This window comes from Zootoca vivipara, chromosome 16 (genome assembly GCF_963506605.1).
Source record: "Zootoca vivipara chromosome 16, rZooViv1.1, whole genome shotgun sequence".
NCBI classification, from domain to species: domain Eukaryota; kingdom Metazoa; phylum Chordata; class Lepidosauria; order Squamata; family Lacertidae; genus Zootoca; species Zootoca vivipara.
The window spans coordinates 34906026-35048877 of NC_083291.1; the positions used below are offsets into that span (position 1 = coordinate 34906026).

General features: G+C 46.6%; 4 protein-coding genes across 9 annotated transcripts; 2 read left to right on the plus strand and 2 right to left on the minus strand.

Annotated features, from left to right (window-relative positions):
- The first annotated feature begins 460 nt into the window (after positions 1–460).
- PODNL1 (podocan like 1) lies at positions 461–19827 on the plus strand. 5 transcript variants are annotated; one of them, XM_035140569.2, is made up of 11 exons: positions 461–1236; positions 4299–4550; positions 5137–5230; positions 6079–6143; positions 7989–8098; positions 9148–9304; positions 10485–10600; positions 10933–11590; positions 13268–13416; positions 15767–15935; positions 17397–19827. In XM_035140569.2, exons 1-10 carry the CDS (start codon positions 1234–1236, stop codon positions 15915–15917), a joined length of 1755 nt encoding a protein of 584 aa, XP_034996460.2. In that variant the 5' UTR covers positions 461–1233; the 3' UTR covers positions 15918–15935; positions 17397–19827. The 5 variants fall into 5 exon arrangements, 4 of the variants coding, with proteins under 4 accessions (XP_034996460.2, XP_034996461.2, XP_034996457.2 ...); XM_035140570.2 differs by having other exon boundaries at positions 4302–4550; XM_035140566.2 differs by lacking the exon at positions 461–1236 and adding an exon at positions 1358–1552.
- Positions 18507–66629, minus strand: CC2D1A (coiled-coil and C2 domain containing 1A). 2 transcript variants are annotated; one of them, XM_035140564.2, is made up of 30 exons: positions 66424–66629; positions 64724–64832; positions 60194–60326; positions 59284–59393; positions 58203–58277; positions 57468–57605; positions 56534–56906; positions 55136–55260; positions 54767–54839; positions 52723–52839; positions 50805–50935; positions 49124–49196; positions 47232–47350; positions 45011–45155; positions 43484–43656; positions 42087–42209; positions 40903–40961; positions 39701–39817; positions 39071–39144; positions 36856–36914; positions 36478–36529; positions 33694–33793; positions 32554–32644; positions 30378–30509; positions 27982–28037; positions 24744–24810; positions 23531–23657; positions 22418–22494; positions 22178–22225; positions 18507–20708 (listed from the first exon to the last, which is right to left on the minus strand). In XM_035140564.2, exons 2-30 carry the CDS (start codon positions 64778–64780, stop codon positions 20688–20690), a joined length of 3045 nt encoding a protein of 1014 aa, XP_034996455.2. In that variant the 5' UTR covers positions 64781–64832; positions 66424–66629; the 3' UTR covers positions 18507–20687. The 2 variants fall into 2 exon arrangements, with proteins under 2 accessions (XP_034996455.2, XP_034996456.2); XM_035140565.2 differs by lacking the exon at positions 57468–57605.
- Positions 66630–70861: 4232 nt separating this feature from the next.
- Positions 70862–87824, plus strand: BRME1 (break repair meiotic recombinase recruitment factor 1). The gene is made up of 7 exons (XM_060268808.1): positions 70862–71054; positions 76112–76172; positions 80182–80280; positions 81665–83365; positions 85028–85152; positions 85403–85495; positions 86868–87824. Exons 1-7 carry the CDS (start codon positions 70924–70926, stop codon positions 87013–87015), a joined length of 2358 nt encoding a protein of 785 aa, XP_060124791.1. The 5' UTR covers positions 70862–70923; the 3' UTR covers positions 87016–87824.
- A 2935-nt stretch (positions 87825–90759) lies between these two features.
- Positions 90760–91194, minus strand: NANOS3 (nanos C2HC-type zinc finger 3). Its single transcript, XM_035097252.1, has one exon. The coding sequence runs from the start codon at positions 91192–91194 to the stop codon at positions 90760–90762; it is 435 nt and encodes a 144-aa protein (XP_034953143.1).
- Positions 91195–142852: the final 51658 nt, after the last annotated feature.

A 142852-nucleotide genomic window follows, 5' to 3' on the forward strand; every position in this document is an offset into this window, starting at 1 on the left:
TTGTGGTAGTTTAAAAATGTAGTTTAATATAAAGCTGCCTTTGAAGGAATTGTATCCTGAAAGGCAGGATGTAAACAATGGGCAAGGATCATAACAGAAACGAATTTGTTTATATCATTGTCCACATACCCTGTTAAAGCATGTGGGCATCATCCTGTCCTATGACCTCCAGTTTGTTCAGGGGAAATAAAAGCAGGGCATTTTGCAGCTGGACAGAGAATGGAACCCAGCTTGCCCTAACTTTGTGACCCTGGAAGCAGGTAGTAAAGTGTTTGGCAGTTTCTCTCCCAAAGGTGAAGAGGAAGGCTGGTGGCAGCCACTGGATAACAGATTGCAGTCCCAAAAACTGGTGTGTGGGTCTGAAGTACAAACAGGCAGATATTCCAGAGAAGTGGAATATTCCAGATATTCCAGAGAAGTGTCCTGGGAGGTGGCATGCATGTGTGTGAGGGGGGGGGGAGTCATTTTGAAGGTCAAATGCCTGTCATTCAAATTGCAGCTGATGACTTTGATGTAATATCCTTAACCTTATCCTGATATAACTTTTACAGTGCAAGTTTGATATTTGACTTCGTGCACTTTGCTCAGCCACTTTCTAAAAGCAGATACCTGTCGCCCAGCGGCCTTTGCTTGAAACCATAGCAGGGTCCCTCTGAGCAGGGTCACGGGGCACACTGTTCCTTGTGCCGAGTCTCATATTTTTCTTAGGTATGAACAACCTTAAAGTCATGGGAGAGCGCGGGATGCCGCTGCTGACAGGTTAACTGGAGGACTAAGGTGGGCGCGCGCGCTGGAGAAAGATACGGAGAAAGCAGCCAGTCGTTCCGCGGGCGCAGCGCAGCTGATCCGTCTCTGGAGCGTTGCGCCTCGCTGGCATTTCACCCACCTCTCTCCGCGGAGCCGAGGCTTCGTTATGCAATAGCACGACTTAAATTTGATCGGATGGAAAACAAGGAGGAGACGTAACAATTCTCTCTCCCCCCTTCTGCCCCACGCAGAAATAACGGCGACAGGTCCGTCCCGGTTGCCTTTGGGGAAGAAAGGGGAGGGCTTTCCCCCGGTTCCTTCCCCTTGCGCTCCCTGGGCTCCTCCGCAACAAGAGGTTGGTTTCAGAAGGAAAAGGAAGGCGAGCGAGCGGGGAGGGCAAGGGGTGCCGCCCCGCGCGCGGCTCTGGATCCCATTCGCGACCCGCGGCATCCTTCCGCGGAGAGGAGGCTCCAGCCAAGCAGGGCGATGGTGAGCGAGCGGGGACCCGGGCTCCGCTTTCCCCCCGCGCGGCGCCACGAAGCGCGGTGGCCGGACGCGCCGGCAGGGGGCGACGCGGAGGGGCCGAGGGGCGGGTAGGTCCGCCGGCGGGTGGCGCCAGGCGAGAGCTGGGGGAGTTGCCCTTTTTGCGTGGGAGGCGCCTGGAATGCCGGGGAGTTAGGACCCGTGTCGCGCGGGGTCGGAAAGGTCGTGTGCATGCTGCGCCTGGGTGCAAAGGGGCCACCGCGCGCGTTTACGGTTGTCCAGCCTGAAACCTAGGGTTATTCAGCATTAATGGATGCTACAGGTATGCTTTCTGTTTGGGTCTGACAAGGAGGTGAAATCATTGTCTCTTGCGTCTTTAACAACCGCACAACAGACAGGTTGTGGTGGTGGTGGCTGATTATGATAATGATGATTTACATGTGCAGCCCTTTCTGTCGTGGAGAATAGGGTTTCTATTATTACTACAGTATCTGGTATCTGAAGAAGTGTGCATGCACACGAAAGCTCATACCAAAATAAAAACTTAGTTGGTCTTTAAGGTGCTACTGAAGGAATTTTTTAATTTTGTTTCGTCTCAGATCAACACGGCTACCTACCTGTAACATTATTATTATTATTATTATTATTATTATTATTATTATTATTATTATTATTATTACTATTATTCCTGCATGATGTTAAGACACAGAAAGTGTGTGGCGCGGTAAGAAGGGCAAGGAGGAGAATGGTACTTCTAAATATTGTTTCTTTCTTTTTTCTGAATATAAAAGCGAAAGCTAACAAGCAGACAAGACTCCTTGGCTCAGCACCAAGGGCTTCTAGCTTCTGTCTCTTGTTTGACAGACTGGTGTCCGGTGGTAAGGAGACAAGGACTGGTTGTTTCCTGCTTTGAGCAGACTTCTATGGTTCCCAAGATCAATTTACAGACATGCTGGAAAGAATTCCCAAAGGAGACGATCTAACACAAACCCAGACGCATCTTGCCAATGGCATAACCCCTCGTCCTTGGGGCAAACTGGGCTCCTGCCCTTCCAGCTGGCCAGAGATACCAGATTGCCACTGGAATGGCATTGGGTCCCTCCAGTATTGGCCACAGGGATACACACAATCAGTGTCGTTTCAAGGTCCATTTGGGAAAGCATTTCCCCTCCCCTCCTTCTGGGCTGTTTGGGGATGATCCCTAAAATCCCTTCTCCTTGGTTTAGTGTATTCTTATAGCACCTTGGAAAGTCACTGTATTCCTGTGGCAATACATTTCAATTTTTTTTTAGTTGGCATTATCTATGTGGAGGGAAGAATATCAAGCAGCAGAGATGGTTAAAAACATGCTGGATCAGGCGGAAAGGCTAGTCTAGGCCAGCATATATGCCTATGGGAAGCTCACAAGCAGGACCTGAATGCAACAGTGTTCTCTCTGCTTGGGATGCCCAGCAACTGGAATTCAGGGGCACACTGCTTCTGAAAGCAGCTGCTCTGTACAACCTCAGAAGTGCAAGCCCAGGGGAACTGAAATACTTTATACTTTATTGTCACTTGTACAATTTGTATACAGTGAGATTACACAAGAAGAGAGGCTTCTGGGCCACAACTCTCAGATTAAGGGGCTGCTGAAAATATTACCAGCCCATGTGACTGGCTCATTAATGCCGCCACAGATTAGGGGTGGAGGTGGATTGCCGGGCAGCTACACTTTCTGATGAGCAGTCCTGAACCCATTTCAAGACCACAAAGTTCAGCTCCCATTCATTTTATTTTATTTTATTAATAATGATTTTTATTGATTTTATAAACACAAAAGAGATAAACAAAAGATCAACAACAACTTAAAAAGCAGTAGAACGCATTAAAGAACTATAACATAACAATAAAAAAAGAAAGAAAACAAACATCTAAATCTAAATCCAAATTTCTTTAACATTGTATATAGGGACCTCCTCGAGTTCCCTCCATCTGCTCTTCATTTCAGTTTTATCTTTTAGCAATTTCTAATGCATTTCTATATACATACCGTATCTTAAAATTTCAAATCTATCCTTTCTGTATACTTCACTTGGATTTTAAATCCTCAGCTTCTATACAATTCTAAATCTATTCTTGGTATACAATTTTTGCATGTTTTTTTTCAAATAGATTTTAAAGTCTTTCCACTCTTCTTCTGTCGCTTCTTCTCCCCGGTTGTGGATTCTTCCGGTCATCTCAGCCATTTCCATGTACTCCATCATCTTCATTTGCCAATCGTCCACAGCTCCCATTCATTTTAATGGGGCTATGCATTGACTTAACTAACAGGAAACGATGACATATGGATTCTTCCACTCCTTGGGCCTGTCCTGAATGGGGCATGATGCTGAGACAAGAGTGGGGAAGTGATTTAAAGGATCCAGGCAACCTCAGGCCAGAGGAACCCTTTGAATGCTCCCAGTCATCCATCCATCCTCCCTTCCACCCCCCACCCCCCACCGCTTCCCCCTCCATGCACAAATTCCACATCCTGTTCCACAACTGCAGATCTTTGGCTTTTTAAGACTCAGGCTTGTTAGGCTCAAACTGATCACATTTTTTTCTTCCCCCAATAAATGCTGGCCCAATAAAGCCACTGGTTTGCACAGCAGTTTGTGAGTAGGCACGCCCACCTTCACTAGTTAGCAACCCTTTACGAGCCCACACACGTCTTTGACACCCTTTCCCCATGCACAGGAACTCTACCCAAACCTTTACAACACAGGCTGCCCTCTGTTTTATTTCATTCTGCAACCATGCGGTGCTTCTCCAGTCTCCCATGCAGCACGCCCATTCGCCTAGCTCCCCGCTGGAAGAGACAAGCACCCCCTTGTGCCTTCCAGCTCCCCCCCCTCCAAATCAATGAGGCATTTCCATACTTTTAAGGGGCTCTGTCTGCATTTCCAGTGGGGATCATGGGGGTGGGGAGAGAAGGGGGGGGCTTCCTGGCTTACCTGGTGAAGCAGACAGGGGAAGCATTGAGAGAAAAGCATGCGCAGGATGGTTGTATAGAGCCCCTATTGACTAGCCCTGACCTCTGCCCCCAGCAGCTGGGTAGTGGCCACCGTCTACTATTCCTGCTGGCGAGCATCCCTTACAGCTTCCTGCTCGGCAGCCTTGATGACGACGAACTGCTGCTGGCGACATCCCAGCCCATGGGAGGCATCCCAGCCCAGAACGTGCCTGGCTGCCCAGTCAACTGCACCTGCCCAGCAGAAGAGACAGTGGACTGTGGTGGCCTTGACCTGCACATCTTCCCCAGCAATATCTCTGCAGGCATCCAGCATCTTTCGCTGCAGGTGGTGGTGGAGGGGATCCTGGGCAGATGCGGAGGGGAGCCCTGTTGGGGGGAGGAAGGGGGGCTGGAGTCTGACTCGAGAGAGGGGGCGGTGGGTTGTGGGGGCTTGTACGAACCAGGAGGCAAGAATCAGGGGTTGGGGGAGCTTCAGAGCTGGAGGAAAGAGGAGGAAGAGGCAGGCAAGGGAAGGGCTGGGTGCTTCCTTACCCTCTCCTGCACCACTGTCTCCCAGAACCAGGAGAGGATTGAAGCAGGAAGAGCACAGGCAGCTTCCGCACAGGCATAGTATCCAGCTGCATGTGCGCAGCCTGTCAGTGGGAGGGAAATTAATTGGTGGAGGGGGAGCAGTCCCTAGTTGCTGCAACTGCTCCGTAGAGTGTGGGCCCGGGAATAGCTTCCTAGACACTAGATTGGTGTATCCGGAGCTGTAGAAGCGACAGCAAGTGTTATCTTTTGACAACTTTCTGCAATGGGCGTTCTTTTGGCTAGGAAGTATGGAACTGCAGGAGATCAGGACCCACCCAGATCAGAGTCCGTGTGAATGCCTTGCCACTCATTCTGAACACCTGCTGGTTTTCTTCCTGCAGAACAACCAGTTGCAGGAGCTGCCCTACAATGAGGTGTCCCGACTGGCTGGCCTGAGAACCCTTAACCTACACAACAACCACATCACCTCTGAAGGTGAGCAGACCCAAGAGAGCAGGGCGTTCCCTGGCATTCTGAAGGGTTCCTAGCTTTTCAGGGGAACCTCAGCCCCTCCCTCCACTACATGAATAATTGTCTCCTAATTGACCAAAGATGCTTGTTTCCTTGAGAAGTGGATGGGTTGATTGTTTTAAGGAAATGGTTCATGCTCAGTCTTTGGCTCCTCTGTTCCTTGGAGTTGTGGTGCTCTACATCAGGGGTCCCCAAACTACGGCCCCCGGGCCGGATGCGGCCCAATCGGCCTTCCAATCCGGCCCGCGACGACCCCCGCCGCCCGCTGCCGCCGCCCGCTCTCACGGCGCGCGGCGCAGCGACGATCTAAAAAACCGGCAAAAAATCGCCGAAAATCCTTTGTGCGCATGCGTATGGGCCTCTCCCGACCCGGAAGAGGTCATTTCTGGTGCACTTCCGGGTCGGGGGAGGCCCATACGCATGCGCACAAGCGATTTTCGGCGATTTTTCCCCCGCGCGTGTGCGTGTGCGCATGCGCACGGGCGCACACTCCCCCGCCCTCCGGCCCGCTGCGCGCGCACTCCCCTGCCCTCCGGCCCACTGCGCGGTCGGCGCGGCGGGCACCGGCCCGCCGCGCGGTAAGTCTGGGGACCCCTGCTCTACATGAAGGAGCTGTTAATTAGCAACCCCCTTCAGATCCAGAGCTGGCTGCACATGACACAGCAAGAGATCGCAAGGCCACCACTGCTGCTGCTTGGGCATAAACCTAGTGGGTAGAGTCGGTAGAGGGGATGCTGACAAGGAGCAAGGCTAACCCAGCAGCTTGGCATGGATCCCAAATCTGCCTTTTTCTAATGTGTCCCATTTTAAAGGTCTCCCAGATGAAGCCTTTGAGTCCCTGCAATCACTTCAGTACATCTACCTGGCCAACAATAAGGTGAGTTGTGTTTTAGGAAGGGTTTGATCTTCATAGCCACTGAATTCTGTTGACGGTAGGATCCACTAAGGTAGCCAACGTGTTGCACCCCATACGTTGCTGAACTACAGTTCCCATCATTCCTGGCTGGGGCCGATGGGAGCTGGAGTCCCATAACATCTACGTGGAGAGATCGGGAGGTTTCCCATCCATGATACAAGTCCAGCATTATTTGCAAGAATCTCAGCCACCAGCAGGCCCATCTTTTTCAGAATGCTTCCAACTTTGTTGGATATGTATCTGAGAAGCTTCAAGATATTGTGAGAGGGAGCAAAAACATATTAGTAAATTCCAGAGAAAAAGGGTCACAGAATGCAAGACGTCATCTCTGACATTTCTGTGCAAAGCTTCAATATATTCAAAGTTAGAACAGTGATCATTCAAAGCAGGTGTTGTTGTTCTTTAGTCGTTTAGTCGTGTCTGACTCTTCGTGACCCCATGGACCATAGCACGCCAGGCACTCCTGTCTTGCACTGCCTCCTGCAGTTTGGTCAAACTCATGTTCGTAGCTTCAAGAACACTGTCCAACCATCTCATCCTCTGTCGTCCCCTTCTCCTAGTGCCCTCAATCTTTCCCAACATCAGGGTCTTTTCCAGGAGTCTTCTCTTCTCATGAGGTGGCCAAAGTATTGGAGCCTCAGCTTCACGATCTGTCCTTCCAGTGAGCGCTCAGGGCTGTAATTGGGGATAATTTATTACATTTTTATCTTGCCCTCTGTGAACTCAGAGCAGCATCCAAGATTCACCCTCCAGGAGTGCACGAGTCCTCATGGAAGGATGTTTTGAGATGCTTGCGATCAGCTCTGTAAGAGAAGTGCTGTGCATGAACAATTCGATATATTGTCTTGTAGGTTCACTGAAACAGTTAGTAGAGCATGTGAAGATAATCATGTTAAGACTCTTCATTATTCGGTGTGTGTATTACATTGTATTATTATTATTAATCAATCAATCAATCAATTAAATTTCTAGACTGCCCTTCATCTGAGGATCACAGGACAGTTTACAATATAAAAAAACAATGTGCATATATGTTTGTCTGCACATTCCATTCTACCACCTTACAAGATGAGTTAGGCTGAATGCCCCTCACATGCCTGGGGAGGGGACTGAATCTGTCCACTCAAAATTGAGTTCCATTGAGAGGGAATGATGGGAACCATTCACTTCCATGGAAAGGAAGCAAAGGGGTACGCTCAAGGATAGCACTGAGGTGCTTGTCATGCTTGGTATCTCAGCACCTTTGAGAATCAAGCCTGCTCCTGTTTGCGTAGCCCCATCCTGTTTCTTGTTCACTCTAGAGAGCAAGGTTTCCCAAACTTGAATCTCCGGCTGTTTGGGGACTACAATTCCCATCATCCCTGGCCACTGGCCCTGCTAGCAAGGGATGATGGGAGCTGTAGTCCAAAAACAGCTGGAGACCCACGTTTGGGAAACCCTGCTCTAGAGGGTATTGGAATGTTGAGAAACAGCTTCTGTATGTGGGAAGCTTTTTCTTGCTATGGGACACAGTTCTAAAACGTGGTTTTGCATTTTCTCCTTGAGTCTACCACGGAGCGGGCAGGCAGGCTGCATTTGAAATCTGAAAGGACCTTCCTGCTGATGTGTGGCTGGGCCTGGCCGGCCAGTTCTTAGGCTGCTATGTTTCTGGCTCCTTCCCCTCTGAACAGGCCGTAGGTGGGTGTGGATGTAGGAAGCTGGGGTCAGTTCAACATCTTTCTGGCATCTCAGGGGGTTGGCCTGGATGACCCTTGGGGTCCCTTCCACCTTTACCATTTTGTGAGTCTATGTGTTTTTCATTTCCAGCTTTCGGTGGCGCCGCAGCTCCTACCCAGCACTCTGCGGATCGTGGACCTTGCTGCAAACCACCTGACTCGTGTCTACCCATTTACCTTTGGGCATAAACCTGGCCTCAGGTAAAAGTGGGATGGAGGACTGGTCCACATCCCGACATAAGCAAGACCAGCACCACAGAGTATTGGCAGACACCCTTTGGCAGGGATCCCAATAAGAGAGAAAGTTATACTTTTACTTTCTGAAAATCAGAGGCAGCTAGAAGCCACACCCTCTGCTCAAGAGGCTTGCTGAGGTTATGAAACTAGGAAGGCACTCTGCAGTTGCTCAGAGGCACCCTCTACTGCTCCCCTTACACCAGGCTACTTATTTCTCACTTGAGGGTGGGGGTGGCAGCAGAGCAACCTATGGGGTTCTCCCAGGGAGGAAAAGAGTTTGGAGAGAGCTCTCAAATGGTTGGCAGGGAAAGGGTGAAGCAGCTATCATTCCCCCCCTCCCCCCGGTCTCTTATTCCAGCCTTAAAGCCACAAACAGCTACCTTATATCAAAATAAAATTGGAGGTGGAGGGTTCTTAGGGAGTCCTTAAAGGGTAAAGGGACCCCTGACCATTAGGTCCAGTCGTGACCGACTCTGGGGTTGCGCGCTCATCTCGCATTATTGGCCGAGGGAGCCGGCGTATAGCTTCCAGGTCATGTGGCCAGCATGACAAAGCCACTTCTGGCAAACCAGAGCAGCACATGGAAACGCCGTTTACCTTCCCGCTGTAGCGGTTCCTATTTATCTACTTGCATTTTGACGTGCTTTCGAACTGCTAGGTTGGCAGGAGCTGGGACCAAGCAACGGGAGCTCACCCCGTCACAGGGATTTGAACCGCTGACCTTCTGATCAGCAAGCCCTAGGATCAGTGGTTTAACCACAGCGCCACCTGGGTCCCACAAGGGAGTCCTTAGATGCAGGTATACATATGTGAATCAGGCTTGCCCCATTATAGAGGCCAAGGATTGCAGCATGACTTTGCTTTAGGAAAAGAAGATGCTCTTCCTTCAGGGTCACCAACCCAGTGTCAAGTTCAGGGGATAGCATTTCGATCCAGGGTGGGGTGCTACCCCTAGGACTCAATGATGCCAGCCCACTAGATGGCACTCCTAACCTGTCCTCCCCCCCCAACAGGTCTGTTTATATGCACAACAACCAGCTGAACAACACAGGTCTGCCCTTTGATGCCTTCAATGGCTCCGATGCCGTGAGCACCCTCATCCTCTCCAGCAACCTGCTCACTTACGTGCCCCAGAACTTGCCCCGTGCCATCGTCCGCCTCCACTTACAGGTTGGCAGCCGAGATTTCCCACCTGGATGGTATAGAAGCAGAGGCTTGCTTCAGTCAAGAGAACAGAGCCCGTCCATGAACCGGGGAGCTGAGGGAGAGGAGAGGAGTCGGGAGCCCCAGATTTTAGCTCAAGGGGAATGAGGCCCAGCAGTTAGGACAGGAAAGTCGGGGTACTAAACCAGAGCCTTTGTCCTCCTGACTCTTCAGCACCAGGACCCACCAGTTGTGGAATTGGATTGTTTTTATGCTCATTTCAAAGACACTTGCGCTTAATTTCACAGGTGTTTATTTAAAAACAAATCCCACTTAGTTCAATGGCATTTACTCACATTTACTCTACCACTGGCCGGCCCCCAAATAGTTGGACTTTAGTTTTACTCAATAGGGTGGGTGTGTTTTACTTCCCTACAAAACAAAAACAAAACCCCAAATAGAAAAGGGCAAATCTTTGCTCCATGACATAATGGTTTTCTAGGTCCAGGAAATCTTAATTGTGGGGAAATATGTATGTATGTATGTATGTATGTATGTATGTATGTATGTATGTATGTATGTATGGACTGATTGATTGATTGATTGATTGTATTCCTATCTCACCTTTTTCTTCAAAGGTGAGATAGGAATACAGTGTGGTGTAGTGGTTAAGAGCAATGAACTCATAATCTGGTGAACCAGGTTCGAGTCTCTCAGCCTCACTCACCTCACAGAGTGTTTGTTGTGGGAGAGGAAGGTAAAGGAGAATGTTAGCCGCTTTGAGACTCCTTTGGGTAGTGATAAAGCGGGATATCAAATCCAAACTACTACTCCTCCTCCTCCTCCTCCTCCTCCTCCTCCTCCTCCTCCTCTAGTATTCTAAGTGAGCAAATGTTATTTTTACCTTCTGCAACTGTTGGTGTGATTGTTATTTTAAGGGGGAGGAAAGGGGGAAATACCAGGAGAATCCAGTCTGTTTTATAGCATCCTGGATTGCTTAAAATAAAAGGCTAAAACTAGCTTATCTAAGCTTCCCTTTTAAGCTGCAAAGGGGTGCCACTCTGCTGAACTCACAAATGTGAGGAAGGAAAAATAATATCTAAAAATATATATCCTCTCTTAGCATCTATTCACATCCCAACGCCTAGGCTGGTGGGGTGGGAGCAGTGGAGGGGATCCTCCTTAACCACTAGGCTCCACTTTGCAGAATAACCGCATCTCCCGCATCCCAAAAGGGGCCTTGAGCAGCCAGTGGCGCCTCCGGGAGCTCTACCTGCAGAACAATAACCTGTCCAATGATGGCCTTGACCCCTCCACCTTCAGGTGACTGTGTTTTGTTTTGTTTTGTTTTGTTTTGTTTTGAATGGGGCTCCCCTGGTGGGTATGAGTGGCAAAGCCAAGAGCAGGCATCCCCAAACTTTGGCCCTCCAGACGTTTTGGACTACAATTCCCATCTTCCCCGACCACTGCTCCTGTTAGCTAAGGATCATGGGAGTTGTAGGCCAAAACATCTGGAGGGCTGCAGTTTGGGGGTGCCTGGCCCAGAGCCAGAGCTGCTGGGTTTCCCGCGGCCAGCTCTGGAGAACTGGAAGACCACAGGAGAGCGGATGCTGCTTTGGCGGGTCTCCTAATGTTCAGCTCTTGCTTCTCCACAGCCGGCTGAAGAGCCTGGAGTACTTGGATCTCTCCAACAACAACCTGACACAGGTGCCTGCCGGCCTCCCCCCAAACATTGCAATCCTGCACCTGGGCCGGAACCACCTGAGCCACCTGCCCCCCGAGCGCCTGAGCCGCGTGCGGGGGCTCCAGTACCTCCTGCTGCAAAGCAACGCCCTGACAGCGTCGGGGGTCCACCCCGAGGCCTTTGCCCGCCTTCGCTCCCTGCACACACTACACATGTACAACAACCGGCTCGAGCACGTCCCGCCCGGGCTTCCGCGGAGGGTCCGTTCCCTCATGCTGCTGCACAACCAGATTGCGCACATTGGGCTGCAGGACTTTGCGGCCACCTACGCCTTGGTCGAGCTCAATCTCAGCTACAACCATCTCTACAGCGCCCGCATCCATCGCCTGGCCTTCCGCAAACTGAGGCGCCTGGAGACCCTGGACATTTCGGGCAACCAGCTCACGTTGCTGCCGGCGGGGCTCCCCTCCAGCCTTCAGGTCCTCAACCTTCAGAAAAACCAGCTCAACTCCCTTTCTCCAGAGCGGCTGGTCAACCTCACGATGCTCAAGGAGCTACACCTGGCCCACAACCGCCTGCGGATCGGCAGCATATACCCAGGCACTTGGCAGGAGCTGCCTGGGCTCAAGGTGAGGCTGTCGGCAGGCAGGTGCCCTTCTGTGTGGCTCCAGTGGCTCAGAAGCTGGTTTTAGGACAGCAATAGCACAACTAAGGCTCCACAGTAAAACAGTCTCTGGGCTGGAACTTTTCCTAATCTGGGCTTGGGGAGATCTGCATGGAAACCAGGAGTCATCCTGGGAAAAGCGGGAGAAAGAGTAAGGCAGGTCCTTTGTCCTTAGCTACTAAGGCAGGCATAGGCAACCTTTGGCTCCCAGATGTTTTGGAACTACAACTCCCATGATCCCTGACCACTGGCCCTGTTAGCTAGGGATCATGGGAGTCGTAAAGCATATTTTTCTCCTCCTAGAATTTGGGGTCACCTAAAGAAGTTGATTTGCTGTCAGTTCAGGGCAGGCGAGAGAAAGTGCTTCTTCACACAATGCAAGACAAATTTGCAGGATGCACTCGCATAAGCCATGGCAACGAATTCATTAGAGACAAATTCGTGTAGGATGACAACTATTAACCATGACCATGAAGAAGACTCTCTTACACAGATGAAGCAAGTTCTCCCTCTGAATATTGTATGCTGGCGATGGATAGTGGGTGGGGGGCTTGTGAGCTGGATGCCTCCAGTGGATCCAACAAAGGTTCCATTTCATTCCTCTGCAAAACCAGTTTTGTGCTGTGCAATGTGAGTTTTGCCAGCACACACACAACAGCAGATGTTGGTCTCCTCTGATGGCTTTTCCCTGGAGAAACACGGGTTTTATCTCCCTCAGAATATGCCTAAAACCCAGATTCGCTGCAATATAATAATTGCATGTGCTCTGTTACTCCTCATGCCCCTGCTTAAAAGTACTCAAAATTCAGCATGTTTTATAGTGACTTTGTTTTCCTGCTAATGTGGGCTTCTGCTCCCAGCTATTGGACTCTGGGATTATCCACACTTACCTTTTGCCCTGCTCTTTCCAGGCACAGGTCCACGCTTAAAAGCTCCGAGTCTGAGCTCCCTCCCCCCGTGCTTTCTCTGTGAAAACATGCTCTTTAGCGCTCAATCAGAGCAAATGTCACTTTAGGGTCTGCACGGATTGCCATTTGCCCTGACTGAGCTTTAAAGAGCAGGTTTTTGCAGTGAAAGCTCTGGAGCAAAAAGGAAGGGTGCTCAGACAGGGATATTTAAAGCAAATGTCAGTTTAGGGTCTGCACGGATTGTCATTTGCCCTGACTGAGCTTTAAAGAGCAGGTTTTTGCAGTGAAAGCTCTGGAGCAAAAAGGAAGGGTGCTCAGACATGGAGATTTAAAGGGTGGACAATGCCTGGAAAGAGCCAAGGAAAGCTAAGTGTGGATAAGCCCATTCTCTTTTTCAGTTGTTTTAGTAACTCTTGGAACACAGGCAAGAGTATGGCTCCTACAAAGCCTGCTTAAAGCATTTGGACGCCAGAAGCATGGACCTATGTTTGAGTCCTAAGGGGAACTATCCACCAGTTGTTCTCCTGCACTGGCCCACTTAGGGTTACAGAGTGCTCTTATGCCACTCCATCTGATTTCAGTTGTGCGTATAGAAGAAGACCAAATGATTGTGTTGTTGTCACCCACAACTCAAGACAGATCTGCCTATGTCCAGCACCTGCTGTCCTTAATGATGCTCCAGATCTGGCAGGAATCCCTGGGACTCCAACGTTTTATTGGTTTTGCTTTCCCAGCTCCTGGATCTGAGCTATAATGAGCTGTCCTATGTTCCACCAGACCTACCAGAATCACTAGAATATCTATACCTGCAGCATAACAGGATTGCTGTCATTATGGCTGAAGCCTTCCTCACAGCACCCAACATCCGTGTCATCACTCTCAGGTAAGGGAAATGACAATTGACTACAAGTTTGGATAGACACTCAGGTATGGAGATTTTATTACATGCCCACTGCTCAAAAAGGAGGAAGGGTGTGTGTGTGTGTGTGTGTGTGTGTGTTGCGCTTTAAAATACAATGTAATCTAGGGATCTGAATTGCTGTTGTCTATATTTTAAAGGTGGAATGCATCAAACAAAACGCCATGCTTGTGTTCTTTGCACATTTAGTCTACACTTAAAATCTGCAGAAATGCAAGCCAAATTCTACACCAAGAAAAGTTAGAGTACCTGCTTGAATTGAACAAATTACTTCGCACAATTTATTCTGCAATTTTGCACACTAATTCTGATTTGTTATTCATGGAGAGGGCCACTGATACTCCATCCTCCAACCCCTGAAAATTTTACTTCCTTTCCAAGACTTGCATCTTGAGTTTTTGCAGGAGGCTGAGAATCATATACAGTGGTGCCTCGCTTAACGAATGCTCTGCTTAACGAAATTTCCGCTTAACAAAAGGATTTTTCGAGCGGAGCTTGCCTCGCTAGACGAATGCGTTTTACGAAAAATTCATCTAGCGAATCGCGGTTTCCCATAGGAATGCATTGAAATTCAATTAATGCGTTCCTATGGGCAAAAAAAAGGTCGAAAAAATTCAGTGCATTCCTATGGGATTCGCTAGACGAATTTTTCGCTATGAGAAAAGACCCGTGGAACGAATTAATTTCGTCTAGCGAGGCACCACTGTACAGTCATACCTCGGTTTAAGTATGCTTCGGTATGAGTACTTTCAGTTTAAGTACTCCGCGGACCTGTCTGGAATGGATTAATCCACTTTCCAGTACTTTCAATGGGAAAGTTCGCTTCAGGTTAAGTACGCTTCAGGTTAAGTACAGATCTCCGGAACCAATTGTGTTTGTAAACTGAGGTACCACTGTATTCACCTTCGCTATAACATCTTCAAAAGAGGATGATAAAACATTTGGGACAAACTTCTATGTGACTGAGAGCATCATACATAGGTTAGCCCAAAATATCCCCATAGCAAGTGGGTAGAAGGACATTTCATCTCTCTCTCCCACCCGCCTCACAAACTGATACCTGTCAGTATATCTGTGCATTTGTAGATTTCACCAGATGTTGGACATTCACTGTAACATTCAATCATTTACTAACAAACAAAAACAGAAATAGTGAACATAAAAATTGTGACTGGAACTAGATGGAAAAGTAGTTGTAAAAACCCCCAATAAAATTAATTACGATACTCATACTGTACTGTGATTTATATGAGCTATTTAATACCAGGTATTTCATAGGACATTGATAAGAGATTTTATATTCTTATTCTTATTTATTAGATTTGCATATCATCCTTCATCCAAAGATTGTAGGGCAGTTCACAAAATAAAAATACAAAATGGGAATACAAAATGCATAAAACAAAAACAATCCATTCTGCATTAGAAAATAAATGTTTGTTCATCATGAAGCAGTAAACCTTTCATTGTGTCTAAAATAATAGGTGTTGCTTTCTCTGTTGAGTGATGGCCCTTTCCTCTCCCTTCCCTGCTCCCACAAATACTATGCTGCTTGCTGACATGAATCAAAACTCTCAACAGAATATAATGAGTTTATCTGCATCTTGGTCACAGATTTCATTAAGTAAATTTAGATACTGAGGTACCTAATTTGAGTGGTGATGCTGCTGGGTAGTCTCCTGGACTCTGCTCAGGGAAAACCAGTTCCTTGTTTGGAGAAGAAGCTGGCCAGTCACAGCTGCAGTTGGTTGATTGGTGACATGGCAAGGAAGACCTATCTATAAAGCACCCGGAGAATTTTACAATCTGGGGCAGCATGGAAATGTCTTAAGGAAAGAAAAACGTGCTTTAAAACAGCATGAATACGTATTTAATTTACTGGATATGCACGCAGCACTTTCAAAATAAATTTGGACCAGAATTCCTCAAACTCCAAGCCCTGTTTGGATTTCAGAACCTTTGCAAACCAGCAAATTCATTAAAAAGAATAAAAGTTACAAGCTATATTTGAATTTAAGAAGTCCACCAGCTGGAAAGGCCATTTAACAGAAAATGGATGACAATTGAGAAAAGCAGATACTGCTGCTACAGACAATGTTAAGGCTGTACACATTTGCAGTCAAGTTGGTGCCTTGCTTCCTAATAAACATGCATAGGGTCGTGCTGTGACAGAATCACATTTCTGACTCCTTTGAATTAAATCCATCCTCTGGAGCTGTTTCAAAGTTCCAAGAACTGGTGTGTTTTTTAACCCAACCGCTTCACATATCAGAGCTTTCCTCATTTCACACACAAATCTTCCTTTGTTTTCTAGATCCAACCGTTTGTTGGCAGCCAACGTGTCGGAAGCTGCATTTGCAGACCTGAAACTGCTGGAGGTAGTAGACACTACTGGGAATCCAGAACCTATCACCATCTCTCTGCTGCAAGCTGGGCACTGGGTCCGCACCCAGATGGGTACCTAAGGAGGTTGCCTAGAACAGGTTAGCCTTTGAGCTGTGGAGAAGTGTTCATTCATAAACTAAGTCACTCTAGTTTCCAGCTTTTGCTGGGATTGTTGACCACTAGGAACGTAGTGATCCAAAGCTCTCCAAACAAAAACTTGTATTACACGTCTGCTATATTTGTGTGACTAACACAAGCGCTGTGCCGAACTGCACAAGGGCTGGAGCATTAGTTTGGCTTCTGCAGGAGCAAGTGGTTAGAAACAGGTATAGCCCACTATTTCCCATCAAGACCAATGGGTGCAGTATAGCTGCCGCTCAGCACACATTCATTATAGTGTTTGGGTTGGGCACCATTTTGTGATTCCATTTTTGTATTTAAAAATTGAACTTTTGCTAAAACACTTTTCTGCGACTTTTTTAAAAGTGCTAGAACGTCACACACTAAAATGCTAATTCACTGTGGTGTTATAGCAATATTACACAATATTGCACAACTCAGAACAAAAGGGAGAAGTGAGCTAAGAGGAAGGCACGTCTGGCAAACCCTCATCGTGATCAACTTCCACCTGGAGACCTCCAGTCACTTATGGACTCACTGTTAAGACCGTGTTTATGGAAGACAATCTTACTCGGCTACGAAGAAGATGACACAATATGACAATGACTCTATGTTATAGTACTATACTGTACTTCTTTCATAAAAAGCTCTTATAATTAAAATACAGTGGTACCTTGTTGAGTGTCCGGAATCCGTTCTGGAGCCCTGGACGCTCGATGAAAGAGACGCTTGATAGAGCGCCGCTCTGCGCGTGCAGCGGTTTAGCGCTTCTGCGCATGCGCAAAGTGGCAAACCCGGAAGTAGCCCGTTCTGGTACTTCTGGGTTTGGCACGGATGTCCGTCAAAATGGATGATCAAAGGGGCGGACGTTCACGGAGGTATGACTGTATCAGTTTTTAAAAAATCCTTCTGTAGCACCTTAAAGACCAACTAAGTTTTTATTTTGGTACGAGCTTTCGTGTGCATGCACACTTCTTCAGATACAGTGTGCATGCACACGAAAGCTCATACCAAAATAAAAACTTAGTTGGTCTTTAAGGTGCTACTGAAGGAATTTTTTAACTTTGCTTCGACTCAGACCAACATGGCTACCTACCTGTAACTGTATCAGTTTTGTTGATCGTAAAAGGTGACCACCACAAAAGCAGTAAGAAAAATGTGTCCACAGCTGTGATCATTGCCCAGAAGAGTACTGTAACTCTAAAGGCATCATTGACACCTGTGGAGAATGTGCTACTCTTCTGGTCTGAAAAAGTCATTTTTTCTGTGTTCTGGGAAAAGACAGAACCAAAGGAAAATATGAAATAGGAATGACTGGATGACAATGTTGTGTGCACTTACTTTAAAAAGAGGACTTGTTTTTAGTGTCTTAGCTACATGAACATGGTCATCCTCTGGGGGGTGTCAGATCCAGCTAACAGAACCTCTTTCTTTTGCAGATCACCATCCTACGCTTCCTTTCTACCGCTGTGTGTCCTCAGGCATCTCTACCAGGATGGCTTAGCCAACCAGCAGCCTTCTGGAGAGGTTTGCACTGCCCAGTGTTTGTCCTTCCACCCTCAGCCAGTTGCATGGAGCAGAGCCTCTGCAGTATGCCCTGCCTGCTTCTCTAAGGTGCAGGGCTCAGCTGCAGCTTCTCCGCTTGAGAGAGACAAGATGAAGATACAAGATTTCTCCAATTCTACCTACTTCTGGAGCCCAATCTTCAATAGATCTGTGTTTAGGGCTAAGCAACGGCACTGGCGAAGCTGAAGTCTCTGTGGACTAGGACCAAAGAGGCAGTCAAGGCTAGCTAAAGGCATTTGCATGCCCCTGCTTGGCTCCCGTTTTTTGGAAACAGTTGCTTAGGACAACACAAGCATCTGCCAGGGGACCTATGTTCTATTCCGTCTTCTGTGTTGCTCCTCAAACAGGTGCACCCAAACCATCCCTGTTGGGTGACAGAGGTGTTACCTAATCTAGACAACGAAATTTATCCCTTAGAGTAAATGCAAAGTTGTTTCCTGTGTGTCACAAGCCCCAGTGCCGGTCCAGCTCTTCTTCGCAAAGGAGGAGATGAATAGAATCCATCACATAGAACCAGTGGGCAGTTTCTGGATGCCCCACATGGGCAAATGTTTGAGTAAATCTCAAGATAACATGGGGAGGGGAGGCTCCATAGTTAAGAAACTGGATTTTGAGCCCAGATTCATCACAAGCCTTTGGTTTCCACTGTAGAAAGGCCAGGAAACATCACCCTAGCTAGGATCACATGAGTCACTGTTGGAACAAGAGGGAATCCATGTAGGTAACCAGGAAATACTTTATTAATCCCGAAGGCCAACGTCTACCTGCTTTTCAAGGCCAACCTCCTCTCTCTCTCTTCCACACCATTTCATTTCACTTGAAACTAATGTTAGCTTAGTGGATTGTGCTAGGGCTTTTTTTGGGGGGGGGGCAGTTTGCACCTTACTTGGAGATTGCTGGGAAGCAAGAGATGTTTCAGTTTGAAGTGAGAAGAAGGATGACTTGCAAGATTCCACATGAATGACCGTCTCATTGCCCAGATGACCCAATCAACACAACCCAGAAGAAAATGAGGTTTCAACAAGGTTTATTATTGGTGCAAGATTCCAGTACGTCTTTTTTACAGAGGTTTTTAGAACTTCCCCCACCCTAAAAACTTTATATATATTTATGTCACTCCAAGCATAAAATAAAAGCCGTAACACAGTCAAGATTCACGGCCTCTGGTTTTTAGCATTGGCTTTCAACGCCTCTGGCTGAGCAACAACCATGGAGGTAGGCACTTGTATAAAAATCCGATTTCCCTAATACCAAAGCGGGGGGTGGTAAGAATGGGGTCAGGAAAGAAACGCTGCCTAGAGCATTTGTTTCCCTTTATCGTTTCTCTGTCCAGGGACAGGAGAAGTTAAATTTTGGTTTAAAAGGGAATTGGGCAGGGGAGACAGTGCAAGATCTAACCCGCAGCTCGTCACCTCATCCGTCCTGAGCAGCAGCAACCCTGAGTTAATTTCTTACCCTTTAAAACGTCTTTAACCTAATATAAAATATAATATAAAAGGTCACATTTCCAGCTGCCCAAGGGGAGCCCAGACCCCCCCACAAGGCCACAACAATGTGCCTCAGTGCAGAAAGAGGACACCCCACAGGCTATAGCAGCATGCCTCCCCCAACTGCAGGGATTACACAGAGAGGATGTGGGATACTCCATCCAGCATGCCCCAAAACTGGCAATTATTTAACACCACCCCCCACCAGAAATGACACATAGTCTGGGCCAGGGGGCAGCACAAACCCTGCTCCAAGCTGCTGGAGGCTGCAGCCAATGGACTGTGCCCCACAGGTCTCTGCGCACCAGAATAGAGCTGGCGCTTGAGCAACCTAGTTGTCAAGTCCCCCTAGCTGGGGGGACAGAAGCCTCTTCTATGTTCTTTGGAGGTCAAAGGGAAGGGGAAGTCTCCCTCAGCAGTCTCTTATGCTGCTCTCTAGCAGGGGCAGGTAGTCTCAGCCCCGTGTTTCTTCCTTTGGCAGCCCAAAGGCAGTAACATTAATTGCCACGATAATTTTAAAAAAGCAGGCGGCCCTCTCAAAGATCAAGACCCAGCAACAGTTGTTGAGCTCAGCCATTTTTCTTACTTGGAAATGGGCTGCACAGATAGCGGGGGCAGATGCTGGTCAAGAAGGATGCCCCCTTTGCAGGGTCTTCCGCCATAGGCATCTGAAGGAACCCGAGGTAGGTTCAGAGGTTGGGTCCTCACGGGAGCCGGCAAGCAAGGCGTCACACGAGCATCCTGCTAGGTCCTCTTGGCCACTCAGGAGGGATCAGGTCAGTTAAAAGCAGCGAGTTATTATCTCTCTACAGCCCCCCCCCCAAATTAACCCATAGAAGGGCAAACAACAGAGCCCAGAGAGGTGTAGGTGCAAAGTGCCTGGTGCAAAGGAGGAATGGTGGTGAAGGAGTGGAGGGGGCAGCAAAGGGGGCAGTGAGCTGAGTGCAGACCACATAGGCTGGGGGGATATACTAGATGGTGCCAAATTCCTAAATGAGTCAACTCGGTGTGAGTTGAACACTGCAGGGCCTTCTCATCTTTGGGGCTGAGGAGGCAAGACACTCTGAGCGTATCTGCATTGCAAGTTTACGAGAGCTGCAAGTTGACACAATAACTCTGGACCAAAGAACTCTGGCCACCAAAGTTCCATCAAGGGGCTTGTCTACTCAGCACTCTCTCAAAACTATCACTCCCAGGTTACTATGCGGTGGGGAGCCATGGGAACGAAACCTGTTTCAAGCTGTAAATGAGGATGCACCCAGCAGCTGCCGCTCGAGCAACTGGGAGAACGAAGAGAGAGGGAAGGGGGATTCTTTCCCTTCTCTCTGCTGAGAAAGTGGCTCATTAAGGACCTTGGGGAGTCTGGGCTGAGCCAGAGGGCAGAGTGCCAAGGCAACCGTCACACAGATTGTCTCCAGCTAGCAGTGTCACATGACCTGCCCCACTGATGGGGAAACTAAGAGAGGTCTCCATTCATTCTTATTTACCCAGCGAAGGCTAGAAAGAGCCCACTGCCAGAGGTGATTTTGCAGCATTGCCGGTCCATCAGCATACATGGAGCCTTCCCCACCCTGCTCTCCAAACCCCCATTCTCCTGCAGCAGGGAAAAGGCCACGAAGGAAGAGAGCAGTTGCTTGACCAGGCGAATCCAGGACTTTCACATTTCCGCCGTTTTCTTCATTTGCGAAACTTCTGCAGCTGGAAGGCAAATGGGTTTGCCAATCAGTGCTTCTGCCACCATGGCCTCTTTCAGGAAAAGGAAGAGCACAAGCCAGGGAAGGGGAACCTGCGGCAGCCCTCCAGGTGCTGTTGGGCTCCCAGCACCTGGCCAGCAGGGCCAACGGTCAGGGATGGCAGGAGCTGTAGGCCAGCAACACCTGGAAGACCACAGGACCCCCAGCCTTGGCACCAAGAGACCATTTATTGATTCTGGACATTTATAGATTGTCCTCTAATCAAATTTCCAGGGTGGGCCACAGAAAAAGAAAACAAAGCTGCATACTGTTGAGTAACAAGCAGCTAATAAGACTAATTAATCATCGTAAGCTGCCACCCAGAGCTTTTTGGAGGAAAGGGGGGTGGATATATGAAGTAAAACAATAAAAACAGTTAACATTGCAATGCAGATCTCAAAGCAGCATAACAAAAAACAACAATGACAGAATCCAATTAAACTAAGAAGCTTGGAAAAATAAGATGCCAAAGAGACAACAGCATCCTAGGTGCCAGAGGAGCTCCCTCTGGGAAGAACACACTAACATTGGGGGGCCAATACGGAAAAGGCCCTTCTCCCTTTACTTCCCATGGCAGTGGCACCTATAGAAGATCTTAATATACAGGTACCGTACACATGGAGATAGGTGATGGCCCGTAAGTCACCTGGCCCTAAGCTGTCAAAGGCTTTAAAATGAGCACATTCAAGTCATGCAGTCCTTAACATTGGGAGAGGCAGAGGAAACTTTCTGAATCATAAGGATCTATGCCTACGGAGAGAGACAATAGAAGGGGGAACAGGGCAGCTCAGTCCACAGAGCACTCTGCCCAAAAGCGATTTGGGAAACGAACCACCTAGAGAGGCGGTAGTACCAAACAAGCCAGAAAGGTCCACCTGTGTACTGCAGGTGCTCAATTTGATGGCACTGCTTAAAATCATTCCAGAAAGCTCTCAGGGCTCATCCAGACTTTCTGTTGCACCATGATTTCCAGGCACAGGTACGCTTTTCAAAGCTCCATGTCTGAGTGATTTTCTTTGGGGTTTTTTTGTCCAGGCACTTTCATTGGGAAAATCCACATTTTACTGGTGAATTGGAGCAAATGACAATTGAGTTTTCTGCAGATTGCCGCTTGCTCTCATCTAATTCACCAGTAAAATGTGGGTTTTCCCAATGAAAGTGCCTGGACAAAAAAACCCAAAGAAAATCGCTCGGACATGGAGCTTTGAAAAGCGTACCTGTGCCTGGAAACCATGGCAGTATTGGAAAACGAATAAAAATTATTTGGGGGAAAAATACAATAGACCAGGGGATCAATGAGGGCAGGGCCAGTCTGGGAAAAGCTCCTCTGGTCCCCACAACTAACTCATTCATCCTGCTCTCACTATTCTAGTGGGAGGTGACTGGGTGAGAACAGCAGAAACCACAGCTTGTGTGACAATAAGCACAACTCACCTCACCCTCAACCAGATTGCGCTTGTAAAGGGCCTCCTTGGCTCCATCCTGCCAAATAAACACACACAGCAGGCAGTTAAGTAGATACAGAGGCTCTCGTTGCACCAGGCAGAGTGCTCCTTTAAGCAGGCAGGCATTGGTGCAACCAAGAGGCTTTAAAAAGGGGATCTGAGGTCTTTGCTCCCCCCCCCAATCTAGAAGTAAAATGGAGTGGATGGGGGGCTGACTGAGGCACCATACCCGCTTTCCTTCACTGCCAAGGCGCCGTGCTGCCTCTGTATACCACTGCTGGTACCGCTCCAATTGGGTCAGGTATTCTATGAAGTAAAGATCAGACAGACATGACTAAGGAACAGCTCCGGTGTACAACGGCATCCCCTTCACCTCCACCCCCTCCAACCCCGGAGGTTGGGACTCTGCCTCCTTTCTTGTAATACAGTGTTTGAAGAGAGCTAAAGAATTAATACTCCAAGGGCTTAGAGAGACCGAGATGCAATCACAAACTGCCGAGATCAAGATCTGTCAATCTAACAAATTGTATGCTTTTTTTAAAAAAAAATCCATTGTATTCATCCCTGACAAGATATCTGGTAGATTTGTCAAATGTTAAAATGAGGGTAGTCTTTGCACAGGCAAGACTAAATGTCCTTCCATTAGCAGATTGGACGGGCCAACATAAAGGAATTCCTAAGAAGGATAGAATTTGTGGCTGCAACTCTGTGTCAATAGAAGACATAACTCATGTACTCCTTCAATGCCCTTTTTATAATGACCTTAGAAACAATTACATCCACCCGTTGCTGAGATCACAGAAGGGAAGGACATCTCTCGCAAAGACCTGTTTTTTGTTGTCTGATGTAGAGAGGGATATATCCTTTAGAACAGTCATCCCCAAACTTTGGCCCTCCAGATGTTTTGGCCTACAACTCCCAAGATCCCTAGCTAACAGGACCAGTGGTCGGGGAAGATGGGAATTGTAGTCCAAAACATCTGGAGGGCCAAAGTTTGGGGATGCCTGCTTTAGAACATCCAAATTTCTTTCCAAGGCTTTACAAATTCGTGTAATAAAACTTCAAAGAGGGGGGATGAGAAATGATTTATCCTGTAAAGGTTGGGGAGCAGAAATGTAAACCACTATTATTAGCAGTATTCTTATTCTTATTATTTTTATGTGTCTAACGGCTGCTCGCTAAACACAATAAATCGAACTGAACTGAACCCCCTCAATGAGCACTTCCTGCTAAGGCGATTTACACCAATTCAATATGAACCGTCAGAGAAAGGGGGAAAATATTCACTTGCCCAAGCATTGGGAATGGGGCCTTCATGGCTGGGCTTTCATTGCAAAAGTACCTTTCATGACTGCAGGGCCTCCTTGCTGAAGCTGGGACTTCTGCCACTGGATCATCCGTATAACATTCTGGTGCTGCTCCACTAGGTCGTTAGGAGGTCGTTGGCCAACTTGTTTGTATCCTGCCATCTGCCAGCAAAGGAAGGAGGGTTTGTGTACGTTCTCAGGGAAAGGACAGAGCACTCAATTTCGGGGGTAAGAAGTGGACCTTCTGGGACTAAGTTTTGTCTGGCTGACAAGTGCATGCACAGGCTGGGAAACAGCTTTTCCAGGACAACAGCAACTGTGAGCAGCACACCTGAACAGGTGCCTGAGATCCGGCCACATAAACGCAGAAGGAAGGCAAGACTTCACCACGTGAGTTTGCCACACAACACTTCTCTTTTAAATTGGCACAGAGTCTGCAGACCTCAGGGGAGACTCCTTCTGCAGAATAAAATTAAAGGCCAGATTTTTTATTTTCTAAAATAAAAAGGTAGTTTATGAAGCCGAAGCAGGCCAAAATAGCCCAGAGAGAGCAAAATACAATATTCTTCCAGTCGACTGCCCTTTTATTTGTTTGTTACCCAACCAAGACAGGAATGCCAAGCAGGGCCCAAGGGTTATGAGGGTTGGGAGAAGACATCATGTTAGGTCATTTTGAAAGGGCATCACTCACACACTCCCTAGAGATTTGTTTTGTCCAAACTTGGGTGTTTTTGCTGTACTGTAACACTTCAGCTGACTACTGCACTACTAAGGTAAGCAGATTTTAAAATCATAAGCATTATACGCTGCCCTGCCTAAGGAAGCACAGCAGCTTTGAGACAGGGCTGAGACTTCTGACTGAGCTTCCTCCCCCTCCTCCAACCATTTGCTTTGTAAGTTAGACATTCCTAGTGCCTTCAACCCAAGAACAAAATGTCTCAGTCAGTTTACAGGAGTCAAGATTCAATGTTTGCTTGCAGTTTTGCTCCCAGCCACCTTGCGCCTTGTTCTTTTGAGGGACAATGAACACAACTGTTCAAAATGTAAGACATACCAGTCTCTCACTTGTCAAACTTGTGTCTCCTATTTCCTCCCATCCTTTCGTTGTCTATTGCACAGTCTCAGTCTATTGCACAGTCTGGAAGCACCTTGAGGGGGAGGCCTGCCTTTTGGCCAATGTTATGCTAAAGCACCATGCACACGGAGATGCTGGAATCAGCAACTGCTGCCCTGATAAACATTACTGACCTTTTTCTCCAGCCTCTCCTTGTCGAAAGCGAGGACATTGAAGCTGTGCAGAGTGCAGACAGGCTTGCTGCAAGGAAAGAAAGTGCGGCATGGTTAACTTCAGAAGAGGCCAGCAACAGAAACACAGCACAGAGAATGAGGCAGAGGCAAGCAGACAACCGCCATCTGGAGAAGCAGATATGGATTGGGTGTGTGCCTGTCAACTTCATGCCCAAGCAACAAGCACAGCTGACTCCTGCCAAGGCAGCGGGGCAAGAACCAGGCACATCGGCTGCAGCAAAGCCCCCTAGCTTGGGGACCAGAGTTTGGTGGGCAAGGAGACTGAATTGCTGCCCAGGATCCCTCAGGTTCTAGATTCGAGACCTGCTGTGGGTTTCTTCCTGACAGCTCTGAGAGAAAAGGCAGCCCAGCACACACACACACACACACACACACAGGGACACTGCTGGAATGTCTGGGTGCTCACAACTGCTCCTGATCAGACCTGATGGGCAGGCAACGTGCTAATTTCTCATTTGCTAGAATGCCACAGGGCAGGTTTTAAAGGACCACAAGAGCAAGATGAATGGGGGTGGGTGGGCTTGAAGATTGACTAGCCAAAGGAGCGAGGAAAGCTCTGACGTTTCATGCCCGGTGCTGTTTCTCGTGTTGTTCTCAACCCAGGACAGATAAATCCAGTCTGGTAAACAGCTACATGGCAGAATTGAGGCAGGAGAGACACTCTGCGTCATTTGGAGGCAAACCTTGCATTCAGAACAAGAGAACCTTCCAGGCAAGCATTCTGATTTACACCTTGGCTTCCCAGGACCCCCTTTTCCTTTCAGAATGCCTCCAATTGCATTCAGGAATCCTCCTTGCTAGCCGGTTGGTCCCGACTTCTCTCCCATCTTAGGCCCTACCCCTGGGAACAAGAAACTCTGCCCTTGTTGCAAAGCCTGCACAATGCCCTCGTGCTGCTCTGCCTGTTCCTCATGCTCTTTGTTTCTCAACCCTACAGGAAATGCCAGGCTGTTATCAGACCATAAATCTATCCTGCTAGATTTCCTGTTTGTTTGAGTGGTGCCACCCAGATTGCACAGAGGTTCACAAGAAAGGCACGGTCTATCCAGCCCGCCCTTGAATGCCAGTTCGAGACATCTTTCTCTCTCCCTGCTCTTCCAGTTACAGGAGAGGCTGTGCTTCTGGCTATGGCTAACTGGGAGGATGCCCTACCATGAGAAAAGTTCGGAAACTGTCTCAACCCATTGATTCAGGGCAGCATTATCAGAGGGGGGAGACAAAGCAATCTGTAGTATGTGGCACAATCCACCTTCATGCCCTCCTGCGCGAGCCTCACAGAACGGGACCTGAAAGGGGCACAGCAGCCTCCCATGTTACTCAATGGAAAGGGAGGTGTCCTTTGGACCTGCTGCCTCAGGCACCAAAATATATTGGGTTGGCTCTGGGCTTGTTATTCACCATGCAAAATTACACCTGTTCTTTTGAAGCTTAACTACTTTGCCTTCCTGCCAATTGCCACTAAACCTTTTGTGCCCATACAACCTCCCAGAGCTCTTTGCCCCTCTCTAGTTGTCCTACATTCCTTTTCTTGTCCAGAGCCGGCAGGAGCAAACCATTCTCTGTGCAAGGGAGCTTCCGAGGACTGAGAGAAGGAAGGTCCAAGCAGAGCTGGCTTGGCTACAGCAGTGAGCAGATGGACGTTCTGGAAAGGAAATTAGAAGAGACTATCAACAGCCACTGGCAGAGCAAAAGGTGCTGGGCTGGACACCTGCCTCTGTGCACACCATCCAACTGTCCATCATGCTCCCTTAACACAGAATTCAGATATCCAAAATGCTACGCGGTGCTAACTGATGAGGTTTGGTGGACAAAACACTGGACAAATCTGGGAGACTTGCTTGTGGGCTTCCCAAAGGCATCTATCTAGCTGTCCACTGTGGCAAAGAGGATGCTGAATTCGTTAGGTCTTTGTCTGATCCAGCAAGCAAGGCTCTTCTCATGCTTTGTCTCAGCCACTGACTCATTGTGTGGCCTTGAACAAACTTCTTCACTTACTGCCTGCCAGGGGGTTGTTTACTGTCGAGTAAAGACGCTCCTCTCCGCGCTGTCTTTAAGGGTTTTATTGTGCATACTATTTACAGTGCAGAGATAGCAGAAAACATGACCGCCTAGTCCGATTCAGAACCCGGCAATGGCTGCCGCCTGCTTTTCGGCCAGCATAAAAGCCTGGGCACCCCAAAACGCCGCTCCTGCGCCCTACGTGTGGGCGCGCACCTCCATTCGGGCGCCGGAAGGAGAGGTCTCCCCTCTTGCTGGCCGGGGCGGCGCCTGGGCTCCGACGTCTTGCTGAGCCCCTCATCCGCTGACCCTCGACCAGAGCGGTGCCAAGGCTCTGACGTGTCTCTGAGCCCCTCCTGAGTCCCCCTGACACGGCCTCTGTTCTTTCTACTGTGCAGAAGGTAGCTGAGGCTCGGAGCTTCCCCTGCTCTGTGTGCCAACTTTAGAACAGGTATGGTTCTTATAACTCTCCTAAGGTACTAAGGACCTATGCAAGAGGCTCTTGTGGCGTCAGAAGCTCCATTACAAAACCCTCACCAGAAGCTACATTGTCACTTTTGACAACCTGAGCTATTCAAGTCCTGTTTATTCACAAGTCTCATTCACAAGAACAATGTAGCATATCTGTATGGTCATGGCAAGCTATCTCCTCAGCAAAACTGCTATTTGACGGAGGCCTTTCTGTCAGAAAGTCGAGCCATTATCATGCAGCATTACGCAGTCAGGAGAGCAGAATTGATCCATGAGGTGCAATCCACCAGGAAGGTCTTCTGCACAAGTTACACGAAAATGAACTACCTCTATGCTCTCGGACAATTCCCATTCATTCATTCTTCCTGTGGTAAAATAATACTCAGAGCAGCTTCCAAATAAAACCCATGTCAACAGGGCTTACACAGGAGAACTTCCTGGTTAACTGTGACCTCCAGGTCAGATTGTCCTGTCTTTCCCCACCCTGCTGCCCCCAACAACACTCAAAAGCAGCCCCCTGAAGCAGGCACACCTGCCCTATTGCTTTTTTGTGAGATGCCTCGGGCCTTGCATTTGCCATCTTGAGCCAAGAGCGAAGTAAGAAAAGAATGAAAAGGAGAGCGGAAGAACAGGAGCTAATATTTCCCCACAGATTATGCATGGAGCTAACTCTCAGGAGACCCCAGCAAAGGCACAAGAATATACATACCTACTGCCCACATCCTTCCCGGGAGCTATTGCTGGCTTGGGTTTGGGAAGAGCAACCTGGGTGAAGAAAACAAATACTGTTTTGCTCCTGTATGTCTGGCATAGCCACATTTATTTCAACAATGCAAGACACATCAAGGTATCCAGCCTCCCACCCTGTGGAATGCCCTCTCACCAGAGGTGAAAGAGATCAACAATTACCAGACCTTTAGAAGGCATCTCAAGGCAGCCCTGTTTAGGGAAGCTTTTAATGTTTGATGGATTTCTGTATTTTAATATTTTGTTGGAAGCCGCCCAGAGTGGCTGGGGGAACCCGGCCAGATGGGTGGGGTATAAATAAATTATTATTATTATTATTATTATTATTATTATTATTATTATTATTACTTTCCGGGGGGGGGGGGGAGCTGACAGCAGAGACCAGGACATGATCAGGGTTATGGGCTGGGTATGCCAAATTATGAAAGTGTAGAAAAATCATAGCACATGGTATTGCCTACAGCAGGCATCCCCAAACTTCGGCCCTCCAGATGTTTTGGACTACAATTCCCATCATCCCTGACCACTGGTCCTGTTAGCTAGGGATCATGGGAGTTGTAGGCCAAAACATCTGGAGGGCCGCAGTTTGGGGATGCCTGGCCTACAGAGTTTGGCTCCCTAAGAATCTCAGCTTTCATTTGAGTGGGGGAGCAAGCCCTTATGAATTGTGAAGACATAGCTGAAACTGTGTGGGACACATCGGGCTAGTGATTTGGGGTATAATATCCAACTTTCATCTTTGGGAAAAGTTGTGGAGAGAAGAAATAAAATTTACAGCATGCTGTGCGTTGAAAGAAAATCACATGAAAATGATGTACCGTTGGTATCTAACACCAAGTAAGATTGCAAAAATGTATAAAACTAAATCAAATATGTGTTGGAAATGTAAAGAGAAAGAAGGTACTTTTTTCCCACATGTGGTGGTCATGTTGTAAGATAAAAAGCTTCTGGGAAATGATTTATAACAAATTAAAGAAAATGTTTTAAAATATATTTGTTAAAAAACCAGAAGCCTTTCTTTTAGGTTTAATAGGGGAAGAAGTGCCAAGAGAAGATAAAAGACTTTTTATGTATGCAACGGCGGCGGTGAGAATGCTACTAGCCCAAAAATGGAAAGAAGAAGCATTACCAACAAAGGAAGAATAGCAGATGAAATTGACGGATTATGCAGAAATGGTGAAACTGATGGGGAAGTTCAGAAACCAAGAAGATCAAGTATTTGCTAGAGATTGGAGTAAATTCGTAGTTTACTTGAAAAACCACTGCAAGCAGTTAAAAACATTGGTAGCATTGTAATGTGAAATTGATTATGATAAAACAGGGATACATACTAGTTGAAAAAATTAAAATATGCAAAAAAATAATTTTTAATTTAAGAAACCAGGGGAGAGAGGGGAGCAAGTCGGAAGGTTCAGGGAACCTTGTAATTGGATATATATGAAAGTTAATACAGTAATACCTCGGGTTACGAACGCGATCCGTTCCGGATCGCAGTTCGTAACCCGAATAGTTCGTAACCCGGACGCGATGCGCAGCGCCATTTTGCGCATACGTGCGGCGAAAACACTTCCGGGTTTGCGCAGTTCGTAACCCGAACTGTTCGCAAACTGAGGTGTTCGTAACCCGAGGTACAACTGTATGTATAAAAATGTGAAAACAAATAAAATATTATTATTATTATTATTATTATTATTAAAAAAGAAACTGTGTGGGACAATGGCTGTGAAATCTCAGGGGTCAGAGGTTGGGGTGTCAGTGCTCTGCAAAATTCCTTGCCTCACCTCACCAGCAAACTCAGAATAAAACGTGCAAACGAGTTTACAAACACAAAATAAATTACTTAAAACAAAACATTTGCCAGATTTGTCCAGGCTGCAAATTCCCCCCCCCCCCCGTTTAATATATTTTTTAAAGCAGACAGTATCAATCATCTGCCTCTTCCCATCACAATATGCTGCTCCTGTGGGCAGGAAACCAGCCTCTGAATAGCAACAATTGCTGGAGACATTTCAAGCCACGCTTAGTCATTAGCCACACTTTTGGCCCACATCCATTTCTGAAGAAACCAAAGTTTGGACTCTGGTGGTAACACAGCTGAAATTCATTTCTCAAAAAGAAAACGGAGCCACAGAAACGAGGTGACGGAAGGGGCACATTAGGCTGGATACCCTCTAGGATGAGCACTAACCACAGATTCCATATGGTTCATATTCTTGCCAGCCTCAGCTGAGCAAGGGCTTGGGCACAGGGCCAGAACCTTTGCAAAGCCGCACTCAGAAAAACATTTCGGGTGCCACCCAAACCAGCTTTGCTCTTGATGGAAAGCTTCTGGGACGCAGAGAACAGATTGGCTCTTACTGGTGGCATAGTGAGGGGGTCAATGACCAGCCACTTCTCCGTCGTCGTCTCCAGTTGCTGGGAGGTCAGCGGCTCTCTCAGACGCACAATTACTTCCAACTTGCCCCCTGTGGGCCGCCGACCGTCCAAAAGCTAGGGCAGAGAAAAGAAAAAGCGAGAGAAGCCCCAATTAGTGTAGAACCACAACACTCTAAACTTCTCCCCGCCAACACTGAATCCGTCCCTCTTATGGTTTCACACTTGTCAATCTGTACGGCAGAACGATGCAGCCTGTTCCTTTTGGCCCTCGGGATGCTGGGGGAGGAGCTGGCATCTCTGTCTTTCCGGCTACGTGGCAGATGGCAAACCAAAGCCTGGAGAAAACTGCTCTCTCAAGTTCTACAGGGAGGCTGGCTGAGCAGGCAGCGAAGGCTAGTTCAGAGCTCTAATCCAGGCCACTCCTTTATTCACAATCATATAGAGGTACACATGGAGTTAAAACACCACCACCACAACAACAACATTTAGAAAGATCAACATTCCTGAAGTCCTCCACTTCTGAAAACTGCAATTGGGCCTTCGAAATTGTTTTTGGTGGATGTGTGGATACCTCCTTTAGTAGCTAATTGCATTGGTGGTGTGAATGTCTGTGAATTCCTCAGGTGGAATGTTTTCAGCAGTTATCATCTCAGGAAGATCTTCAAAATGGGGCCTTATCCAAAAGCCTGCCTGCTGTCAGCTGCTTAGAGCATTCTTCAAATGCAATATTTTTGTGTGTGCTATATGGTGGGTTTTTTTGTAATCCTCGTTGAAATGTTCAGCTGGCAATCCTCATTATAGCTTGTTTACTTTGTTCCAAACTTATTCTCATTAATAAACTCTTGTCACAGTTCTTTTAGCACTTTTTTCTGGCCGTCATATAGAACTGTGGCCTTGCACGTGATTTCACATTTAACATCAGTACAGAAGGCGGCAAAGTGGAGCCACTCCTGATGACCTGATGCAACAGGGATGCTGAAATGGGTGTGACACGCCCCAAGACATGCTGAGCCCAAGGCCTTGAAAGGCAGTGACATCTCTTCCAGCAAGCATCACAAAGGCATTGTCTGCGGTGAAAGCAAAAGTCTGATTTCACTCTAGCCTCTCTCAGTTCTGCTAGAATAGCGGTCAGCAAACTTTTTCAGCAGGGGGCCAGTCCACTGTCCCTCAGACCTTGTGCGGGGGCAGACTATATTTTTTGGGGAAAATAATGAACAGATTCCTATGCCCCACAAATAACCCAGAGATGCATCCTATATAATAAAGTCCAAGTGTCTCTGCGTCCAGTCCCTGTGTCCCTGGGTTTGCGCTACTGCGCATGTGCCCCACGGACACAGGGACTGGACGCAGAGACTGGACGCACACACGCGTGCTCTCTCCCCCCCGCCTCCCGTTTCCCTGTGGCCGCCAACCGCCGCTCCCTGCCGGACAGCGCCTCACTGCGCTTGCACTAAAGCACGAGGAAGAGGCTGCTTTCTTTTCCTTTTTCTCCCCCCTACGCTCCTCCCACTATTTGCCATTGGCTGGTTCTAAACGGGGTTTACCGCAGGGGCGGGAGGGAGATGGGGAGCAGCAAATCCCTGAGGGGAACACGCGCAGCGCGACGGGCCGCAGCCCCCGGCTCCACAAACAGGCGCACTCCATAAGCAGCGGCGCCACTCCTACACGGGCCCCCTGCTGCGCTTCCACGCTACTCAGGCGCGTGGATGCTGCTTCCCTTCCGCCGGCAGCACACGTGGGAAGGGAGGAGCGGCCTTGGCATTTGGGCTCCCGAGGCGGAGCTTCTGCACTGACGGGGAAGGGGGGGAGCCAATGCGTCGCAAAGAGGAGGCGGCTTTGGGTGGCATGCGATGCGGGGATCGTGAGCACCAGAATCGGGGCAGCGGGGAAACCCCTAGCCTCCGGATCAGGCCCCAAAGATGCCTCTACGAATGTCCCTGAGGTTGCTAGAGCAACAGGTCTGCTCTAGCACCCGTTATTTTAACGGGCTTCAAGATACTAGTTTTAAATAAAAGGACACATTTTACTCATGTAAAAACATGCTGATTCCCGGACTGTCCGCGGGCCGGATTTAGAAGGCAATTGGGCTGGATCCGGCCCCCGGGCCTTAGTTTGCCTACCCATGTGCTAGAGAAGAAAGGGAAGGATTCAGGCTTACCTCCAGAATCTCCCGAAGCTCGCAAGCTGTCTCCAGTGCATCCAACTTCAATTGTGCAGTTCCAACTACACGGTCAGTTTTGAACAGCCCTCTGGAGAGAAATGGAAGTATTAGACTGATGACCTCATTCAGAGAGAGTCACAAATTTCATTCTGGTCTTACTTGCTCCCTTTCAATAAAACCAGCACTTAGCCTTTTTAAATTAACCAAACCACAAGAACTGCTGCAAGGTTACAGCAGAGTCTCCCCAACATTCCTGTAGTAAAGCTACTCATAGTTTGGATGCCTCTTTTCAGCTTGGTTATGGCTTTGGGTACATGTGGATCTGAGCTACAAGTTGCCCGCCTGTCTTGCCTGTGTGTGTCAATGAGCCAACCTGAGTTTCTTCCTCCCATAATAAACATTTCCCAATCTCACATCCTGGGTTTTCTACTAATGTCCTGCCGCCACCACATTATAGAAGTTAGACGTGGAAGATGTACCTTGTGTGGAATGGAAGCCACCTTGTCTCAATTGTTTTATCACTCTTTTGAAAGCACTCTGAAGCCTGTTTCAGTTAGTGCCTCCTTGACCGCTAAATATCCTTCCATTCTCCTCCATATTTTTTTTGTGCTTCTGCCAATAGCCCTGAAAGAATGTGCAATCTCAGCACATTCACAGACACTAAGAACCAAACTACACATTACATCCTGAAATACATGACCGGGACCTGCCATTTTACTTTCTTAAGAAAAAAATCAAGGAAGGGGCAGGCAGGGGGCACGGATCAGGACAGCCATGTTGGGGGGGGGGGCATATTCCTTTCCCCTGCATGCTTCCCCACCAAAAAATCCCACCTCAAGCTATTTGCTTCCGAAGGTGTTATTTGACAGGACAATTCTAGAAGGAAGCAAAGTGGTTATCCCAACAATATACTGTTATTCTGTCCTCCCTGCAATGCATATTAAAAATACATATGTCAGGTTTAATCAAAACCTCAGTGATTTCATGGAAGAGTTGAAAACGCTCATATTAAAGCTCTCAGGCCACTCAGACATGCAGCTTCCATGCTGAAGGTGGCCCACCTCCAGTCAGTTTGACCACAGCAGGAAGGTCCCTACGGGTTTCTGCCAGTAACAGCCAAACCTCCATTTTGCTCACCCTTTATGGACGACTTCAAACTTGATGCCTTTTGTCTGGATGGCTCTCTTCAGCCCACGGTGCCCCCGATTAATAAACAGCTTGAACTTCTCTTGGAATTCTGCCGGAGGGAGATACCAAATGGGAAGGTTAATGGGCGTCAGGTGAGAGCCAAGAGCAATCATCGCTGAAAGGAACAGCCTTGCATTGCTGGAGGGACTGGGGTCCCTGCAGTTTGCTTCAAGCCCCCCCCCCCCCAAAAGCTTGGGAGGCTCAAATCCAACTCCTGAGCATTTACACAGTTGTTGTGCACCATTGATATCCCACTGTTCACCCCATCACAAACACCCTAGGTAAAAAAGATAAAAGGTAAAGGACCCCTGGACAGTTAAGTCCAGTCAAAGGCGGCTATGGGGTGCAGTGCTCATCTTGCTTTCAGGCTGAGGGGGGCAGCGTTTGTCCACAGACAGCTTTCTGAGTCATGTGGCCAGCACGACTAAACCACTTCTGGCGCGATGGAACACCGTGATGGAAACCAGGGCACACGGAAACACCGTTTACCTTCCCGCTGCAGCAGTACCTATTTATCTACTTGCACTGGTGTGCTTTCGAACTGTTAGGTTGGCAGGAGCTGGGACAGAGCAACGGGAGCTCACCCCGTTGTGGGGATTCGAACCGCCAACCTTTTGATTGGCAAGTGCAAGAGGCTCAGTGGTTTAGACCACAGCGCCACCTGCGTCCCTGTGCAAGCACTCTATGCACTGGTAAAAGCAAATTGTGGCAGGATCAGGCTGTACAACACTGGCCGGTCATGTTTCAGCACAACAGCAAACCCCTCCATTTGCTTCTTAGCTCACCAGAAGCACTTACACTGAGACAGCTAAAGACTGTGCAGTTCTGATGCTGTCACTGCTCCTTGCCATCAAATACCCTAAGATGTCAGTCAGCAGATTCTGTAGGAGGGAGGGAGGCAGGGAAAACCTGGCAGCTATCTTCACGCTTTTTCCAGCTTCCCCCAAATCACGCTCGCTGTTGCCAAGAAGGAAGTCTGTGCCGCAATATACCCCACCAGACACCTTTGCCTTCAAACCCGTTTGCGCTGCAAGCTGTCATATCCACAGAGTGTGCAACTCGTATTCACAGAAGCAACTTCCACATAAGGACAGAGAACATTCTCCACTAGAATCCAGCAGCCAATACTTCTTGAACCCAGCAGTAGCCCAATGGAGCAAAAGGACCAACAATTTTCCAGATGATGCAGGCTTGCTACTAACAAGTCTTGAGGTATCTCTGGCTGCTGAGCCGTCAAAAGCTCGATCGTCTTCAGCCCTGTTCTTCAACTGGTAGCCTGTAGCAGAGTTTCAGACTGCCAAGCCTCTACGGCGACAAGAGCAGTCTATCCTCACCTGCTCTCCTCCCTGTCTTCGTGCTTTCTTTGCTGTCCCCAGTAAAAGCCTGGCAAGGAAATTTACTTCCAATACTGCACAGCTAGCTCAGTGCTTGGGGACAAGGGAGAGGGCCTCAGAAAGCAGGCCGGTGATGAGGGTCTGGCATACCCAGACACAGAACTAAAGGACCAGCCCAGTATTCCAGTGCTTCATAGCTCTGTCCAATATCTGACCTGCAGCATCTCCCTCTATTCCAGGTGTGGGGTTGTCCCTGTGATTAAGGGCTAGAGCTAGACCACATGCAGCACAGTATAGGTCATTTGGAATTCAACTCATTAAAATATATAATAGTATGCAAGTATAGGGCAGGTTTAACTCTTCCATTCCCAGCCACGATCCCGATATTCACCCCCCACTTGCCTTTCTTAAGCTAATGGCGGAGGGGATTTCATGAGGATAGGGCTGCCATACATGTGGCGCTTTGCCCTGGATCTTAGTCAAGTCAATCATAAGAGTGTGTGTTTTTTGTTGAAAGGAAAAAAGAATAGAAGAAAAGCCCAACAATTTTTTTTTGGGGGGGGGGTCTTCCTAAAAAAAGGGATTGCAGCAGGAGAGAGAATGGTTGAACCTCCCCTCCCTTGCATGCTGCAGCCCCCCCAACACACACAGCCTCTAGTACATTGGTACCTTGGTTGTTGAATGGCTTGGCTCCTGAACAAATCGGCTCCTGAACGCCACAAACCCAGAAGTGTGTGTTCCAGTTTGCGAATGTTTTTTAGAAGCCGAATGTCCGACGCGGCTTCCGATTGAGTGCAGGAAGCTCCTGCAGCCAATCGGAAGCCGTGCCTTGGTTTTCGAACAGATTAAGTTTGACACCCAAGGTACCACTGTATTAAAGGTAAAGGTAAAGGGACCCCTGACCATTAGGTCCAGTCGTGACCGACTCTGGGGTTGCGGCGCTCATCTTGCGTTATTGGCCGAGGGAGCCGGCGTACAGCTTCCACGTCATGTGGCCAGCATGACAAAGCCGCTTCTGGTGAACCAGAGCAGCACACGGAAACGCCGTTTACCTTCCCGCTGGAGCGGTACCTATTTATCTACTTGCACTTTGACGTGCTTTCGAACTGCTAGGTTGGCAGGAGCTGGGACCGAGCAACGGGAGCTCACCCCGTTGCAGGGATTCGAACTGCCGACCGTCTGATCGGCAAGCTCTAGGCTCTGTGGTTTAACCCACAGCGCCACCTACAGATTTAAGTTTGACACCCAAGGTACCACTGTATTGATTTTACCAGGGCTTCCTGGTGATGTGTTCAGTACTGCACAAGTGCACATGCTTTGGCCCTGAAGCTGGCAGGTGCTTCTTCCCCCCTCCCCCCTTCTTTCTAGCATGGCCTAAAGCTCACAAACATAAATTTACCGGGAGAGTTGGAATTCTTGATCACGTTGGTCTTGTCTTTCTGCGCTTCCTCCTGCAAATACAGAAATGTGAAAAGAAGCAGTAAGAACCAGGCGCCTGCCGGAGAACCGACTCGGAGCATTTCAAAGCAGACCCCACCACCATCCTCAAAGCAGCTTCACACATCAGGCTTTTTCTACACCTGCATTACATGCAGCTGGCTATTGAAAGGGCCGTTTCGAATTATTATTGTTATTTTTCTTTTTATTAAAATACCACCCCATATCCATAGATCTCAGGGCGGTTCACAACATAAATATACAAATGCAGGGGGAAATGATCGCTGGCTGCTTCCCACAGGAAAAGGAAAAGTTAACATACGAAGCAGCCCAAACTCACCGCATTGGGATAGGGGAATTCAAAGCGGACAAAGGCATCCAGGTCATTAGGAGACATGCCTGAAGAAGAGAAAAACGAGAGTCAGGAAACCTTTTTAAAAAATCTCAAAATCTCAAAGATAAAGGACAAGGAGGAGGGGCTGCTCTCAGAAGGCTCCACGTGGAAATCGGCTCAGCACCTGCAAAATCAGGCCTCTCCACAGAAGCCGGGGCAGAAGTTTGGCCTTTGCATGACTGCCTCGGCCTGCAGTGCCCTAGAATTCAGCATGTGGGACAACAGGCCTAGAAGTGGGCAATTCAGAGTAAAGAACACTCCTTAGGAACCACCTTTGTAACAAGTGTTTACCTATATTACAAAATGAAAGGGGGTAGGGTGGGGGGAGAGAGAAAGAACAGGCTTCAACAGAATTAAATTCACTCTCAAATCCAGCTTTTTAGTCTTTCTCCCCTGACAGGTGGGAATTTCACAGAATGGGTCAAGGGAAAGGAGAGGAGGGAGGACGTGCCCTCCCCAATGCACACACACCTGTTTTGGAAATACTCAAGAAGCACACAAGGTCCCTTCCCTGGCACCCTGGCAGAACACACGACTAAGGAAGGTGGTTGAAGAAGTGGTGGGGGCTGTGTGCTCTACATAGCCAGAGCGGGAGGTTGGGGGGGGGGGCAAGCTTTTCAAACAGGTTATTCTGATGCCCTGTCTCAGCCAGCCACACGTCCTGTCCGCTTCACAGCAGCAGCAACAGCAAATCCTTGATCTCTCTATAAATTTTTCTCTCCCCTTCCTCTCCTACACTCCTACACCTTTGCTACTCCAGTAACCAGATTTCTTCCGGTCTTTTATTTCCAGATAGGCTCTTTCCCGAGCAGCAAATACCTAAATCACTTTTTAAAACCTTTTAACTTATCGCACATTAATTTGCTCTGGGGCGTGCCTGCGAGGGCTTGGCTTGTAAATCAATAATAACAACAGGATACTCTTTCTGGCAGTGTTTATGACAGCTATTGAAATTACAAGCAGGCAGGAGAGTCAAGCAAGCAGGATCCAATCACTTTTTATGGGTTTTATGGGCATGTTATTATTGCTTTGATGCTGTTAGCTGCCCTTGAGTTTCCATTAGGAAAGAAAGGCAGGGTATAGACTGAATGAAGAAATGAATAAAATGAGGAGAAGGAAGACAACAATAGAGATACAGTCTTTTGTTCAGGATGCCACTCTGCAATGCTATATGCCACATTTCTTCCTCCATGGATAGGACAGTGTAATAGTGATTGGGATTAGCTCTGCTCACTTAAACAGTGGCTTCTAACACACATGGGACCCAAACATATAAAATTATAGGAAAAACAAAGAGGAATAAAAGTTCTTTAGCATTCTACAGAACATACAGATACAGCTGTGGAGCCTGTGGGCCTCCAAATATTGTTGGAGTCCAACTTCCATTAACCCAGTCAACAGGGGATGATGGGCATTGTAGTCCAGCCATAACACCCATGAGATAGGCGCAGCAATGTTAAGAGGGACTCGGTTTTGCACTAGGACAGGGCACAAAGAAATAAACTGGAGAGGGCAGGTAGCCCTTTTGCACATTTCAGGGGAGGGGAGAATTCTTAATTTTGAGAATAAATGTTAGCATCGTCTTGCTGGATCAGGCTCAACTGTCCCTCTAGCCCAGTGTTTTTCCCTCCAGTAAGGCCCCGTCAGATGCTGCTAGGAAATTCACAAGCAGGGCATTAAAGACAGCCGCTGCCCCTGTTGTTTGTTGTCCCTTTCATCTGGTAAAGAGAAACCATTTGCTGCTCTGAACAAAGAAAGTCCCACGGGCATAACACTTTGCATAACTTAGTTGGGTGACATAAACAAGAGAAAGAAAAACATCGGATCCCTTCTGCCAACACAAACAATTGTCAATGGCTTTGGGAACTCTTTGGGAACCATACTTGTTCTGCCTGCCCGCCACCAGGCCCCCAGTTTGGCTTTAGAACAGAGAAAGGGGACCCTCGAACCTCCAGATATTGTTGAACTTCAGCTCCCAGCCAGCATGACCAATGGTCAGAGGTGATGGGAGCAGCAGCTCAGCAATACCTGGGGAGTCACAGGCTCCCCCATCCCAACTGCTTTGTTCAACTAACAAGGAATGGTGGCAACAGGCATAGCAACTCCCACCCCCCCACCCCCAAATTATGTTTTCAGAAACGGAAGCCGTTTCCTGGATTACCTGGAGGAGCTGGTAGGTTGATTCCTTTCACGACAGAAAGAACCATATCGTTGCTGTTCAATTCTGGGAAAATCCTGCGAGGGTGGAAAGGAGAGGGCCAACTTCAACCAAGGTGCTTTCAGTGAACAGGCCAGGATCTCACCATCACCAAACAAAGCGTCCGACTCCACCCATCTATTCCTACCATTCCAAAAAGAACACTCAAAGGCTTCACATCTCTCTCTCACACGCACACACATATAAACATTCGTGCCCTGGGCAAGAGCTGAGGTTTGAAACAGGTCGAGGCCCTTTAATAAATCTTGGTTTGGCCTATGTGGGATTTTTAAAATCCCCCTTTATTGTTGTGGCTCTGAGAGAACCTACTCCTGCAAAGGAAAAGCCTGACCAATGGCTAGGGACTCAGCCGCATGCATAAACATAAAGCGCTTTATATGCGTTATAACACTGTAACACTAGATGGTGCTGTGGAGTCCTGCCTTTCACCAACGGGATTTCCCTGTATGAAGTTTACAACACATTTAACTGAATCACTTATTTGATGTGTCTAGATCTGGCCTAGGAAGGAGAGCCCAAAAAGCATTTAGCATCTAGCATTTGGGGCAAACTGCAAAGCAATGGCTCACATACTTGACCACACTGAAAGTCCGCTGCTCATAATGATATTTGGGCAGTGGAAACCCCTTGGCGTGGGCTTGCTTTAAGATCTCCATGTTCTTTTTGCAGTCTTCAGCCATCTTCTCAAATCTGGAAAGGGGCAGACCAAAACAGTCAACTTAGTTTACAGGGTGATTCACGGAGTTGAAATAAGTTTTCTTAGAAGAGCTATGAGAACTTTGTTATGCTTGAAGAAATACTTGGAGTGGACAGGATGTGTTGGAAAGCTTCAGCCAATGAGAATTCAGATAAAGCTGGGATCTTGGTTAAGCAACATCCCAAAGAATTCAGCACAAAAGAGTTAACTTGGATGCTAGCAAACAGAAGCCGTATTTTCAGAAAACAGCCAAAACTGGAAGCCCTCCAACCGTAGCTGACTGGCAGCACACACAGATGTTTGGGAACAAGCTATGTTTTGAGAACAGGGTCAGAAAAATAGAACATTCCACGCTTTGCACTAGAGTGCTGGCTATGGATTTCATTAGGCAGTAGCAAAAACAAATTATGCCATGAATTGAGCAACGTAGCAATGAGCAAAAATGTCATACTATAAAAGTGATGTGTGGAAATGGACTTTTAAGAGGAGCAGCATGTGGCAGACATTCTATATTCTCTGAAGGAAGAAACGCGTGTAACCTTAAATATAAATTATGAAAGCTTATTCTACTTATGACCTTTATTTACACCCCCCCTTCAAAGCATTCCCATCACTTGCTTTGGGAATCCTTTTGCTTGTTTTAAAACGCCAATGAACCTATTCAATGACTTGCCTCACCCCAGCTGCAGAACAGACGATGCAGAAGATACAGGGAACCAGGCAGAGGGCCTTCTCGGTAGTGGCACCTGCCCTGTGGAACGCCCTCCTACCAGATGTCAAAGAGAAAAACAACTACCAGACGTTTAGAGGACATCTGAAGGCAGCCCTGTTTAGGGAAGCTTTTAATGTTTAACAGACTATTGTATTTTAATATATTGTTGGAAGCTGCCCAGAGTAGCTGGGGAAACCCAGCCAGATGGGCGGGGTATAAATAATAAATTATGATGATGATGATGATGATGATGATGCTATATGGAGCACCTGCTGCGAAGAGGGCGTTCCTGGCCAACACAGGCCACAGATTTAGCAGAGAGAGCAGAGGAAGGGAAGGGTATTGCTCAGTTCCCATCACACTTACTTGGTAGTTTCTGCGATGTTTCCTAAATGGGTGAACTGCTTGGAGAAACTCACACACATCTGGAACAAAAAAGAAAGGAAAAGGAGGGAGTAACATTGGGAGCAGGCAGGCATGATCCTGGCTCCATCCCATGGGCCATGTACCTTTGCAGTCAAATGCCTTAAATTCCACCCCTTAAGTGTCAGCCCTTATATGGCCAAAGTATGCAGACTCTCTTCTCAAGGAACCCAGAAGCCATTTGCATCTTTCTTAATGTAGCCCATCCACTGCTCATCATTTACTTAATACTCGGGTAGCTGCAGGAAGTCCATATGGGGCCACACCAACAGTCCCTTCTGATGTACTGTATATATTCAAACACACCCACACACCCTTATAAGTAAATCGGAGAGAGATGCAAGGAAGAAATACAGTTGCTGCCATTATGTCAGGTTTGCCCCCTCCCTCCCTTGCTGGATCAGACCAATTAGCGTCCGTCTAATCCAGGGGTCAACAACCTTTTTAAGCCGTGGGCCGGTTTTCACCGTCCCTCAGACCATGTGGTAGGCCGGACGATATTTTGAAAAACAATATAAACGAATTCCTATGCCCCACAAATAACCCAGAGATGCATTTTAAATAAAAGGACACATTCTACTCATGTAAAAACAGGCTGATTCCCGGACTGTCTGCGGGCTGGATTTAGAAGGTGATTGGGCCGCATCTGGCCCCCAGGCCTTAGGTTGCCTACCACTGATCTAATCCAATATCCTGTTTCCAACTATGCTCCATCAACCAAATGTTTCCAGGAAGCCCACCAGAATGGAATGAAGGCCACAGCCCTCCCACCTTATTTCGCTCCCAGGATACGGCAGGCGTAACAAGTGTGATGCTTTCAATAAGAATGATCGACTGCTATCCTAGTATGCCTTGTCTCGCATCTGGTGGGGCTTCCAGGAAAAGGAGGAAGAAACCTTTATAGTTTAAAAAGATAGCCTTGCTCTTCCCGATTCCAAAAGAGAGGATGCAACATCCCTTAGAACAACATCCCCAAACTTCGGCCCTCCAGTTGTTTTGGACTACAATTCCCACCATCCCTGACCACTGGTCCTGTTAGCTAGGGATCATGGGAGTTGTAGGCCAAAACATCTGGAGCGCCTCAGTTTGGGGATGCCTGCCTTAGAGCTTCCCTGTGCCCCACTTACCTCATGCTGCTGCCTCATAATTTTCACAAGCTCCATGTACTGGGCAGCTGCTTCTGGGGAGATGTTGAGTCCACGGCGCTGTGCAAGTGTGAAGTCCTCCTTGTTCACAGGGGCTTGGGGTACCTGAAGGGTGAAAGTGTGTATTTGGGGGTGGGGGAAGTTAGTATCAGAAGGAACCACTCCAAAAAGGGCTGTGTCACCTCCAGGCACAAAACACAAATCAGCGCAGAGTGATCCTCTTCCTGTCAAACACACCTGGGTTTCCCACAAAGGGAGCTCCCGATCCAAAACTGTGTGGATCTATAAACTGGTCTGAAATGGGAGGCTTGCCTGCTGCCATCATTATATATTTTCCAGCGAAAGGCAAAAAACTTACCTCTATAACCAGGCCTTAGGCCAAGCACCCCCAAACTGCGGCCCTTCCAGATGTTTTGGCCCACAACTCCCATGATCCCTAGCTAACAGGACCAGCGGTCAGGGATGATGGGAATTGTAGTCCAAAACATCTGGAGGGTCGAAGTTTGGGGATGCCTGGCTTAGGCTTTTAACTAACTGGCCTTCTAGAAGTGGGTGGGATGTTTTTACTGTATTTCTTTTTCCTCTTAGTTTTAATACAGTATAACTATATGGGGTTTATTGTGTGTGTGTTTGTTTGGTTGGTTGTAAGTTGCTTCAGTTTCCCTTGGGTAAGATAAAGCAACTATCAAATTTAATTAATTAATAATGAAATGTCCCATGCCAAGCTTAAAGGTACAGCCTTAACTGGCCCTCATTCAGCAACAGCGCTAAGTCAAATGGGATGACCGAAAAAATATTTTGCCCCACGCTAGTTGGTTCAAGAAGGGGCATTAGAGCAGGTTTTCCTTGGACACAGACCAAACTGTAGCATAAAACAGAACAAAAGACCAGGCCTGCTGGATCAGACCTAGGGTCCATCTAGTAAATTTTCTGACTGGTGTGATGCCTCTGGGAAAATCTCAAGCAGTGCATGAAGGCAACAGTCCCCCCCCCTCCCTGCTATTCCCCCAGGATGATGTACTTAAAGAGGTATACTCCCTCTGAACACAGATATTAGATATGATAGCTAAACAGAACCACTTATTTTCCACGTACTTGTCAAATCCCATCATGCTCAGAATACAGACACTGAGGAATGCAAAAGATTGCAAGCATCAGGGCAAGATTTTTCTTCCAGCACTCCACAGATGAGACCAGATTTATTTTTATTTTTAAAAATATGTCTCTCTGGCTCAGAACTCAGGTTCCGGAACTGGGACATAGTGACTGAAAAACAACATTCATGCACTTCATGAGCTTTGAGCTGTTTTCTAACACAAACTCTTTTGACAGCACTTCAAGACATTTCCCAACCAGAGAGAAAGAGAGAATAGGATTGCCTTTGTTATGTCGACCGGGAGCCCACTCTGCGATGCTTCAATCATAGGGTCCAGACCCTTGGCTTGACGCAAGAACATCTTGGCCCCCTCAATGTCATTCTGCTGCTTTGCTTTGAGAGCTGCCTGCATCAGCTGCTTCTTCCGGGTTTCCAGGAAAGTCAGCTGCTGTTGAGCTGCAGGGAGAAAGGAGACCCACCAGGCATGCTTCAAAGTCCCTTCTAAACAGACAATAAGGAGGTCTCAAATGGGCAAGGGTGCAAATATTATTTCAGTAGACTAACATATGCCTGTGCATAAGCAAAACAGTCACTTTTTACAAGTAGCATGCTGGTAACACAAAAAGCATGTTTGCTCAGGAGACAGCAATAAATGCAGAGCCTATAATGAGTCTAGGCAGCCTTAGAAAGAATAATAAAAACAGCCATTATCATATCTCCAAGAGCAGCCAATAATGAATGCTACATTACACCAGTTAAGAAATGGTCTTTCTCCTGTTGGGTTGGATTCCAAAATAGCAAAAAAAAAGAGGAGTTGTTTGCTTCCATTGGAGAAAGTTTGGGGCTTTTGCAGAGAATACATTCCAAGGAACAGAGCCCAAGCTTCTCAATCTGATGTTAGGTGGTCACTGCAAAGTCCTACCCACATGGCAATGACTTTTGGGCTGTAAAATTCAGGGGAAAGTGGAGATTGGGGAAAACAAAGTACCTCAATAAAAGAGGCACCAATCAGCCCAGGGATTTTTGCAGAAATCAGGAACGTGGAATGTGCCACCAACACAGATTCTGTTGTTGTCTGGCCTGCAATCTGGATCAACAGGAATCAATGCCGCCTAAGGAGCTTGAATGCCTGATACTGAAAAAATTCCGCACGCTGCTAATTTGAAAACACTCTATATGTCTGAAAAGTGACCAAATCACTTGCAAACTGTGGCTTGGTTTAGAAGTCAAGAGCTCCTGTACAGACCGAATTGCCAAGGAAAGAGGAGCTGCTTTATAAGGGTGGCCAAACTAAGCACTAAGAACCCCTCCCAATGCTTAAACCATCTGTGTATATAGGATTAGTGTGTCTACAAAATGAGTAATTTTATTCATAAAACGCTACCCTGTCATTCAGTACTTGGGGTACTTTACAATAAAAAGCGAAAAGGGACACCACAGCATTTAAACCAGGCTTCTTCAAACTCGGCCCTCCAGATGTTTTGAGACTACAATTCCCATCATCCCTGACCACTGGGTCCTGCTAGCTAGGGGTCATGGGAGTTGTAGGCCAAAAACATCTGGAGGGCCAAGTTTGAGAAAGCCTGGTCTAAACCTTTTCCCCACCAGCCTAGACACCACCACACAGATGAGATCAAGCTTCTCTGAAAAATTGTCTCCTGTCACTGATATTCAGGCTGGTACATGAATTTACTTATTTTCCTCTTCCCTCATTGCCTCTCTTCTGTTTCGTGTCAAGTCTCCTCACATCATTATAAACCATGCTTATATTATGAATGAAAGGTAAAGCAATAAATAAAAGTGGGGGTACCTTTCGCGGTGACCTTTGAGGCACTTTTACCTGCCCCCATTGCCTTTGTAGCTGCAGGGGCCACTCGTGAGCCTGGATTGGGTGGCAGTTTAGGCTGTGGTGGGCTGGCTGGTTTGGATGCTGCAGGCTGGTTTGGGTGGTCAGGCTGAAAAAAGAAGAGAGAAGATACATTTCCGAAAACATTCCTTTGTGCAACGAAGGACCAACCTGACATGCAGGGAATCACATGGGATATCAGGGCAGTTGGAGAAGTCCAAACTCTGTTCATGACATAGCATTCAATCTTAAAACCTTGACTGCACAACCAGCACTTAAAAGTATTGCTGTTGCCAGTACAGGTTCTTTTTTTCTTCTTTTTTCACATTTTTAAAATTTATTTAAAATTTATTTATTTACAACATAAACCCACCACAACTCAAATAAACAAATCCACCACCATTAGACATAAACAAAACATAACATAAAATATAACATACGACAAAATAAAAGACTTCCTTTATCCTGTACATGGCCTCCTTGTTTACTTCTTATGAACTGTTGCCTTTATGAGTTGTTATTATGATTTTTCAAATTATGACTTATAAAAAACAACCACAAAGTCTCCTGCAGAGATTAATGGAAACAAGTCAAGATGTGTATTTTAAGGCACTGTTTTGTAAAGTATACTTTACATTTTCCCCATTCTTTTTGAAATCCTTGTCTGGAGAGTCCCCTAACTGCGTCTGTTAATCTAGCCAATTCGATATAGTTTAATAATTTATCCTGCCATTCCGTTTTTGTTGGCACAAATCCTTTTTTTCCAATTTCTGACAATTAAGGTCCTTGCCGTGCCTGTGGCATAGAGGAATATTTTCTGATCCTCTCTTGTTATACCTGCGTCCACTGCCACAGGCCAGTACAGGTTCTTAATACACTTAATGAGCATCTGCAAGGGAAGACAACAATTCTGCTGAATAAATCTGGACTTGTAGGTACAGTATGATGCATTACAGCTTAAGCTACGGCTGCCACCTGCCACACTTCCTACTTGCCAAACTGAATTAGATCAACATGACCAAAAACTGAGCTCAGCATCACCATGGCATCAAACATTTTTTTTGGGGGGGGGAGTATGAGGAAGTGTCCTCCTTTGTAAAATTCAGAGGTCTTTTCTGTTACTTTAGAAGATTCCTTACTTTAGAAACCCCTCCCTAGAGATGCCCACCTGGGTTGACTCTTATCCCAGATTTTAGACAACTTAGCAAGGCCTTTCTACTTAGGACTTTCTTTGGATCTGGTTGTGGAGTAGCTGTATCACGCTTTGCCTGATGGGTTGGCTTTAGAATCTATGGTTTTAAGATGGTTTTTATCAAGGTTCCATCCATCCACTCGCTTGCAACCAGTGCCCTTCCCTACTTGGGAATGTGCTCCTGTCATTCCCAAGCAGCCGGCAGGAAGGTCGCTTTCCTCCATTTGAAGGAGACGGGGCTGAAACAGCAAGGCACTGCTGGCACCTCCTGAAAAAGCCTAATACGAGAAGGAGAGGAGATAAAGTCTCAAGGTCATTCACAAATCTGGGCAGCTTTTAAGCCAAGCCAAAATTTGTTGTTGATTGTTGTAAGCCTTCTTTAAGAACCCGATTAAGTGGTATGTACATACATTTTTGTATGTACACAGCAGGTGGCACTGTGGGTTAAACCACAGAGCCTAGGGCTTGCCTATCAGAAGGTCGGCAGTTTGAATCCCTGCGACGGGGTGAGCTCCCGTTGCTCAGTCGCAGCTCCTGCCAACCTAGCAGTTCGAAAGCATGTCAAAGTGCAAGTAGATTAATAGGTAAACGGCATTTCCGTGTGCTGCTCTGGTTCGCCAGGAGCGGCTTTGTCATGCTGGCCACATGACCTGGAAGCTGTACACCGGCTCCCTTGGCCAATAATGCGAGATGAGCGCGCAACCCCAGAGTCGGTCACGACTGGACCTAATGGCCAGGGACCCCTTTACCTTTACATACATTTTGAAATGAAAGCAAACTAAAACAGGCCTACAAAACCCTCCCCCACCCCTCAAAGAGAGATGTCTTGAGAAGAAACAGTAGTTTCTGGCTACTCCCAAACTGCATTATATTCCAACAGTTCCCCTGGGGGTGGTGTGATAGGTTATTCTAGTCTGACCTATGACCAAGGCATACAAATTTGCATGCTTCTCCACAAATTCATTCACGACTTTGACTAGCACGCAAACCAACCTTTTTTGCCTCCTCAGCATCTTCATTCTCCTCATTGACTAGTTTCATGGCTGTTTCGAGGATCCCCACAAAGCTTTGCTCTCCTGGCAAAGATTCCGTTCCTTGGATTGGAGGGAACCCTGCCAAAGATGACACAGAGACTGCTTAGAAGGCAAAAGCTATTGCTAAATGTCTGCATACCAGAGGCTGCTGAATTACAGTTCCCATCATCCTGGGCCATTGGGCATGCTTGCTGGGGTTGATGGGAGATGTAGTTCAGCAACATCTGGAGGGCCAAAAGCTCCCCACACCTTCTCAGTCTCATAGCTTGCCTATTTATCCAACACATCCATAGCCTGAGCATGGATCCATGGCACCCAGAAGTGTGTGTGTAAGCAAAGAATTTGGTACCGCGTGAAGAAGTCAGCTTCTTCGGGATCTGAGTCCAGTTCTTTAAAAATTAAACACATTTCCAGCCCGTGGCTGTAAAGATACAGCTTGAAACTGAGGGCAATGTCTACTGAAATCTTTGAAGCCAGGAGGAAACAAGATTTCAAGTGGCCAAAGGTTTCACAGCCCCACTGTTCCTTGCTCCCTTTCTACAAGTAACAGAAAGGCAAGCAAATGTGTTCGAGCACATGTGTAGTAAAGAAATCAGAGTTTGTAGTTATTCTACAGGAATCAATGTGGAGGACACGGCCACGATTTAGTACACTGTATTTATAACTTCTTTCCAACTACCTCTCAAAGCAGCCCATGCAAAACTCATCAATGAAATATTAAAGATAACTAGGCATGTTGACGACAGTCCCTTCAATATACATGGTCAGGCTGAGTTTTTTGCTGGATACCCCCCTTTCCCTTCTTTACGGAGTTTCAGCTGTCAGCAAAGCAAACACAATGCTGAAAACCCTGACCCTAATTGGGATAATGTGAAATAGTTGCCACTGACTTCAATGCACTTTCCTTCCAAATAATTTTGCTTAGGGTCACCACCTTCATCTGCAATCTTATTGATTGCCAGCTGAGCCCTTTGTCTCATTCTGGAGGACTTCAGCTTTGCAGTTATGACTAGAAGCATAGGGAGGAATTCGACACAGCACTAAGCAGATAGCTCCATTAGCGCAAGCATTTCTTGCTTGCCTGATGGAATGATCTGACCTCTCCTCCTCCTACATGCTGTTTTGGGGGGTTTCCCAACTCCCCGGAGTCTACCACTCTTAACCACTACACCACACTGGCTCTCTCTCTCTTACAGCTGGGTGAGGATAAGGCTGAAGAGTCTATCCTGTGGTCCTCCAACTGCTGTTGGGACCCGCTACTCTCATCAGCCTCATGGCAAATGATCAGGAAATATAGGAGTTGTATCCACCCCCCACAGAAGGAAGAAGACTGGCAAAATAGATTAGTGAACTATGCAGGACAAATTAGGTAATTTGAAACCCAAGAAAGGAAGGACTTTGATTTTTAAAAAGGGAAATGTGTAATGCATTTTTAAAAGTTTTGTGTATAGATTTCTACATTACAGTCATACCTTGGGTTACGAACACCTCGGGTTACGAACTCCGCAAACCCGAAAATATTTTCGCCGCGTGCGTGTTCAGACATGTGGTTTACATATACAGCTTATGAACATTTAATTTTTTTATACATGACCTCCAAATTCTTACAACAGCCCTCCAGCTGTTTTGGGACTACAATTCCCATCATCCCTGACCACTGGTCCTGTTAGCTAGGGATGATGGGAGTTCTAGTCCTAAAACACCTGGAGGGCCAAGTTTGGCCACAGCTGATTTAGATGGAGTTACCGGTACTTTGGGGTAACCTCACATGAAGTTGCCACAAGAGGGCAGCATTTGCCAGATGTATCCTTGCCTCCCCAACTACCAATAACGAGATTGCAAGTTACATACCTGGCGGAACAGGTAGGTCACCAAACTCAACAGGTTTTCCTGCCTTGTGAGCTCTGATGGCCTCTTGATATTGCTGAGGAGGGAAACAAAAACAGAAGCTGAAATCCCTAATTTGGGAGCATGGTCTTTCTAGAAAAGGGTGGGTGAAGCTACTTTTCTTGGGATAGTTGCAGCAAAAAACAGGGTATGAGAGTATGCATATTTGCTTACTTATCAGGAATGTTGTTAATCAAAGCAGTTCTTCTCAGTACGCAACATGCCTGTACAGTGGTGCCTCACTAGACGAATTTAATTCGTTCCACGGGTCTATTCTTATAACGAAAAATTTGTCTAGCGAATCCCATAGGAATGCATTGAATTTTTTTTTTTTAAAAAAAATTGCCCATAGGAACGCATTAATTGAATTTCAATGCATTCCTATGGGAAACCGCGATTCGCTAGACGAATTTTTCGTAAAATGAATTTCTCTAGCGAGGCAACCTCCGCTAGAAAAATCCTTTCTTTAAGTGAAAATTTTGTCTTACGGGGTGTTTGTTAAGCGAGGCACCACTGTACACTCATTAAACACCTGTGCTTTGAATGGCAGTAACTTGGGTGGGTGCCATCCTAGAATCACCCAAATCCTCGGCTCATTCCAGCTTGCTGCTTCTGGAGTTGTAAGTAGAATCAGTTCATCTTTTGGCATTTGAGTTTCTATTTTTTTAACTTAGCTCATTCTGAACTGTTCTTTTAGTGCTACTTGGGTTTTAACACTTTTATCTCCAGGTCCTACAGATTTTACAAGAGTGTTGCTCATTTTTAAGCAAAGCACACAGACTGCATTGTTGAGCTGCTGTGAATTTTTAATCTACCAATGAAATTAACAGAGGTCTTACAGTCAATCAGGAATCCTGTTCCTCCTGAGCTAAATTAGATAGGAGCACAAGGAGAACTTCTGGGAAGAGAAAATTTGCTTCAAGGCCGAAACCAAGCACAGCTTGGGCTCTAGTCTGGCCTGCTTTAATCAATCAATCAAAAATATTTATATACTGCCCTCTCGTAAATATCAGGGCTGTGTACAACACCACGTATACAATAAAATATATAAAACCATTTAAAAACAAAACAAAATGACTGGATGTTAAAGGGTTTTAAACCTTTTGCTGCACCAGACAGGGGGAATAATTCCAAGATGGCATTAGCACACACCCTTCTGCCTCATATTGCTAGCTGAGGATGGGAAAGCAGACTCTCCAATTTATAGTGAATTAAAAGCAGAATGAGTGGGAAGAAAATGTTGAGACCTACGACTGCTGTGGGGGATGATCCTTGAGGATTTCTCAGGGCCAGTAATCCCCCCCCCCAAAGAGTTACACAAGTGGCATGTGTGATGGAAACGCTTGATATCGATCACAATTTCCGAATATCAAAATAAACAGAATCAACATTTTAATTCAGTTTCTACACCCGAAAACTGTGATTTTCTGCAAAAATCATCACGATTCTGTATCCGTTCATTAGGCGGCAAGAGGAAAATACTCATTAGCATATTCCAGCCACCGTGAACACAGTTATGTTGCAGCGGGGAGCAAATTGCTTTTTCTCTATTTGCTCCTCCCAAGTATTGCCACAAGATCTGTGCTATGCAACATTTGAGCAGGAAAGCTAGCGAGCAAAAACGCAAAGAAAGCAGGTCCCTCACCTTCACAATTCGCTCATGCATCCTAGCCTTCCTGTCATCTCCTTTGCTCTTTGCCTGGGCTGCTGCTGTCTTGTATCTGTCCATCCTCTGCTGCAGTGCCTCCATAATATCTCGAGGAGGCGGGGGCACACCTGGAAACAAAGCAGGCAATTCTATGTCAGTCCATTCTTGCATGCAAGAAAGTGAGACTAGGAAGGGGTGGGTGGCTGGCTTATCTAAAACAAGGTTAGTGCTATGAAAGTTTACCCTATCCTTTCAGCTTTGCAGGCAGATGCATGGACAAATGTTGCTTGAGGAAGGGAAGCTGCAGAATATCCCAAGCAGTTGATGCCAGTGCCTGACCTGCTAAATTCATATTCCTGGGAGTTTAGGGTAGGAATTACTGCTTCTCGTACTGCATTGGTGGAAAGATGAATGGTTTCTCCTCTTATTTATGACACTGTTTTGAAGATTACACAAAAATGACAATGTGCCATTTGTTGTTGTTTAGTCGTTTAGTCGTGTCCGACTCTCATAGCACGCCAGGCACTCCTGTCTTCCACTGCCTCCTGCAGTTTGGTCAAACTCATGTTCGTAGCTTCGAGAACACTGTCCAGCCATCTCGTCCTCTGTCGTCCCCTTCTCCTAGTGCCCTCAATCTTTCCCAACATCAGGGTCTTTTCCAAGGATTCTTCTATTCTCATGAGGTGGCCAAAGTACTGAAGCCTCAGCTTCAGGATCTGTCCTTCCAGTGAGCACTCAGGAGTATGTGCCATACTCCTCTCCAAACCTATCTTGCCTTCTTTAGAACCAAAGTTCTCAAACTGGTCTAAGCTCCATTCAGAAGGTCTGCTGAAATGTTGCACTGATATTCTTTTTTCTCCTGCAAGGGACCCGGGCCTTTATTCTTATCAAGACCAAATATATCAACCAGGATGACAAGGCACTGGCTTTTCAAAATACAACACTCTAATTTTTCCCCTAAAATTTAACCAGTCAAAGAAATTCTTCAGAGTGGCCTGACTGAAAGCCTATGATTTTCCAGTATACGGCACTCTTTTTAATTACGATGCTGGCACTATTTTTCTTCATCATTAAACCGGAAGCACAACCATCATCTTACCGCAGAAAAGTTAGCTTATGGCTGTTAAAATATGAGTTGTAGTTTTTTGTTCATTTGTGGAACCAAAATACTTTATTAGGTGGTCTGGTGAGGCTTAAGCAATTTTCTAAAGGTCAGGGGAGGGGGGGGGGAGATTGAAAACCACTACACTGGACATAAAACACTATGTTCATTTAAAACTTCTATGTTGGTTCAAGATCAAAAGTCTCCTGGATCCTTTATTAGATTTGTAAGAGCACTTATCAATCATCTTCAGTCTGTCAAAAATATGCTTAAGACTGAACAGTTTCCATACAAGACATATTTATTTAAAAGATGGCCTTGAGGAAAACTATTCTTTGAATTTGGGGGTCAGTGATAGAAGGCAGGTTATTTTTTTCAGTTTTCCATTTTTCTGCCAAAAAAAGCCTTTTAGAAGTTCATTAGCAACAGCGAACAGATGCCAGCTGCAAATAAATACTAGACAAACTTGGCAGTTTCCATTTTAAAGCTTTATTAAATACAAGTAAAATAAACATGCTAAATCAGTTCAGGAAAAATACCCAAATTCATCATGCAAAGTCCTATACAATTCTAGGGAATCAGATCTACTAACTCAGCAGAACTAGGCAAGTGACATAAGAGGCCTGGGCTACTACAGGGCGCAGGCTGCACCCCAAGAGAACTTTTTCCACCTACAGAAAAGCTAGCAAGCAAAGCCCCAAAGAAAAAAGATGTGGAACGCCTCTACTACAAGAAGCTGAGCTGCAGGCTCTGCACAGTGAAGCAATATTCTCAGGACACACTAGAAGCAAGAAAGCCTTACTGGGTTCCTACCTCCTGCACTTGAGACTCCTGGTGCCACTGGGGTTGCAGCCTGTGCAAGAGGTGTTGTTGCTGTAGCTACAGGCGACTGTGGAACACTTGGGGACAACATCTCCTTGGGCAGCTGATCTGTGGAAGAAAAATAGCTAGCAGTTGCATGACAATAAGTCAATTCACAAAAGGCTGGCAGCGCCCTTCCCTACTGAAACAAGCAGCTCCTCAATCCATGTCAACGAGTCTTTTAGCCGGGGTTCTTCAATATAACACTTCTTTGTTGCATTCTACAAGCACCCTGCCCCAAACACCCATGGAGTGCTGAGCTATTAGGACCAAATGTTCACAATGCCCCTGCCCTGAGGGTTCAGAGCAGAAGAGAAATGGGGTGAGCTCCCGTTGCTTGGTACCTACTCCTGCCAACCTAGCAGTTCGAAAGCACATCAAAGTGCAAGTAGATACCTGTAAATAGGTACCGCTCTGGCAGGGAGGTAAATGGTGTTTCTGTGCGCTGCTCTGGTTCGCCAGAAGTGGCTTAGTCATGCTGGCCACATGACCCAGAGGCTCCGCCGGCTTCCTAGGCCAGTAAAGTGAGATGAGCACCGCAACCCCAGAGTCATCTGCAACTGGACCTAATGGTCAAGGGTCCCTTGACCTTTACTGTGAGTATGGCTGCAAACGATCGCAAGCCACCTTGGGGATCATTCAATCCAAAGGCAGGATAGGCCTGAGCTGTGAACAAATCTCAGGGATTTTGTCTCCCTTTCTCAGGCTACAAGAAAGGGCAAGTCTCACCACTGAGCAGACACCACATAAAGGTTTTCCTGTATGTCGGAATGCCCCCCCCCCATGCGAAACAAAAAGGTAACAAGTTTAAGACACAGACCAAACATTTAGAACAAGCAGAATCCACATTGTTCCTGAAAGTCGTTAGGACCAAGGATGCATACTTTCCTAGCCAAAAACTTGCAATGATCTGGGATGGAACTTTGCACCAACGTAAGCAAATATGAGATTCCATCCTTTTTAAACAGTCTCAAGCTCCCATCATATGACTAGACAGTGATCATTCTGGAGGACGACCAACATGCCTTAGCTTTGTGAGTGGAATAGTATAAATAAACCACTTATTCCTATGCATGTCTATTAAGAAACAAGCCCTACTAAATTCATTGGGACACTCACTGAGGTAGTGTCCACAAGGGTTCAGCCTGTGAGGATCCTTGGAAGAATTTGGCTTCCTAAAGACTGTGAAGCTTTCCCTATGCACAGGAGTCAGCAACCTTTTTCAGCCGTGGGCAGGACTATTTTTTTTTGGGGGGGGGGGAATTAATGAATTCCTATGCCCCACAAATAACCCAGAGATGCATTTTAAATAAAAAACACACATTCTACTCATGTAAAAACACCAGGCAGGCCCCACAAATAACCCAGATGCATTTTAAATAAAAGGACACATTCTACTCATGTAAAAACATGCTGATTCCTGGACCGTCCATGGGTCGGATTTAGAAAGCGGCCCTTGGGCCTTAGGTTGCCTACCCCTGCCTTTGCACCTGAGAGTGTTAGTAACTTCGAATGGGGGCTCAATTGGGGCTGTCACTGCCACTGCCATCTCACCACCTTTCCACCTTTTAATGTTTGGTGTTTCATTATGTTTTATATGTACTGTAAGCAGCTCAGAGTGGCTGGGGAAACCCAGCCAGATGGGCGGGGTATAAATAAAACTATTATTATTACCAGAAGTCTTGTTAGTTACCTGAATCAGGAGTGACTGTCCCTCAAGGATTATTCTAGAATTTTGGTAATGGCATGTGTTTCAGGTTGGGAAGACAGGAAACATCTGATTCAAGAGTTTCAACTCATAAAATATAACTGGGATTACATTTTGGATTAGCTAGTTATTTCGTATTACGGAATTAATCAAGGCACTTCTACCTGCTTTTTACTAGAAGTAGAACTGGTGTGCCACATCTCCACAAGGAAGTTTGGTAGCAAATGATATGGAGAGAACCAAAGCTCATGCACAGGGAGACAACTTGGAACGCCCAACTATTCTTACCTGGAGGTGGAGGCAGATGACTGAGATCCACCGCCTCTCCTTTACCCACAGATGCTAAAACAGGGTCAAGGCTCTGAAAAACATTAACATAAAAGTTACTTGTATAAATTCTCTATACAGGATTGCCTTCGGACGGCTTGGGAGCCAGATAACTCCATACCCTCCAACACTTCTCCAATGAAAAGTCGGACATTCTGGGATCAAATCAGAAATCGGAACAGCTTCTCTAAATCAGGGATGTCCCTGGAAAATTGCGAGGGTCTGCAGAAAGAGATAGCAACTTTGGAGACAATCATTCTCCCCACGGAGCACTGTTTTTCCTGACCTCTTGCAAAAGGGATCTGTGTCTTGCTGTAGAAGTGTGCTTACCTTGGCTATGCGGTAGTACTTAGTAGCCATTTCAATGCTGCCTTCCTGTTTCGCCTGCAGAGCAGCCAGCTTGTATTCCCGCTGTCTGGCTTGCACCAGCACTTGGGTATTGGAGCTTTTGGAATCTGAGGAGAAGCAGATTTTGCAAAGCATTTTAAGTGTGTTCTGTAGTCACAAAGGCTCCCGGAGTGGCTAACAGAGATCACTACTAGCAAGACAGAGATGTAGAACATGCTGTTGCACGTCCCTGTCAAAGCGATCTGACAGACTAGGATCCGGAGAACAACTTGGGCTGTGTGTTCCTGTGAGGTTCTTTTTCTTTTGAAGTCCCCCAACCCACACGGCATTACACAAACTGCTTTTGAGGTTCCGATCCGTTTCAAAAGCAACTAGTCACGAGGATCGGGCGTTAGAGAAACACAAGGCAAAATGTAAGTGATGTGAGTGCATGCAACAAACTGAAGGACTCCTGGCATCCTCGCCATTATGTTTGGGGCACAGGTTGCCTAAATAGGGTTTTAATTCATGTCTCCATTATTAAAATTTCTGTCCTGCCCTTCACCTTTAGGTCATGGGGCTGGTTACAGCATCAAATGGCATAAAGAAGAAATACAGTCATTAACCATGAAATATTAGCAAAGGGGTTTTCTTTTCATTCATGCCACTCCTCTCCACCCAACCCAATCCAAAGCAACTGGAAGTAGTGACACCACTTTTTGAAGTGTTGAAACTAAATTGTACCAGCCCAAACACAGCTAACTAGAGCAAGAAAAATAAATGGATAGGTCCTATTCATCGGGGCAGGGCAAAGAAAGAACCAAAGTTACATGATACTTGTATATTTTTAAAGAAAATAACTTCTTACATTTTCTCTAGAACTTCAATTGGTTTTGATTCAGCTTGTGATTTCTTGTTAGGCATCACAAAGCCCATTCCTATTGAGTTCTCTGGCATGAAAGGTGGGTTGAAAGACAGTCGTGTGCCCAAACCCATCCAATGAGCACCGTAAGAATTTGAACCTGGGGGCCCCTGTTTAGGTCCTATTTGTGACACCTACCGTACTTGACTACCAGTCTAAAAACAGTTCTGAAAAACAAGTCAAGGCTAAACATTGCTTTAACCCAGAGGTGGGGACCCCATAGCCCTCCAGATGTTGCTAAATGACACCCCCCATCATTCCGGTTGCTGGCCATGCCGATGGGACTTGGGAGTCCAACAAACACCTGGAAGGCACCACTTGGCAACCCCTCCTTTAACCCACAATGAAATGTGTTTCTCGTAATTATTCATTCATTCATTCCCTACCCATCTGGCTGGGTTTCCACAGCCACCCCAATCACCCATCAGACATCTCTCTGTTGGTCTTTTTTATGCTGCACGTTTGCATTTAGTACTAACCCAAAGAAGGGGAAGGTGCCACAGCGGCAGATTTTTCTTGTGGAACCTCCGGGGATCTAAGTGACACAGGAGGGGCTGGAGAAATCTTTGGTTTTGGAAGTACTGGCGGTGGCAGCTTGGGGGGTAGTTCAGGTAGAGGCAGTGCTTGAGAAGGTGGTTGCTCAGGAGCTGCAGGAGTTGACTCTGGAGGAAGGTGATTGGCAACAATTGTAGTTTCATCCAAGGCGGAAGAGACCTGTGAGGCTGGAGCAGTCTCCAAAGGAGAGCCCTGCTGCTGGGAATTTGTGACCTTTCCTGTAGACACTGGTGGAGGAATTTCATCTTCGTCAATCTTTTTGCCCTTCTTCACAGAGGTCAACAAGTTTTCCAGAGTCTGAGGGAAGAATGTATGTAGTGTAACATGCATGTTTCAGAAACTTAAAACATCAGCTGAGAATGCCGCCACAGGGCTTTTCCCACCCAGAAACCCATGTATTTCACACATACAAAAATATTATTTCCCCACATCGTTCTGAAGCCTCCATTTGTCTAATGGGCCAGTGCAGATGTAATGGCTTACTGTAGCTTAGAGATCAAGAGAGGGCCCTGAGATTGCTTTCATCTCTCCCCTCTCACATGCTAGCGTGAACCAGCAACAAGGTGCAGGGTCCTTTAAACCTCTCCATCGATGGGTGGGACAGAGCCCGCTTCTCACCGCTTGCTACGGTAGCAGGAGCTGGTAGCAAGGTTGCGTATTTACTCAAGTCTAATGTTCCATTGAATCTGATGCGCACCCAATTTTTTGCAGCATCATTTGGTCCAAAAAAGGTGTGCATTAGACTTGAGTAAATACGGTATTTAAAAATTCCATTTCTTAAATTTTTCCATACATAACCTAGAAGATCTGATCGTCAAATTTCAAAAATTATATTTTGGTGAATATCTGGTGGCTTACCTTGATCCCCCTTTCATAGCGACGCACTTTGGAGCTTTCGTTGGCTTGCTTTGCGTTAGCAGCTGCCGTTTTGTACATGGCCAGTCTTCCTAGCAAAACAGATTCCGTGCTGCTGGAATCAGCAGGGGTATTATTTGTCTGGGAAAGCACAAAACAGACCATTTTTCCCCAGGGGAAAAACAAACCCAAGCCCCAAATTTGTCCACTGCTGATCTGTACAAGACAGTGCACATCTGACGCCATCCGCCTGCCCCAACACTTCCAGACATTGGGTAAGGAAGTAAGTGGCCTTGTCCCTCCATTCACCTGCAGAAGCACCCACCTGTCTGTGCACTATAACGCCGCTGGAACAAGATCATTTTACAAAAGGAAAAGAGAGCATACTCTCAGCATGAAAAACAGAAGTCATTGCCTCATTGTCAAAGCTGCACTCTCTTGCTATCATCCAGATCACAGCTTTCCCCCTTAGCTACTACACACGTTCTTAGCAATCTCGACAGTTTTCCTTTTTATGAGATACATGAGATCTGGAAATCTTACTTACTGCTCCCTTGTATTTACAGGACCCAAACAAGCAAGACTGCAAAACTGGCTACTGGCCTGTGGATTATCAACTAGTGCTAACAAGTCCAAGGGAAAGAATGAAATTCTCCAACATCAGTATCACCTGCAATTTAAAAAGTGCCCAACAAGAAGAAAAGAGGAAGAAACCCAAGGCGGAAGGGAGGTTCGCACCTTAGCAGGAGCAGGAGAAAGTGTTGGAGCATCCTTGGTTCCGGCATCTTCCTCAAGGACTTCATTGAGTTCAGCCTACACAGAAGAGAACAATATTGCTAATACATTTAAATTTTGTAGTCTTCAAAGAAAGACTGACAAAATCTGAAGCAAAGCTTTATCTGCCCCCATCTTTCCCCTTTCCATCCACCCTCAACAGTACCACCCAGACCCATCTTTCCCATAGGGCTTAGTGGTGAGTCATGCCAGGGCGCTGGCCTCTCAAGGGCGCCCCAGCAAGTGGGGAAGCTGTGCGGCTTTGCCAGCAGCCTCCCCTTTCCCTGCACGCACACCAGCTGCTCCCCGCCAACCATAAGGCTGGTGGGCATGCAGCTTCCCTCCCAAGCCTCCTCGGGAGGAGAGTGATCCCCTCAGAGGCTTAGGATGGAAGCTGCGCCCCGCCAACCATATGGCTGGCGGGCGCGCAGCTTCCCTCCCAAGCCTATGTGGGGATCGCTCTCCTCCTGAGGAGGCTTGGGAGGGAAGCTGCACTCTCTTCCCGTGGAGGCTTCGGAGGGGCACAACTTCACTCCCAAGTCTCTGTGGGGATTGCTCTTCCGCAGCGGCATGGGGAATTGTGCCCCCCCCCCATGGCTGGCAGTGTGCAGCTACGGCCACCCTAACACTATCCGTGGTAATTTGGGGGCGCTGGGTAGATATTTGCACCCCGGCATCGCATCTGCTAAAGACGGCCCTGGTACCATCCCTAGTTCCTCTCCCGCACATCTTTCCCAGAACATCCAATTGACCCCTTTACTTCCGGTCCATAATACCAACTGAAACTGTTTTTCCTGCACCCACAAGCCACTTTTGTCTCCTCTCTCATTAATGCCTATATGCTTTCTATTATTCTCCTCCATGTGCCCAGAACAACCTCCTGTTCTCTATTTAGCAGGCTTTCCCTTTCTTCTCAGAGGATCCATCTTAGCCTGTCCCTGCGTCGCCATGTTGACAAGTCCCTTCTCGATCCACATAATGCCATTGTCAGTCTCCAACCACCTCCTCCCCACAGTATCCTACAAGGCTCCAATGACATTTTTACCAAGAGGTCATCGTCATTTTCCAAATCTTCCTCTTCTACCCCATCCTCTTCGTCGAGGTCCTTCATGCAGAAAGCGGCCATTCTTTCAATAGCTTCCATTGGCAAAGGAGCTAGAGAGAGAAAGCAAACAACGGGCCGTTATCACATGTCACAAAATCAACTCAAGATAGGTCCAAAAGGGATTTCAGTACAGGTTTTGAAAGAACTGCAAATGCTTAGTGGAGAAAAATAATAATTAAATAAACAACAACAGAGCCATCAGAAGACCGGGGAAAAGGAGTACTCAGAAGGAAAGATTCTAGTTCTTCGAAACTTGCAAGTTGGATGTGTCTACTGGCTTTGCTTCAAAATGATAAAGGAGGCCTTTGGCAAGGCCATGTGTAGAGTGTGAATGGAGGTGGGTAAGAAGGGGTGCCCTCAACTTGCACTGAGGCCCCAAGATGCATGACTGGGGTCCATGCTGACGTGGGGAGAGGTCAAAGGTGGTTGTGACGATGTCTAAGGTGAGCTGTGGCATCGCCATTGAAGTAGCGGGTGGCCAACTCTTCTTGACAGTTACCCCAAGAAAGTAGTACAAAGTTCCTAGTGCTGTAGCCCAAAACAATCACGGCTCAGCAGCATAAAGGGGGGCGGGCTGAGTGGGAAATTTGTGCAGCCTGAAGAGCCATCTATAATATCCAATAGGAGGGATGGGAAATTCAGAGAAAGCACAGAGATAAAGAGGAAGGGAAGGACATATTATAGGCAGCTTCCCCCTTTATTGCAGAGTTGGGTGACAGATTGTGTCTTGGAATCTGGAAAGGCCCCATGGGCTCAAGATGCACCCCATACACCCAGACACCCACTCCATAGCGCTTAAGTCACTTTCTTAAGCAACAGGCAACACTACAAAGGCTTGACAACCACTTACTTTTTCCATTTGGTTTCCGTTTTGGATCTGGCCGGCCTCCAACAATGGCCAGCAATTCAGCTTCCAGTTCGTGATCATCCTCCCCATCACTGGCCATCAAGCCTTCGGGTGAAAAATCCAACAGCAAGCCCATCTGCAGGAAATGAGATACAACTTTGTCACGAAGAGTGCTGTAGACTTACTTTGTGATGTTCACGCTTTATAGATGGTATTTGTTGATACTGATCTTAGAGGGCCTTCTCAGTAGTGGCGCCGACCTTGTGGAATGCTCTCCCATCAGATGTCAATAAAATAAACAACTACTATCTGACTTTTAGAAGACACTTGAAAGCAGCTCTGTTTAGGGAAGTTTTTAATATTTGATCTTTTATCGTGTTTTTAATATTTTGTTGTGATCTACCCAGAGTGGGGATAAATAATAAATTGTTGTTGTTGTTGTTGTTGTAAACTAATGACTGTATTAGCAGACACACTGCTTGTGTGCGTGTGCATGTTTAAGTACCAGCATTAGCCTCCAACCAAGCTGGGGAAGACAATTTTCCTCAGACTTTTTCCTTTTGTGTTTTGTTTTTTGGATTGTCTTTTAAAATTGATTACAGTGGTACCTCAGTTTACGAACTTAATCCGTTCCGGAAGTCTGTTCTTAAACCAAAACCATTCTTAAATCGAGGCACGCTTTCCTTGAGGCCTCCTGCCACCGTGCCCTTCTACCGTTCGGATTCCGTTCTTAGACCGAGGTAAAGTTCGCAACCAAGACACTATTTCCTGTTTTGCGGAGTTTGTAAACCAAATAGTTCTTAAACCAGACTGTTCTTAAACCGAGGTACCACTGTACAGTATATGTAAACCACTCTGGGAACCTTTTCAGCTGAAGCATTGGGCAGAGGTATGTATGCATATAGCTTGTGTGTTTTTGATTTTGGTGACTGTTCCTTTGATTTAGAAAACAAACAAAGAAATAAATATTCATTATGTTCTAATTCTTTCATTTTCTTATGAAATAGCAGTGATAGCCATAACATCCCTGGTCCTGAATGGGGTTACTGTGCCCCTGAAGGACGGAGTCATTTTGGACTCACAGCTGTCCATGGAGCCACAGGTTAATTCTGTGTCCAGGGCAGCTGTCTATCAGCTCCATCTGGTACGCAGGATGAGACCCTACCTGCCCGCAGACTGTCTCGCCAGAGTGGTGCATGCTCTGGTTATCTCCCGCTTGGACAACTGCAATGTGCTCTACGTGGGGCTACCTTTGAAGGTGACCCGGAAACTGCAATTAATCCAGAATGTGGCAGCTAGACTGGTGACTGGGAGCGGCCGCCAAGACCACATAACACCGGTCCTAAGAGACCTACATTGGCTCCCAGTACGTTTCCGAGCACAATTGAAAGTGTTGGTGCTGACCTTTAAAGCCCTAAACAGCCTCGATCCTGTATACCTGAAGGAGCGTCTCCACCCCCACCGTTTAGCCCGGACACTGAGATCCAGCGCCGAGGGCCTTCTGGCGGTTCCCTCACTGCGAGAAGCAAAGCTACAGGGAACCAGGCAGAGGGCCTTCTCGGTAGTGGCACCCGCCCTGTGGAACGCCTTCCTATCGGAGGTCAAGGAGATAAACAACTACCTGACATTTAGAAAACACCTAAAGGCAGCCCTGTTTAGGGAAGGTTTTAATCTGTGATATTTTAATGTATTTTGCTATTTGCTGGAAGCTGCCCAGAGTGGTGGGGGAAACCCAGCCAGATGGGCGGGGTATAAATAAATAATAATAGTAATAGTAATATGATGCCGTGCAGCATTTTTCAAACTTTATACCATGTGGGAACTCTCACAACATTGATTTGTCCATTGATTTGTCTGCCAAGAAACCCCTGAGCACCAGCCACAGATTCCTTCCATCTTGCAGAGCTTTACTGAAGCACATTCTTCATTCACATTCACGTTGTGCCTCATCACTGCCCAGGCATTCCCTGGAGCATTCCCAACAGGGTATACCTCCTTTATCCCCACCCTAGGTGTACATACACGATTTATTTTTTAAAATATAATTTTATTAAATTTTCTGTTTTACAATTTCAAATAAACATTTTACATACCTAAGATAGCAATGACTTCCCTTCTTTCTCTTTCCATGGTTCATTTTACATATCTTATATCCTCGCAGATTTTACAAAAACGATACCAATCGGTTTTCCATTACTGCATCCTTCAAAACTTATTTACACTGTTGAATTTATCTTAATGCTGCCAGTGTTTTCAGATGTACACCGAATTATTTTCCATATATTCAATAAATGTTTTCCCATCTTCTTTAAACGTATGTTCTTCCTGTTCTCTTATTCTATATGTTATGCCTCCTTTATCTGTGAGTTACAGAGAAGACTAATAATGGTGGACAAACTGCCTTTCTGGTAAGATATTGCCTGCGTGTGTAACCCTGCAGCAGGGTATCCAATGGCAATAGATGGAACGTGAGATGGAATCTTGCCTCAATGGAACTTCTAGAGTTTCATTTCTCTGTAACAAGAGTGGTATTCCTTCATAACCACAGAAGTAACCATACAAACCTGCCTGAATAATGTGCGTGTTAGATCTAGAGATGCCAGAGAAATTATGTCAAGCTTGGATACAATATGGGTGTGTGGGAGTGCTTCTGAAGCTCACCTCAAAGAAGATATGTGTTTTGCAACCCCTTTCGCTTTTCTAAAAAAAATACAGATTCCTTTAACTACCTCTTGCAGCGTAGAACAGAGACGTCTGCCTTAAATATTATTAAGGAATAATATGTGGGCATATTGTATGGATACTTATTGCAACAAAAGTTGGAACATAAGTGACATTATGAGTTTACTGACAAAATTATATGTTGGTTTTACTCTCAGAATTGATGCTACTCTACTGACTACCTTATTATTGGGGGGTTTCTAACATTTAAATTCTCCTAATGCTGTACTTGATCTATTAACTGAACTTTCATTGCATCACAATTTTTACTTGTTGCACAGGAGCCTGATGTCCTAGGCAAGTGCTTGTTCCCTTCCACTAGGGCCTATTTCCTCAGCCCTTATTAATCTACCAGCTGAGGAAACAGCCTTCAGAGGTTTCTCTATTTGCTAAGGAATGTTATGCCACTGTCACATATGTGAAGGATTTTCAACAGCAAGACTACACTGAAATATAATCGCCCAACATTATGCTGCTTTGCTCTGCCTACTGGAATCTAAAAGGGTGGACTAGACTCAGAACACACCCGAGTCACACCCACATTAACATCTTGGAAAACATCTCCAGAACAAGGAAGCATTTTGCACAATAACTCCTCTCGCAAGCAGACTATGAACTAACTTGTTGCTTTGCCACACCTACTGCCAGTTTACAAAGCAAACCACTGAGCCTAGGGCTTGCTGATCAGAAGGTCAGCGGTTCGAATCCCTGTGATGGGGTGAGCTCCCGTTGCTTGGTCCCAGCTCCTGCCAACCTAGCAGTTCGAAAGCAAATCAAAATGCAAGTAGATAAATAGGAACCGCTCCGGTGGGAAGGTAAACAGCGTTTCCATGTGCTGCTCTGGTTTGCCAGAAGCGGCTTTGTCATGCTGGCCACATGACCTGGAAGCTATACGCCGGCTCCCTCGGCCAATAATGCGAGATGAGCGCGTAACCCCAGAGTCGGTCACGACTGGATCTAATGGTCAGGGGTCCCTTTACCTTTTTTAAAGAAGGCTTATCACACATTCTCTCCCACTTCTGACTCTGCCCCCTAACCACAACACAGCTGGGTCACAACCGTGCCAATTCTTTATTAGTGCAGCATCTAACGATACTGTTACAATTAAAATGCATCTTGTATCTTTAAACATGGTTTCAGTAAGCTGGAAACCCTAAAAAGCAGCAGCACTAGGGCCAAATTGTGCATTTGGCAACCCAGTAAGTTAACATTTGTTAGAGACGTTTATGCTTATGATAGACTCATATATAATGCTTTTAAAAACATTGTCAAACTTCTTTATTAGAGTCTATCCTTTATTTTAAAAAGGTGGGTCAAGTTGTGTTTTTAACCCAGTTAGATTGACTGTTAGCTTTGCAGGTTGTACAACCTGAAAAGGTTATGTTATTTGCAGATTTGCCTCTTTAGGGAGGCCACTATTCCCCCTGCATGCATGGGGAATACGTATTGAAGCTTAGGATAGGCTTAACCTGGTATGGGCAACTAGAAACAGGAAGACTACAAAAGTCTTTCTGCAACATAAGCATGAGGAGTCATTTACTCAGGAGCATTTAGAATTATATTGCTACAAAACAATATACATTTTACTATTTCTGCAAAGATTCTTGTGGCAGAAGGTTTACACACTATGGGCATAAAACAAGAGTGGCAGGAGAGAACCTGTTGTGTGTACACATTGTTATTTCATACCGGTAGTACTCAAGATGTGAAAGCAGCATCTGGAGCAGATACCTGTACAGCCTAAAACAAAGTGCTTGCAAGAAAGAGCACCTGAGACAGATCACACCACAGAAAGAGAGAATAGCAACCTACCTGTCTAGGTTTGGCAGCACCTGTGCCTCCTGAAGGTGGCTTCCTGTTCCTGTTCATTTCTCCTTGTTCTGTTCTCAGTCAGTACAAGACAGCATCAGGCCAGATGGAGCTGGATATTTTAATGGGATCAGTCAGAAGTTGTCCCTGTTTCCCTCATTCCAGTTATCCATATTACAGTAAACAAACCCTAAAGCTCAGTGCAGTGGCAACACTATTCACATCCATTAGGGCAGTGCTCCCCAACCTTTTTATCGCCACAGACCAGTCAACATTTGATAATTTTACCGCGGCCCACTGAGGGGGGACGTTGATTGTTTATATTTTATTTAGATTGTTTTGATTTAATAATTTTAATTTCATTGTATTTAAATGTTCCTTGGGCGGCCCAGTACCAATTGATCCACGGACCGGTACCGGTCCGTGGCCCGGGGGTTGAGGACCACTGCATTAGGGGATAGGTTCCATTGAAGTCAGTACGGCTAAAATCACTGGGAATAAGCCTCAATAGGATTTACTGCCAAGCCATTGCACATAATACCAAGCTACTAAGCCCACTGCCACTGCTTTCCAGTATCTTATTCACCTCAAATGCCTTCATTACCATGCCTATCTTATCTGTCTGCTCACATCACTTTAACTCCAAGCCAGCCACAGTTTTATTACAGTGGAACCTTGGTTTATGAACACCTCGGTTTACGAATTTTCGGTTTATGAACGCCACGGACCCATCTGGAACGGATTAATTCACTTTCCATTACTTTCAATGGGAAAGTTTGCTTCAGTTTATGAACGCTTCAGTTTATGAACGCTTCAGTTTATGAACAGACTTCCGGAACCAATTGTGTTCATAAACCGAGGTACCACTGTATTTGTTTGTTTGACTGATTGATATACCACCCTTCATTCGAGGATCACAGGGTGGTTTACAGTATAAAAACACAAACATAATGACAAGCAAAACAACAACCCCACATACTTTCCCTCTCCTTCTTTCACTCTCAGGAGAAAGCTTCACCATCCCTGCCATTAATCTTAACAATGTCTAGAATGAATAGGTATGCAGTGGTACCTTGGTTTATGAACAATCCGTTCCGGAAGTCCATTCCTAAACCAAAGCGTTTTAAAACCAAGGCGTGCTTTCCCATAGCAGCGGGGGACTCAATTTACAAATGGAGCACACTCAACAGGAAGCGAAACATGTTCTTATTCCAAGGCAAAGTTCACAAACTAAAACACCTACTTCCGGGTTTGCAGCGTTCTTAATCCAAGTTGTTTATAAACTAAGCTGTTCTTAAACCAAGGTACCACTGTAGTACTTTTGAGTCTGTTTTTTTTAAATATGCTTTTGAGTCTTCAAAACAATTCACAATGCATTACGTTGATATGATTACAACAGCCCCTTAAGGAAGGCCAGTATTGTAATCCCACTGAAGGTGGAGACAGTGACTTACTTAAGATTTTTAATTAGAGAACTCCACAAAACCCATCGGGGGCGGTGGGGGGATAGACAATGTGTTCCATGGGACTTATTCTCGGGGAAACATGCACAGGGTGACAGCCAAAATTATAAATACTGTATGGACATTATTATCATTCTATACTTATTTATTTTTACCCCACCTTTTCCCCTGACCAGGGACTCAAACCGGTTCATGTTTCTCCAGCCGCTTCTCTTCGTAAAAACAATAATGCTGGCCTACCTTACGGGACTGTTGTGAGGGTAACCGGGCCGCGCATGCGAAGGGACTTGGAAGGCTGCGCAGCTAACCACAAAGTGGCAAGGGCCCCTGGCGCTGCCCGGCTCCTCGCCCTTCGCCCCCCGAAGCTCCTTCGCCCCCGACACCGCACGCAAAAGTTGGGGGCCAGCCCTTCGCGCCACACGCACTTCCGGCTTCTTTCCGCGACTAGCCCGTCAACCCCCGACTTGCTTTACGGCTTCGTCGCGAGCACGACACCGCGCGACGGCGCCCGCCGGGCTTTACGGCAGGCTTTCCCCTTCCCAGTCCGCAGACAGAGAATGCGCGGAGGGAAGAGCAGCAGCATTAGTTGCTGCAGCCTGGGAGGCAAGAATTTGGAACAAAAGACAGAGCATTGTGCCTCCACAACCCCAATGCACGCCGTGCATTTTATTTAGTTACTTTTTAAAAAAAGCACAATATTGCTTCGCAAATGCTTCCTGCACGGGGCGGGGGGGGGGGACAAACTGCCCTAAGAACGTAAGAGGAGTCCGGCTGCTGGATCGGACCCACCTAGTTATTACAGTGGCCAACCAGATGCCCCTTGGGGGAAGCCCGCGAGCAAAACCTGAGCGCAGGAGCAGCTCTGTTTCTCCCGTTCTTCATTCCCAGCAACTGGCAGCCGCAGGCATCGCTGCCTCCTTTTATCGCACTGCTTTTAGAAATAGGAGCGCGGGGAGGTCGGCTAAGAGATGTTGCAGCCGCACTGCATAGCCTGGCATAGTTCAGATTTATTTCCCCCCTACTGCAGCTGCGCGGGCTGAGGCTGTTGGATAGTTCCTTTTACCAAACCTGCACTTTTGGCCACGCGTCACTTTTTCTCCATATAGCAGGCAAGCTGGGCGGTAAGGGAGAGAAGGAGAGCAGTTTGCAAGAAAGATACAGCGACAGGGTAACCTTGCTCTTAGCTCCTTGCGGTTGTGTGTTTGCGTGTTGTTGTTTGCCATCCTGGAAAAGGGTCCCCAAATAACACCGGAAACCAGGAAGTGTTCATTCTTCTACCCTTTTTTTCTATCTCTAGGTTGGAAGGGAAACGATGTTGGGGTGGGTGGGGCGTGGCCTCATGGGCGAGAGGTGGGGAGGAGAATTGGCGGGAAAAGTCGTTAGGGAGTTGCCTTCCCTCGCTTTTTGCGCGGCTCAAAAAGCAGGTGCTCGTTTGAGTTCCTCTCTTGGCGCGCTGTTGTATTTCGTTGTATTTTTCTCCACATGACTTTTGTGTTATGGACACAGCAAACATCGACAGCACAAAGCAATACCGTTATGGCTGGTTACATTAAAATTTTCCGTTTTTGAATGCTTCAGCCCCCTTGGCTTTACAAAATTCCCCTCCAACTAAGCAACCTAGGGCCAATCAACGTTGCATATCATAGGAACCAACTCCTAGGGGCTCCCCACGATAAAATATTTGATGGGACTGGGCTCCCACAAAATTGATGGGCATTCCCATTCAAATAGTGTCTGTGCATTGCATCTTGTAATTGATTATGCAGGGCGGGGCTTACCTGGGCCCCCCACAATATTTTATTCAAGTTGGCACCCCTGTGGCGTATCAATCAGTTTGAAATTCCTTCCTGGGCCAAGCAGTTAAAGAGGCAGAAGATGTTCATTACAAATACTCTATATGTGGGAGGCATGAAGTGCTCACTTTAGAAGTTACATTTTGCTCTTTCTAAGAAGGTGCCTGGCAAAAAGGCATCTGGAAAAGCAAATGGAAGTAGGATGGATGCCTGTACATTTCCCCTGTGGAGCAAATATTGGTGGGCCAGGGAGTCATTCAGGAAATTAGGGAAATGGAGCAGGGATTAAAACCCAACATCTCAGTCTGGATCCGATTCTCCCCATCATATTCAATATTTTTTAAACAGCTGTATCATTGCTGGTTATGCTTTCTGTTTTGTGTTTACAGAATTTTTTTGGGGGGGAGAAGGGGGCAAGGTCTTTCACTTGAAGCTAAAGGTTGACTTGTGACTGAACCTTCTGCACTATTTATTCCTTTAAAAAATAATATTTATTGATTTTCAAACATTTCAAAATACAAAAATTCACAAAAACAAAAAGCAGAAAAAAATAAAAATAAGACATAAACAAAAGAGTGGGGGGAAGAAAAAAACATATCAATTCTTACATTAACTTGACATTGTGGACTTCCTCGATTCCCCCCACACTGGGTCCATTTTTAAATCTAAATTAAGCAATTTTCCTCTATCATCTTAAATCATTCTAATCTGCACTATTTATTCCATGGTGTTGAAGAGAAGCAATGAAAAACAATGGTGACTGCTCTGCATGGGATTACACATTTTGGAACTGATTTCTGGCAAATGGCTTTAATGATAACGCAGTAAAGCACTGTTGAGACGTAGAGCTTTAATAATTCCACTGAACCAAGAGTACTGCAGGCAGCCCTGTACTCGCGGTGGGGCAAATGGGTACTTGGCCCATGCCTCAATTTTTTTAATTTTAAGATCTAATTTGTGACTTGATGGACAGTGAGGGCCTCCATGCAAAGAATAAGAGCGATTTCAGAACAATTAGCAAATATGTAAGTCAGAGTGCATAACAAAACCCACATCTGAAAGAGCCCCCAAAATTTGCTAACTTAATACTTTCCCCTGACAGGGTGGTTTTTTGATTATCACAGTCAGCTTATAATTACTAAGGGATTCTGAAAAAACAGCCTGTATGGTAACATGACTCTTGAAGAGTTAAACTTTCTATCACATACTAGAGTTTAGTATGCATGAAAATGTCTCAGAACAGCATATGATTAACTTTGGCTGTCAAAACACCATGATACAACGTCTAATAATGTGATTTTTTTTATTTTAATAGAAAACATTGACCTAAACTGATATTTCCCTTTTAGATCTACCAAGCCACTAAAATGAGTAAAAGGAAGAAGGGACAAATTCTAGGTAATAGAATCACACTGTTATTTTTTGTCTTTATATAAGACTTCCCCCTTCTCCAATTTTTCCAATCTATTTGCATATTATGGTACTTCAAGACAGGGGCTTAATGTCACCACAGATGGTTCAGATCTGGTTTTCTGTGTACACAAATGGCACATGACAATTCACACACTCAGTTCTGTGTATTCTGGCTCTTCCCCTCAGCCACTACTCCCCTGCCCTCAACTGCCTTTTTTGTTCTGGGCAGATGCTCAGGTGTGTCTTTAAAAAGGTAAAGGTAAAGGACCCCTGACAGTTCAGTCCAGTCACAGACGACTCTGGGGTTGCTGCGCTCATCTCGCTTTACTGGCCAAGGGAGCCGGCGTTTGTCTGCAGGCAGTTTTCCCGGGTCATGTGGCCAGCATGACTAAACCGCTTCTGGCGAAACCAGAGCAGCGCACGGAAACGCCGTTTACCTTCCTGCTGGAGTGGTACCTATTTATCTACACTTGCACTTTGACGTGCACTGCTAGGTTGGCAGGAGCAGGGACTGAGCAACAGGAGCTCACCCCGTCACAGGACTTTGAACGGCCGACCTTCTGATCGGCAAGCCCAAGAGGCTCAGTGGTTTAAACCACAGCGCCACTCGTGTCTCTCAGGTGTGTCTTTACCTTTGTGCAAATCGCTCCCCACCCCCACAATGCTAATCTGTGCTCACCCTAAATTTATCCTCAATTTGTGGAAGTGCTTATGCATGCACAGAAGCGTCATGGTCTCAGTTCAATAATACATACAGGTAGATGATGAGGTAGATTGTTGCTTATGAAAAGTTTATTCCACAATAAACTACAGTGGTACCTCTACTTACGAATAACTCTACTTACGAATGGAGCTCCGCCTGCCATCTTGGATGTGGTTTAGATAGGATTTTTTCTACTTACGAATTTTTAGATAGGGTTGCTTCTACTTACGAATTTTTTCTCCCAATGCATTCCTATGGGATTCGACTTACATTTTTTTTCGACTTACAAATGTGTGTTCGGAACGCATTAAATTCGTAAGTAGAGGTACCACTGTACTTAGGCTGAAATCCTTTGCAAGCTTATCTGGGAGTAAGCCAGTGTAACCATTTGCATATCAATTCCAAAAGCAGTCACATTGACTTGGAACCTAAGCTAAGTTAACTTAATGAAGTTCATGGGATAAATGTTTCTAGAACCTTCTTCCCCCCTGAGTAAGCATGTCTAGGTTTGTACTGTAAGTCATGAGAGCATGTGCTTCAATAAATTAAGCAGACCCACTTAAAAAGTACATTTAAGCCTTGTTATTCAGTAGCAGACTTAAGCATGTGCAATGAAATCAATGCCTATTGAAATCAATGGGATTTAAAAGTGTTCTCCTTTACATGATGAATGTATTTTATTATAAAGTCAATATTAATTGCTGTATTTATTTTGCATAAAGGTTGATTAATGTTTTTTTCCCCCAAATAAAAGAAGAGAACAAGGAACATGGCATATCCAAAGCAAACAAGTGCCTTAGGAGGAAGCTTACAGAGGGGAATGATCCAGAAATGCCAGTACAGAATTTTCATTCTGACAATTCTTCCACAAAAGTAATTGTATCAGGAACAATTCAAGAATGTCAAATAAATAGCCTAGCAAACGTGAACACAGAAAATTTGGCAGCAGACCTGGATACAAGGTAATCAAGTTTGATTCAAAGCAGAGTATGAAATGACTGAAACATGGTTGGACTGGACAGAGAAATTGAGGGGTGGCAATAGATAAGAGAAAGACAACTGAGGCTGCTAATATGATTAAATTGTGATTGTTCTGAAGTAAGGCTTCTGGACAAAAGTTTTATTAGCCACGCAGATTCACATGGTCAGATTATAATGATGCAACTAAAGCAATTGCACCAGGGCCCATTCCTGCAAAGGGCTTCAGATTCTGTACTTTCAGCTTGTAAAACAGTAAGTCTAACTGTCCTGGAAGTAAAGTTATGAAGCAAAATGTGCAGGCATCTTTCTAACTGATTTATGTGAGATGAGTCAGCCTGGCTGCTCCCACTTTTCAGTGTTTAGCCAATGAATGGAGTTAGAATTATGACTGACAAGTGAGTTGTTTGGACATCAGGCGGTAGAAATCCCTGGGATCCTGAGGAGCTGCTGCTTTCATCTCTTTATTTGGTGCTATTTTTTCTGCATCTGTTTCATTTTTTTAGTCTTTGGAATCTATCTGCACTTGAATGGCAAGTAACTATCACCGCTGCAAAAAGCAGCAGCTTCAGGAGGCAGCCTTGACAAGTGCCCCTATTGAAGTGGGTGGGTTTGGTGTCATATCCATTTACTGTAATGATGGCGTTAGACTGTGACTAAATTTCATTAATCATATGCAGGCATTGCTAACCAAGTTGTAATTTAGATTAAGTTTTTAAAAAGGGCAATTGAATTCTGTGAAATGCCTTGAAGTCATCAAGAGAGAAATTAAAACATCAGAGTAGTTTTGTGTGTAGAGCTTAGACTCAAACTCTTTAATATTTTGATATTTATCCTACACAGTATATCATGTTTCCTAGTTAGGTATTTATGATATAATGTTCTCTTGTGGGTGCTGTGTATAAAGAAGTGGACAGACACACACCGGTGAGCTTGCTGAGCAACACTACTTTGTTTGATACTTCTTATACTGTATAGCTCTATTATTACTAGTGCCAACTAGTGATATTACTTTACAACTACCAAATCCCATTTAGTATATATACCGTGTTTCCCCTTTTTTAAGACACCGTCTTATAACTTTTTTCCCTCAAAAAAACACACAGTGGCTTATTTTCAGGGGGTGTCTTTTTTTTTAAAAAAAGTGCTGGTACAACTGGGACCCACTGGCTCAGGACGCTCAGTGCTCTCTTCTGCACGCTGCTGGGCGCGTTGTTGGCGCTGCCAGTTCCGAGCGCCTGCAGGGTGGGGTGGGGGTGGCAGTGCTTTAAACCCCCAACCCTGTAGAAAGCAATGGAAGTTATGGACCGTAACAATCCTTAAGAGGCGCAGGTCTTAAAAAACCCCTGGTATCACCCTTGAAGCACAGCCTTCCAAAGTCAGGGGGGAAGAGGTCTGTTTAGACAAAGGAAAGGATCGGGGGTGATTCTGCGCCCTGGGACCCACAGAACTACTTTAAAAATCCCAACCTTGGGGGGGGGGTCAAATAGTGAAGCCCCATAGCCCTGTAGCAACAGAAGGCATATTCTGAAGCACCCGAGCTGTTCGGTTCCATAAAAAATCCAGGAATTGTAAAATTAACAACAATAATGGGGGGGCACTCTATCCAAAGAGTTAAGAAGGAATGGGAAAGTGTTGAGTTATATATGGAAAAATATGGAAAGGAAAGTTAGTTAAAGATAAAAAATAAATAATTATCGCAAGGGAAAAAATAACATCATAAAGGGTAATAATATTAAATATAAAATAGACAACACAACAGAAAAAGCAAGTATATGACTAAATGAGATCGCACAGGAGTGAGGGAAGTGGGGAGAGAGGGAGGGGGGGTAAGGAAAGGAAGGAGGCAATGGTTGGAGGAGGGTATAGGGCGGGGGTCGGCAACCCGCGGCTCCGGAGCCGCATGCGGCTCTTTTACACCTTTGCCGCGGCTCCGGGGCGGATACTAACACCACCGTCACCTGCCGCCCTCCCACGGCGCCCCTGTGCGCCTTTCTTTTGGTTTTTTTCCCCGGCGCGTCTGTGGATTCCTTTTTTTTCTGAAGCTGCCGGGCTGGGGGGCGGGACCTGGGAGGAGGTGAGGGGCGGGCTAGTCTAGCATGGCGGCGCGTTATTGGCTGGCTGACGCTGACGCCCCTCCCTCCTAACTGGCCCGCCCCTCGCCTCCATGCCGGCTGCAGCTTCCTCTTTTATTTTTTCTCCTCCCGCCGTTGCCGGGCGAGGGGCGGGTTAGCGAGGCACCACGCTAGTGGCTGACTGGCGTGACGCCCCTCCTCACTGGCCCACCCCTCGCCCGGCAACGTCGGGAGAAGAAAAAATAAAAAAGGAAGCTTGCCTGCTGAGCGAGGCTGCCGGCTGCAGCTTCCTCTTTTATTTTTTCTCCTCCCGCTGTTGCCGGGCGAGGGGCGGGCTAGCGAGGCGCCACGCTAGTGGCTGACTGGCGTGACGCCCCTCCTCGCTGGCCCGCCCCTCGCCCGACAACGCCGGGAAAAGAAAAAATTAAAAAGGAAGCACCGGCCGAGCGAGGAGCCCCGCCCAGCAGCCCTCCGGGCACAGAGCCTATGCCTGAGCCAGCGGGCACGGAGTGGCAGCCCTGCCTGCCAGGGCGTGCTGCCAAGCGCCAGGGCCGGAGACGGCTGGGCAAGCCAGCAAGCCTTGGGTGCCTGGTTCCTCAGCGGAGTCTCCTGGGTGCGTCGCCGCTGGGACAGGGAGAACTTAGCTGAGGAAAGAGAAGGTGTGTGTGTGTGGGTGTGAGTGAGTGAGAGAGAGAGACAGACAGACAGACAGACTGTGAGGGAGAGGGGGGAGCCTTGCCCCCTTCTCTGTTTCTTCCCCTCCCTCCCATCCCTAGTCTGTACAAAGTGGGCCAATGCCATGTGGGGAATTGCTTGATAGGCATGGAGTGATCGGCCAATAGGGGTGTAAGGAGGGGAGGCCGAAGAGGGAGGCTGGTCAGGCTTTACCCCACCCTCTAAGAGAGGCATCATAGAATCATGGAATGGGGTGGAATTGGAAGGCACCCAGGGATCATCTAGTCCACCCCCCTGCAATGCAGGAATCTCAACTAACGTATCCAAATGGTCCTCCAACCTTTGCTTCAAAGCCTTCCCGGAAGGAGAGTCCACCACCTGGGGGGGGGGGGGCGCCAGAAGGTGATCTCGCCTAGGGCGCAAAAAACCCTAGCACCGGCCCTGCTAACGAGGCCAACTGGCCTGGGCCAACAAGGCTCCGCCCCCAAAACCCAAAAAACCCAAAAAACACACATTTTGAAATGTATATTCTTTTAAAAAGACATGTTTCTAAAGATATTTTCGCTTTTTTAAATAGGCATTTTTAAACAGAGGGTTTTTTTTGGCCAGTAACTACATTTGAACATCTGAGAAGTCTAAAAGCCAGTAGATAATGATCCTAACCATGTTTCTCAGAAGTAAGTCCCACTGAATTATATAGCACTAAGGTACGAAACAATATATGCAGTGTTATATTTGTTTTAAATGTCGCAATGGTTTTGCGGCTCCCAGTTTGTTTGTTTTCTTTGGAAACGGGTCCAAGTGGCTCTTTTTGTCTTAAAGGTTGCAGACCCCTGGTATAGGGGGATGAATTAAAGGAAAATTAAGACTGAGAAGCGCATGGTTTTTGTTTTTTAAAGATGCAAAGGCTTGCAATCAGCCAAAGTATAGAGCCCAACTTCCAGGAGACTGCGATCTACTTGCGGATTTATAAACTGGAGGTGATCTACCCCCGTTTTATTGGTGTTCAGGTCAGAGTTGTTTTTAGAGAGAGGAAATATCCCATTTTTGAGGTTAAAGTAAAAGTTCCTGACCTTTTTTTTATAATGAGGAAATGCTGCTAAAACTCCGTTCTTCATTCCACGAAGGGGAGAGGGGGCGGGGCCGGGTGCTCAAAGACAAAAGAAATGGAAAAGGAGATAGCGATCAACCAGCCTCGCATTCATGCAGCAGCCGGGAGAGGCAGGGGCTGCAGCCGAGTGCTGCTTCGCAAACAAACGGGGGAAAGTGCTTAGAACCCAGAGAATCCAGCTGAAAAACACGAAGCAGCAACAGCAATTGCACACACACCATCCCAAGCCAGCACAGTAACCAAGTCCCAAAAGCAAGAAAGGACTCAGCAAACACTGCTGCGGCCGGCGTTGCTGCTGCTGACTCGGGGAGCTCAGTGCTCTCTTCCGCACAGCGCCTATCACTATGGCTTATTTTCCGGGTACGGTTTATATTTCTCAAATGCTTAGAAATGCTGCTATGGCTTATTTTATGACTACGCCTTAAAAAGGGGCAAACACGGTATATCTGTTTTATCTTAAAGTATCAGTACATGGAACCTCGGGTTACGTACCATCCTCCTTACAAATGCTTCAGGTAACGAACTCCGCTAACCCATAAGTTGATGCCCCTAGCTGCATACTTTGCCCTGGGATGCGAGTGGAAGTCACGCGCTGGCAGTGCGGCAGCAGCGGGAGGCCCCATTAGCAAAAGTGTGCCTCATGAAAAGGATCTGGGGTCTTAGTGGACCCAAGCTTAACATGAGTCAACAGTGTGATGCAGCAGCAAAAAAAAGCTAATGCTATTCTAGGCTGCATCAACAGAAGTCTAGTGTCCCAATCAAGAGTAGTAATAGTACCACTCTATTCTGCCTTGGTCAGACCACATCTGGAATATTGTGTCCTGTTCTGAGCACCACAGTTTAAGAATGATATTGACAAACTAGAAGGTGTACAAAGGAGGGCAACCATGATGATCAGTGGTTTGGAAACCAAGCCTTATGAGGAACGATTGAAGGAGCTGGGTATGTTTAGCCTGGAAAAGAGGACACAGAGAGATATGATAGCCATCTCCAAATATCTTAAGGGCTGTCACATGGAAGATGGAGCATGCTTGTTTTGTCCTGCTCTGGAGGGCATTTCGCAAATATAATAAACATCCTGGGATTTTCAAACATATGTACTGGAAATTCCTAGTTACTGTATTTCTATTACTAATTTGACTTTCCTAAACTTGAATGTATATTTGTTGTCTTTTAACAGCAAGGCTTCATTTGAGAGGAAAGAGCAAGATAATATGAAGGCTTTTGTACCTCTGTCTCAGGTAAGTTCCGTCTCAAGTAACATTAGCAGTATATTTAGCTGTAGAGTAGCTTTTAGTAATTTATTGGTTAGGTAAAGTAAACTTACAAAGTATAGCTGAATAGATTTCCTTTGTGTTCCTTATGTGGACATACTGCTTGTTCAAATCCAAATCCTTGCAGTCTGTATGACATAAATCTCGCAAGAGAGGACATCAGATGTGACTGATATGCAGCAAGAGTTACCTGGTAGATATCTGGGCCATTGACTGACACCCTGCATGCATCTTAAGCATTGTATCAGGCAGTTTGTTAAGGCTACAAGGGAATAAACCTCATTGAACACAATAGCTTTACTTCTGAGGCTTAGGTTTACTCTGTGCATAGGTTTGCTCTGTGTAAAGAGGATGATTCACTAAACCTCCTTACACATTCTTGCAATGTGATGTCACAGGATTACAGTGTATAGCTTCTACCAACTTACTAGCTGGGCATTCAATAGCCAGGAGAAGAGACTATAAACATATCAGATATTTACACCTGTTGCTCCTCCATATATTTCTACACGTGTGTAGACCTTTTATAAAGACCCTTCAGCCTCCTTATGTATTGAAAGACTGTATGAAGCAGTCTAAATGAAGCAGTCCCCCTCATGAGATCTTCAAAATACAGTATGTGAGCTACTCCACATGTCTGCAATGCAAGAATCTGTTGTTCTAAGGCTCATTTTGTGAGTTTGTTTCTGATCATGTGTTGTTGTTTGGGCCAATAGCCAATAACATTTCACCTTTCAAAAGGTATACTGGCAGTGATTATACTGCATACTAATGTTTGTCATGGCTGAAACACCTAGGAAAAATGACCTCTAAAACTTTTTTAGAAATCCAAGGAAGAGTTGGTGCAATTATGGAAAAGGGCAATGCTCTTCTCCATTCTCTGCTTGTACAGTGTATCAACCTACCACTGCTGGATCAAGTACCATCGTGGCAGTGAGCGAAATGAAAGTCACTCTCTTTAGTCACAGCAAACAATTTGTACAGATGGCGAACATTTTGTGTGTGTGACCGATTGACGTGTGAATGCGACAAGCACACTGCTTTCGGCCCTACAAGAGGGCGAGGGCAGAATTGGTTTTCACTTGACCGCTGACATGTGCAATGATCCGGAACACAATCCCCATACAAATGGGGAGTTACCTATACTCAGAGGCCAAGAGATGCAGGAGATCTGTGGAAAGATACACTTATGTCCCTCCCACCTCTACCATATTATGAATAGTAATTTCAGAGAGTGGCCAATTTAGGTTGTTGGAAAAGGGGAGGGGGAAGGCTAGCGCACACACTCCCGGCTGTTCTTAAGAAAAAATAAAAATGTATAGCTAGGCCCGCATCAGGATTCGAAAAGTTGCTTAGTATTTCGAACAATGAGAAGTACAATGCAAACCCAAACCACCAGTGGGCACTCAAAGCCAGACAGAAATGAAACAAGGGCAACAAGCCAAGATGCTTTTGCTTGCACAGCTGGCTCAGTCCTGACCCAAATACATCTTCAGCAATGGTCTGTCTAGCTCATGGGTAGGCAAACTAAGGCCTGGGGGCCGGATCCGGCCCAATCGCCTTCTAAAACTGGCCCGTGGATGGTCCAGCGTGTTTTTACATGAGTAGAAATGTGTCCTTTTATTTAAAATGCACCTCTGGGTTATTTGTGGGGCATAGGAATTTGTTCATTCCCCCCCCAAAAAATAAAGTCCGGCCCCCCACAAGGTCTGAGGGACAGTGGACTGGCCCCCTGCTAAAAAAGTTTGCTGACCCCTGGTCTAGCTTTTTCTTGAAAACTGTTAGAAGCCCAGAAGAGTAGCCTGTGTCGTTCTACACAACCTTCCTTTGAATTCTTAAACTTTATTGCTGCATTGCATTAAGGCCAAGGGTACATTTTCCTCTAGTGGAGTTGTAGAGCACATACTCTGAGAACAGAAGGCCCAAAAGTTTGAACCCCAGCATCTCTAGTTAAAAATGCTGAGTAGTCATGGGTGAAGATGTCAAAGAACTCTGCCCTGGATAGCCACTTCCAGCCAGAGTAGACAATTCTGGACTAGATGAACAAGTTGCCTGAACTGGTATTAAGAAACCCCCTGAACTCCTAACACCACCCCACCTCTTTATTGGGCCAAAGAGAACCCAGGAGTCCTGGCTCCTGGCCACCACTTACCTGCCTCGGAAAAACCACTCAGTTTACTCCCTTGCAGAAAACATTAAGTTAAGCACTCCCTTTGAGCAACAGCTAGCTTCCTTCCTTTCCTTTATATTAAATATTTGAGAGCCATAGCTGTGGGGAACCCTGTATATTCCAGCGTATAATATGACTGAGCGTATAAGACGACCCCCAACTTTCCCAGTTAAAATATAGAGTTTGGGATATACTCGCTGTATAAGAAATACGACCCGGCGTATAAGACGACCCCCGACTTTTGAGAAGATTTTCCTGGGTTAAAAAGTAGTCTTATACACAGGAATATAGAGTAGCTGGGTTTTTTGCCCTGGGTGAAGCTTCTAGAGGGGCACCATTAAGGCTCAAAGCCTGTGTGTGTGTGTGTGTGTGTGTGTGTGTGTGTATGCATATGGGGGGACGCCAAACTGGGTTTTTGGCCCAGGTGAAATAAAACCTAGTTATACCCCTGATATATGTGTTTATATTTTAAACAGTTAGTTTGGTTGTGGTGGCAGCAGCAGGGTGTGTGTGGAGAGGAATCCCCCTGCCAGGAAAGTTCTGAGACAAAGGGAACTTGGACTGCCAGCAACTGGCATGTGGGATGATTCCTGCCATGCTTGGCTCCAAGAGTCACTGCTGCTTCACTGTAGTGGGTCTCCGGAAGACAGAGTTTTCCTGTGGAAATGTGGACACAAAGATGTAGGACCACTTAAGGCCAACCCAAGACATCTTGATCCCCAGTGTGGGAAAGGAAATTGGCACCTGCTAATTAAAGCAAGTATAACCCACCAGGTATAGCTGTGAACTATACGGGCCCCCAGGTGCCTGGGCACCCACAAATTTAAAATGGAGGTGCGCCCCCCAAGATTCCGCTCAGTGGTGTGTGCACACCATGCTGATGTTGGCATGCCCTGGGCACCCACTGTCGTGGGGGCAAGGTGGCACGCCTGCCACCAGGAAAGTCCCCTGCTGAAGCCCAGCTGGGGGGGAAAATGAAGACTCCCCTACCCATCCTTTCATTGGGAGAAGTGCAAGATTGCCAAAGTTATTTTGCTGCCTGAGGCCAAGGTAAAGATGGTGACCCTTTACTTTCCATTAGGTGCTAAAATCTCTCCATGTAAACACATAATCCATCGATATAAAATTCAGATCATTTTTCTATTCTTTTTTCAGTGCAGGATTTTTCTTTTCTTAAATGTGGGGTATACTTAGGAACTTATTGTATTTGCATTTTAAGTTATCGTAAATCACTGTTGTTCTTTCACTTTTGTGGAATTATTTGTTGCTCACAACGTCTTTTGGTCGACAGTAAAATAAACTTTAACCTCTGCTGCCTCCATTTTGAGTGAAACTACTACCAATACTTGTTCAATTATTTGAATCTTAAGTTCCTCTGAGTGGAACCCTGCTTGTAGATACGATACTTCCATAGAGAACTTTGAAGAGACTGTTTGACAATTCCCTCCTGCGGCCCCCTGTGCCCTAAATATCTGCTCTAGAGGGTTGGGAATCCTCCCAGAGCAGCAAGGAAGGTGACACTGGGAGCTGTAAGGGGAGCAAGAAATCTGTGAAATTTGTTTTCTGCCTGTGGGAACCTCTGTTGGATCACAGTGCCTTCCTTTCAGGATCCAGCTGATGAGGTTTTGTCCAATTTTATTCCTGTGCAAAATCCTCAGAAATTTAGAGCAGTCTCACTAGGTCAAAATTAATTTTCTTTGTTGAGCCTGATAAATCCAATCTCTTGATGCCCTTTTCCTCAATTTTGGACGTTGCTGAGGAAGAGCATAGGATACTTGATTATCTTGTTCTTATTGTTGGTCGTAGGGAGGAAAGTTGGTACCAAAGTTTCCGAAGCGAAGAAAAACATTGGCTAAAGAACATGAAGAAAATTTTGGAGGAGCTATAACAACTGGGACAGAAAAGGTACAAGCCCTTCCTCATCTATATAATGTAATGCAGGCATAGGCAAACTCAGCCCGCCAGATGTTTTGGGACTACAACTCCCATCATCCCTGACCACTGGTCCTGTTAGCTAGGGATGATGGGAGTTGTAGTCCCAAAACAGCTGGAGGGCCACATTTGCCTATGCCTGATGTAATGTATACCCTTGTCATTTAGAGAAGTGTTTCTTTATGGCTGGACGTGGGGAAAACACTTTCCTTTTTGTACTAATAATTAAAGACAAACTGCACTCTTCTAGTTCAAATTAAGCACACTGATAATTTCCAGAGGGCTTTTATTGATTAGTTTTAATCAAGATATACTGACATGTTATTTAAGGATAGCCTACTGTTAGCTGTGCTATTTTATTTGCATATACTATGGTTTTTATATTTGATAAGTGACATTCCCTAAGAGAAAGATCATAAATAAATAGTTTTAACTGAATAATTTCCCCTCCGTGAAAAACTCACATTTTAGTTTGTCTTTCAGCTAAGGCATCTGCACACTCTCAAGCATATTAAGAGCACTAGCTATGGCAAGACAGGTGGGTCTAGCAGCACCCCCACACTGCAAAGTTACTTCTTTAGAGGGAGCACAATCCCATCTAGGAATTGAAAGAGTTCCACTGTGTATACTGCACAATTCACTGTTTAAACTAGTAGGCTAAGAGCAGATAAAAATAGAGTATTCTTTGGTGGAATATGATAACTCAGGCATCCCCAAACTGCGGCCCTCCAGATGTTTTGGCCTACAACTCCCATGATCCCTAGCTAACAGGACCAGCGGTCAGGGATGATGGGAATTGTAGTCCAAAATATCTGGAAGGCCGAAGTTTGGGGATGCCTGTGATAACTTGTGCAGAACTGCATATTCACACATTAAGTTGCCTGTATACTTAGGTAATCTTTGCTGTCCCTGCTCCCTTCTTCCAATAAGGTTAGGCAGAGGGCAAATGAAGAAAGGGCCTTCTCAATTGGGCCAGCTTGCTTATGGAATGTTATCCTCAGGTAGGCTTGCCTGACACATACTCTAATGTCTCTTCAGCACCATGCAAATCCTTAAAAAACAAATCTCTTAAGACTTTTTACCTGAACTGGCTTTTCTGCTGTTGAATATGCCTTTCATTATGTCAGCTGTTACTATTTTGATTGTTTCAGTATTACTGTAAGCAAACCTGGAAGTTTGCTTGCTTGTTATAAGCTGTAAAAAGATTGTAAAGGAACCCAGAACCTGAAGGGGCAGCATATAGATGGTTACATACATAGAAATGCACTATTAAATGGGAACTGGTAGCCATAGTCAGAAAATGCTAAATGTTTGTGCTACATTTTTCTACTGACACACAATTTTATCAACTTCAAAGGGTGATTGTATGGATAGAAATGTTACCAGCACAGCAGAAAATTATGTTGAGAACACTGTTGCTTCTTCAGAGACACCAGAAGCAGCTGATTCATTGGTGACAAAAGTGAAGGATGCTGGAGATCAAGTGATCATTCATTGTGAAGAATTAAGTAAAAGACAGGATGTTAAAATGCAAGATGAGGACAAGATTAGAAGGATAAACAATGGTGGTGCAAACTCAGGCTTAGCTGATTCCTGTCAAGGAACGGGGACAGCATCCAATTTACAAGAAAGTATCTGTGAAAAGGAAGTTTCAGGTAATAAGGATGTAGATGGTCTGTCTCTGGAGCCATTTAAATGCCAATTTGTTAAGGAGATGAGCATTAGTATTTTGGCAGAGGACAGTGTCACTGACCATATTAAAAGTACCCCGCATGAAGAGCTTCTTGATACTTCAGACATGAGTATGGATAAAAATAAAGCTTTCCATGATATAACAAATTCAGATGATGTAACAGAAGCAAACTGGACCAAAAATAGAAGTTGTAAAGATGCAAGTCTTGTTGAGCGCATGTTCAGCCAAACCCAAAAGGAGAACAACAGAACATATTTCCCACTGGAGACAGGTCTGTCATTTCTCACACCTGGAGAACAGAGCAAACATCTAAATACTAGCAGTGTATCTAGTGATGGAGATACTGATGTCAAAAAAGCAGACCAGGGCCTTCCATATAGAAGGGGGGAAAGTGAAGAGCAAAGTGTCATTTGCAGCAGTACTGAAATGTCAGAACATCAAGTCACTTTGTGCAGCTCTACAATGAGTGAAAAGGGGACAGAAAAGCACAACCTGTGGTCAATTGGCAAACCCGTAGAGCAAAATGGTATGAGTAAAACTGCAAGTCAAAGCAACCCTTGTATGGAAGAGACCATAGTTGCAGAGCAAAACAGTGTACAAGGCCAGAATACTTCTAGGAAAGATTTTCTAGATATTCAATCTATGAGTATTTATCTGGAAAAGCAAGCAGATCTTTCTGAATCAAAATGTGAACAGGTTTTTGAAACAAATGATATGTTCTTGCCACAGTCTAATGGGGATGTTCACCCTGAGAGCAGCACAATCTCAGTGCAAGCAGTGATTTGCAGCGAAGAGACGGGGAGAAATAAAAAAGAATCTGAAATGAAAGCAAGGCCAGCAAAAAGCACCACTGCCTCACCCGATCCAGAAGTTCCAGTTTTACAGACCCAAAAGAAAAATGGCAGTGAAAGATTGGTGTCTGATACAAAACAGTCTGAATTCAGCACATGTGATTTGGAACCACCTGAAATTAGAGAAGTGCTGTCAGGTATTTCCCAGCAAAATTTGACTGAGACTGCCAAGGCAGAAACAAACCCAACAGAAAACTCTTCTGCTGACATCTATATGGAGGGAAAAGAAGAAATGGTAACCTGTGAGAACAACAAGAACAAACCTCCCCATGAGGAAAATTACCTCTCCTCAGTCAAGGTTCTTCCAGCAGGCGATCCTGGTAGAGAAATGAATGCTGGTTCTGAAATGCAGAAGTCTCTCCTTGTATTAGGTACAAGTTGCAGCAGAAATGCACCAATCGGCCTTGATACTATGACCCAAACATGCTCTCCTTGCACAGATCCCCCTTCTCTGGATATGGAAATTCTGTCTAACAGTCAACGACTGGGCATCTTTGAATTTCCACCACACAAGGTGAGTTGATCATGAATGACTAGATTAAGAAAGTGATAGCTTTACTTCTTCATATGACAGTTACTATACAACAGGAATCAATAAGACCTTAACACTCCAGTAATCCTTTTAAGATTGCATTCATAAATGCAAGTATCAGTACCCATCATATGAATTTATGAAGGAATTGGCCTTGCACTACTGCATACTTTTAGTTAATTAGTAGATTTATATCCCACTTCCTTGCCGGAGTCCTTATAGCAGCTCATAACATTACCAAAAACCAGTGGATTCCAATTTTACTGTAGTTTGAATAATTTTGAATGGTGTTATAGTGCAACATAATTGGTAAGTCTTTGTAGCAACCGAAGTGCATCCCAGTAAAAATATTTGTAAACCAATTACAGTAGGCCTAGTATATAAAATGGTCATTTCCAGATCTAACAAACCCATTGTAACTAGGGATTCTGTGGATTAACTGAAGCTGCAGCAATGGAAGCAGTGGCGCCCATTCTAGTCCTTTAAAATAGTTTTTACTAGCCTTTGTAGCTCTTCTGGACTAAAAAGCTGGATAGAGCTGGGAGGGACTTTGGAGGTCATTTGGTCCAATGCAAGGTTCACAATGGGGGATGCAAGTATAGGAGCCATGATTGATGGACATCCCTCCTCTGCTTAAATACCTGCTGTGAAGGAGTGTCCCCCATCTTCCTACCTATCCTCTCTCCTGTCAACTAGCTCTTACTCTTAGGAGGTTTCTTCCAGTGTTATGCCAACATCTGTTTCCTTCTAATTTCTACGCATTCATTTTAGTTCTGTTTGTTATGTCTTAGAAGGATGTGAGAGGAAATTCCTCACTGTGTGGATAGAGCAGGTGCCATCCTCTTGCTGAGGGAGGATGGGGATAGCAGCAGTAGTGGGAGGGGGGAGGGGCTTGACAGGAGAAAACACTGTAGGTCAGGGGTGGCCAACTTCCAAGAGACTGCGATCTACTCACAGAGTTAAAAACCGGAGTGATCTACCCCCTTTGGGGGGGGGTTCAGGTCAAAGTTGTTGCGCTTTTTTTAGAAAGGAGGAAGGCCCATGTTGGGGGGGGGGGGGGTTCATGAAAATTTGGTTGGGCTTCTTTAGGGAAGAGGAAAGCAACATTGAACTTTTTTTTAGGAAGGAAAGCCCTGTGGTTCAGGTCATTTTAGGGGTGCAGGGCAAAGATGTTGAGCTTTTTAGGGGAGCCAAAGTTTTTTAGCTTCTTTGGGGGGGAGCCACTGATCTACCGGTGATCTACCACAGATGTCCAGTGATCTACCGGTAGATCACGATCTACCTGTTGGACATGCCTGCTGTAGGTGAAGAATGGTGATCTGTCCCCTTGCCCTCCCCAAAGTAGCTCAGGCTACAATCTCTGACTGTTTGCAGGCAGCTTCTCTTAAAATTATATCCATCACATCTGGCCAAAAGAAACAATAAAAATTATTTGCATAAAGTCTAAAAGCTAACTAGTGGATATGTCTGTGTATCAACATTCTGAAACCTCTGTCTAATAACCCAATTATTACATAAATTACTAACATTATTGCTGTAGATTTCTCCCTATCTGGTTGAGATTGTGATTGAAGAAGTCCTTCACTGGTGCTTTTTACATAGAGAATATACCTGTATCACTAAACTGCATTTCTATCCCTTCAGACATCCTTTCTGGATAATCCACATAGCCCTTCCGAGGATAAAAGTGATCAGTGTGCTGCAGGAGAACCAAGTGGAAACAAAACGCCAATCCCAGCCATTAATCTGATCTATCCAAATAGTGACAGGTGGGTGGATTTCCTAGTGCAATAAAAATATATACTGTAATTAAAACCTATATTCTACATAAATACTTAATACGTCATTTGTTAGATGTGCTCTTTGTAGGATGGGATTGTAACTGTAGGTCAAGGAGTCAGTGACTATTTGGAGCAAAGATAAAAAGGCATGACACCTGGAAAACACACACACTTTTAATCTAGAAAGATATATATTGCTGATCTCCTGCTTCTGTTTTCCCTTTTTTTCAAAAAACAGGAATGAGGTGACTGAGGGGATTTGTGATCCATACAAACAAGAAGATGCAACAGATGTTGTTTGTGGATTGATTAAAGAGCTCTCTAATCTCAAGTAAGAACTTATTTCTGTACCATATCCAATACTTCATAAAAAATGAGGTTCTTGAAGGCCTGAGATAATGTGGTCACATAGCATCTACAGCAATTACATAGCTCCCACAGGAATCATAGTGTAACATGTCCCTGATTTAAAGACAAAAAGACATGTTTGGGCTAGCAACCACTGTTAGGCATGGTAGTTAAATTGAGTTGGTGCTGTGCGTTAAACCACAGAGCCTAGGACTTGCAGACCAGAAGGCGTTTCCGTGTGCTGCTCTGGGTCGCCAGAAGCGGCTTTGTCATGCTGGCCACATGACCTGGAAGCTATACGCCGGCTCCCTCGGCCAATAATGCAAGATGAGCGCGCAACCCCAGAGTCGGTCACGACTGGACCTAATGGTCAGGGGTCCCTTTACCTTTACTCCTTGACCCTGAATGCCAGATGCTGAGGACAAACACTGAGTGAAAGCTACCGGTATTGCCTTCTATGCCTATTTGTGATCTTCCCAGAGGCATCTGGCCAGAACTGTTTTAAGGATTTACTGAATTGCAAGTCCTATCACAATTAGTAGGATCCACAGCAGATCCTAACAACATCTACTGGGGTGTAAGTCCCACTGATTTCAGATAATTTTATTTTCACATGTGTTTAACCTGTGGGTTAAAATGACTTTTAGGAATGCCTTGCAGATTTTTAAAATGCCAACATGGCTATGCAGCTGTTTCAAACATTTTGATTAGCCAGTCATTTAAGGATATTATTTAGTGCTGTTTTTAATGATGTTTTATGTTGTTTACTCTTCCTTGATTTGTTATAGTGGTATTTAAATACTTTTATAAATAAATAATAAATAAATCTCCCTCCCCTCCAGATCTGGATTCCCTCCCTGCCCATGCTGCTGTGCCCAATGGCGACTTCACCAGAGTTAACTACAGGGGTGAGATCTGCTGCCTGAGGCAAAAAAAAATAATGCCTCAGGCACCAGATCTGACTTGCTTCATTAAAGTGCCAGTCTTGCTGAGGGCTGACCAAGGTTGCCTCTTGTGAGTGTTGCTAGGAGCCATGAGGCGTATCAGCCACAGCTCCAGTGAGGAAGTGGGAGGTATTTCCCCCTCCCCAGTCACTTTTCCAGCCTGCTACAGCTCTAAGACTGAGAACTGGGCCCTTTCAGCTACCTTGAATTATTTCAGCTCTTTAAATCAAATTCCTTGCATTTGTTCTGGAGCAAATAATAATAATTGTTGGAACCTGCTTCTTTAGATAACAGTGACTGAAGTGTTCTGCAGGGGTTGCAGTCTATAATTTTATTTCTGCAGCTTACTTGAGAAGTGCCTTGCTAACATGGAACCCATTGTGGTGTGGTTGGTTGTTTTCTTCTTCCTAGCCGACTTATCATGAGCACACACAGAGACCTGGATTCCTTCAAGAGACTGAAGTTCCGGAGAAACAGACAATCTGGGAAGCTTGTGCCTCATAGCGTGAGCAATGTGACAAGCACACTTTGTACAGTCAAAAAGAAGAGAGAGATTTAGCTAGTGAATTCTATTCCTGCTTTGAAAGTTTGCTTTGTTATGGTTTTCTTTAGTAGCTGTTTTTATTTAGCAGTGGGGTCATTTAAGCTTACCTGCATCAAAATAGATTGCTAGATGCAGAATAAAATTAATAAAATGAGTATAATTAGTCATCTTCACATCCCATTAACTACCACAGCAATGTAAAGGACCCTTATAAATAAGAACTGGGTCCAATGTCTTGGTGCACAATCCAGCAAGTAAAGTTACCTGTATAAGCTGCAATCAATATCCCTTTCACCACCATCTCTTAACAAACTCATAACTTTCTGGGTGTGAACGCTTGTCCAAAATTGTGAAGAGTTGTCCTATGTTCAGGCATGTATCTATAGTTCTTCTTCCATTAAGCTAAAATGTATCCAATGGAATGCAAAAAGAAAAAACAAAACCTTAAAACTTAAAAGCCAGTTTTACTGTATAGATACCACAGTATGATACCGTTATAGGGTTCTGGTGTAACCATTTCATTGCTTATAAATGAACTAGGTTAGTGGAATGAAAATGCTGTATTTTGGTTAAAAACTACAAAGTTGAGTAACTTTAAACCTCACTTCAAGTGGAAGTGTTATGTGTGTACTTAAGTTGTCCCACACTGAAACCAATAGAGCTTAAAATGCTATGCACTTTCATTCTTGCCTACTTTATAGTGTCTGTGTGTTTTGCATTCTACACAGGCAGAACAATCCTAAAATTGTGGAAGATTCTGTGGTGGTGGAACTGCTGCTTCCCAAGCCCTGCTGCTCATTCTAGCCAGCATGGAAGTGGGGTGGGATGCAAAGCTTTCTCACTAGCTGTAGGTCTGGTTAATTCTTTGCCCCTTTAGCACAGTATGCTAAGACCCCTCATCTAAATTCCCTCAACTGCCCCTCCCTAACTTCCTTGTCCAACAGCAGTTCCTTACATAGAGATTCATTTAAAAAATGACACATCTTTGGTTTAGGATTTTAAAAACTCTGTATTGCTTTTGTGTAACAAATAAATAACCATATAAAGTCATAATATTAACCAAACAAAGTATTAATGACCATACATCTTAAGAACCAAATAAAACCTGGCAAACAAATATCACTTGAAAAACAAGCATGCATTTAAACAAAACTTTAAACAAATACAAACAAAGGGAAACTTCAGACTGGTGATTTGGGAAATCAGTAACATTTGTCTCAAGTGGACACTCTTCACACTGAGTCAGGCATCTGTAATAACATGAATGTGAAATAATTCAAGCAGGAAGAGTAGCTGGATTAAAAAACAGGAATAGCGAGTGAGTTGTCATAGTGCTGAAAGAATTCATTTCCAGGCCCTTGGTGTAATGTACCAGTGCCACCTGAAGTAAAAGCTGCCATCCTGGACTATCTTTCTCTCTCTCCTTTTTTTCTCCAGGTTCCTTCTGAATATTTTAGTTGATTCCTGCAGACCAACCACTTGGGGTGTATTAGATCCAAAGTTTTCCTTGATTCAAGAAAAGTGCTAGCTCTGGTACAGCTGCGAATGTACCTGAAAGAGATGATAAAATGCACACATTTTCCTCATCAAAAATCTATACAGCATTTTTTTTTCTACTTTGTATCCAGCTGTAATTGTAGGAATACAGCACCCCAGAATTCTTTGAGGCTAAAAACTGGAGAGCAGGAGTACTGTACTGTACCCCAGGAGCATGGCCAGTGGTGAGGGACGAGGGGCATTGTATTTCAACAACACTTGCATAGCTTCACATTGGCTACCCTTGCTGTAAGAGTAGCAATGGCAGGCAATGGCTGCTTATCTACATTTTTTTACTCATTTGAACCCAGGAACCTCCAGGTTTGAAAACCACTTCAGGATACAATAAAACTGTTATATTCCCTATTAAAGCTATCTATGGCTTTAGACATATTGTACTTTTAAAGGACACACACTCCAAGAATTCTGGGAGCTGTAACTTACCCCAAAAGAGCTATAACTCCCAGCATCCTTAACAAACTACAGCTTCCTGGGTGCTGCTTTTTCTGGGTGTTTTAAATGTATGGTGTGCACTCAGCCTAAGCCTAGACTCCACTTTGGGTATGAGCTTTGGTGTACATGCACACTTCTTCAGATACTTGATATCAGATATCTGAAGAAGTGTGTATGCCCACCAAAGCTCATACCATAACAAACTTAGTTGGTCCCTAAGGTGCTACTAGACAATTTTTGGAAGGATACTTTAAGGACTTTTTTAGAAAGAAAAAAAATTTAAGGACTTGTTTCTTTTAAAGGAATTTTTTTGAAGAGTTTTTAAATAATCTTATTTATTTATTTAAAAAAACTTTTTTGTTAAGCACCTTTCATCATCCTCAAGTACCAGCACCAACCAAGAGTAATTTTAACCACCAATCAGAAAGAAGTCGCTCCAAAGCAGTGTTGTGGTGCAGAGACAGAAAGACAAGTCTTTGGGAGCAACCAGATTTTTATGTGTCAAACAAAAGCACCATGGATTGCCCTAAAAGTCCAGGGAACATTAGGTGCTTCTGAACGTCCTTTTCATTGGATATGCATCAATATGCATCAATATTATTTGCACCTGCAAAAGTTTGGGGGCTGTCCTACATACTTCCTTTCCCACTTGTCCTAGAACTTCCCAATGAAAAAAAAAAGGTGGGAAGGGAGAGATAACATACACACAAACCCAAACCTCGCAAAGTGGCACCATTAATATTTGCAAGATTCCACCAGCCCAGACTTGCTCTTCTGAAAAAGAACTTGCCCCCATCAAGAAGCAGGGATCCCCAAACGTGGCGCCAAGCAGGAGGAGCGGGGATTCGCCCAATTTCACACAAGGGGGGGGGTATCAATGCAGACTCCTTAAACGAGCAGATATTTTCCAAGCTCTGTAAATGGAGATGGAAAAACCAAACGCGGGCAACAGGGGGGAAGGGAAGAGAGCCCACAAAAATCCAAAGCTTTGGCAGCAGAGCGGAAGCTTCTTAAAGTGGCAGGCAGCTCTTTAGAACCCAAACCAGTAATGCAGGGGGGGAAACACACAATTTTGGCAGGGGATGAGCACACACTAAAAAGAATAAAGGGCGATCTCAAGTAAGTTTAGTCTTACTCTCCAGACAGCCGCTGCAGCCAGGCAGCAAGGTCTGGGGGCGAAAGGGCGCCGAGGATGGAGACCAAGGTCTGGTTGCAAGATCCGCCCGATGGGACAGTTTGCAAGAGCAGCGGCTCCCTCGCGGAACTGGCAGGGTGGAGTTGATCCCACAGCAAAGAAAGCTGGAGGCTGGAGCAAACACCAGATCGCCTCCGCTGCCGGATCCCCCGCCAGGGCTTCTATATACTGCGGGGAGCGAGCCGAGTAGAGCCCAGCCAGCGCGCGCCGCCGCCGCCCCCTTTTCCCTTGAGCGGAAGTGGGGCAGCCGCTCGTCATGCAGCTGCTGCGACTCCCAAGCCAGTGAGCAGCAAAGCACCAATGATGCCCATAGGACGAAACTCTCGCCTTCCAACTCTCTATCCGCCTCCTTTTCCTTCCCCGACTCCAGGGGGCCTTCCTCCTCCTAAACACCCAGACAAGGTCTGGCCATTTCGGATAGTGGGATTTCAGAGGTTGCTTTTCAAATGCGCTTAACAAACAAAAGGCGGCCCGGGGTGGTAGGGATAGGAAGAGGAAGAGAACTTGCCACCAGGTTGGAACCTTTGCTGCTGAAAGAGAAAACGAGAGAGAGAGAAGAGAATATTTCCCACCTTCTAATTTCTAAGAATTAGGAAAGGCTGGCTAGTTTTGAAGTTGCTTGCCTTCTTCCCGGCCGAATTCCGGATGCAGCTGTAGACGGACGTGTACCCCTTGTTGGTTAAAGGGCAGAACTTCCTCGTGTGCGCCCGATCCTGAGATGCCCCGCATTGAGGGCAAGTGTAATTTCTCAGGATCGGGCACTGCACCCTACCGGCCGAGTCCTTCAGCGCGTGCGACGCGTAGATGGCCCTCGACTCGCCGTTGTGCTTGCAGAAGGCGCAGTGGCGCGCCGGCCTGCTCTCCCCGGCAGGGGGCGCCTCCTTGCGCGGCGGCGGCGGCGCCTGGTCCGCGAACCCTCCCGGCAAGCTGCTCCTCGCGCTCCGCCAGCGCATCTCTTGCACCACGCGGGCCAGCTGGAAATAGTCCCTCCACAATTGGAAAGCTGCCATGATCGCCGCAGCCTGAGCTAGTCACCGAAGCCCTGGGCGCTCCTAAATGAAGCCATGTGCCGTTGTGGGGGCCCCGTCAAGAGCCAATAGCCTGAGAAGTCGTCCCCCCCCCGCTGCCCCCACCGTCAAGGAGACTGGAGCCAAGGAGTCTGCGAAGAAGAGTATGAATTGAAAGTGGAGATAAGAGATATACCTCCCCCCCCCCGTCTCTCTGTTTGCTTTGTAACAGATACAAAGCCTTTGGCTTCCAGAGTTGCTTCTTTAGATTGCAACTTACTTGCAAGGTTGCAAGTTGGAAGCATCTGTCTGTGCGAGTCTGCCTGTCTTTCTCTCTCTCTCACACACACACACATCACATACACACACACACAGAGAGAGAGAGTGTGTGTGCTGGATTTAGGTATAACTAAACAAGTATTAAACAAGTTTAGGTATAACTAAACAAGTGGGGACCCAGGTGCATAGCTGCCAAGTTATCCCTTTTTTAAAGGGATTTTCCCTTATGCTGAATAGGCTTCCTCGCGAGAAAAGGGAAAACTTGGCAGCTATGCCCAGGTGGCGCTGTGGGTTAAACCACTGAGCCTAGGGCTTGCTGATCAGAAGGTCAGCGGTTCAAATCCCTGTGACGGGGTGAGCTCCCGTTGCTTGGTCCCAGCTCCTGCCAACCTAGCAGTTTGAAAGCACGTCAAAATGCAAGTAGATAAATAGGAACCGCTACAGCGGGAAGGTAAACGGTGTTTCCGTGTGCTGCTCTGGTTCACCAGAAGTGGCTTTGTCATGCTGGCCACATGACCTGGAAACTATACGCCGGCTCCCTCAGCCAATAGTGCAAGATGAGCGTGCAACCCCAGAGTCGGTCACGACTGGACCTAATGGTCCCTTTACCTTTACCTTAAACAAGTACAGTATAGCTTAGGGCTCCACTCTCCTGGGGCCCCCCAAAAAATTTAAAGGAAAAAAAACCTGGATGTATTTTGATGAAATGCATATTTTGTTATGTGCAAATGGCTTTAGCTCCATAAATTACCATATAACATATATTCAACACAAAAAGCAGCTACAATTTGTTGTTGACAAAGGACAGCTGGACATATAAAGGGCCCCATTACCTTCAGTAGCTTAGGACAGGCATCCCCAAAGTGCGGCCCTCCAGATGTTTTGGCCTACAACTCCCATGATCCCTAGCTAACAGGACCAGTGGTCAGGGATGATGGGAATTGTAGTCCAAAACATCTGGAGAGCCGAAGTTTGGGGATGCCTGGCTTAGGGCCTCATCAAACCTAAATCTGGGCCTACACACACACAGAGAGAGAAACACACATGGGGAGAACAAGCTTCCCACAGCACCTTTCCTCCCACAAATATGCTGGATCAAACCGTGCAAAGTGAATCCATAAAGTGAACTTTGGAGCAATCATTTGTTTCTTTAATTTACATCCTGTCTTCCAGGCAGAGTATGTGGCTCTCTCCCATGCACGTTGCTGTAGCCCGGCCACAACCGAGTGTGAGGCAATTTAGGCTGAGAGGGAGAGTGGCTGGCCCAAGTCCATTCAATGAGCTTTATGGCTGAGTTGGGTTGGGTGGGATTTGAACCCAAGTCTCTCCTTGGCCTTAGTGGTCGTAAGGCCAATGGCTCATCTGGTGCAGCATCCTGTTCTCACATCAGCCAATCAGATGCCACTGGGAAGCCTGTCAAGCTGGACATGAGTGTAACACCACGCTCACCTGCGATTCCCTCCAACTGGTATTCAAGTGGCGTTCCTAGCCCAGCTGGTACCGGGTGTGGCGCTTGGGCGGCACCTCGTGCGGACTGCGCATGCACGGCATCCCGGGAGTGCGCAATCAGGTGCAGTCTGTATGGGGCCATTGCCAGCGCGCGGCCGTGTGGAGTGCGCACGTTGCACCAGGAAGTGATCTGACCATGGCACTTCTTTTGTTTCACTTTTACTTAGTGTCAGATCACCCACGTCACACAGCCATGGTGCCTAGCAGCCATTGATAGTCACATCCTTTATCAATTTGTCTAATTCTCTCTCTCTCTCTCTTTTTAATGAAGTAATAATAATAAATAAATAATAATAATAATGTGCACCCCACCTTCAAGACCATTACATTGTAACTATCCAACCTCCCAAAATTTCAACCTTTCTGTTTAAACCAGGCATCCCCAAACTTCGGCCCTCCAGATGTTTTGGACTACAATTCCCATCATCCCTGACCTCTTATCTAGGGATCATGGGAGTTGTAGGCCAAAACATCTGGAGGGCCGCCGTTTGGGGATGCCTGGTTTAAACAGTACAAATTCTACAAATATCTTGCATATCTCATCAAAATCCTTTCTCCTGCACATTCCCCCTCTTACCTTAATACCACATGTAAATTGATTATTAATAGCTTAATCCTCTTTTTTTAAGCCATCCAAATTTCTGGCTATGCCATGCCAACTGCTGGTGCTCAGTTGGGGGAATAAGCTGCACTTTCAACAGCAAAGGAAAACACAGCAATGCACAGTTGCATTGGATTGAGTTCTGGTCGGTGTCAAAGCACAATAAAAGCATCCACATTGGAAGACAAATGGTTTGGCTCTGTGCCAGAAGCTAAGCAGACTAGCAATTACCACCTTTTTTCTTTTTGTGCCACCATCAATATACTGTACACAAGGTAGGTTAGGTTAGGTCCTGACCATTTTAGCTGCACTTCGTTATCATTGGCACCAACGGAGTTTAATTTAGCCCTTATTAAATTTCCCAGACAATTACAATGTTAGCTTAACTGGATTGAAGTTTGGATTCAACCTGTAACGTCTGACGGGGTTTTAGAAGCGAATGGAATAAAATGAGGGCGCAATTCACGACCCTGTCACTTAAGGAGCTTAAATGCAACAGCAGGGAAGAGATTGTGACCGGGTGGGGAGGGGGAAGCAAGGGGTTAATGTGAGCAGATGAAGTTGCAGGAATTTAAGGTTACCAGTGTAAACTGACCTGTCCTGCACACTGTAAACTGTACTTTTCAAATATAATAATGGTGCAATGGATTTTTTAAAAAAAAGAAATGTATACAATTATTACCATAACGGTGAGGACATTAATTTGGGGCACAAGCTAGCCAAAATTTAGCATTTTAAAAGTACACTTTAATTAAATACGTAGAAGTGGCTTAATGAAGTGCTGAAAAGTTATGAGACCTCCTGCCTGAGCTGAGTGGAATTAATTCCTTTAATTTTTGTATGTATTCCGTATTTAAAATTGAATTATAACCAAAAAGGCAGACAAATTAGGTGTGTGATCTTATATCTCGAATTATACAGAACAGCACAGCCCTGCTAATATCATGTATTTTGCATTATTTTGATTGGTACGGGTTGCAACAGAATGGAATTAATTCTCCAGAGTGTGTGTTGGGCTTGCAACCTTCACAAAGACTTATGTTGGGCTGGATGCTAACCCTGCTCTTTCTGTGCGAGGAGCTTGATTCTAGTTTTAAGGTACAGCTAAAGTTAAAGGGTCTTGGTTGTAAGCTGCAGTTGTCAGATCTTTGTTGTCAAAAGAGAAGGGTGGTTTTTTTTTAGAATTTTGTACACTGAAAAACACCTTCAGGTGCTCATCAACATTTTCTTGGCTCATGGAATGCCCTTCTTTTGGGAATTGTTGTTGTTTAGTCGTTTAGTCGTGTCCGACTCTTCGTGACCCCATGGACCAGAGCACGCCAGGCACTCCTGTCTTCCACTGCCTCCCGCAGTTTGGTCAAACTCATGTTTGTAGCTTCGAGAACACTGTCCAACCATCTCGTCCTCTGTCGTCGTCCCCTTCTCTTTGTGCCCTCCATCTTTCCCAACATCAGGGTCTTTTCGAGAGAGTCTTCTCTTCTCATGAGGTGGCCAAAGTATTGGAGCCTCAGCTTCAGGATCTGTCCTTCCAGTGAGCACCCAGGGCTGATTTCCTTCAGAATGGATAGGTTTGATCTTCTTGCAGTCCATGGGACTCTCAAGAGTCTCCTCCAGCACCATAATTCAAAAGCATCAATTCTTCGGCGATCAGCCTTCTTTATGGTCCAGCTCTCACTTCCATACATCACTACTGGGAAAACCATAGCTTTAACTATACGGACCTTTGTCGGCAAGGTGATGTCTCTGCTTTTTAAGGTGCTGTCTAGGTTTGTCATTGCTTTTCTTCCAAGAAGCAGGCGTCTTTTAATTTCATGACTGCTGTCACCATCTGCAGTGATCAAGGAGGCCAAGAAAGTAAAATCTCTCACTACCTCCATTTCTTCCCCTTCTATTTGCCAGGAGGTGATGGGACCAGTGGCCATGATCTTGGTTTTTTTGATGTTGAGCTTCAGACCATATTTCGTGCTCTCCTCTTTCACCCTCATTAAAAGGTTCTTTAATTCCTCCTCACTTTCTGCCATCAAGGTTGTGTCATCTGCATACCTGAGGTTGTTGATATTTCTCCCGGCAATCTTAATTCCGGCTTATTTTTATGGGAATACTTTCACTAATTGTACAATGCTGAGTGGAGGAGAATGCCTCTGTTTCTTCTCTCCTACAAGGCAAGGAGCCTTTTCTACAATGATTTTGCTAAAATGTAGTGAACCTGGAATACCTCAGAACTGAGCAGGGGCATGAAAACGGTAATTTTAAAAATGACAGCCAGAATTTTCATTGGAGTGTTTATATTAAACCAACAATTCTTTTTTTTCTGATTCTCTTGATATGTTGCTTTATACTATTCATTAATAAATGAGTTTGTTGTTTAATATTATAGATATGTAAAGAACTGAGCAGGAACCATTTGTAGGGGGTGGAATTACAGGATTAAGGATGTGCAAATTGCCTATACATTAACCCAGAACATTTGAGGCAGCTCAGGGAACAAACACCAGAAAGGCAAAAAAGGGAGGTTTTTTGTTTGTTTTGTTTTTGTTTGTTTAAATGGAAAACTACCCCAAAGTGCCAAATCTGTCAAATCAAGGGACGCTCAGAGGTCCATGGGCCAGGAGTTAGTCACCCTGCACTAAATGAATGGTCAATACACATTTGTTTATTCAGACAAATACAAGGAAATCAAGTGGGGAAATAGAATATCATGGTTCAGGAAAGCTTTTTACCAGGTTAACTGGGTTTGAATCCATTTGTGAAATGGAGCAGTGAAATGTTAAGTATGAAGCACAGAGACGGGTTCCTTTTGTTATTGAATAGTTATTGTAAGAGTACTTCATTAGGGGGTATTCTGATTTTTATTTCCCCCCCTCTTGCCCCTTGCTTTGTGTAACATATGCCCAATGAACAGCTCTGGAGAACTTGGAAGCTTGCCGTGCTTTTGTGAGAATTTCCAATACAAGGGACCTCTGACCGTTAAGTCCAGTCGCGGATGACTCTGGGGTTGCGGCGCTCATCTCACTTTACTGGCCGAGGGAGTCGGCGTACAGCTTCTGAGTCATGTGGCCAGCATGACAAAGCCACTTCTGGCAAAGCAGATCAGCGCACGGAAACACCGTTTACCTTCCTGCCAGAGCGGTACCTATTTATCTACTTGCACTTTGACGTGCTTTCAAACTGCTAGGTTGGCAGGAGCAGGGACTGAGGAACAGGAGCTCACCCCATGGCGGGGATTCGAACTGATGACCCCATGGCGGGGATTCGAACTGCTGACCTTCTGATTGGCAAGCCCTAGGCTCTGTGGTTTAGACCACAGTGGCACCCGCGTCCCACATTACAGGTATTACGTTGCTCCAAATAGTGACACATGTAGAGGGGGGGGGGAGCTGCCCTCCTGACACTGCCATTACTGCTCCTTACCTGCAGGATGATTGGGGAAGATGGTGATAACTGGGCACTGTGGCTGCCCTGGCAAAAGCACCCGATTGGCAGCAACTATGCTGCTTTGCCCCTTGCTGTGGCCCTCCATCTGAGGGAGCCACGCAGTGTGCCCGGCTAGCCCGCCATCACAATAACGAGAGCACGCGCCTGTCCTGCTGCGGCGCCACAGCAGCAGCTGCGAGAGCGGGGCTGAAGCTGCTGCTGTGCGGCCGGGCAAAGGCTGCGCAGGACCAGGCTCCGGCGCTGTGAGGGGTGCGTCCAAGCGGCCGGCTGCTTGCCCTGCAGGCCGCGCCGCCTCGCATCTCCCACGTTTCGGCCACCTCCTTCCTCCCAGCAGGAGACTTGTGATGCGCCTTCGGCAGAAAGTGCAGAGGGAGCGCGTGCCGGGCGGCACTTTCAGGTGCAGCTCTCGGAGCCCCCCCATCACCCCGCCGCAGAAGCTTCCCGCTCCGCTGCCTGACACCCCTCTCCCGTTTCTCCCGTGCAGGGAGGGGGCGGCAAAGGCTCCTTTGCGCCACGGCGCTGGATGGGCTTAAGACGGCCCTGATAGATGATCTGTTGTCACCTTAACATCTGTTGTGGCCCCTCCCCTCCCATGCCTTGGCCCCGCCCCTTGCCCCCCCCAGTTTTGATCCGGGGTACGCCCCTGTTCCACATAATCCAAAATTACTACAAAACCCTAATTAAAACAGTGCAATACGGTACAATATAACAAGTAAAATAAGATGACTTAAAAGACATTCCATTTAAGGCCAAAATCACTCTAGAGAAGAAACTGTTTCTTGAGACGGCTCATTCTTGCCTGCATTGTCCTATATCTCCGTCCCGGTGGCAGGAGCTTGAAGAAACAGTGACCAGGGTGCGTTGGATCTCTTGATATATCTAGTTCTTTTCTATGGCACCTGGTGGTATCGATTTGTTCTAAGGTGGATAGTAAGCAGCCAATAATGCTCTCTGCTGTTTTAATAATTCTGCACAGCCCTGCTCTATCCTGAGAAGTACAGCTTCCGTACCACACACATAAACCATACGTGAGCACGCTCTGTATGGCACAGTGATAGAAGGCAAGCAGCAGCTTTTGTGAAAGATGGTTTTTCCTTAGAATTCTCAAAAAGTACAGTCTCTGCTGCGCCTTCTTCACAAGCCCCCTTGTATCAACACTCCAGGACAGATCCTCCTGTAGCTCAATGTCTAGAAATCTAAATATTGTTACCCTCTCCACACAGATTCCGTCAATCAAAAGTGGCTGGACCTCGTTCTTCTGTCTCCTAAAGCTCCTTTGTTTTCTTTGTATTTATGAGCAAGTTAGGCACAGCACAGCGCCCAGAGCTCAGAAACTGCTCACGCTAATGAAATTCCCTGTCGTGAAATGTGCCTAGAACAATGGAAGTTTCGAACTCTGCCTGCAATGCAAGGACCTTTTTGCCCGATGTGGGATTCGAACCCATGACCCTGAGATTAAGCGCCTCATGTTTTACTGACTGAAAGTGAAACAACCAAAGCCACAATAGGGTGCTATATTTACAGTACTAGTATCAACTAAAAAGGTTACAAACAGTTAAGATTTGTCCATGTCTTCAAGCTGGACAAAGCAAAGATGGTTGTGGACAGGGGACATGGAGTAAAATCTGGGCATAGTGGAAAGACCCCAAATTGTGATACAGCGGTACCTCTGGATGCGAACGGGATCCGTTCTGGAGCTCCGTTCGCATCCAGAGCACTACGGAACCTGAAGCGCCAAACCTTCCGCATGCTCGCCGCGCGATTTGGCGCTTCTGCACATGCACGTGATGTCGTTCGGCGCATCTGCGCATGTGCGAATCGCCCAACCCAGAAGTAACCCGTTCTGGCACTTCCGGGTTCGGCGAGTTCGTAACCCGTGATGTACGCAACCCGCAGTGAACGTAACTGTAGGACTGTACAGTATTTGCAACTTTTTTTTAAGTCTACAAAGGCAAAACACTTTATAACAGTCTTAAAATGTGATGTGTTGTATCCTAGGTGTATAACAGATTCTGTGTCACAGCAAAGGCAGAGCAAATCTGTAGCATCGTTACAAACCATAGATTTGTCGTCTTTTCTTCTTTTAACCCTTACTCCCAGTTCTTTTGTCGTTGCTTTTAATATCCAGTCCGAAATAGAGTTCTGGAGAATTAAAGAGCTCCCTTGCTATCTCTGTTATTATTGTTGTAATAAACCTATTGCTTATTGCAGCTTCACATCAAATCTGCCACATCTTTTCGCAAAAGACAAACCTCTGGATTTATTTGTTTTTAATGTACATCTTTATTGAAGAAGTTGCATATGAAAGGATGAATTTTATAGCAAAGTAAAAACGAATCAAAACAACGGTGCCACCTTTCAGTCGATATCTAAACTTGGTAGTACTGTACAGTAATAGTGTTATGAGTTTGTGGGTGCCAGACCTCTACATTCCTGCATCCAGCCAATGTTAACAGCTAATCCAGCCAAGCCTAGCCTCCTGGTGAGGTGCAGAGACCACAGAAAGGCATCTGTGGGAGAAACAAATGCGTGGGGTCCCTCCCTCAACTCAGATAGTGAGAAGGAAGAAAGCCAGAGTTGAGCGTTAGGAGTTATGTGAGCTAGAAGCTGGGTGCAAAAGTGGCAGGCTGGGAAAGCAGAAGAGAGAGGGAGCCATGCTTGAATCTCTGCTTGAATCAAAGGCTGTGATGCTGATACTGTGAGCCCCTCCATCGTAGGCTCAGGTGGTATATATGAGGTGTTTATTGGCTTGCTTTGTTTTTATTACGTATTTTGTGTTTTTTATCTCGCATTTTTATGCTGCGAACCATCCTGAGATCTACAGATGAAGGGCAGTATACCAATTTAATAAATAATAATAATTATAATTATAATCACAGGCTCCACAGTGCCTCATTTCGAAAAGGAAATGAGCACCAACCTATGGGTGAGCGCCTGGAACCCCTGGAATCTCACCCCACTTGGAGATTGGGGTGGCGTGCGGCAATAGACCTGAAATTTACAGCACGGAACAGCCCCCACTGCAGAGGAAAAAATATTATCACAGTCATCACCTTTTAAAAAAAATTAATTTTTTTATTGAGCTTTTAGAATATAACAGAAAAAGATAAATAAAACAAAACATGCTTCCAAAACATAATAATAAATATACAAATAATAATAATAATAATATATAAATAATATATAAATAATACAACAAAAGAAAAAAAACTACCACACAAAACGAAATAGATAATTCCCTCTCACCCTTCACCTCCACCCCACCCCTGTGTGACTTCCAGCCTTTTCTCTAATTTGACATTAATTTCCCAAAAGAATTTTTTGTATACCTTTTTAGCTATCTTGTATCTTGATTATTTATATTACTTGAACCCTTCACCTGTCTGCTAATAGGTTGGGGTTTTCCACAATTTTTTTCTTATAATCATTAATTCCCCCCCCCAATCTTTATCGACTTTATATTCAGGTATCCCTTTAGCTTCTCCTATTTTGCTTGCCATATTCTGATATCTTATTAACTTGATTTGCCAATCCTCTATCTTTGGAATTTCTACACTTTTCCAACTTTTTTTGCTATGAGAAGTCTCGCAGATGTGGTTGCATACATAAACACTTACCCCCCTCCCTGATCTCCTCACTTAATATTCCTAGAAAAAAAATTCAGGATTCTTTTTAAAAGAATATTTCAAAATTTTCTTTAGCTCTACATAGATATTTTCCCAATATTTCTTGATTAATTTACAACTCCACCAAATATGTATTCATCACAGTCATCACCTAATTCCCCCTTCGACACCTTACTTACCTAGTATCTGAGAAATCGCCCTCACCTTGAAGGTAGAGGAGTAGCCAGACTCTCTTTCCCACTGGGTCAAAATATGGATAGGAGTGGGCCAGGGTTTCCTGACCGCATTGGAGGACAAGGGAGCCCCTTAGATGTTTCTACACCCCAAGCTTGTCTCCATCTCTACTTCTAAGGCAGAACCTGTCTTTGGGCAAGTACTGCCCTAGGGATGTGAACATCCTAACAATATTCAGCTAATAATTACTCATGGAAAACAAACGTATTTACCATATTCCATGAGAACAGACCTGACCCTCCTTTCTAAGGCTAGCAGAAAGCATGCGTTGCTTTTAGGCAGGCTACTGAACTACAGAAATACTGAGGCGAGGGGGAGCCTTTGAGATATTCCAGGCCACTTCTGTGCATTTTTACCTATAGTCCAAAAGGGGTCATGTCTTCCTTTTATGTATGGTGTGTTAAGGATCCCATATACATACAGTGGAACCTCGGTTTATGAACACCTCGGTTTATGAATTTTCGGTTTATGAATGCCGCGGACCTATCTGGAACGGATTAATTCACTTTCCATTACTTTTAATGGGAAGGTTCGCTTCAGTTTATGAACGCTTCAGTTTATGAACAGACTTCCGGAACCAATTACACCCATGTTTCAGTTTATGAACGCTTCAGTTTAAGTACTTTGCGGACCCGTCTGGAACGGATTAATCAACTTTCCATTACTTTCAATGGGAAAGTTCGCTTCAGTTTATGAACGGTTACTCCACGGACCGTCTGGAATGGATTAATCCGCTTTCCATTACTTTCAATGGGAAAGTTCGCTTCAGTTTATGAACAGACTTCCGGAACCAATTGTGTTCATAAACCGAGGTACCACTGTATATGTATATGGGGTCCTATGTAAATATCTCCTTTTTTGTTGATTAGGTTTTGGGGGCAGGGTCCAGGATGCTCAGATTACTGCCACCAGACCTCCCCTTTCATGATGTACCTATGATGAATTTAGGGAGGGCGGTCTTGGGCTACACCCCTTCTGTGACGTATGGGTGATACTTCTGGGAGGTGGGCTGAAACAAATTTCAAATTTCTATTTAAGGGCAGGACACCTTTGTTTGGGGTTCCTTCCTTGTCCTCCTGCGGAAGGACCCTGTTGCAACAACAAAAATAAAGGCTTTGGTTCTCAAACTTCTCTGGTTGGCCTCTGTTATATATTCTCCGACCGATGGAGAACCCAATAAGGCTCTTGTGTACCCCATAAGGGAATAAGGGCAGATTTTTGCTTATAACAGATGAAACAAGCAAAAAGATGCACGCTCTGCATTGACCACACCTATTGGCTCTCAAGGCTGAGTTTTGGACTGGATTTGACCCAGAACTCCCTAGATGCTGATTCCTTCTTATGTGATCTTCAAGCAGTGCAGGACTGTTCTTTGAACTGCTTGTGCAGGTAGTAGGAAAGGTGGCCTTGTGGCGAGACTGTTTTTGCACCTTCCATCTTTGTGCGCTGCAGTCCCTGGGAACATGCTGGTCCAGTGTGTGCCTTCCAGCCACAGTTGCATTCACTGATCAGTGAGCTTCTCCTCCAGCATCACAACCCACCGACAGAATGAATGTTGATTGTGACTTTCTAGGTTTCCAAAACTCTGACTGAAGATAGCCGATGTCCTGGTGACAGGATTTTGCAGAGAATTACATGGTGTGTGTGTGTGTGTGTGTGTGTGTGTGTGTGTGTGTGTTTTAAAGTGCTCCAGTTCCTGGGGAAGAAGCCAAGGACCAAAGGTGCAAAGGGGAAAACACCTGTCCTTTTGAATGTTTAGAAAGAAACAAGGGGCACAGCAGAATCGCAGCCTGCAGAACGTACCCAGTTCCCAAGTCCCCAGTTCATGGGAAATCCTGGCCTTGTTTGCTTCAGCCTGTTTTGTGCCTGGGGGACATCAAGATTGGTGGGACAGAATACAGGGAGTCAAAGTGATAGGTAAAGGTAAAGAGACCCCTGACCATTAGGTCCAGTCGTGACTGACTCTGGGGTTGTGCGCTCATCTCGCATTATTGGCTGAGGGAGCCGGCGTATAGCTTCCAGGTCATGTGGCCAGCATGACAAAGCCGCTTCTGGCAAACCAGAGCAGCACATGGAAACGCTGTTTACCTTCCCGCTGTAGCGGTTCCTATTTATCTACTTGCACTCTGATGTGCTTTCGAACTGCTAGGTTGGCAGGAGCTGGGACCGAGCAACGGGAGCTCACCCCGTCACAGGGATTCGAACCGCCGACCTTCTGATCAGCAAGCCCTAGGCTCAGTGGTTTAACCCACAGCACCACCTGGGTCCCTAAGTGATAGGTGGAGCCCAAGCAAAGGACATTCAGAGTCAACTAATGCTAGCTTTGCCCCCATCATCTTCTCTGCTGAGCTCTACAAGGCAGGCCCTGAGATGGAGGAGGAGGAGGAGGAGGAAAAAGCTGACAGCCAGGGCGATCTCATGAACAGGTTAGAAGACAAGCTGGTCATGGGTGGGTGAGGACAGACTGCCCTAATAGACCAGTCTTCACGGCTCTCAAAGGAATATGGCCCTGGCCTGAAATAAGGTGGCCTACCCGTGGTCATCAGAACCAGAGTAAGAAATCAGGGTTTAATATGGGGTTGGCAACATGGGCATAGCCAGGATTCATATAAAACCACAAAATATATAATCAAAATAAAAACAATAACCTCCCCCCCCCAAAAAAAGAAAACTACATTTTAAAAGGGCATAGGATGCCAATCAGATCAACCAAAGGCCTGGTTAAAACGGAATGTTTTTGCCTGGCGCCTAAAGGTGTCTAATGAAGGTGCCAGACAAACTTCCCTGGGGAGAGCATTCCACAGACGGGGAGCCACTGCAGAGAAGGCCCCGTTCTCGTGTTGCCACCCTCCAGACCTCTTGAGGATGAGGCGCACAAAGAAGGGCCTCAGAAGATGATCTCAGGTTTCGGGTAGGTTGATATAGAAAGAGGCTGTCTTTGAGGTACAGTATTGGTCAGTTAGTTAAGTATCTTTATTTATTTACTTGATGGGGAGCAACTGCACCCCCCTGGCTACGCCCATGGTTGAGGAGTGTGGTGGTGTTAGCAATGTATTAGTCTGCTTTGCCATGTGCCAATGACCCTGCCTTCTAGTGTGGTGTTCTGGTCAGAGATAGGGAGGGCTAATGAAAATCTCTGCATACCTTCTTGAAGGTTTGTGGAACCACAGCTGCCTAGGCTTCCGCTGAATCAGAAGAGTGTAAAGTGTCTAGGTTGCAAGAGGACAGAACTGGGAACCCTAGAGACGCATGGGTCACACACTGCCCCCTCTCTGATGATATCACGTGAGCAGATGAAGTTTACATACACACCGTGGCATTTTCATCCATGGAGCTTAAATCACCTTCTTTTGCACTATTTAAGCAAAAACCTGGCTTGTATGAAAGCACAAGGTAAAAATGGAAGAGAGTGACTTGCGTCGTGACAACGAGCATCCTGGCGAACGTAGGTTGGACATGTCCCATTGAAATAAACTGAAGCGAGTCCTGCTTCAGATCTCCTTGCAGGCATACCTTTCACACAACTTCACATTTCTCTAGGCTGAGCACATGCTGCTTAGCAAACCATTTCTTTGCACTCTCAACTCCGCCAACTTGGCTGTCCTTTGGCTGGTAGCTTCCTTCGCTTCCAAGTGCTGCACAGGCCACAAGGTACACTCAACAGTCGATGGTTTGACCCCAGTGACAAAACTCACCGACAGCGTTGAATGTTCCACGAGACCCACTCTTTTGCTTCGTGTACGAGAGAGAGAGAGAGAGAGAGAGAGAGAGAGAGAGAGAGAGAGAGAGAGAGAGAGAGGGATGTTAAAACAGGTGATGATCAAGCAGTTTGTACAAGTGGTACCTCGACTTACGAAGACGATCCGTTCCGCGGTCGTCTTCGTAAGTCGAAGCGCCGCTACGGCACATGCGCAAAGCACGATTTCGCACTTCTGCGCAGGCACAGAACGCGCATGCCAGGTGCGCACACCGAAAAAACTTCCGGAGGCTTCGACTTCAGAAGTCGAAGCCTTCGTAAGTCGAAGCCTTCGTAAGTCGAGGTATGACTGTATAGGATGCTGTATGAGCCTCAAAGCCACACACAGGAGGAAAAAACAAAAACAAAGCACACCTACCGGACCTTTCAGGGCTCTTGCAAGAGTGAAGGAAATAATAGATGTATCACCAGAGCATAAACATTCCATCGTGCAGCCTTGGGTGCTTTGCAGAATTGTGAGCAGGCCCACTCAACCCTTTTTGTGACAGAGACACTGTGGTTTTTTAACAGCTATAGGATGGGCAACAAAAAAAACCCTCAAACCATCTTATTCTGGCAAGGGCAAACAACATCACCTCTTGAATTTCTGCCTGCAATGTAGCTGTTCAAGGCACATTGGAGTTCTGCAAAAAACATAAAACAGAAGTCCTATCTAAGCTGGGGAGCCACTCCCTGCAACTCTCTCCGAGTTCCCCTTTATGTAACTCTTGCGCCAAGCAAGCCAACTGCCCTTTAGGGAAGTTGAAGAAGCTGGTTCGTTGTTTCCATTGGAGGCTGCTGATGAGAGGAAAGCTCTCAGCCTTCTTTGGATCAGGACCACTGGCGGTCATATGAATACTGTAGGCTCATGCAACAATGAGATGCTCAGTTTTTCTGGCGCTGGTTGCAACAAAGTGAGGAAAGAGCCAGTTGCATCATCAGCCTTAGGGCACCCAGCCTCTGCCCTGTCTGGGTGCCACTTTGGAGAGAGAGAAATGACTAGGACTGGGCTTGGTTTTTTGTTTCTTGCTCGCTTCATTGCAACGGCAAAAAATAAAGGCTTTGCTTCTCAAACTTCTCTGGTTGGCCTCTGTTATATCTCCGACCGATGGAGAACCCAAAAAGGGCTCTTGTGTACCCCATAAGGGCAGATTTTTGCTTATAACAATATCCTTTCCCAGAGCAATCGCAGGGCAGCTGCCCTTTTCACAGCCCAATCGACCTTGTGGGGTCATCTTGGAGGCAAAGGGGGATAATCTCATGAAAATCATGTTGTGAGGATCAAAAGACCGCAGTGGTGGTGGACATTGGGGAGGGATACAAATGTGAAGTAGAATCCAGGACTGGGCAATGTGCAGAGGGACAGTCTTGCTCAGCTGGTCATGCAAAACAAAACCAGCTGGCTGTGAGGCAGGAAAGGGGGCAGAATCCACCCCTTACCCCAAACACTGGGGGGGGGGTCACCAGAGACAAGGAGCAGGTTCAGTCTGCACCGGTAAGGTGTCCTCCCCTTTTCTTACCTCTCCTGTATGAATGGCTGCTGTTCAGCCCAATGGAGCGGGGCGGAGGAGAAGAGAAAACCCCAGCCTAGCCCCAAGAGCAGATAGCCAGCCTCCCTCCCCCCCCCCATCTCAATAAACCAGCAGACCTTCCTCTGTCACAGCCACCACCTTCCTCCACACAACAACAAAGATTTTGCTGGCAATAAACAAATGGCAGCAGCGAACTGCAGACAGCCAAGCAAGGCAATTTGTAGGAAGAGACGAACCAATTTATTATGGCAATCAGCTCAGGTCCACAAAAGCTGATTGCCATAATAAATTTGTTAAGTCTTTACGGTGCCACAAGGCTCTCATTTTTGATGCTGCCAGATAACATGGCTGGACACCTGTGGAGCTTGCAGCCCTATCTTCTTGCCCTGAAAAGAAAGAACAATGTTCCGCGCCCCACACAGAGTCCACACTCTCTCCATCTCTTCACTCCTAACCAACAGCAGCCAACAATAACGATACTTAGCACCCCTACTTAACATTTCAAAGTGCTACAATAAGAAACATTAACTCAAAGAACCCTGTTGTTATTCTCCCACTGGGACTGGAAGAGAACAAGAGGACATGATAGACGCCTTTAGGGTCGCCATATTTCAAAAAGCGAAAATCCAGACACAAAAGCTGTCGAGAATTTTTTGGGTTAAAATCACCAAAAAATGTTTTAAACTATTTTTTAGGAGGGGGGAGCAAAAAAAAAGCGTGACTTCCTCTCTCTCAATTCTAGAACTTTGCTGGCTGTGCAATGAAGCTGAATGTTGGAAGATTCAGGACAAACAAAATTAAGCATTTCTTTACTATTCTTCACCTAAACTATGGAATTCACTAAACACTAAACAACTTGGATGGGAAATTCATGGAGAAAGCCAAGGATAGCTTTTCTTCTGCCCTTTTGATAATGGCTTGCTTAAGGCCACCAGGTGATTTCATGACAGGGTTAGGATTTGAACCCAAGACTTCCTGGTTCAGTTTCAGTAGGCAAAAATTCTATGCAGGCTTACCTGACTGTTGAACACAGTTTGACTTAATTCAGCATACATAGTCTTCCTTCAGATTCTGCCATCTTTTTTCTAAGAGCCTAAAATCTCACATATCTGGGAGTGGGGAAAAACTGACTAGTTGCATAAACTCCACAGGTGGGGATGATTCTTGGCCCTGATCTTTCATCTCTTCAAGAGGTCAGGTTTCCACATCTGCCATATCGGGCAGGTAAGCCTATCACAGCTCAGCACACCTTAGGGCAGGCATCCCCAAACTTTGCCCCTCCAGATGTTTTGGACTACAATTCCCATCTTCCCCGACCACTGGACCTGTTAGCTAGGGATCATGGGAGTTGTAGGCCAAAACATCTGGGGGGGGCTGCAGTTTGGGGATGCCTGCCTTAGGGAGTTTTTAGGAGACCCCCACCCTCCTCACAGAGATAACAGTTCTCAGAGTGATCAAACCCTCTTTCCAGGGAACTCTGAGAACTGTAGCTCTGTGGGGGGAATATGGATCTCCTAACAACTCAGCACGGGTGGCACTGCGGTCTAAACCACTGAGCCTTTTGGGCTTGCCGATCAGAAGGTCAGCGGTTCGAATCCCCGCGATGGGGTGAGCTCCCATTGCTCGGTCCCAGCTCCTACCAACCTAGCAGTTTGAAAGCACCCCCCCCAAAAAAAAACGTGCAAGTAGATAAATAGGTACCACTCCAGTGGGAAGGTAAACGGCGTTTCCGTGCGCTGCTCTGGTTTCCATGTTCCATTGCGCCAGAGGTTTAGTCATGCTGGCCACATAACCTGGAAAAACTGTCTGCGGACAAACGCCAGCTCCCTCAGCCTGTAAAGCGAGATGAGCGACGTAACCCCATAGTCGTCTGTGACTGGACTTAACTGTCAGGGGTCCTTTATCTTTACCTTTTAACAACTCTCAGTATCCTTAACAACCTACCTACAGTAATTCTTTGAGGGAAGCCATGGCTTTTAAAAGTGATCTGATGCTGCTTTAAATGTGCAGTGCTGGCGGGCTCAGGATCTAACCTCCATGCAAACAAACCAGGATGAACGTTCAATAGACAGTTCATCCGGAACAGGGGTCAGCAAACTTTTTCAGCAGGGGGCCAGCCCACTGTCCCTCAGACCTTGTGAGGGGCCGGACTATATTTTGACCAAAAAAATGAATGAATTCCTATGCCCCACAAATAACGCAGAGATGCATTTTAAATAAAAGGACACATTCTACTAATGTAAAAAACACACTGATTCCCGGACCGTCCGTGGGCTGGATTTAGAAGGTGATTGGGCCAGATCCGGCCCCCGGGCTTTAGTTTGCCTACCCATGATCTGGAAGCACCCTGCTTTGATGGGAACAAAGAAGTGCCTCTTCCTGTCAGAGCCATGCCTGCCAAGTTCCGGCCTGAGAAATAAGGGACTGGACCGGAAGGTGCGCTGCCGCCATTTTGGAACTGGGCGGAGCATGCTCAGAAGCGACTTTTGATGCTGCTCTGCCCTGTTCCAAAATGGCCGCCGCACCAGAAGTCGCGCTGCAGCCATTTTGGAACTGGGCAAAGCAGCATCAAAAGTCGCTTCTGAGCATGCTCCGCCCAGTTCCAAAATGGCCACCGCGCCAGAATAAACCGGGGAAAAACAAAAAAATCCGGTTTTTCGGCTGGGGACAGCTGGAAAAACGGGGGTTTCCCAGGGAATACGGGAGACTTGGCAGCTATGGTCAGAGCACAGACAGATAACACTGGGCTAAATGGACAAATAAAATAGTCTGCCCGGATACAAGCGCTCTCCTGTGTTCTTGCCTCCCGAGCTGGTCTAATAAACTGTTCACACGATATGTTGCCTTGAGCGTGCTATGCACATAAGCTTGCTCACGCCAACCATGCGACTGTGGCATCGGGCATCACAATGAGCTAACGGGTCTTCAGGGTGCCATGGCACCCTTCTTTTCAGGCTGGTGAGCAGGCCAGCTCCAGCCCCACCACAAAGAGAACACAAAACATGGAGCAGGAGCAATGGAACAGGTTGCTGTCCTCGGGGAAAGCAGCTTGGGCTGGCTCCTTCCTTGGGAATCCCTGGGATGTTTTGGCTTGAAGCTCCTCCTGCCAATTCTTCACTAGGTGGCTTCCCACAGAAGAGGCAGCTGGCTGGAAAGATTAGCAGTGGCGACAGAAGAATTCTCTGAAAAGAAGAAGAGGAAAAGGACAGAGAACAAGGTTAACCAATAACGGCAACATTAATTTCCTGCTGACCTCACTCTTTACAATTCCACCATCATCACATATGTGTATGTACACACACACACACACACACACACACACACACGGATCTAGGTATAGTTCGGGGCTGGAATCAGTTTACTTAGTTCTAATATCTATGTCCTTCATAATACAGTGGAACCTCGGGTTACAAACGCTTCAGGTTACAAACTCCGCTAACCTAGAAATAGTACCTCAGGTTAAGAACTTTGCTTCAGGATGAGAACAGAAATCGTGTTCCAGCGGCGCGGCGGCAGCAGGAGGCCCCATTAGCTAAAGTGGTGCTTCAGGTTAAGAACAGTTTCAGGTAAAGAACGGACCTCCGGAATGAATTAAGTTCTTAACCAGAGGTACCACTGTACAGTAGAACCTCTACTTATCACCTCCTCTTCTTACGGTCGTTCCAAGTCGCAACCGCAGCAATCCCGGGAGTAACTGGCAGGTTTGCCGCCGTTCACACATGCGCAGGAGCGGCGATCGCCGTTTGCACATGCGCAGAAGTGAGCAATCGCCGCCCGCACCTGCGCACAACGGCGCCTCTCCCAGCGACCCATTTTGTCCTCCGGACAGACCTCTGGAACGGATTACGGTCGCAAATAGAGGTTCGACTGTAGTAGATGCACATATAAACCCCTTCAGATTAAATATACACCAACACACAACAAAGCCATTTTAAAAGCAAAATGGAACAAGGAGACTGATCCCCCAAAAACTACCCTGCCAAAATCTTGTCTAAATACTGTATAGACGTTTTATAAATGTTTTCAATTCTACTACCAGTAATGTTTCACCCACAACCAAAAATCCCCGCTTGGCACTCTTGAACTTTTCCAATAGAGGGCGCATGAGATCTGAGAAGCTCATGTCTCCCCGCTCAGCTGTGCACTCATGCTTAGGCAAATCCTAAGAAACAGTGATGAAGACCTGGAACTGGCAGACAAAGGGCGTGCTGAGGAGAGAAAAGTGCTCAGTTTCATGGGGAAGGCCAGCAGGCTCTGAATGCTTCCACCAATGCTGCCATAACAACCAGGACTCTTCATGGTATATAACAAGGGTTCCCAAACTTGGGTCTTCCAGCTGTTTTTTGGACTACAACTCCCATCATCCCTAGCTAGCAGGACCACTGGTCAGGGATGATGGGAATTGTAGTCCATAAACAGCTGGAGACACAAGTTTGGGAAACCCTGGTGTATAATTATTACCTGCCGCACAGGAAAGGGCAGATACCCAACTCTCCATTGCATGGTGCAGTGCAGTTGATACTATACTGGACCTAAGAAGAGAGCTCTGCTGGATCAGGCCAAAGGCTATGGCGGCCCAGCATCCTGTTCTTAGAATGGCTAACCAGATGGCTTATGGCAGGGGTGGCCAACTTCCAAGAGACAGCGATCTACTCACAGAGTTAAAAACTGGAAGGGATCTACCCTCCTTTTTGGGGTTCAGGTCAAAGTTGTTGAGCTTCTTTAGGGAAGAAAGCGATGTTGAGCTTTTTTATTTGGAAGGAAAGCCCTGTTTTTTGTGGTTCAGGTCATTTTAGGGGTGCAGGGCAAAGATGTTGAGCTTTTTTTAGGGCAGCCAAAGTTTTCTAGCTTCTTTTGGGGGAGCCACTGATCTACCAGTGGCTACCACAGACGTCCAGTGATCTACCGGTCATAGCTGCAAAGTTATCCCTTTTTTAAAGGGATTTTCCCTTATGCTGAATAGGCTTCCTCGCGAAAAAAGGGAAAACTTGGCAGCTATGCTACCGGTAGATCACGATCTACCTGTTGGACATGCCTGGCTTATGGGAAGCCTGTGAGCAGGACCTGAACAGAACAGCGCTCTCCCCACTTGGGATTCCCACCATTGGCATTTAGAGGTAGGCTGCCTCGGATAGTGGAACCAGGAACACGGACCCCAACTTCAAATCCCTGTTTAGCCGTGGTGCGGATCCCAGGACGGCCTTGGACCACTCACCTTTCTTCAGCCCAGCCTACCTTGCAAGGTCGTTGCGAGAATAAAAGGGGGAGGTAGCCCCCGTGTCCCTCTGAAGAAAGGGCAGGTACCCCAAATGTCAGATAATTAGTGTTTCCGTCATCGAACCCAGCGCCACAATGATTTAATTCTGGGAAAAGAGCTGTGTGTTTTGTGAAGCGGCAAGGCTCCTTCCGCTTGAAAGGTTTGGTTTTATTTTCCAAAGGAGGGGAATCTCCTCCCTGCATTTGGAGGTGGGCTTTTGTGTCAGATTGAGTACACGGAGCTGGCTGAGGTCTCCAGTTAAGTTTTATGTACCTGCGGAAGAGGAGAGGGAAGACAGGGCCGAACTGGAGGGGAGAGGAAATAACGGCCAAAGGGAAATCAAAAGGAAGATGAAAGAGCTCCCAGTGGCCCCTCAATCCCCACAGGCCAGCTGTGTGTTCACTTCAGCCAGACATCCCCATCATCAGAAATGAATGGGAAAGGGCTAACTGTGGGGGTGGGGCTGTCTAGACACAGCCAGGCCTGCTGCCAAGGAGAGCCCTACATTTAGAAAAGACACTGCAATGTTCTCCCCTTACTTGCCGCAGCAGCACATGGCCCAACGAACCAAACAGGGTTTAAGAGTAGCAGTAGCAGCGACCTGCCGTTAAATATCACTGGGAATAGAAACCCTGTGTTGGTGGTGTGGTGTTTCAATGCGGGAAGGAAACAGAGAGATAGGGGTGGGGTGGGGTGAGAAACAGCGTCCTAGTTTCTGAGAGATATCTACTAAATGATGAAGACCCCTTAAGATCACTCACGGTTGCCAGATTCTTGATCAGCGTCCTATCCCTAAAGAAGAAAAACGGACTCCTGTGCGGCTCGGATAACCCTTTTAAACCATGATTTATGTTTTGGGATGTAATTAGGTGATATCATCATTGATGTCTTTTATTAATTTATGAGCAGAGGGTGATGTTTATGTTGCAAATTTATTGTATGTTGTTGGGTTTTTTGTTTGTTTGTTTGTTTTCTGTAAGTTTTTGGCTGTTCTAAATTTGGAGGTTTAAGTACATATAGACAGCATCTTAAAAAGCAGAGACATTACCTTGCCGAGAAAGATCCATATAGTTAAAGCTATGGTTTTCCCAGTAGTGATGTATGGAAGTGAGAGCTGGACCATAAAGAAGGCTGATCGCCGAAGAATTGATGCTTTTGAATTATGGTGCTGGAGGAGACTCTTGAGAGTCCCATGGACTGCAAGAAGATCAAACCTATCCATTCTGAAGGAAATCAGCCCTGAGTGCTCACTGGAAGGACAGATCGTGAAGCTGAGGCTCCAATACTTTGGCCACCTCATGAGAAGAGAAGAATCCTTGGAAAAGACCTTGATGTTGGGAAAGATGGAGGGCACTAGGAGAAGGGGACGACAGAGGACGAGGTGGTTGGACAGTGTTCTCGAAGCTACGAACATGAGTTTGACCAAACTGCGGGAGGCAGTGGAAGACAGGAGTGCCTGGCGTGCTATGGTCCATGGGGTCACGAAGAGTCGGACACGACTAAACGACTAAACAACAACAAGTACATATATGTTGGTATGGGAATTGTTGTGTGATGGGCCAATGGCCGTAATAAATATCAATCAATCAATCATCCTAGTTTACAATCCTCTATCTCTGAGGTTTTCAACCCTTTTGAGTCCATGGCTCCCGTGACCAACTCCATTCTTTCTGCGGCGCCCCTGTGGGAGCCCAGTTCTGTCGCCCCTTGCCTGCAGAGCTGGAGCCTCTCACCCTTTTCCCAACACCCTCCCTTGCGGGGTGTTCCCCCAGCCTCCTCCCCTCTCCTTGGGAGTCCTCTGGGCAGCAGTTGCCACACACACCAAAAACCCGATCTCTGAGCTGCCCCCCCCAGTGCCCCAAGAAGAGGTGCCTCCTCACGTTACCCCACAGGGGCCTGGGCAGAGGATGCCCCCAGCCTTAGTGGCCCAATGGAGACTGGCCAAAAGTGAACGTGAGGCCAGCACCTTACCTGGGGAGGCAGAAGTGGCGGCGGCAGGCGCTGCAGCAACAAACAGCCATGCAAGCCTTTGGGAGGCAGAGACGCAAGAGGGCATTAGAGGAGGGAGGGAAGGAAGGAAGGAAAGAGGGACAGAGGCCAGTGTTGAGGGCAGCACCCCTGACCATAATTCAAGGCACCCCAGGGTGCCATGGCACACTGGTTGAAAACCACTGATCTATCTGTTGGAAGAGTCCAGATATGCCAACTATAGATGACTGGCAAATGAAGATGATGGACTTCATGGAACTCGCCTGGAGTTTATGGAACTGACTGGACTTTATGGAACTGACTGCGAGACTCCGCGACCGGGAAGAAGAGGAGGTGGAGGAAGATTGGAAGAAATTTAAGTCATATCTTGGAAAATATTGTAATATTTAATATCCTTTAGTGAAAGTGTTAGAGGCGGTCAGTGTAAATATAGAGAATAGGTCAATGTTCAATTGGTTTTACATTACAGTGGTACCTCGGTTTACAAACACAATTGGTTCCGGAAGTCTGTACTTAACCTGAAGCGTACTTAACCTGAAGCGAACTTTCCCATTGAAAGTAAATGGAAAGTGGATTAATCCGTTCCAGACGGACCGTGGAGTACTTAAACTGAAGTGTACTTAACCTGAAGCGAACTTTCCCATTGAAAGTAATGGAAAGTGGATTAATCTGTTCCAGATGGGTCTGCGGAGTACTCAACCTGAAGCGTACTTAACCCGAGGTATGAGTGTAATTGGTTCCGGAAGTCCGTACTTAACCTGAAGCGTACTTAACCTGAAGCGAACTTTCCCATTGAAAGTAATGGAAAGTGGATTAATCCATTCCAGATGGGTCCGCAGAGTACTTAAACTGAAAATACTCAAACCGAGGCATACTTAAACCGAGGTATGACTGTATTGGGGCTTTTTCCATGTTTATGTGTAAGCTTGCCTCGAGTCCTTGTCAAGGAAAAAGGCAGGGTATGTATAAATAAATGCTATATATTTTTGAGAGGGCATGTTTGACTTTAAGAGACTAGTCCAAGGGCACAACAAACAGTATTTTCCAACCTCTCTCAATTTCTCAGCTGCAGGATAGCTTACACCCAATTTAGAAGTGGGTCATTGAGGGCTTTTTTCGGGGGGGGCACACATAGATAAAGCATATACACCATATAGCTCCATCACAAGTCTCCCGCTCTGTAAAACTCCTCCACAATACAGAGTTCATTGGCCTGCCCTACTTTCCTTAATCTGGTCTTGGCCGCCAACATCCACAACAGGCAGCCTTTAACCCCTCCTCAACCCGTCCTCGTCTTCTGCAAGGCTGAAACATCTCCCTCTTGTACCCTCTCCCCATTGATCTGCAAAAAAAAGCCTTTCTCCCGTGTCAGACTTTCTAAGCTGCTGCTTTGAAGCTCAACCTATCTTCTGCCGTTCCTTCTAATATGCCAGCGATAGCTTTGCACGCTTGTACACGGTTCCTGGCAGGAGTTGGCGGGGGGGGGGGAGAGAGAGAGAGATCTTTGCCTAACAACACTATTTGAATTAAGAGGCAGGGAATCGGGAGACCTGCTCTGGATTAATCAGCAGGCAGTGCACACCCACCCACCCCGGATTTTGCTATTCTGATGACAGCCACCCCCGTTAATGTATTCTGCTCTGACAGCAAATTAGACAAGAGAGTAAGGAGCTTATGGGAGCATTGTGCCTCGGTGCCCCAGTTCTACATAGGCCCCCTAATCCTGCTGAGGACTGAAAAGAGGTTCCCGTTGGGTTGCGACAGCGCTGGTTAAGGCTTCGCTCGGAGGTGTTCTGACGGGAAACTCAGGAGCTGCCCTCTTGCCAATGCACATAGAGGGCACCATCAGTCAGAAACCTTACAGGCATCATAAGATGAAGAGAGGGGAATTGGGGGAGATTCTCCTCCTCCTCCTCCTCGCAGAAGAGAGAGCGATGTCTCTGTTGCATATGCCTGCCAGGCTTTTGTATTAATTAAAAACCCTTTGACCAGAGGTGGCCGTGAAACAAAAAACGTGTGCGAGAGCAATGCCTCTCTTAGAGACCACTTTCATAGAATCATAGAATCATAGAGTTGGAAGAGACCACAAGGGCCATCCAGTCCAACCCCCTGCCAAGCAGGAAACACCATCAAAGCATTCTCGACATATGGCTGTCAATCCTCTGCTTAAAGACCTCCAAAGAAGGAGACTCTACCACACTCCTTGGCAGCAAATTCCACTGTCGAACAGCTCTTACTGTCAGGAAGTCCTTCCTAATGTTTAGGTAGAATCTTCTTTCTTGTAGTTTGAATCCATTGCTCTGTTGAATCCATTGCTCATTTCAGCTCTCTCATGAGTGGCACCTAGCATTTACAGAGCGCTTAGGGAATATTTCCCGCAAATTCAGCTTGGTGTAAACCAGGGGCCAGCAAACTTTTTCAGCAGGTCCCCTGTCCCTCAGACCTTGTGGGGGGGGGCGGACTGTATTTTGAAAATAAATAAATAAAAATGAACGAATTCCTATGCCCCACAAATAACCCAGAGGTGCATTTTAAATAAAAGGACACATTCTACAGTACTCATGTAAAAACACGCTGGTTCCCGGACCGTCCGCGGGCCAGATTTAGAAGGCGATTGGGCCAGATCCAGCCCCCGGGCCTTAGTTTGCCTACCCATGGTGTAAACCTTACAAAGCAAGAGGGGCTGTAATGGGGAGAGAGTACAGAGTACCCTCCCCCTATCATCAAGAGTAGCTCCTCACAGAGTAGCGAAGGAAACAAAGACTCGGGGGAGGGAAGTCAGGACACGGGGAGAGAGAGTGCCCGGGCTCAGGCAGGATGAAAGAGCCCAGACTCCACAGACGGGAGGAAAGAGAAGGGGACAAGGGGGAGAGGGAAAACATGGAACGCAGACCCTTTCCTCCGGTTCTGGAATTACGAAGAAGACGCAAGGGGAGGAGATTCAGTGTCCCGCGCCTTTTATGTTGGGGGCGTTCGCGCCGAGGGGCACTTCCGGATTCTGCATCGGAGTAAGGAGACATGTTTCTGCACCTGCTTCACTGTACATATCAGCACCAATAAACACGTTATGGAAAAGTGACCTGAGGAGCGTCGTTACTCTAGAGTAGTCGCCAGAAACCCCTGACAGGGGCGGTGAAGATTTTCTAGCTACCAGAAGTGGGGCAGACAGGCCTGTTTAAGACCACCAAGAACTTCCTACAGCAGAGGCAAGATTCAAGCCGTTATGATTTTAAGCCATCATATTTCAGCTGCTGCAGTTCTCACCACAGCGGTAGGGAGTCCTTCGCTCTCCTGATCATGGCCCAAAAATCTGGAGATGCACAGATTTGCTCAATGGTTTGGTTACAGCTACATAAACCTAGTTCCTGATTCTGCACAATCCTCTCTAGATCTGAAAGGAGAGTGGCGAAGAGGCACTGCTGCTACAACACAGCTACGATTCAATGCTAGCTATCTTTAGCGCCAACAGATTCAGAAGGGGTGGGTGTGTCATTTGGATGAGTGGTTCAGCGATGCAACACGCTGCCCTAGGGAGGCTGTCAAATCTTATATGCTTTCACGAAACATTTGGGAAGACGTTTTGCCAGAGATGCCTCACCCCACTGCGTCTCTTCCGACTCAATGGATTTCTCCGCCGAGAAATCTAGGGCACCAAGAAGGGCAGCATTTTAAAAAGGCAGGGTTGTGTGTATGTGTGTTTTGCTCATTATTCTCAGACTGCAAGTAGGGACCTAATGAAACCCTCCTGGCTAATTTTCACATCGCACAAACCCAGGTGTGGTACAATGCATGCACTCAAAATAAGCAAACCCCATTCACCAAAAAGTTCCTCTGTGTAAGACACATGTTTGTATAAACGTTTTCATGTTGTTTAGGCATAAACCTAAATACACAGAATACATGATAGTAAACAGTGTTTTTTTTCTAAAACAATGTTTAGGGGTACAGTACTCTCATTTTCCTACTTATATTGAAATACTGCCCCTCAATGAGTCCAAACTTAGTTTCACAAAATGTTTAGGGTTATGTGTTATCCTGCGTCTCCCCAGAGAAAAAGTGTTGTAAGCATGCATTTAGAAGCACCATGAGGGAGGGAGAAGCAGCGGGGGCGAGGAGAGAAATAAAATTTGGAGCAGAGCACTTGGGAAGACAGGCGAACTAATATCAGTGTACTGGATGAAGCAAGGATCACCAGTGTTGAAGCAATGATTCTTCAACATCAACTTCGTTGGACTGGTCATGTTGTGCGGATGCCTGATGATCGTCTTCCAAAGCAACTACTCTATTCCGAACTTAAAAATGGAAAGCGTAATGCTGGTGGTCAACAAATGAGGTTTAAAGACTGTCTCGAGGCAAATCTAAAAAAATGTAGTATAAACACCACACAGACAACTGGGAAATACTGGCCTGCGAACGCTCCAGTTGGAGAACAGCCTTTACCCAAGGTGTCATGGATTTTGAAGACCCTCGAACTCAGGACGCAAGGGAGAAATGTGCTAAGAGGAAGGCACGCTTGGCAAATCCACACCGTGATCAACTCCCACCCAGAAACCAATGTCCCCACTGTGGAAGGACGTGTGGATCCAGAATTGGCCTCCACAGTCACTGTGAGGGGGAGGGATTACAGAGAACCCCCCCCCATCAGAAGCAGCCCGTCTCCAAGCAGTCATGAGAGCGAGGGGCCTGAAGGGGTGAGTCAGGAAATGGAGAAGGAGTGCCAGGGCTCTGGCAGCACTGGAGAGCCCCTGCTCCACAGGCAGGAAGAAAGAGAGGCGGGAGGAGTGGACAGGAATAGGGCTGACCGTAGACCCTTCGCCCCAACATCAGGATTGAGAAGGAGGAGAAAAGGGAGGAGATTCGCTGTCCCGAGACTTTTATGCTGGTCCAGATCGCAGAAGGGGGCAGTGCCGGATTCTGATTCGGAATGAGAAGACATGAAACCGACAGCTCACTACACTGTAAATAATGTGCACTAATAAAGACCTTTGAAAGACAAGCATGTGGAAGGTCGTTACTCAGGAGTAGTCGCAGCAATCCCTGACAGTCACTTACGGACCCATTGTTAAAATCATGTTTATGGAAGACAATCTTACTTGGCTACAAGTGATCGCCATAGAAGAAGAAGAGTGGGGTTGTTGCCCCTGGAGCAAAATTGGGGGAAGGTGCACAAAATTTCAAAAGAAAAATAAACCGCTTTGAGGGTTTTTCATCTTAAAAATAGAAGCAATGTAAAATGTCATGAAATGTCATATAAATAAAAAATAATAAAATATAATAAAATAAAAGGCTGCAGCTGCTGTTGCCTCCCCAGCTTCCGTCTCCCTGCTGGGAAGACCCTTCCCCACCATCACTGCCACCCGGTCCTAACAGGAACCACGGGTTAGGGGCCTCACCCTACACCACTTAGCAGAGAAGAGATAAGCAAGAAAAAGTTTAAGCAATCCATCCTCTTCTGCCATTTTATTTCCCCCTCCCAGTGTAGTCTTTCTAGAAATAAAAAAAGGATTATTGGAGTTTTGTGCCTACTATGTGTTTTGGAAAGCTGTTTGTCTGCTCAGTATGCATATAGACCCCTCTCAAAGATACATGTAGCAAAAATAAATAAATTGCATGATGGTTCAAGGAGCAGGTTTCTGTCTATGTTTGCATACCATTGGATGCCATTTGTGAATCATAGTGGCCGTCTGGACCTTTCAACACTGCACTGGTTTTAACTACGTACTGATTTCAAAACTGCACTGATTTTTCTGGCATCTCCGAATTCCCGAGCAGCACCAAGCACAAGGCTTGAATGAAAAGATTCAAGTGCAATTTTTATTCAGACGCGGCTGTTAATTACATCCTTCCAAACTCTCTGGTACTGGGAGTTACCTTTTTTAGAGGAGGCTCAAGCAATTAAGGGCAGTGCCTGCTGGGCGAGACTCCTGTAAAAAGACCTTTCCTCCTCCCCAGGGTTCTGCACAACTGAGCTACTCCCAGCCAACCTAAGGAGAACAGCTTGCCTAATGTCTCCCAGCCATGAATCCACATTGTCTGCGTTTTCTATCATTCTGAGAGAACTTTTACTATTTTTTAAGCCACTACTACCTCCATTACTTAATTTTCTGCCTTTCCAAAAGACCACAAAATACTTGAGACCAAATTCTATCATTTCTTTCGCAGCAATGCTGAATTTGTAGTAATACGAATTTACTAATCTTGCAAAAAATTCATTAACTCAACACAAATTAGTTATTAAACTCTGAAGTCTGCAGAGGGAATCTAACACAGATTTACTCAAAAGTAAGTTCAGTTCAATTTGTCTCACTCCTTAGTATAGCATATATGCTTTGCAGTCTAAATTATAGTAATAAATACGCCTTATTCATGTTACTATTAAACCATTGTATAACTGATTACAGTAAAGCTAAAAACTACAATTGAAAATTATACGCGTGCAAGTCGTACCAGCCCTGATGAAACTTATTGAATACTGTATATTTACTCTGCCTTTTGTTTTGGAAATGCATTGCTGATTTGTGCAAATATTATTATATTCGAAACTCTCCTCAGGCAACGGAGTTATTACAGATGGGAAATATAGTTTTTACAATATACGATGTATTTTGCCGAGCCATGCAAACAGAAAACAGCAGATGCAAAAAAGGTACAAAAAGGAAAGCTGACATATTTAACAACGCCATGGCTGCATCTAAAAATAGGCTACAAGGAGGAGAGGTTGGGGTTTGGGAGCACATGAAGGCCCTTGTGGCAAGCCAAGGGCTGACAGACTGGGGAGCAGCTCTGGATCCTTCCCCCTGAGGCCACCCATCAGCATCAAATGCCCCCATCTTCAGAGCTGGGGGGCATCTCCTCTAAAAGAGCCCAGCACTGTTTTGGCGCACTCAGCCCCTGATTGCAGAAGGAACCACGGAAGCTTATGCACAGACAGCCAACAGCCTCCAGGACAAAGATGCCAACACATATCAGTTCTGACAGGCAAGAGCTGCCGAGGTCATCGCTCTTGGTTCTTGCTGCCCAGGACTGAGCTCTGTTTTCTGCAGGACCACAGCGGCTGCCGTCTCCAGCAGGCTGCCAAAAAGGGGTACCAGCTGCAGCTTCTCTGACTTCTGAGCCAGACAAGCAGAGAGCTGGCTTCCTTCCTCTGCTTTCCTTACAAAGTCTGGACTTTGAAGTCATCTTATTTTACTCGTTACATTGTCTCGAATTGCACTGTTTTGATTAGGGTTTTGCAGTAATTTTGGATTATGTGGAATGCCTTATCTGAGTGGATGTGGCAACAGAGTAATTTCGTTGTTCCCGCAAGGGGACAGTGACAATAAAGATTATAGTTACAGGTAGGTAGCCGTGTTGGTCTGAGTCGAAGCGAAGCAAAAAATAAAAAATAAAAAAATTCAAAAATAAAAGACTGGAAAGAGAAGTTGCTGAATTGGAACTCATTACCAAGCTTAAAACCATGGAGCCACCTGGGATGAATAAAGACATTGGATTCTTATCTCATTATGGATGATCAAGCTTTCTTTAGCGCCTCAGCCCTTGTTTTTCCCCCGCAGGACCAATTGCAGCCATCAGCAGTCGTTAACAGCCATCTACAGGTTTACCACTCCCATCAGCCCATCACCCATTCCCACCCACCCACCCCCACCCTCTGTATATACATAAGGGTCTGATGCTTCTGTTTCGAGTGTATCTAAAGAAGTGTGCATGCACACGAAAGCTCATACCAAAATAAAAACTTAGTTGGTCTTTAAGCTGCTACTGAAGGAATTTTTTTATTAATAAAGATTATCTTATCTTATCTTATCTTATCTTATCTTATATCTTATCTTATCTTATCTATCTTACACACAGTCTGCTGTTGAGGCCAGGTCTCCTTCCTGCAGCTCACTAGGCACCAAAACCTCTCCGGAGCAGCTCCCTCCCTCTCTCTCCCTCCTTCCCTCCCACATCTCTTATTTGCTCCTGCAAGCACCCCAGGTGCACCCCAGAGACAGACAACAAGAGAGACAACAAGTCAGGGATAAGGCAGCAAGCAGAGATGGACCAGGTTCACTCAATTTACTCACAAGTAGGGGAGACAGAGAGGTCAGGTTCACCCACCGTCTCATGAGCTTCGGACTCGGGCGCTTGCTGGACTGTCTTCATCCATCCCAATCTCCCCATCATCTGGGGCTAAAGGCGACCAGAGAGAGCATCTTCTTGGCGGTGATGCCTTTGGCATACTCCCCCTGGGGAAAACCAAGTTTGATGTTTAATCAAACAGGCCAAACCCCCTACGCCAAAGGATAAATGGACATAAATCTTGACATCAGCAACCAGAAGACAGAGAAACCAGTAGGAGAACACTTCAATCTCCCAGGACATTCTATACAAGATCTCAAAGCAGCTGTTTTGTTACAGAAAAAATTCAGAAACAGACAAGAAAGAGAAATTGCTGAATTGGGACTCATTGCCAAGCTTAAAACCACGGAGCCACCTGGGATGAACAAGGACATAGGATTCTTATCTCATTATGCATGATCAAGCTTTCTTTTGTGCCTCATTATGCATGATCTAGGGACCCAGGTGGCGCTGTGGTTAAACCACTGAGCCTAGGGCTTGCTGATCAGAAGGTCGGCGGTTCAAATCCCTGTGACGGGGTGAGCTCCCGTTGCTTGGTCCCAGCTCCTGCCAACCTAGCAGGTCGAAAGCACGTCAAAATGCAAGTAGATAAATAGGAACCGCTACAGCGGGAAGGTAAACGGCGTTTCCATGTGCTGCTCTGGTTTGCCAGAAGCGGCTTTGTCATGCTGGCCACATGACCTGGAAGCTATACGCCGGCTCCCTCGGCCAATAATGCGAGATGAGCGCGCAACCCTAGAGTCGGTCACGACTGGACCTAATGGTCAGGGGTCCCTTTACCCTTTACCTTATGCATGATCTAGCTTTCTTTTGTGCCTTGTTCCCCCCCCCCCCCGCAGGACCAATTGCAGTCATCAGCAGTCGTTAACAGCCATCAACAGGTTCACCACTCCTATCAGCCCATCACCCATTCCCACCCCCACCCCCTCTGAATATAAATAAGGGTCTGGTTGATTCTGTTTCAGTGTATCTGACGAAGTGTGCATGCACACGAAAGCTCATACCAAAATAAAAACTTAGTTGGTCTTTAAGGTGCTACTGAAGGAATTTTTTTATTTTAATCAAAACATGTTTAACTAGAGTGCCAGCTGAACACCTTTCTTCTTCCTTCCATTTTAGCACCCCAAGGTTTATAAACCTTTTAGGCCACTATAAATGTTTTTGACCTGATCTGCTTTACTTTCGCTTTTTTTAAAAAACACTTGCTTTGATTTGCTGGGTTTTCTTCTTTTTTGTTCTTTCCCAGCCCTCCCTGCACACGAGAATCAAGATGCTGGACTAGAGGAAGTTTTGGTCTGATCCAGGAGGGCTAGAAACAGGGGAAGGTGGCTCCGTAGGGGAAGACATGCCTTGCAAACGGAACGCCCCGGGTTCAAGCCCCAGCACCTGAAAGGAGAGGGGAGACTCGTGTGTGAGATCCTGGAGAGCATAGCTGCCAAGTTATCCCTTTTTTTAAGGGAAATTCCATTATGCTGAATAGGCTTCCTCGCAAGAAAAGGGAAAACTTGGCAGCTATGCTGGAGAGCTGCTGCCAGTCAGTGTGGGCAGTGCTAAGCCCAATGGACCAACGGTCAGGCTAGCCACAAGGCAATGTCCAAGGACTCACTGGAACTGTTCAATTTCTCCATTTAAATAAACATTCACAACTTTATGGATAGGGAATAGGTAATTTGTAGAAAATAGCAGAATATATAATGAGGTTAATAAATCAGAAATGGAAGCAGAGAGAAGTCCAAAAGGGGGGAGGGAGAGATGTTTATGTAAGCTGTATGTTTTAAGTATATTTGTAATGAGAGAAAATAAAAGTTAAACAATTTGTTTAAAAAGGAACTGTTCGATTTCTCCAAAGAGGTGGCCTTTCACATAGAATGTCCCCTTGTAACTTAGAAAAATAAGTTATAGAATCATGAAATCGTAGAGTTGGAAGGGATCTTGCATGCCTGCAATGAAAGAATCTGTGGATCTGGTGCTCATTTTGCAAGTTTGCTTCTGATCATGTGTGGCTGTTTGGGCCAATGGCCAGTAACATTTCACCTCCTTTAAAAATGTATACAGGCGGTGATTATATTGAACACTTCTGTTTGCCACGGCTGAAACATCTAGGGAAAGGATGTCAAAAGCTTAAGAAAAAAATCAGTTTGTGTTGGGGTGGCAGTACACAAAAGGCCATGTGCTTATCCTTATACAGACAAGTGCTCCTGTGGACCTTTAATAAGAAGACCTCAAACTCAACTGAAAACATTCATGTGCACAGGCACACCTGGCAAGGTGGCCTCTTTTGGGAATGTTCTACCATTCAGGAACGTCTCATTATTTGTGTGTATTTCAAGTACTCTTGGGCAGCGAAATTGCTCAGACAAGAAGATGCTCGTGTTCTGTTGTTTATTTCCATATTTCCATTCAGATCCAAGGAGGAGCTGCTGCAATCAGGAAAGAGGCTCTTCCCCATTCTCTGCTTGGACCATTATCAACCAAAGGCAGATTCAGGGGAGTGTGACCAGTGTGGACGCATTGGGCACAGAGCTTCTGGGGTACTGCAGCAGGCGCCGCAATTATAATGTGCAACGGAAGGCGAGAGGTTGGTGGGAGGGTGGATACAGGGCGCCACTGAAATTCGAGACGCCAAGGTCTGCCACTGTATCAGATATCAGTGCTGGATTAAGTGCCATGGTGGCAGTGAGCAAAGGCAAAAATACTCAGAGGCCAAACTATAAGAGATGCAGGAGATTTGCAGAAAGATACAGTTATGTCCCTCCCACCCCCCACTGTGCTACGAATAGTAATTTCAGAGGGTGGCCAATTTGTTGTTGTTGTTTAGTCGTTTAGTCGTGTCCGACTCTTCGTGACCCCATGGACCATAGCTGCCAAGTCTCCCGTATTCCCTGGTAAATCCCCGTTTTTCCAGCTGTTCCTAGCTGAAAAAACAGACTTTTTTGTTTCCCCCCGGTTTATTCTGGCGCGGTGGCCATTTTGAAACTGGGCAAAGCAGCATCAAAAGTCACTTCTGAGCATGCTCCGCCCAGTTCCAAAATGGCGACAGTGCTACTTCCGGTCTGCTACTTCCGGCCCGATTCCTTATTTCTCGGACAGCAACTTGGCAGATATGCCATGGACCAGAGCATGCCAGGCACTCCTGTCTTCCACTGCCTCCCCCAGTTTGGTCAGACTCATGTTGGTAGCTTCAAGAACACTGTCCAACCATCTCGTCTTCTGTTGTCCCCTTCTCCTTGTGCCCTCCATCTTTCCCAGCATCAGGGTCTTTTCCAGGGAGTCTTCTCTTCTCATGAGGTGGCCAAAGTATTGGAGCCTCAGCTTCAGGATCTGCCCTTCCAGTGAGCACTCAGGGCTGATTTCAATTCAGAATGGATAGGTTTGATCCATTCAAACCTAATTGTGGCCAATTTAGGTGGGAGGAGAGGGGAATAGGGAAGGCTAGAGCACACCGTCTGCTGTTCTTAAGAAAAAATAAAACTGGATTTCCCAGCTCATGTATAGCGAGGCTGGAATTAGGGTTCAAAAAGTTGCACAGAATTTAGAACAATGAGAAGCAAGAATTTAGAATAATGAGAAGCACCGTGCAAACCCAAACCACCAGTGGGCACTCAAAGCCAGAGAGAGAAATGAAAGCAGTCAGCTGAGTTGTCTCTGTTTTTCATGCCCATTGGGCGGGAGGGGTACAGGAGAGGTTATCAATCATGCAAAGAAAGGAATAAATGAAACAGGCCTTGAGTCGTGGTCTGCAAACTTTCAGGCTGTCCTTTTCTTGCGGCCATAACTCAGCAGTAGAATGTTGCACGCCAAAAGGCTCCAGATTCAGGCAAGTTTCTAGTCCTTAGTGATCGTAATGTGCAGCTTGGGATGTGCTCTGGGTGAAATCTAAAGCCAGAAGAGAAGTTTCAGTGCCTCACGTATCTCATTGCTCCTCCTCATGGCTAGGCAGAAAAGGAGCAACATTGTGCAAACTAAGCAAATGCATAAAATTGCCATGATTGATAGAGGCTGCAAAATCCAGCTTTCCACAGCATACCAGGATACCTTAACGCATCTTATTTATTTATTTTAGTACAGACAAACCTGCTTTTGGCTTTGATCCTATCTACAGCCATTTCCTGAGGGTGGCGGCGATGGCAGCAGCAGCAATGACAGGCTAGGGGGGCATTTCTCGTTTCCCCTCAAGTGGCAAAACTGTACACACCACCCCAGACTGGCCTGGTACATTAATGGCGTCTCTGTTCCCTGGCAAAGGATATGCCCCTATTTGGCTCACTTGGTACCCCATTCTAGAAACAGGGTTAACATACAGCTTGGCCCAGTTTCCTCCCTCTGAAATACTCCCTTTCTGTGGTCATTTCCAGATGACCTGCTTATTGAGCATTCATCCTGATTTGTTTGTGGGAAGGTTAGATGATGTCAGCCATTTAGTGAGCCTTCATTCTGATTTGTTTTTTTTTGGGGGGGAGAGGTTTGACGATGCCACACGCCAGGCAAATGTACAGTGAATTTCCCCCACCACTTTCCCTTTCACAAAAGGTCCGTTTTGGGTGAGTGGGTGGGAAGTGAGCTTGTTGCCAAATCGACTTTCATTGCACAACCTGAATTTTCTGCTACAGGTCGAATTCTACCCGAAAACAGCAACCGCTCGGAAGTGCCCTATGCAACTTCAGCAGTGGAGTTTCTCCTTTCCTATCCCCAAAACAAGGGTGTCATAGTGAAAGTGTTTTGAAGTAATGCCATTTAAAGAGTTCCCTTTCGACAAGACCATTAAGCCCAAAGTCTAAAATTGCCAAAATGCAAGAGAGGGCCAAAGAGAACCCAGGAGTCCTGGCTCCTGGCCACCACTTACGATACCTGCCTCAAAACAACCACTGTTTACTCCCACATCTCAACCCCAAACACTTAAGCTAAGCACTCCCTTTGGGCAACAGCCTCCTTTCTCCCTTCCCTTCTCCACATCTTTATATTAAATATATGCAGAGCTGTAGCTGTGGGGGGCTAGCCTGTTTTTTTTTTGCCCTGGGTGAAGCCTCCAGAGGGGTGCCATTAAGGCTCAAAACCTCGTGTGTGTGCAAATACACATGGGAGGAGATGCGAAACTGGGTCTTTGGCCTGGGTGAAATAAAACCTAGTTCCCCCCCCCCCCAATATATGTGTTTGTATTTTTAACGGTTAGTTTGGCTGTGGTGGCAGCAGCAGGGGGGTGGAGAGGAATCCCCCTGCCAGGAAAGTTCTGAGACAAAGGGAACTTGGACTGCCAGCAACTGCGCAATCACATGCGGGATGATTCCTGCCATGCTTGGCTCCAAGAGGCACTGCTGCTTCACTGTAGTGGGTCTCCGGACGACAGTGTTTTCATGTGGCAATGTGGACACAAAGATGTAGGACCACTTAAGGCCAACCCAAGACATCTTGATCCCCAGGGTAGGAAAGGAAATTGGCTAATTAAAGCAGGGTATAACCCTGTAGTGATGTATGGAAGTGAGAGCTGGACCATAAAGAAGGCTGATCGCCGAAGAATTGATGCTTTTGAATTATGGTGCTGGAGGAGACTCTTGAGAGTCCCATGGACTGCAAGAAGATCAAACCTATCCATTCTTAAGGAAATCAGCCCTGAGCGCTCACTGGAAGGACAGATCCTGAAGCTGAGGCTCCAAGACTTTGCCCACCTCATGAGAAGAGAAGAATCCTTGGAAAAGACCCTGATGTTGGGAAAGATGGAGGGCACTAGGAGAAGGGGACGACAGAGGACGAGATGGTTGGACAGTGTTCTCGAAGTTACGAACATGAGTTTGACCAAACTGCGGGAGGCAGTGGAAGACAGGAGTGCCTGGCGTGCTATGGTCCATGGGGTCACGAAGAGTCGGACACGACTAAACGACTAAACAACAACAACAATAACCCACCAGAAAAGTCTCCTGCTGAAGTCCAGCTGGAAAAAAAACGAGAGCCCCTGATCCTTTAAGTAGGACAAGTGCAAGATCGCCAAAGGGATTTTGCTGCCCGCCTTCCATTCTACCAATTCCAATAGGCCCCACCAGCCACCACTGGGCAGCAGGCTAGTTTAGGAAGATGTGGGACAGGCCCTGTGGCACACACAGCTCTATCCTTCCAACAACTTGTTGGTGCTCCACCCCACCCCAGGGTCTGATTCCTGGGGCAGACACACACACACACACACACACACACACTCTCTGTCTCATGTCCTGGACCTGCACAAGGATTTCCTGGAAGATGGTGGTCCACAGCTCAGACCTGTCTCCTACTCTGCTGCCTGTAACAGCACCAAAAATCAGCTGTTTGATGTGCCCACCTCTCTGCAGATTCACCTTCGTATAGTGCAATTTAACCCCAAGACGTTCCAGCTTTTCTATTGGTTTCGAAGACCCTCAAAGATGGAGACATCAGGTGCTTCCACAGAGATGTTTACTGAAAGGTCAGCGCTTTTCATGCATGCAATTTGGGAGGGGGAGCATCCACCTGATGTCCTTGTCAACAAAATGCCAACCCGTATCTTCCCCAACGTAATCCAGATTTATCCTTTCCGGAGGGAAATCTGTTTAAAAAAACATGCGCCTGTTTTTCCAACAACCCATTTGCAGTATTTCAGTGACCTGCTTATGCCAATCATCTTTAACGCATTCATGCATGCAGGGTAAATCTGATGGGAATAAGAAGACTGAGCCAAGCCCGAAAGATTCCGGTCACTGAACAAGTGTACTTATAGGTAGAAGAAGATTGAGCAAGAAGAATTAAGTACTGGAAATCTACAGTCGTCTGAACTTGAATAGATATCACTGTGAACATTTACACAAAATTCATTCAAGACCATGTCTACACACAGGAAGTATTATGTTCAGAGATTAGATGAGGCTGTTCAGAAAAAACATTCAATGGCTCCAAGCTATGCGGCAACTATCCGAAGCCGTACCAGTTCATATGAGCAAGCTGGTGTGTTTGTGTGTTAGTAGTGTTTGTGGCGCACTTCTCCCAACAGAAGGAACCCCTGCAACAAGGCATGCAGTGATCTGCTGCGCGCACACACTTCCTGTTTCAAGCTGAACTGCTAGTGCATGAATGGTACGGCCGTGACCTCAATTTGCTTTTGTGTTCCACAACGAACATTTCACAAAACTTACTTGGCATTTAACTCTTTTGGTTCGCCAAATGGTTACCGAAATCAAAACAAGCTAGGGCAGGCATAGGCAAACTCGGCCCGCCAGATGTTTTGGGACTACAACTCCCATCATCCCTAGCCAACAGGACCAGTGGTCAGGGATGATGGGAATTGTAGTCTCAAAACACCTGGACGGCCGAGTTTGCCTATGCCTGAGCTAGGGTAATGCAAAGACATTTAAAGTTAAGGGAGTGGAATGGCTGGGGCAGGGGGAGCCTCAGGAGGAGCTGCCAGGAGGCTGACCTCCAACATCTGGAGCTTAAGGCGGGAGGTGACCTCACTCTGCTTAATAGTAGGGCCAGCCCTCCCTATGACATCACACAGAAGTGATGAGAACAACATGCTCTCTTCCCTCATATCAAGTATTTGCTGCCTATGTTAACATAGCTCCTCTCCCCCCCCCCCAACTTTCAGACGACGACAACAACAGGTTTCCTTCCTCCACAGCAGGGGTAGGCAACCTAAGGCTCGGGGGCTGGATCCGGCCCAATCGCCTTCTCAATCCAGCCCGCAGACGGTCCGGGAATCAGCGTGTTTTTACATGAGTAGAATGTGTGCTTTTATTTAAAATCCATCTCTGGGTTATTTGTGGGGCATAGGAATTCGTTCAAATTTTCCTTCAAAATATAGTCCGGCCCCCCACAAGGTCTGAGGGACAGTGGACCGGCCCCCTGCTGAAAAAGTTTGCTGACCCCTGTAGTAGTGCCTGGCTACCCTGTCCCTCGTGGCAAGGCAATAATCACCTTGTTTAAAACAGCAGCAGCAGCAGCAGCAACAACACTTGGATGTGAGTGCCTATTCTCCGGCACGGGAGGGCATATGGTGATCTCTGCTTGCCCTCGTAGTGCTATTGGCAACGCCAAGTATCCCCCTCTGTGCCACCTAGTTGCTCCCCCTGCCCCGCCAACATGGCACTAGTGCTACCTCAGCAATTTTGTTCATTGTCGAGTTTTGTTCCCTTTATTTTTGTCCCCTGGAAGAACCCAGAGAAACAGGCATATTTCACATCCTCTTTACTGTTTACGGCACATCGGATTAAAAAAAACAAAACACAAAGCGGGGACTCTCACAAATGAAAGAAGTTCCCATTTAACACCAGTGCCTGGTGTGCTCTGGTCCATGGGGTCACAAAGAGTCGGACAAGACTAAACGACTAAACAACAACAGAGCAAGGAAGGTAGCACAATAAATACTGATCGTGACACTCTATAAAAACAGCCAATGCATGCAGGACATTCCTTTTCAAAGCATATTTGTGCAGTGTCAGATTCACAACGCTGACCGGGAAATCACAGAAACCGATAGATTTGGTTGAAATGGGTGCGTCCGAGTTTCCTCTTCCCAGCTCTCTGCGCTGATGCCTCTTAAAAATAATTACCTTTTAAAACATTTCATTAAGAAACTCTGCGAAGTGCGTTCCCTTTTATTTTTTTAAAGACTGCAGATGCAGACCTGAGGCTGAGGCAGAATGACTCCTACCTGCCACCAACTCAGGGAGCCAAGAGCTGAGCTGAAATTCGAACCCGAATCATCCAAAAAAAGAACACAAGACACGAAGAGGAGATAAGAGCAGCCATGGCTAGAGTTTTGCCCAACTAAAACTTGTCAGACCCCCCATTCAAATAGCCATTTGGCCATCAAGCTGAGAGAGTGAGGTTCGGCCAGCCACTCTCTTTCTCAGCCTGGCCTGGCCTACCTTGCAAAGTTGTTTTTAGGACAAAAGGGGAGGGGGAGAGGACATTGCCTTGAACTCCTCGGAGGAAAGACAGAATCTAAATGTGATGGGTAAATCACGATTGGTTGTTCCGCTCACGGTTTGCGTGTTCCCAGCACGGAATGAATGTTGCACGCGGCAACAACACACAAGTCGACCCAACGCGTCCCGCACATTTTCGAGCACTAGGCAGGACCTGTAAGCCTTTCCTGCCCTGAAAAAAAAGATGCATTAAGGGAACTTTGAAATTAGAACTAGCACAAGGGCTCCTGCTCCATAAGAAGAGATCTATATAAAGGTGCTTTTAAGACGGTTCAATTATTTAAGCCGATAGCCCCCAAGAGCAGCTCTCTGGAACACCAAGTACTGGAAATGGAGCATGCCACAACGGTTATCGTTATAAAATCTCTTCCCCCCCCCTCCACCATCACATGCGCACAGCCTGAGCAAGTAGTTCAGGGAAGTCTTTACAGGAGATCTCGAATGAATTCTACGAGCAAAGCAGCAGCATTCTTCCACAGAACTCCACATCTATGGCAGGAAATAGATGAATGATAGGGATTCTGTTGTTGTTGCTTAGTCGTTTAGTCGTGTCCGACTCTTCGTGACCCCATGGACCATAGCACGCCAGGCACTCCTGTCTTGCACTGTCTCCCGCAGTTTGGTCAAACTCATGTTCGTAGCTTCGAGAACACTGTCCAACCATCTCTGTCGTCCCCTTCTCCTAGTGGCCTCCATCTTTCCCAACATCAGGGTCTTTTCCAAGGATCCTTCTCTTCTCATAAGGTGGCCAAAGTATTGGAGCCTCAGCTTCACGATCTGTCCTTCCAGTGAGCACTCAGGGCTGATTTCCTTCAGAATGGATAGGTTTGATCTTCTTGCAGTCCATGGGACTCTCAAGTCTCCTCCAGCACCATAATTCAAAAGCATCAATTCTTCAGCGATCAGCCTTCTTTATGGTCCAGCTCTCACTTCCATACATCACTACTGGGAAAACCATAGCTTTAACTATACGGACCTTTGTAGGCAAGGTGATGTCTCTGCTTTTTAAGATGCTGTCTAGGTTTGTCATTGCTTTTCTGCCAAGAAGCAGGCGTCTTTTAATTTTGTGACTGCTGTCACCATCTGCAGTGATCAAGGAGCCCAAGAAAGTAAAATCTCTCACTGCCTCCATTTCTTCCCCTTCTATTTGCCAGGAGGTGATGGGACCAGTGGCCATGATCTTGGTTTTTTTGATGTTGAGCTTCAGACCATATTTTGCGCTCTCCTCTTTCACCCTCCTTAAAAGGTTCTTTAATTCCTCCTCACTTTCTGCCATCAAGGTTGTGTCATCTGCATATCTGAGGTTGTTGATATTTCTTCTGGCAATCTTAACCAATTTCGTCCTCTTTCATTGTTGCTGAGGTCCACATTCCCTCAGGGGTGATCTGCCAAAGTCCGCATGCTGCTACTGGCCAGGCAGAGCCAGAGGCAAAAATGTTCTGGATTAACTAATCCAGAATAAAGAGGGTTCTACTTCAATTTTCAGTCTGGCCACCTCCGATTAGAATTCGCAATCTTATGTAGGTCTACTCAGAAACAAGCCCCACTGGGATGGATGGGGTTTCTTTCAAATAAGTATGCGGAAGTTGCTGGGGTTTTTTGTACAATGCACCAATACAGCTACTGTTCTTGAAAACGCATAACAGCGGCTTTAGTCCATAGCTGTCAAGTTTCCCCTTTTCTCGCGAGGAAGCCTATTCAGCATAAGGGAATTTCCCTTAAAAAAATGGGAGAACTTGACAGCTGTGCTTTAGTCTTCTTGGAAGCCTACCAATCTGTTCTCAGATGGCGGGCCATACAACTAGGAAACAAGTAAATAAAATAAAATGTGGCCCCCCTCCTAACTGCTCTGAAACTACATGGAAACCATTTTAAAAGCCAGGAGCACCAGGAGGAAACAAACAGGAAGGAAGGAATTCTGATGGGATGGAAAGATGAAGTAGCTTCAGGAAGCAACAGGAGGGGGGGCATATGGCTGCTGGACCGTGTCCTGCCCACCTGTGCTCTTGCACCTGCAGAATACCTCCATCTGGCTTCCTTCCCTGACCACCCACCCTGCTCCAGCGACAGCCATCGTGCTAAGGTTATTCACAATCTCTTTACACGGATGCAGAAATTCTTCTACAGAAAAATGTTCCACTTCCATTTACCCATTTCCTGCTAAAGGTTTGCTTTCATTTTTTGAATTTGTAGGTAGGGGCTTGTCCTTCAACGCTTTAGGTACTGTGCTTAGCCGTAGGTACCATGCAAATACATATTACATATTTATTAATAAAAGCATAAAACATGAATGTCTTTGGGATTAAAAAAAAGTATGGGCGATTAAAGCAGAATAACGGACAACTTTGCTAATGCACATTACGTGTTGACACATGTACACACAGAGCCTCATAGAATTGTAGAGTTGGAAGGGACCCCAAGGGTCATCTAGTCCAACCCCCTGCAATGCAGGAATCTCAACTAGATCGTACGTGACAGATGGCCATCCAACTCCTGCTTTAAAACCACCAAGGAAAGGGAGTCCATTACCTCCTGTGTATACAAAGATGTGCATTCCTACTCAGGGACAGCCTCTGGCAGCCTGTATTAGTGTGTTTGCATGTGTGTGCATGGAGGCAGTGGAGGCGGGCAACGTCCTAAATTACCTCCTCTCTAACACAGAGGTGAGGTCCATCCACAGTATCTCCACAGGCCTCTAACCAGGGGCCCATTTCCCCTTTCCATAGCAAATTTTGGCGGGTGTCTTCCTCTAAGTAAACCTCCCAGAGCTATAAATAAAACTCTGCAGAGCAGTAATGATAGCTCTGCAGCGCCCGAGATCCACATCGGCTCCCCATACTAAGTCACATTCACAACAGTGCAAACCCCCCCCCCCGCCGCCGTTCTAAAAATAAATCTGACCACTCTGCCTGGAAGCCATAGCTGCCAAGTTTTCCCTTTTCTTGTGAGGAAGCCTATTCAGCATAAGGGAAAATCCCTTTAAAAAAGGGATAACTTGGCAGCTATGCTGGAAGCCAGGGGCATGGTGGAAGATGGAGCTGCAAAGAGGCACTTACAGCAGCCAGAGGACATCTCTCGGCTCCTTCAGACATGGCTCCAAAAGGCCCAGGCCCAGCTGAGAGTAGGAAAAGTTTCTGGGTAGCCGAATTACACATTACTTGGAAGCAGGTGCCAACAATTCCCCACTCACGGTCTTTTTGGCAAAACGGTAACAGAAGGTTCTGATCCAGTATTGGAATGGCTACACAGAGGGAAGTGGGGATTAAGCTACCCCCTGATTATTATTTTTTAATCTTGCCCACTGTGATTTTATGCTGTGTTGGAGTTGTAATTATTTTGGAAGCTGCTCTATTCGGTATGATGGAAAAGTGGCTAAAAATCATCACCTCTACCCCATCCACCATCCATTTCACATAGGGGAAGTAGGGACAGAGCCCTGTAGCATCCCTAAGGACCAGAATCCCTAAGGACAAGGACATTGTGGGAGGGGGCTGGGAATGGGGCTTTGTGCAATTCGATTCAGTCCCACCCATTACGAGCAGCATGCAGAACTCATAAGAACTGAAGCTCTATGGAATCTCTCCACCACCTTTTCCAAGGGCAGCCAGCACAGCAGGAGGTACAGGTTATTCTTCCTGGCTGGAATATGATAAGGTAAAGGTAAAAGACCCCTGAGAGTTAAGTCCAGTTGCGAACGACTTTGGGGTTGTGGCACTCATCTTGCTTTACAGGCCGAGGGAGCCGGTGTTTGTCCGCGGACAGTTTTTCTGGGTCATGTGGCCAGCATAACTAAGCCGCTTCTGGTGAAACCAGAGCAGTGCACGGAAACGCAGTTTACCTTCCCGCCGGAGTGGTACCTATTTATCTACTTGACGTGCTTTCGAACTGCTAGGTTGGCAGGAGCTGGGATCGAGGAACGGGAGCTCACCCCGTCACAGGGATTTGAACCGCCGACCTTCTGATCGGCAAGCCGTGGCTCAGTGGTACCAGACTACAACAATGCCTCTTGCTTGCCTGGATGGAATGTACTCCAATGTTCAAAGACAGAGGTCACTTCCATTGCTCCCATCTAGCTCAGCCCACCACACAGCCTCCAAGAGATTGGCCAGGAAGGAAGGCAGTCCTTGGGGTGAAAAGGCGAGCCCAAAGCTCCATCTTCTTCATGACAACTGTTGCTGCATCATTACCAGTTATTACAGAAAGCAAAACAGCAGAGAATCAACTGGAGGACTAAACTGGAGGGTGAAGTGGGAATAAGGTTGGTTTTGCTGGATCTGACTGGAAGGTCCATCGAGACCAGTTGTGGGGAACCTTTGGTCCTCCAGATGCTGATGGAGATCCCATCCGCCCTGGCCATTAACCATGCTTTCTGGGACTAATGGGAGTTGTACCGTGTTTCCCCTTTTTTAAGACGTAGTCATAAAGTAAGCCATGGCAGCATTTTTAAGCATTTGCGAAATATAAGACATACCCCGAAAATAAGACATACCTCCATGCCGTGTATGAAAACTAACACCCTCCTTATGGCCACTACTGGCAGTAAGATGTTGCAGAATTAGACTGAGATCCTATTTAAATGACTGGATTTTAAAAGCGAGACCGCTGAGCGCCCCAGCCAGGCCCAGTCAGGCCCAGCCGAGGAGGCCTGCCGCCCCGCCGCCCGGAACCGGCTGCTGCAGAGCGGAGCGCTCCGCAACGCCGAGCGCTTGGAGCGCCCAGCAATGCCGGGCGGAGCGCTGAGCCAGCAGCATTGGCCTCTTCCTGGCCCCGCCGCCCAGAACTGGCTGCTGCAGAGCGGAGCGCTCCGCAACGCCGAGCGCTTGGAGCGCCCAGCAATGCCGGGCGGAGCACTGAGCCAGCGGCTTGGCCTCTTCCTGGCCCCGCCGCCCAGAACCGGCTGCTGCAGAGCGGAGCACTCCGCAACGCCGAGCGCTTGGAGCGCCCAGCAATGCCGGGCGGAGCACTGAGCCAGCGGCTTGGCCTCTTCCTGGCCCCGCCACCCAGAACCGGCTGCTGCAGAGCAGAGCGCTCCACAGCGCCGAGCTCTTGAAGCGCCCCGCAGTGCCAAGCGGGGCGCTGAGCCAGCAGCCTGGCCTCTTCCTGGCCCAGCCACTTCCTCCGCCGGGTCCCTTCACCCCTTCCTAGCGCCATGGCAGAGCAGGAGAGCCTTGAGTTCGGCAAGGCGGACCGTGCTCCTCGACGCCTTCTCCATGCTGCCTGACCTCCGGCTGAGGTAAAAAGGAGGAACGGGGGTGCGTGGGTGTGGGCAGGGCGTCGCGGATCTCCCTCTCCCGGCGCACCTCCCCATCGATTTTCAGAGGGAGGGTGATTTTGGGGTGGCGCCCATCTGGGAAAGAGGCAGTGGTTTTTGTTAGATCAACCAAAGGCTAAGGGTCGGGGTTTTTGCGCGCGATTTGAACTCAGCGCTCCCGAGCGCTCTAGCAGCAGCGAACGTTTCTCTTTCTCGCGGGTACCTGGGGCTCTTTTTACATCCTTGCGAGCCCTCGCTGCCCCGGAAAGCCGCCCGGACGCTGATGCGGCTCCCCGGTGCGCGTGGAGTGGTGTGGTGTGGGCTAAAGACCGAGAGCGAGAGAGAGGGCGGGTTGCCTCTGGGCCACGGGGTGGGAAGAGACAAGATTCCAACCGGATTATTTCCTGGTTGGTTGGCAACTCCGTTTTCCTGGTCGCTGCCTGAAGTGCACCTGGTTGCAGCGCCCCAAACCATAAAGACATCCCCTGAAAATAAGACACCATGTGTTTTTTTGACGAAAAAAAGTTATAAGACGGTGTCTTAAAAAGGGGGAAACACGGTAGTTCAGCAACACCTGGAGGGCCAGGGTCTCCCCTTGCCCTGGCCTAGATGTTTTTTCCCTAACATTAAAATGCCCCTTGGAAAGCTCACAAGCAGTGGAGGAAGCAAAGATCACCATTGTGGAAGCAATGATTCTTCAACCTCCACTTTGTTGGACTGGTCATGTTGTTCGGATGCCTGATTATCGTCTGCCAAAGCAACTCCTCTATTCCAAACTTAAAAATGGAAAGCGTAATGCTGGTGGTCAACAAATGAGGTTTAAAGACTCTCTTGAGGCAAATCTAAAAAAATGTAGTATAAACTCTGACAACTGGGAAACACTGGCCTGCGAACACTCCAATTGGAGAACAGCTTTCACCAAAGGGGTCATGGGATTTGAAGACACTCGAACTCAGGACGAAAGGGAGAAATATGCTAAGAGGAAGGCATGCTTGGCAAATCCACACTGTGAACTCCCACCCGGGAACCAATGTCCCCACTGTGGAAGGACGTGTGGATCCAGAATTGGCCTCCACCGTCACTTACGGACCCATTGTTAAAACCGTGTTCATGGAAGACAATCTTACTCGGCTATGAGTGATTGCCAAAGAAGAAGGAAAGCTCACAAGCACTGCACGGAAGCAATGCACCTTCTCATGTGATTTGTCCTCAGTCAAGCAATCAAAATCCAAGTCCCCACACACCTGCTTTTACATTTTTAAAAGCCGGGTGATGCAATTCTGAGTCCCATGCACCCCCTCTGTCTTAATCTTTTGTCCTTTCAAAGTCTCCTGTTCCCAAGGTGTCTTGGGGGCGAGTCTTAATGGCCCAAAAGGCATGAAGCTTGTTTACATCGGTAACTGAACAGGACCATAGTCGGCCAAAGAAGAGGTGGGGAGAAAGGATGAGTCGCAAAGCAGTTGCTGGTAACTTTTTAGAAAGATAATAATTTGGGCGAAAGGTGTTGCAAGAGCAACTTCACAAGCATCAAATAAATGCAGCTCTAGTTCCCCCAAGATTGTTGAAGCAGACCCTTCCACTGTCTGCAATCAGCTTTTACCTTCCTGTTCGGAATCCCCGCCTCTCCCTGCAAACATGAGCTCACTGGCATTTGGATGGGCTTGGCGCTGCCTCCCATTCACTAGGACAGAGCAGGAATCCTCTGAATGAGGGCTGGTCTCTCTCCAAAAATAACCGAACCCTTTGAGAGCCAAAACACTTGTGCCTCTTCCGAGAAGGAGATCAGCAAGTTTCTTTAGATCAGGTAAAAACTGAGAAGCTGGAAATAAACTGTGACTTGGCACAGGCCAGAGCAGCAATGTTAGTGGCATTAGAGAGACCGGATTCTGTTCCGGTGGGAGCTCACAGCTTTTACAGGAACAATCTAAAATACTGGAGTTTACACCAGGGGTCAGTAAACTTTTTCAGCAGGGGGGGGGGAGTCCTCTGTCCATCAGACCTTGTAAGGGGCTGGACTGTATTTTGGGGGGAAAATAAAAATGAACAAATTCCTATGCCCTACAAATAACCCAGAGATGCATTTTAAATAAAAGCACACATTCTACTCATGTAAAAACACCAGGCAGGCCCCAAAATAACCCAGAGATGCATTTTAAATAAAAGGACACATTCCACTCATGTTAAAAGCACGCTGATTCCCAGACCGTCCGCGGGCCGGGTTTAGAAGGCGATTGGGCCGCATCCGGCCCCCGGGCCTTAGTTTACCAACCCATGGTCTAGACAATTCCAGACAAGACTGTTAGATGCCTCTTAAGGTGCATGTAAAGTGTGAAGAAAAATACAAAAAACATGAGCAGGGAGGACTGATACTCGACATTGCCTGAGATAATCAACACTGTCTACATGACCAGAGTGGACATGAAGAATCATAGAATCTTAGCATCGGAAGGGATCCTAGGGTCATCTAGTCCAACCCCCTGCAATGTAGGAATCTCAGCTAACACTGAGATTCCTACATCAGCTGCAGGTGCGTATCTTTGTAACATCTCCAGCACATCTCTGAGATTCATGGATGGTAAATGGAGTTTTTTCTGAAGAGGAAGTACAGTATCTTCTGGCTGGGAATTGGCCCCGCTTTTGGAAGAAAATGTTGCATAACTTGTCGTTCCTACACCCAAGGCAGATTCCCTGTCTCTTGCTTAGCCTCCAATCCTATGCCCACCTACTTAAGCTCCAGTAAACTCAACTGCACCTCCTTCTGAGTGGACATTATAGGATTGCACTGTTAAGAACAAGTGCGTTAAGAAAGCTTGTGGAGCCACAGACTGCTCTTCTTCAGAGGCTGCTGTGTTCAAAATCCTGAGACCTTGCAGCCATAGCCAAATTAACAAATTTTATAAGAAGACTGTAAAAAATGGAATACATTTATAGAGAACTGGGCACCATTTATTGAATCCTGTAGATGCAATTCATGAATGCTAAGCCCACGTTCATGCTTTGACATGAATCAAGATAAATAATAATACAAAAACTAATTTCCAAACAAGCGTCTCCACAAAGCTACAAAAATATTCAATTAGGTTGATTTAGGTGCACCTCAAGTCTCTATCATGTGTAAATTATAGACACCCCGTTATAGTTACCCCCACCTCCAACATCATCATAACTTAATGATGGGTGCTTAATAGTTATTTAAAAAAAAAACCAACCCAGAACACCTTGCTGGATGCTATTGTCCAAAGCACAAATGTTTTATGTACAAGTTCCATTTACTTAGTGAGTTTTACTGTGTTAGGCCAGGGCACAGGGGCAATGCCATTCTACAACACTGCCAGCCTTTAAACGACCCAATATTTGGCTTCTCATCTACCATCTTCAAAACATCATCATGCAACTTCCCCTTCAAACTATTACATGGACTTTGATAAGCCCATTGTGCACTCCTGTCCAGGTTGCAGAAATGGCAGGTACCTCAATAATCCGATCTCTTTTACGCAGCTAGTATGAAAACTTGCTATTCAAAGTTCTCTGTGACAATGGGATCTAGGCAGGCTCTAGGATGGATCCATAAAGTGTGAGCAGACAGCAGCTGCAGTTCTCTTTGCCTCGCTGTGTTAGCAAGGCCTCTGTACAAGGTCCTGGGTGACAAAGAGCAGATGAATATTCAGCAGCGTGTGGCTCTGCTGCCCGTATCACAGCAAGGTCAACTTGTACCAGTTAGCAATATATTCACTGCTACGGATAAAAAGAGTGTAATCTATAGCAAGCTAGACTAAGCTCTCCCTTCTGACTTAAATGGGAACAAATGCAATTAGCTGGCCACTTTCTGAAACCATTTTGCCAGCTCCCAATGTCTTCCTAACTGCAAAAAGAGAATGTGCAAGGCATATTGCAGAACTGTATTGTTGCTTAGAAAGAAACTTTGGATAAATCACCTACAGAACTTTTTTGGGGGGAGGTTCCTTGCAAATGCACTGTTAAGTCTTTGTCTCTTAGTGCCCCCTCCCTCTTTAACTTCACAAAATGAATACCCCATCTCTCATCTGAGGCTAATGCCCCTTATGAAGCAGACTATTAGAGTCTCTCTGAGCATGTACAGATTGCCTTTACCACAGCACTGAGCAACTTTGGTCTGATTCCACATGCTTAAAAGCAGGGCAACTTTCACGAGCCAAGGACAGGGTTCCCACAAAATCCTGAGCTGTGCACCCATCTTTAGAATTTAAATGCTGCTCCGCCTCCCTTTAAAGGATGAAGGGGACAGTTCAAATACATAATGGGACTTTAAAATGCTCATAGCTCACAAAAGTGCTTCTGCACCACCGCTAAAGCTCCTGCAACTACTGATATTCCTCTGGCCATACCTGTTTGTTCCACAGTGGCAGATGAGAATTAGTTTTGATTATGCCAACTTCAATCATCAAGCAACACAGCACAGCAGCAAATGGCACATTCCTGCCCAGTGTGCCTCATATTCATGTTCTGCCAGGGTGGCAAGAGGCCATGCCATGCCATGCCAAGGCAATTTGGCTGCCCTCAAAAACCGCACCACACAATCCAAGAGGCAAAGTTCACCCAAGGATGCTCTGCTACCATCTCCCTGAGTGCCAAGGCACAATCCACCAGGCGGAGAGCATTTTCCTGGAGGATCATGCCACAAAAGCAGCTTCTGTGGCATTCTAAGCGGCTCAGCGGGAGAGAGATGCTCATGGAGTCTGGCCATTCCTGAAGACAAGATGCTTCGACCAGAGCAGCTCAGGTTTATGGAGCGTTGCCTAGAGGCTGCCACACCTCGATATCACCTGTGCTGTCAACTCAAGGAGCCAGCCCCCCCCCCTGCTGCGAGGGCCAGATTGGGGGCTGGAGGCACTCTAGTTGCTAACTCCTGACCGAGAGAGCAGAAGAATGGAGCAGAAATACACTTTCATACACTTCTCACACACCTCCCACGAGACAAAAGGAACAAAAGAAGCAAGAGTTCTAGGGGCACCAGGTACATCTGCTTGTCTCCCTCCATACCAGCAGACTCCGCAAAAGTTTCATATGCTGATTGTGACAGCAGCTCACATACTGGTCCCCTGCCAGGACCTGCCACTGACCAGCATAATCCCGATCAGGGCAAGCTGCTGGAAGCCCCAGGGCAGAAGTCCTCATTTCTAGCAAAGGGACGCCCTTGCTTTACCAGGCCCAAGGCAGGGTCTGCTCTGCCCCCCCCCCCCCACATGTCCACACCTCTAGGGGTTCCTTTTTCTAATGAACTTCGTCGCTGTTAAGATGCCTCTAAACCTGAGATGAAGGGGAATTTCACCCATCGCAATGTCTCACTTCCCTAAATGGCAAAAAAACCAAAACCCCCAAAACCATTTCTCGTCATCTGGGAAAATCTTAAATTAGTCTTCCCCCACCCGCTTACGAATGGGAGGCGGGGAAATGCGGCGGGGAGTTATTGGAAATGCGATTAGGACTTCAAAAGCACATGAACTTCTGACGGCGAGAGCAGACTCCGGCCTCGCCTCCCCTCCCCCTCGCCTCCCCCGTCCCCTCCCCCCATGTCGCCTGCGGGGGAGGCCACGCGGTGTCGCTTCGCTCTCCCTCCCTGCCGCCGCCGTCTGGGGCTGCCCGTGACCAGCAGATTTAAGGCCCGGCGCGCCGTCACGCCGCTCCGCTTTCCCACTTGATCCTGACCGCAGACAGGAGGGGAAGGGCCCGCCGGGCGGCGACCTTCCCTCCCAGGAGCGTCTGGAAGGAGGGAGGAGGGGGGACGGGAATGGGGATTAGCACTCCCGCCGCCGCCCGAGGTGCTCCGCGATCCCTCCCGGGGGGACGGGGGACGACGGCCTTAGGGGAGCCTCCTCCGCCACCTTACTCACGGCTCCTCCTTGGATCTTTCTCGCCGGGGCGGGGCGGGCGCGACGCGCGCAAAGACGGCGCTGGCTGGAGGGGGGGGGGCCTCCGGCTTGCCTTCCCTTTGTGTGCCGTTTCCTTCCCGCGAGTGGCACTTGGCGAAGAAGGTGCGCCGTGGGAGCGGAGCGGGGTCCTCCTTTCTTCGCGCTTTCCGGAGCGGAGATGAAGGGCTGGCGCGGGGGGGGGGCGGGGCGGTTAGAGACCCTCTCCCTCCCTCCTTGCTGGCGCCTGCGAAGAGGCTTGGTGGGGAAAGTTGGAGCGAGGCGCGGCGGGCGGGGCGGCCGCGTTGCTCCCTCCGCGGAAAGAAAACCAAACAAACAACAAACAAACAGCCTGTCTTTTGCGAGGAGGAGGCAGGTCCCTGCCACGCTCTCCTGGCCTCGCAGGTCGCTCGGCTGATGCTCCTTTCCCACGGGCGGGACGGGCGGGCGCGCCGTCGGACAGCGCTTCATCCCGCGCTCCCCCGTGGCGGCCACGCTGGACGCCGCGGGAAGGGAGCTCGTGACCTTGTTTCCCTGGGGCCAAAGCATAGCTGCCAAGTTTTCCCTTTTCTCACGAGGAAGCCTATTCAGCATAAGGGAATTTCCCTTAAAAAAAGGGAGAACTGGGCAGCTATGGGCCAAAGCGGCAGAGAGCCCAAGCTGCTCCCGGATCGCGCCCGCACTTGGCAAGGGAGGTGCCCGTTGCCCCCCGCCGCGCCGCCGCCGCACCTCTTCCTCACCTCCCCACCTCAGCCCATCCGGTGCCGGCTCCGCTCGCTCCCGGTCCCCGTTCAAATCCACGTCGCGACCCGACCCGTCTCTATAGGAGCAATAGCTCGACGTTTTACATATACATCCCATATGTGGGCAGTTTTCAGGAAAGAGGTGGGGTGGGTCAGATGAGCGCCGATGATGCTACCCGATTGGCTGATCGAGAAGCCCCGGACTCCTCTTATTGGCCGCGAGCCCCGAAGATTGATTTTTCCCCTTTCCCCTTTTTTCAAAAAAAAGAAGAGAACGGTCTTGGGTATCAGAGGGAGGATTTTGCAGACAAGCTCGCCAAGGAGCAGACATTAACCCCCAGCGCGCCGGACAGACACACGAGGGAGGCAGCAGGCGCGGCCGGATAGCCAGCATTTCCCAAGGTGCATGAGAAATGGATCCATCCAACGCCTATTACTAAGGCTGGCTGGGCTGCCGCCTCCCGGGGTTTCCGCCCTTGCTCCTGTGCCGCTACTAACACAGCAGGGGGGCTGATGCGCAGCAATGAACCGGGGGA

Excerpts from the sequence above, each read along its gene's own strand:
- CC2D1A (XM_035140564.2), bottom strand. The coding sequence starts at position 64,780 with ATGAACAGGAACAGGAAGCCACCTTCAGGAGGCACAGGTGCTGCCAAA. Across the intron at positions 36,530-36,855 it reads AATTCCCCTATCCCAATGCG|GAGGAAGCGCAGAAAGACAA; the intron begins GTGAGTTTGGGC and ends CTGTATTTGCAG. Across the intron at positions 33,794-36,477 it reads CAAGAATTCCAACTCTCCCG|AATTCCAAGAGAAGTTCAAG; the intron begins GTAAATTTATGT and ends TCCCTCCGGCAG.
- NANOS3 (XM_035097252.1), bottom strand. The coding sequence starts at position 91,194 with ATGGCAGCTTTCCAATTGTGGAGGGACTATTTCCAGCTGGCCCGCGTG.
- BRME1 (XM_060268808.1), top strand. The coding sequence starts at position 70,924 with ATGCCAGTACAGAATTTTCATTCTGACAATTCTTCCACAAAAGTAATT. Across the intron at positions 80,281-81,664 it reads TAACAACTGGGACAGAAAAG|GGTGATTGTATGGATAGAAA; the intron begins GTACAAGCCCTT and ends TCAACTTCAAAG. Across the intron at positions 85,496-86,867 it reads AAAGAGCTCTCTAATCTCAA|CCGACTTATCATGAGCACAC; the intron begins GTAAGAACTTAT and ends TCTTCTTCCTAG.
- PODNL1 (XM_060268998.1), top strand. The coding sequence starts at position 4,167 with ATGGGGGTGGGGAGAGAAGGGGGGGGCTTCCTGGCTTACCTGGTGAAG. Across the intron at positions 4,551-5,136 it reads TCCAGCATCTTTCGCTGCAG|AACAACCAGTTGCAGGAGCT; the intron begins GTGGTGGTGGAG and ends TTCTTCCTGCAG. Across the intron at positions 8,099-9,147 it reads GGGCATAAACCTGGCCTCAG|GTCTGTTTATATGCACAACA; the intron begins GTAAAAGTGGGA and ends CCCCCCCAACAG.